This window comes from Nomascus leucogenys, chromosome 16 (genome assembly GCF_006542625.1).
Source record: "Nomascus leucogenys isolate Asia chromosome 16, Asia_NLE_v1, whole genome shotgun sequence".
NCBI classification, from domain to species: domain Eukaryota; kingdom Metazoa; phylum Chordata; class Mammalia; order Primates; family Hylobatidae; genus Nomascus; species Nomascus leucogenys.
Genome location: NC_044396.1, coordinates 95,451,823 through 95,575,848, shown reverse-complemented (window position 1 = coordinate 95,575,848; position 124,026 = coordinate 95,451,823). Strand labels below are relative to the sequence as shown.

General features: G+C 58.2%; 2 protein-coding genes across 2 annotated transcripts; both read left to right on the top strand.

The window, feature by feature from the left end:
- Positions 1-12,456: 12,456 nt before the first annotated feature.
- On the top strand, positions 12,457-114,925 carry ZC3H3 (zinc finger CCCH-type containing 3). The gene is made up of 12 exons (XM_030795191.1): positions 12,457-12,550; positions 14,626-15,943; positions 17,526-17,722; positions 46,274-46,427; positions 76,394-76,581; positions 83,235-83,277; positions 83,354-83,512; positions 83,616-83,685; positions 86,067-86,198; positions 111,388-111,572; positions 112,144-112,454; positions 114,492-114,925. Exons 1-12 carry the CDS (start codon positions 12,463-12,465, stop codon positions 114,521-114,523), a joined length of 2,877 nt encoding a protein of 958 aa, XP_030651051.1. The 5' UTR covers positions 12,457-12,462; the 3' UTR covers positions 114,524-114,925.
- Positions 114,926-122,161: 7,236 nt separating this feature from the next.
- On the top strand, positions 122,162-123,329 carry MAFA (MAF bZIP transcription factor A). Its single transcript, XM_030795120.1, has one exon. The coding sequence runs from the start codon at positions 122,162-122,164 to the stop codon at positions 123,218-123,220; it is 1,059 nt and encodes a 352-aa protein (XP_030650980.1). The 3' UTR covers positions 123,221-123,329.
- The last annotated feature ends 697 nt before the right edge of the window (positions 123,330-124,026 follow it).

Below are 124,026 nucleotides of genomic sequence, written 5' to 3'. Positions count from 1 at the left end.
GTGCAGGGCGGGCCTTGCCTCCAGCAGGGGTGTGAAGAGCCCAGGCTTATTTTCCGGGAAGGCCTCGCAGCCTTGTGGGGGAATGGGGTGGAGGCGGCAGGCACGGCAGCCCCTGTGGGACTTGGTCTGAGGCCAAGCAGGCGCCGTCTGTGGGCAGGAGGGGCAGTTGAGGGCCCGGACGGCTGAGGAGGGTGTGGCCCCCTGTGCCCGCAGGTCAACGGGCAGTGACGAAGTTACCTGAGCTCCCAGCTGGGCGCTGGACAGGTGCTCTGTCCACACTCAGTTCTTTAATAATAACCCCGAACGGGAAGTGCTCAAAGGATGGCAGAGGTCAGCCTGGGAGGAAGGAGGGAGGCCGGCCCCGCCCCAGCGCTCCCGGCCCCCATTCACAGGCGGGGCCAGAAGTCTTGAGGGCAGGAAGTCTGCAAGGGGAGGGCGAGCGCCTCCGTCGCCTGTGTCGGGGTTCATCCCTCCGCCCAGTTTACGGACGTGGGCCAGGTGCGCGCAGGTCCTGGGGGGCCAGAGGACACCACGTCCCTTCTGCTGCGTGTGCAGAGTGAGCGGCGGGCGGCGGGGCTGCAAGGAAGGGCGGGCCCGGGGGCGGCTGTCTCGGAGTGCGGCTGAGGGGCCAGCCCCTCAGAGGGGGCGCCTCAGCCCTGAGCAGCGTCCAGGCCCCTGGTCCTAGGAGCCAAGACAGGCGCTGGGGTGGAGGCGCGCAGAGCACGGAGGAGGGGACCAGCGAGAGAGGTGATCCTGGAGCCGGGAAGGGCACGAGGACCCACGCCTGACCGCGACCTGGACAACACGGCCTCGGGAACCAGCCCTGCGCAGGGCGGGACTTCGGGTGCCTGCCAGACCCTGTCCCGGCCTGGCAGCAGCTCCTGAGGGCGTCTGGGGTGCCGGGGAAGTCCCCACCATGTCCTGGCAGCCTCACCCCTCGCTGGCTTCTCTGCCTTGCCCCGCCCCTCCCCCCACCGTCTCATCCCCTCCCCCCCCGCTCCCGTCCCCCTGCCCCCTCCCCTCCCCGCCTTTCCCACTCTGCCCCACCGTGCCTTTTCACGGCGTCACCTTTGCTGGTCCTCCTGCCCCCTGCTCTACACACAACCCACCCCACCCCCCACCCCCACCTCCCCAACCCCCCACCCCCCACCCCTGCCTCCAGGGCTTTGGGTGTCTGAGCCCACGTGAGGCGGATTGTGGTGATGGGGACCCAGTGGGAGGGGGTGTCGGGTTCAGAGGCGCCCCAAGAGTGAGGAGAGGCAGGTGGCAGAAGAGCCCTGCTAAGGCCAGGGGCCTCAGGGAAACTCCCCCAGCAGCTCCTGGGCACCCCACAGCTTACACCCTCTCCTGGGGCAGAGGGCGATGGGGTTAGGGGCCAGCCGCTGCCTGCAGGGAACCCAGGCCTTGCCTCCCAGCGCTTTTCCCTGGCATGCACCCCCCATCCTGTCTCCTTTTGGGGTCCCTGCCCTGAGGCCTGTCCTTTCCTCCCCAGGTCTGGAAGGAGTGTCGCTCCCACACTCCCTGGTTTGGGGTGGGCTTGAGGGAGGGTGACACAGAAGCGTGCCCCACCTGGCTTCTGGCTTTCTGGGCCTCTGCCTCTCTTCACTTTGCTAGAAGAAGCCGTGACTGCCGGGATCCAGGCGTTACTTTGGGGGTGGGGAGTGTTTTCCATGCAGGCAGGGACCCCTGCGCTTTGGCCGGTGTTTAATGCCTGTTTTTGCCTGGCACAGGGAGATTCACACCCTCCACCCACCATGGTCCCGGAGACCCTGATGGCAATGCCTGACCACAGGAACAGGAGACCAACAAAATACACTTTCTTGGCTCGGTGCTGTGGCTCATGCCTGTAATCCCAGCACTTTGGGAGTCCAAGGTGGGCGGATCACATGAGGTCAGGAGTTGGAGACCAGCCTGAGCAACGTGGTGAAACCCCATCTCTACTAAAAATACAAACATTAGCCAGACATGGTCGTGTGCGCCTGTAATCCTAGCTACTCAGGAGGCTGAGGCAGGAGAATCGCTTGAACCTGGGAAGCAGAGGTTGCAGTGAGCCGAAATCACAACACTGCACTCCAGCCTGGGTGATAGAGCAAGAATCCATCTCAAAATGAAAATTAGAAAAAAATACACTTTCTCCCAAGGGCCCCAGCCCAGAGGATGTGAGGGCCTTGCAGTGGGAGGTAGGTGTCATGCGCATCCGTGACAGTGGGGACAGCGGGATGAGGGGGACCCACCGGACCTCTGGGGCAGTTTTCTCCCACTGTCACTTTCTCCCTCCATAATAGAGGGCACAAGGGGCATCATGGGGCACTGGCTGTGGCTGGCCAGACACCTGTTCCCACCTGAGTGATGCAGGACTTTCCTCAATCACTTTTGCCAGCTGGAGACACCCAGCCGGCCCTTGCCCTGCCTCGGCCCTCAACTTCAGGGCTGGCTCAGGCCCACCGCCATTTCTGTCATGGAGGGCAGAGGGCCACAGTGTTACAGCCTTCTCTGTACCGTGTTTGGTGGGTCCCATGCTCTTGTACTGCATCCAAGAAGAATGAGGATATGTTGACAATCAGATAGTGAGGAGGGGCTGGGCGCAGTGGCTCAGGCGTGGGAGGCTGAGGTGGGAGGATCACCTGAGGTCAAGAGTCTGGGACCAGCCTGGCCAACATGGTGAAACCCTGTCTCTACTAAAAAAAAAAAAAAAAAAAAAAAAAAAAAAAAAAAGCCAGGTGTGGTGGGCACCTGTAATTCCAGCTACTCGGGAGGCTGAGGCAAGAGAATCACTTAAACCTGGGACATGGAGGTTGCAGTGAGCTGAGATCACGCCACTGCACTCCAGCCTGGGTGACAGAGTGAGACTCTGTCTCAAAAAATAAAATAAAAATACAAAAATTAGCCACGTGTGGTGGCAGGCGCCTGTAGTCTCAGCTACTAGGGAGGCTGAGGCAGGAGAATTGGTTGAACCCAGGAGGTGGTTACAGTGAGCCGAAATTGCGCCACTGCACTCCAGCCTGGGTGACAGAGTGAGACTCTGTCTCCAGACAACCCCAAAACATCCCAATAAAAAGTGAGGAGGGTGGATAATAATTTTATTGAGCAATGGAATAGCTGTCAGTGGAGGGGATGATGCTGGGCGGTTTCTCTCCCAATGTGGCTGAGTCCTGGGCTTTTATGGGCCCAGAACGGGAGGGCGTGCTGATTGGTTTGTGGGCATGCAAAGAGAGGCTAAAGCAAAGGCACCGCTGATAGGTGGGCATGACGGTGTAGAAAGCCAATTAGGTAGGGTAGGTATATGTAAAATAGGTGAAGGGTGGGGACGAATCAGAGGAAAGCACGCCAGACAGGAAGACAGGCTCTCAATCCGGTCTGAGGATTTAACCCGTAGCTTGGCTTTTGGGCTGCCTTTGGCTTGGAGGCGGGGCTCTACCAGGGATCCACTCCTATCTGTGTAGGCATTTGTCTGCTTCCTGCCACTATCATGAGGGCCTGGGGCCTGGCTGCATGCAGAACCCCCACCTGACAAGGAAGGTGGCTGGAGGGGTCAGGGCTCCAGGGCCACACCCCCGAGGTGGGTGTGGCTGGGTCACTGGAGGGGAGAGGCGGGGACTTTTGCAGGACAATGAGATGGGGTTAGGGGTGGGGTGGTGGGGTCCAGGGAGTGGTGTTGGGGGGCGTGGGGTGCATAACAAGCCCACAAAAGGCCTGACATTCTGTGCATGTCCCCTGATAAAAGTGCGTTTAGCATGGCTACACTGCGTCTCATTAGTCCTCCCTTCCCCAACAGAGGCTAGTGCTCGGGGCAGCCTTCTGAGGTTGGGCTGGAGAGAAGTGGGGTGCTTTGAGGCCCAGGGCACACCTGGGGGGGTGTTGGGCAGGTGCAGGGCAGCTTGCGGACCCAGAGGGAAGAAGGCTGCTTAGGCTCTGGTGCAGAGAAAGCCCCTGCATAAGAAAAGAGCTGGAAGCTGGGTGTGGGGAGGGGAGGAGAGTAGAGGGAGGTGGGATGGGGACAGAGAAAAATCTCCCGTGGGGAAGGAGAGGGAGAAGTCCATCGCAACGGACAACAGGGATGGCCTGCTCTCGGGGCTCATCTGTTTACTGAAGTCTGTGATGGGAATTCCACCCCACTCAGACCCACACTGGGCAGTGCTATGGGAAGGGGCTCCACGAGAAGGAAAGAGACGCCGAGGGAGAGTGGGCGGCCAGCACCTGCAGACCCCGGTGGGAGAGACGGCCACGAAGCAGCCGGGCCAGGATGTGCAGTGCACTGCCCTTCGGAACACCAGTGTGCACAGCCGGCGGTTTAGGTGACTCTGCTTCCCGCCAGGGTGGGTTGTTTTCACATTTGCCGGTTTCACACGTGCCAGAGCTTTCAGCGTAACTGCAGGGAGCAGTTATAGCAAGTTGACTCTGACAGTGCCCACATCCCATCTACAGTTTCACAACCCCAGAAAACCCACACACCCTGCCCCATCTCAGCAAGTGGCTGGGCCTCTCCCACCATCCTAGTACCCAAGAATACAGCAGTTTTTGCTGTGTCACAAATCACCCTAAAATGCGGTGGCTTAAGACCACATCCACTGATTTGCTGATAATTAGGGGAGTTGGTAATTTAGGCTGTGTTCAGCTAAGATGGCTCAACTCTGGTCCCTGTGGTGCCATCTGGGTTCACTGGCGGGCAAGAGACAGTCAGTCGGCCAACATGTGGGGTGGATAACTGTTGGCAGGAGGGTCAGTGGTAGGAAAGTGGAGTCTCACTCAGCTCGAGCTGCTGTGAAAATCACCACAGAATCAGTGGCTTATGGCCAGGCATGGTGGCTCATGCATGTACTACCAGCACTTTGGGAGGTCGAGGCAGGTGAGTCACCTGAGGTCAGGAGTTCGAGACCAGCCTGGCCAACATGGTGAAACCATCTCTCCTAAAACTACAAAAATTAGCCAGGCATTGGGCCGGGTGCGGTGGCTCACGCCTGTAATCCCAGCACTTTGGGAGGCTGAGGTGGGCGGATCACGAGGTCAGGGGTTGAGACCATCCTGGCTAACACGGTGAAACCCCATCTCTACTAAAAATACAAAAAATTAGCCAGGTGTGGTGGCGGGCCCCTGTAGTCCCAGCTACTTGTGAGGCTGAGGCAGGAGAATGGCTTGAACCTGGGAGGCGGAGCTTGCAGTGAGCCGAGATCGCACCACTGCACTCCAGCCTGGGTGACAGAGCAAGACTCCGTCTCAAAAAAAAAAAAAAAAAAAAATTAGCCAGGCGTGATGGCAGGTGCCTGTAGTCCCAGCTGCTCAAGAGGCTGAGGCACGAGAATCACTTGAACTCGGAGGCAGAGGTTGAGTGAGCTGAGATCACGCCATTGCACTCCAGTCTGGGTGATGAGAGCAAAACTCCCATCTCAAAAAAAAAAAAATCAGTGGCTTAGTGAATATTTCTCATAATTCTGAAGGCTGAAAGTCTGAGAGCAAAGTGCCAGCTTGGCTGGGTTGTTGGTGAAGGTCCACTTCTTGGTTTTGATGAGATGGGAATTCAGCACGGCTTGTTTCACAAGATGTAGGTCACCAAGAGCCCGCTGATAAAGCAGGCTGCGATAAAGAAGCCAGCCAAAACCCAGCAATACCGTAGCAGGACCAGCCGCAGACAAAGCTCCTCAGACACCGGATTAAAGAAGGAAGAAGGTTTATTCGGCCGGGAGTGTCAGCAGACTCGCGTCTTTTTTTTTTTTTTTGAGACCGAGTCTCGCTCTGTCGCCCAGGCTGGAGTGCAGTGGCGTTATATCGGCTCACTGCAAGCTCCGCCTCCTGGGTTCACACCATTCTCCTGCCTCAGCCTCCGGAGTAGCTGGGACTACAGGTGCCTGCCACCACACCCAGCTAATTTTTTGTGTTTTTAGTAGAGACGGGGTTTCACCGTGTTAGCCAGGATGGTCTCCATCTCCTGACCCCGTGATCCGCCGGCCTCGGCCTCCCAAAGTGCTGGGATTACAGGCGTGAGCCACCGCGCCTGGCCTAATGTTATTATTATTATTATTTTAACCACCAGGGCCAGATGGTGGCGCCAAGGTCATCTGGCTATTTATCTTCTATTTCTTTCCAACTTTTTGCTTTCTCCCTTTTCTCCTGTCTTTTTTTTTTTTTTTTTGAGACGGAGTCTTGCTCTGTCCCCCAGGCTGGAGTGCAGTGGCTCGATCTCAGCTCACTGCAAGCTCTGCCTCCCGGGTTCATGCCATTCTCCTGCCTCAGCCTCCCGAGTAGCTGGGACTACAGGTGCCTGCCACCACGCCCGGCTAATTTTTGTATTCTTGGTAGAGACGGGGTTTCACCATGTTGGCCAGGCTGGTCTCAATCTCTTGACCTCGTGATCCGCCCACCTTGACCTCCCAAAGTGCTGGGATTACAGGCGTGAACCGCCGCGCCTGGCCTTCCTTTACTTTCTTAATAAACTTGCTTTCGTTTTCCTCTACCGGCTTGCTCTTCTTTCCTGTGGCCGGGCGTGGTGGCTCACGCCTGTAATCCCAGCACTTTGGGAGGCCAAGGCAGGCAGATCATAAGGTCAGAAGATCAAGAACATCTTGGCCAACATGGTGAAACCCTATCTCTACTAAAAATACACAAACTAGCCAGGCGTGGTAGCGTGCGCCTGTAGTCCCAGCTACTCTGTAGGCTGAGGCAGGAGAATCACTTGAACCCAGGAGGCAGAGGTTTCAGTAAGCCGAGATTGCTCCACTGCACTCCAGCCTGGGCAACAAGGGCAAAATTCTGTCTCAAAAAAAAAAAAATTATTTCCTGTGTGAAGCCAAGAACCCATGTGGCCTCCCGGGCTGAGCCCCAATTTGGGGATTTGCCCTGTGACACACAGACACACAGTCAGCTGTCTTCCTTTCTTTCTCTTTCTCTCTCGCTTTCTTTTTTTTTGAGACGGAGTCTTGCTCAGTGGCCCAGGCTGGAGTGCAGTGGTGCGATCGTAGCTCACTGCAGCCTCGACGTCCTGAGCTCAACCAGTCCTCCCACCTCTGCCTCACTAGCAGCTGGGACGAAGGCACGCACCACTATGCCCAGCTTATTTTCGGTATTTTTTTGTAGAGACAGGGTTTCACTAGGTTACCCAGGCTGGTCTTGAACTCCTGGGTTCAAGTGATCTGCCTGTCTGGATCTCCCAAAGTGCTGGGATTCCAGGCATGAGCCACCATTCCTGGCCCAGCTGTTATCTTGCTGTGTTATCACATGGTGGATGTTATATATAAAGTTTCAGTGCCGCAAAAGAAATAGCACTCGAATATAAAATTTTCTTTTTAATTCTCAGCAAGGCAAGATACTTCTATAGAAGGGTGCGCCCTTACAGATGGAGCAATGGTGAGCACACACCTGGACAAGGGAGGGGAAGCGGTTCTTATCCCTGACGCACGTGGCCCCTGCTGCTGTGTTGTCCCCCTATTAGCTAGGGTTAGACCGCACAGGCTAAATAATTCCGATTGGCTGATTTAAAGAGAGTGACGGGGTGAGTGGTTTGGCGGGAAAAATGGTTATGACAGAGCAGGTAATTGGAATGAGTCAGGGCAGAGCAGGTACTCGAAAAAGGTTGCTTTATGAGGAAGTTAAGTTTAAAAGTACGAGGCAACGAATTGAACATATTGATATATTGATTCTTTGAAAAGAAATTTAGAACTCATATCCAACAGCAGAGAAAAAAGAGAGGTGGTCTCTGGCTGCTGCTGCTGCTTTTTTTTTTGAGATAGAAATCCGCTGTATCACCCAGGCTGGAGTGCAATGGCATGATCTCAGCTCACTACCTCTGCCTCCCTGGTTCAAGCGATTCTCCTGCCTCAGCCTCACGAGTAGCTGGGATTACAGGCACCCACCACCATGCCCGGCAATTTTTTTTTTTTTTTTTTTGAGAAAGTCTTGCTCTGTCGCCCAGGCTGGAGTGCAGTGGCGTGATCTCAGCTCACTGCAAGCTCCACTTCCCGGGTTCAAGTGATTCTCCTGCCTCAGTCTCCCAAATAGCTGGGACTACAGGCATGTGCCAACATGCCTGGCTAATTTTTGTATTTTGAGTAGAGACGGGGTTTCACCATGTTGGCCAGGCTGGTCTTGAACTCCTGACCTCAGGTGATCCACCTGCCTTGGGCCTCCCAAAGTGCTGGGATTACATACAGGCATGAGCCACTGCGCCCGGCCACTCTGTCTGCTTTTTTTTTTTTTAATTTTTTTTTGAGACAGAGTCTTGCTCTGTCACCCAGGCTGGAGTGCAGTGGCGCCATCTCAGCTCACTGCAACCTCCGCCTCCTGGGTTCAAGCGATTCTCCTGCCTCAGCCTCTCGAGTAGCTGGGACTAAAGGTGCGTGCCATCATATCCAGCTAATTTTTGTATTTTTAGTAGAGATAGGGTTTCACTATGTTGGCCAGGCTAGTTTCGAACTCCTGACCTCGTGATCTGCCCACCTTGGCCTCCCAGAGTGCTGGGATTACAGGCGTGAGCCACTGCACCCGGCCTCTATCTGCTTTTTTTTTTTTTTTTTTTTGAGATGGAGTTTCGCTCCTGTTGCCCAGGCTGGAGTGCAATGGCATGATCTCAGCTCACTGCAACCTCTGTCTCCTGGGTTCAAGCGATTCTCCTGCCTCAGCCTCCTGAGTAGCTGGGATTATAGGTGTGTGCCACCAAACCCAGCTAATATTTTTGTATTTTTAGTAGAGATGAGGTTTCACCATGTTGGTCAGGCTGGTCTCGAACTCCTGACCTCATGATCCACCTGCTTCGGCCTCCCAAAGTGCTGGGATTACAGGCGTGAGCCACTGCGCCCGTCCTGTCTGCTTCTTATAGGGCACTAGTCCCATTCACGAGGGCTCCACTCTCATGACCTAACCATCTTCCAGAGGCCCCACTTCCTGATTCTAGCACATTGACAGTTTGGATTTCAACAGATGAATTTAGCATGTGGGGGCGCAAACATTCCGTTCTCAACGCTCTGCATGTGCTGGTCATGGTCCGGCAGGCCAGCCCCGGCAGTCACGAGGTAGTGGTCACAAGAGTCTCAAGGGAAACGAGACAGGGCTAGTCCACTGCACAAGTGCTCATCAAGCCCCCTGGTGGGAAATTTCATCCCATTCATTCTCAGAGTCCTTTCATGGTCACCCATGTCCTGGCACATAGGTCACTCCAGAGTCACCCGCGGGCTTGTCTCCAGACCACTCGCAGGCTGCCTGGAGGGAGAGAGGCAGAAACTCTAGTCAAGTGTTCAGCTGGGAGAGTTGCAGCGGGGGAGGAGGAGGAGGAGGAGGGAGGATAGACACGACTGGGTGGTGCTTAGATGGGGTCTGCAAGGCAGCAGGAAGCAAAGATGGTTTCACATGGATTCCGCCTCTCCTAGATCCATCTGGGCTAGGTGGGACTCCTGGCTGGGGCTCCCATGGCCTGAGTCAGCCTGTTCTACTGCCTGGACTTCCCAGCCTCCATTCATTCACCCTTCTGCTTGGGGAGCCAGCCTTCTCCAGCCAGCAAGCTGCCTTTGCTGCTGCCACTAGAGAAGCCCTCACAATGCCCATCACCGTATGTGAGGTGGAGTGACACTAGCCTCGCTAGTGCTGGCCCTGGGAGCAGGACAGAGGCAGGCTGGGTGGAGGCCATGGACTGTGTCCTTACCTGCGTGCACAGGTGTCTCCTCAGAGGCACCATGCACGGGAGTCCTCTGCGTCACCGTTGCCATGTGTTTCACGTCTGCATATGTTAGAAACCTTGGTATCTTATTTTTGCTGCAGCTACTTGTTTTAGAGAAAAGAGAAAACATTTTCATTTCCTAACACACTTCTCATTTCCTATACTCTTTCTTCTTGTAGATCTGAGTCTCCGTATTGTATCCTCTTCAGCCTGAAGAAATTTATTTTTATTTTTTTGAGATACAGTTTCACTCGTCGCCCAGGGTGGAGTGCAATGGTGCGATCTTGGCTCAGTGCAACCTCCGCTTCCCGGGTTCAAGTGATTCTCCTGCCTCAGCCTCCTGAGTAGCTGGGATTACAGGCGCCCCCCCCCACCACATCCAGCTAATTTTTGTATTTTTAATAGAGACAGGGTTTCACCATGTTGGTCAGGCTGGTCTCTAACTCTTGACCTCAGGTGATCCACCCACCTCGGCCTCCCAAAGTGCCGGTACAGAACCTTAAGAAGGGCTTTGCAGTCTCCCTCCAAAAAAAAAAGGGTCTCGTTCCGCCAGCCTCCTGTCTCAGCCTCCCGAGTAACTGGGACTACAGGCGCCCACCACAACGCCCAGCTAATTTTTGTATTTTTAGTAGAGGCGGGTTTTCACCGTGTTAGCCAGGATGGTCTCCATCTCCTGACCTTGTGATCCGCCCGCCTCGTCCTCCCGAAGTGCTGGGATTACAGGCATAAGCCACTGCGCCCAGCCCAGCCTAGCCATTTTAACGTGTATAATTCAGTGGCATTATTACTGTCATAATTTTGTGTAACCATCACCACTACTTCCGAAACTTTTTCATCACTCCAAACAGAAACCCTACACCCATTAAGCAACATTTCTCCATTCCTCCTTATCCCAGCCACTGAACCACTAATCTACCTTCTGTCTCTAGGAATCTGTATTCTAGATACTTCATGGAAGTGGAATCACACAAGATTTGTCTTTTAGTGACTGGCTTATTTTACAAAGCACAATGTTTTTGAAGTTTATGAAAGGGGCTGGGCAGAGACCAAACTACACCGGTTGCGGTCAAGAGATCTCTATTGGAGGTATTGAGTGGCACCACGTAAGGAGAAGGAAGAGAAGAGAGGGCTGCTGGTGTGCTGAGTTTTATATCCCTTGGGCCTACGTGGATTGGGCTAGGGGCAGGCCCAAAGGAAGGCGGGAGATGCTTCTTTCTGATTGGCCCTCCTTTGGCGGGTTCAGACAGTGCCTGGTCAAGGAGGGGAGAAGAACCCGGAACCGGCGCCATTAAGGTGCCCCTGTTGCCTAACAGTTTATCCATGGTGTATCCTGTGTTAGAATTTCCTTCTTTTTGTCTTTTCTTTCTTTTATTTTTTTTTGAGACAAAGTCTAGCCCTGTCGCCCAGGCTGGAGTGCAGTGGCTTGATCTTGGCTCACTGCAACCTCTGCCTCCCGGGTTCAAGTGATTCTTCTGCCTCAGCCTCCTGAGTAGCTGGGACTACAGGTGCGCGCCACCACACCTGGCTAATTTTTTGTATTTTTAGCAGAGACGGGGTTTCACCATGTTGACCACGCTGGTCTCAAACTCCTGACTTCATGATCTGCCCGCCTCAGCCTCCCAAAATGCTAGGATTACAGGTGTGAGCCACCGCGCCCGGCCGAATTTCCTTCCATTTTAAGGCTGAAAAATATTTCATTGTTTGTATGGACCACATTTTGTTTATCCTTCCATCCACCCGTGGACACTTGGGTTGTTTCCGTCTTTTGGCTATTGGGAAAAATGCTGCAGTGAACACGGGGGCACAAATATGTTTGAGTCTCTGATTTCCATTCTTTTGGGAATATAGCCAGAAGTAGGGTTGCTGGATCATACGGTAGTTCCATTTTTGTTTTCTCCTAGAAAGGCAGATTGCCACATGCAGCGCCTCATTTGGATGTGTCTGGAATCTTGGAAGCTTCACTACCCTACTTTCTCCTACAAATGGACCTTGAGAGCTTGTTTGGAGGTTCTACCAGGGGAGCCCAGCTCCTGTATTGGGTATGGTCGTCCTCTTCAACTGAGTTGCAGCTTCGGGAGGGACGCACATGAAGCAGTGAGGAAGGAAGGGGACACCTGCCTAGCCAGCCAGATCAGCCGAATCAACCCTGGCGATCAATGGGATGACAGGTGTCGCAGACAGATCGCCCTGATAGCCGGTAGTTCTACTTTTAACCTTCTGTGGAATCTCCATCGTTTTCTGCGGTGCTGCGCCATTTATATTCCCACCAACAGCGCACAGAGGTTTACACTTGTACATGTTTCCACTGACGAACCAAAAGCTTTCATGTCTTCAGAGGTTCAACATGTCTATCCAGGGAACCTTGCTCTCCGATGTCTTCTCCTCTGGCCACAGTAAGAGGTTTCACAGACCCTCCTGGGTCAAGAGTAACTGTTAACTGGCCCTTTTCCCATGGGTCCCCCCGTAGACCCCTCCCAACACTCAACCGGGGCGAAATGAAACGCAGGGACTGTGGGAAGAAACTGCGGTATGGGCTGGGAGGGCCCCAGATCTCGCCCCTCGCCAAGTCTCCCAAGGGGACGCGATCCTGGACTGCACAAGCTGGGCCCGCGCGGCCTCCCAGAGCCCGAGCGGCCCCTTCCCAGCCGCGACCAGGCCACTTCCCGGCGCTCACTAGTGACGTCCCCGCCTCGCTCTGCGCGTGCGCGGCTCCGCCTCCCCCTTGCCGTTGCCAGGGCGACGGCAGGTCCTCGGCGGCCGGCAGACATCCAGGCCTGCTCCCGGCGGCTCCGCCCCGCCCGGGGGAAAAAGGTCGCGTAGCGATGACGTCGCGGGGGCCTGGCCGGGCGTCGCGGACTCGGGAGATGGAGGAAAAGGAGATATTACGGCGGCAGATCCGCCTACTGCAGGGTAGGTCCGGCCAGGGCCGGGACGCGAGTCCCCTTCTTTCCCCCTCACCTCGCGGCGGGTCCCCGGCCCCCTCCTCGAAGGGATCGCTCACCGCCCGCGTGTTCTGGGTGACGGCTGGGGTGGGGGACGGTAGGGTCCGCCAGGACTTGTGGGCCAGCTCAGGGCCCGGGTCAGTCCCCGGCTCCAGCTTTGTCGAGGGAGTGGTGCCGGCCCTGCGGGGGCTGCAGAGGGTGGAGACAGGGCCGTCGCTTAGTAACCCGCGGGAGGCGGCGGCTCTCCCCACTACCACGGGCTGTAGCGTCCCCCGGCGCCCACCCTCGCTCCCCGCGCCCCACTGCGGGGCTGGGACTGGTTCATGGCTCATTTCGGCAAAGCAGGCTCCGGGCGCACGCGGGTTCCTTCCTTGACGCCCGTTTTGTTTTGTTTTGTTCTGTTTTTTTGAGACAGAGTCTTGCTCTGTCACCCAGGCTGGGGTGCGGTGACGCGATCTCGGCTCACTGCAACCTCCTCATCCCGGGTTCGGGCGATTCTCCTGCCTCAGCCTCCGGAGTAGGTGGGATTACAGGTAGGCGCCAGAACGCCTGGCTAATGTTTGTATTTTGAGTAGAGACGGGGTTTCACCATGTTGGCCAGGATGGTCTCTAACTCCCGACCTCAGGTGATCCACCCGCCTCGGCCTCCCAAAGTGCTGGGATTACAGGCGTGAGCCACCGTTCCCAGCCTCATCGCCTGGTTTTGATGCCCCTTTTCTCCGAACAGTCACACTCCCCTTGCCATTCCAGGCGCAGACTCAACAGGCTTCAGCTTCCACACTTAAACATTAAAAAACCCAAACTGGTCTTTCTAAACTTAAAAAAAAAAAATCCATGTTCGGACGCAGTGGCCCACACCTGTAATCCCAGCACTTTGGGAGGCCATGGCAGGAGGATGGCTTGAGCCCAGGAGTTTGAGATCATCCTGGGCAACATGACAAGACCCGGTCTCTACAGAAAAATTTTAAAAAGTGACATGGGCATGGTGGCTTGTGCCTGTAGTCCCAGCTACTCAGAGGTGGAAGGTTCGCTTGTGCCCAGGAGGTCCCCGCTGCAGTGAGCCGTGATCGGGCCACTGTACTCCAGCCTGGGCAACAGAGAAAAACCACATCTCAAATAAAAAGCCAAAACCAAGCAAAAAAAAAATCTTTAAAAATTAAAAATCCTTTTTGCTTTTACTCTCACAAAGGGAAGACTTAAGGATTGGGAAATCGTGTGTGGATAAGAGGCCAGGTGGGCTGCCTCCCACTTGGGGACACTTCTTGGGCTCCCATCACACCTGCTCTGGGGTGTCACCACGTCTGGATGTGGCTTTCTGTGCCCCCGGGGGCAGGGCCTGTGGTAGGGGAATGCTGATAACTGGGAGGCTGGCTGCTGCTGCCCTTGCCTGTGTTCCTGGCCCTCCTGCACCGGGATAGCTATCCAAGGACTTATTTGGAAAGTCCTGTGGTTGTGTCAGTTCACTGCAGTAGGACTCTAGCCCATTGCTATCTTCCCTTCTGCAGGGAAGACTATGAATCTGGCAGGGCAATGGCCTCTGCTCCTAGTACTCTTTTTTCCTGTTGTCAGGCGTGGGGTCCTCAAGAGTGTCAGTTCTGTTACGCTCAGTGGAGTGACTCCTTTCCATCTGTAGGCAAGCCAGAGGGCCTGTGTGGCCACTTGTCCCCTCTGATTCAAACAGTGCAGAGGGGATCAGTGCAATTCTCTTCAGACTGAGTGATACGTCTTGTCAAATGATTGTGGATTGAGTAGACCAGCAAATAAGGGTTGTTATACCACATGGTTCATTTCTGTGTTAAGCAGGCAGAAGTAGGATTGAAGTGGAGCTGATGGAGAAAAGGCTCATAGAAGCGACAGGCCCAGGTGATGCAGGCTGAGTTGTCAGTGAGTCCCAGGCTCTGGGGGCTGTCCCTCCTGAAACTGGCAGGGGCTCAGAAGTGAGGTGGGATCCGGGGGTATCTTGCCAGCTGATGCCCTTCCAGGGTAGTCTTCATTACTGCGGTTACCCTCTGGCTAACTGAGCCTGTGGTTCTGTCTTCTCAGGTCTGATTGATGACTACAAAACCCTCCACGGCAATGCCCCGGCCCCTGGTACCCCAGCAGCTTCTGGGTGGCAGCCACCCACTTACCACAGTGGCAGAGCCTTCAGTGCCCGCTACCCTCGTCCAAGCCGGAGGGGCTACTCCTCACACCATGGGCCTTCGTGGCGCAAGAAATACTCCCTCGTGAATCGGCCCCCGGGACCCTCAGACCCACCTGCCGACCATGCTGTGCAGCCGTTGCACGGGGCCCGGGGGGGCCAGGCTCCTGTCCCGCAGCAGCATGTCCTTGAGAGACAGGTCCAGCTCAGTCAAGGTCAGAACGTGGTCATCAAAGTTAAACCGCCATCAAAGTCTGGCTCTGCTAGTGCCTCAGGGGCCCAGCGGGGCTCTTTGGAAGAATATGAGGACACCGCCTGGAGTGACCAAAGGCCCCGGGAAGGTGAAGGTGAGCCCCCTCGGGGACAGCTGCAGCCCTCGAGGCCAGCAAGAGCCAGGGGGACCTGCAGTGTGGAAGATCCTCTTCTGGTCTGCCAGAAGGAGGCTGGTAAGCCCAGGGTGCTGACGTCAGTGGGCAGTGTGGGCGACGGTCCCCGGGAGCTCCGCCGGACGGTCAGTGAGAGTGTGATCACCGTCAAGGCGAGCTTCCCATCCTCCGCTCTGCCCCCACGCACTGACGTGGCCCTGGGCCGGAAGCTGGGTTCTCATTCCGTGGCCAGCTGTGCTCCACAGCTCCTTGGGGACAGGAGAGTAGATGCTGGCCACGCAGATCAGCCAGTTCCGTCTGGCTCAGTGGGGGGCCCCGCCAGACCGGCCTCAGGACCCAGGCAGGCCCGGGAGGCCTCGCTGGTTGTGACCTGTCGAACTAACAAGTTCCGGAAAAACAACTACAAATGGGTGGCTGCCTCCGCGAAGAGTCCCCGCGCTGCTCGGAGGGCCCTCAGTCCCAGAGTGGCTGCAGAGAATGTGTGCAAGGCCTCTGCCGGCACAGCAGACAAGATGGAGAAGCTGCAGCTCATAGCTGACCCAGAGCCCAAGCCCAGGAAGCCAGCCACGTCCTCCAAGCCAGGGTCTGCCCCCAGCAAGTACAAGTGGAAGGCCTCCAGCCCCTCTGCCTCCTCCTCTTCCTCCTTCCATTGGCAGTCGGAGGCCGGCAGCAAGGACCATGCCTCCCAGCTCTCCCCAGTCCTGTCTAGGTCCCCGTCGGGGGACAGACCAGCAGTAGGACTCAGTGGCTTGAAGCCCCTCTCTGGGGAGACCCCGCTCTCGGCTTACAAAGTGAAGAGCCGCACTAAGATCATCCGGAGGCGGGGCAGCACAAGGTGGGCATCCCGGCCGGCTGCGGTAGAGTGTGAGGGGCTGTGAGGGGGGTTTGTTTGGCACCCCTAATGGATCTGCTGAGCTCGGAGCTTTGCCTGCAGTCGGGTTCACATTTCCAGCAAGAAATGAGGCAGGAAGTGCTGCTGTGGTGGTTTGGGCTTGCCTGGGGCCGTGGCCCTGGCCGGCATAGACTTGGGGGGCAGGTTTCCCGTCCCTCACACTGCTGGCAAGCCCATCCTTTCTCCTGCCGGTGAGAGACAAGCAGCTCGCTGGGGGCAGCTTCCATTCCAGTTGCACAGTGTTCACAGACGGAAGGCTTTGTGCCAGGCCAGGCGCAGCGGGAGTAGCTCCCAGGGACCAGCCCAGGGTCCGTGTGTCCCAGGGGGATGGTGAGACAGTGAGAGCAGTGTGTCTGCCCCTGGCCTGGACCTGCCGGCCGTGGGTCTGTGCTGGGAGGTGGACCAGGGCTCTGGGCCCTGCCAGGGGTGCCTGGTCTTTCCTGCATGCCCTGTGTCTAGGGCTTGGGCTCCAGGAGGCCTGGCCTTTGCTGGCCCCCAGGCTGAGGCTGCTCCAGCTGGGCTGAGTGGGCAGGGGCCGGGGTCTGTTGGTAGGCAGGAGCCTCCTTGGGCGTTCCTGGCTTTGGGCTCTGTGGCCTCCCTCACGGAGTGCTAAGGCTGCAGTTGGCCTTTGGTCCCAGGGTGAGCAGACTGGTGTTAGGTCCCAGCCGCCTTGGCCAGGCAGCCAGGCGGAGTCACTCACTTGCTTGGCGCACGTCTCTCCGGCCTCTATCCTTGCGGACTTGTGATGAGACTCAGAGATGGTGTCATGGCACAGTGCTTGGTCTGGGCTCAGGGACTCCATCAGGTTGGCAGCTAAGGTGGTGGCTGCACCTGCTGGGCAGAGGGCGGAGGTCCTGCCTTCGTTATCAGACACAGTGGCGCGCACTGTCTCGGAAGGCACTTCCTTGCTGTGCATCGCTGCCGTCTGGTCTAGGTTGCTGGCTCGTGTAGCTCATTCTCTCTGGCCCTTGTCCCCCAGATAGCTGCCGTCTTGAGGCGCATGGGCACCTGGCTCCCGCTCCTGGCTGTTTCTCGGTGGCAACTCTGCTCTAAACCATGCTGGCAGCTCCCTCTGTCCAGGAAGTGTGGAGAGGGAGCGTGGAGAAGCTGCCCCCTTACTGAGGGGCTCGGAAGGCCACGTGGGGTCGGTGGCTGCTCTCCTCAGGGATGTTGGCCTGTCTCTTTGCCCCATGCTGAGGCTCCTTTGGCCTGGGCAGATGGGGAGGGGTGGACATGCGGGTGGGGACGGAGCACTGAGGCCCCTCTGCTCTCCCTGGGAGCATGGCAGCCTGCCCTAGTTCTGGGGTCATCTGGGATTGTGGATCCAAGCCTGCCGCCTCTGCCTGGCTGTGGAGGGTGGGCAGGGCCGCCATGGGTTGAGGGAGGCAGGGTCCAGAAAGGACTCCCTGTGGCCTGGTCCTGGCCTTCAGGAGCTGCTCGCACGCTCCTCGGGTGCTGGTGAGGAAGGGTGGGTGGGCAGAACCCCCAGGGCTTGTTGAGAGCTGCCTGTATTTTGTCTCCACAGCCTTCCTGGAGACAAGAAAAGCAGCACCTCACCTGCCACCACCGCCAAGAGCCACCTCAGCCTCCGGCGGAGACAGGCCCTCAGGGGGAAGAGCAGCCCTGTCCTGAAGAAGACCCCCAACAAGGGCCTGGTACAGGTCACCACGCACCGACTGTGCCGCCTGCCACCGAGCCGGGCCCACCTCCCCACCAAGGAAGGTATGCTGGGAACAGGGGCGCTGGGCAGTGGGGCTGGGCATGCCTGCATGGGATATGCTGGCCCGTTAGGAGCCATGGGCACCTTCCCCGCCTCATGCTGTTAGAGGCCCTGGCTGGGAGGGCACTGCCTGGCAGACAGTGGGTGGTGGTGGGCTGGCGGGTAGAGGAGAGGGCCCAGGTGCTGCGCCCTGCAGTCTGGGTGTGGGACGTGCTGCTGGGCAGGCGCTGTGGCCTCTTCTGTGTGTCCCTTGGTATGGACCCAGCTGCGTCCCTCCTGAGGGAGGAGAGGGCAGTGGCTGCTGAGCCCTTAGGCAGGGGCGAAGCCCTTGCTTGTGCTGCGCTGAGCACCCCCAGGCCTCTGCCTCCTCCAGGGCCTTTCTGTACTCAGCTGGCTGAGGCTGCAGGTCTACCTGCCCTGCCCTTTCTGAGTGTCACATGTTACTGTGTGAGTTTTTTGAGTGGCCTGAAAGAATTGGTCTGGTCTCCCGCCGTACCACTCTGAGTGTGCCCAGTCACGCCTGGAGAGAACTGGTCTGAGCCCCTCAGAGCCCTTGTGGTGGCCTGGGAAGGCCCCGGCCTGCAGGTTGTGGGGCGTAGCCCCTTTGAAGTTGACCCCCACTGCAGTGATGGTGCCAGGACACGCTGGGGGAGCGGCCTCCAGGCGGGCACGTGGTTGGGGGTATGTGGTGAGGGTCTAGAGCCCTTGGGTGTGGCACCCCCCAGACACTGTGGGGGTCAGCGTGGAGCCACGTTCGTCTGTGTGCACCTGGTCCTGTGCGTCTCTGTGGCTCCCCTGGGCACGTTAGGGCAGTGGCTTCCCGAGCTCGTGTCTGTGACATCTGGAGAAGGTGGGGCATTGGGGATTGAGCAGGCTTGGACCTGGGCACTCCAACTGGGAACTGATGCTCGGAAATCTAGCCAAGGCTGGGCGCGATTGCTCATGGCTGTAATCCCAGCTCTTTGGGAGGCCAAGGTGGGAGGATCACTTGAGGCCAGGAGTTCAAGACCAGCCTGGGCAACACGGCAAAACCCCATCTCTACCAAAAATTCAAAAATTAGCCAGGCTCGAGCCTGGGTGGTTACAGTGAGCCGAGATCGCGCCATTGCATTCCAGTCTGGGCGACAGAACGAGACTCTGTCTCAAAAAAAAAAAAAAAAGAAACACAGCCAAGCATACTGTCATCTAGGGAGGCTTCAGAAGGCTCTGGAAGGAGCTGGGCCTGGGCAGACCCAAGAGCTGTGTGGGGGCTGCCACGGGAGGGCAGGGCGTTGGGTCCCAGGTGGAGGGCTGAATGGGGCAATGCAGCCGGGTGTCGCAGCACAGTGGGGTGGGAGGAAGTGAGGCTGCTGGCGCTGGTCAGTTGTCCCCCATTAGCCGACACCTGCTGCACACCAGGACACATGTGGATTTCATCCTGGTGACAGGGAGCAAGCAGAGATCTATGAGGTCACTGGTGGCCACAGTGAGGTGGCCGGATGGCGGTTAGGTCATGGGCTTGTCTGGGAGTAGATAGTAGGGGTGGCTTGGACAGTTGGCAGTACCCCCTGGTCACTTGGGGAGGAAGGGTTGGGGAGGTGTCCAGCTCTGGGAGGCCAGCAGGGGCTGCTGAGCCCTAGGAGGCCGAGGCTTGCAGATGGCGTGGTGGTTGGGGTGGGAGGCTCCCCACTGGGTGCAGGTTCAGCCCTGCTCACCCGGCCTGCGCCCTCTTCAGGCCTCTAGTAGAGTGGGGCCTAGGCAGGGGATGGGGGAGGTTGCTTCCTGCTGGTGGGACCTTGCTTGGCGCCCCCTGGACTCCTGCCGGGAAGAGTGGGCTTGGGAGGCCACCAGCTTCACCGGCTGACCATTTCGGAGTGCACAGCTGAGGGGCTGCTGCGGTCCTGCCTCACGAGGGGGAAGGGCATAATTGACCTCATCTTTTTTTTTTTTTTTTTTTAATGTTTTTAGAAACAGGGCTCTGCTTCCCTCCCAGGCTGGAGTAGAGTGGTGCAGTCACGGCTCATTGCAGCCTCAACCTCCTGGGCTCAAGTGACCCTGCTGAACAGCTGGGACTACAGGTGCATGTCACTGTGCCTGGCTAATTTTTAATTTTTTTGTAGGGACAGGGTCTTGTTTTGTTGCCTAGGCTGGTCTTGAACTTCTGGGCTCAAGTGATCCTCCTGCCTTAGTCTCTTAAAGTGCTGGGATTACAGGTGTGAGCCACTGTGCCCAGCCAAACTCATAGTTAAAGACCAACATGAGGCTGGGCGTGGTGGCTCACACCTGTAATCCCAGCACATTGGGAGGCCGAGGCGGGTGGATCACCTGAGGTCAGGAGTTCAAGACCAGCCTTGGCAACATGGCAAAACCCCATCTCTACTAAAAATACAAAAATTAGCCGGGTGTGGTGGCGAGCGCCTGTAATCCCATCTATTCGGGAGGCTGAGGCAGGAGAATCACTTGAACCCAGGAGGCAGAGGTTGCAGTGAGCCGAGATCATGCCATTGCACTCCAGCCTGGGTGATAGAGTGACATTTTGTCTCAAAAACAAACAAACAAAAAAAGACCAGTGTGGTGACTGCATGGAGTGAGAGGAGAGGGTCCTGTGTGAGGAAGGGGTGGGGAAGGCGTCCTACTCACTTGCCCACCACTGGCCCAACTGGCAAGTGCGGTTGAGTCACTGTGCCTGGCAGCCTGCCGGCTCCAGGGGATACTGCAGTGAGCCGCCTTCCAGTGGTGGAGACAGGGAGCCACTGGAGTGCTTGTACATCAGCCAGGAAGGTGCTTCTGGGTGGAAAATGCCTTCTGAGGAACAGGCAGGGGGATAGCACAGGGCCAGCTGCAGAGAGGTGGTAGGCGAGTGGGAGGGCTTCTCTGAGGAGGTGACCTGAGCAGAGAGGAGCGAATAGGGCTCAGCTCTGTAGGCTGAGGTGGAAGTGGGAAGGAGCTCAAGGAGGCTGTGGGGCCAGTTCACCATCTGGGAGTGTGGCTTGGAGGGGATGGAGCCATCAGGGCAGAGGGACCAGGTCCCGGGAAAGGGTCTTGTAGGCCACAGGAGGGAACCGGGGGTTGGTTCTGGTTACGTTGGGAAGCCAGGAAGGGACAGGGGAGGACCCTGGGAGGGGAGGGTCCAGGGCCCCGGGGTGTCTGGCAGGCCTGAGTGGGCAGAGTCAGGAGGGCCTGTGCGTGAAGCCATTGACGCCAGGCCAAGGAGCGGAGTCCGCATGCTTTCAAGCAGGCAGGGAGCCCGTGGAGATGTGCGCGGAGGTGAGAGGCCGAGCCTGCATCCTGGCCTGGTCACTCAGGCGGCTGACCCCAGAGACAGCCACTGTGAGACTCTAAGCTGGCCGCAGGGGAGATGGGCATGGCCAGGGCATCTGCTGAGGAGATGGGAGGCTGGGACCCCGGAAGCTGGTGAGTGGCTCCCCCAGGCGTCCTCCTGCAAGGCCCACCATCTCCCTCCCTGCCTGCCTAAGAACTGAGGCCTGCCCATCCTCTGCCCTGGCCAGGTGGGCTTCTGGGCAGGGCCCAGCTTTGTTTCGTTTAATGCTGCGGCGCTCTGGTGAGCCAGTGAGCCCTTCCCAGGCCTTCCCTCAGCCCTCCCGGATGGCAAAGGCCTCCATCGGCCGGGGCGTTCCTTCCTGGTTGCTGGGGTTGTGTGGGCTGTGGATGGGGCCGCCAGGTGGGTCTGCTCCTTCATTTGGCTCTTTGGAGTTTTCTTTCCCCATTTTCTGCCCAGCAAAAGCTTAGTTCCAGCTCCACCTCTCCTCTTCAAGGAGATGGCAGTGTCCCAGTGTCCAGCTGGGGACGACTGCCCCGTGGGCTCCTGCACCAGGGACAGGGGCTTCTGAAAGCTGCCAGGCAGCCGTGCTGCCGCCTCCCTCCCCTGCCGCACTTCAGCCTTGCTGTGCGGCCCAGTGGCCAGCAGAGGGCATGCTTGTCCCTCTTATCCCCTCCGTCCCCCCTTTTTTGGTAATTGATTGCCTAATTTCCTTTTTATGTGAAAGAAAGCAGATATCAAGTAATTTGCAGCAATAACCTGCTAATGCTGGGCCAGTATCGAAACTCCCCTGTTCATTTCAAGTGGCAGATGAAACGCTAATACATAATTATCCTTGCAAATTGGATTATTTTAAATAACCAAAAGCCTACGGCCAGGAGAAAGCGATCCCATCTCCCCTGAGTTACTATTGCAGCGTAATTGCTGCGTTCAATCAATTTCCCTGGCATTAGAAATTCCATCACAATCAACATTAAGCTTTATTCATTGTGATGGCTAAGAGCCGGGCCATTTCTCCTCTTTTTCTTAACTGGCAAAATTAATCAGGGAAAAGATTTTAAACATTTACCCGTGCGAAAGAGGTCAGCCCTGCCACTATATTGCTCAGCAGATAAGGGAGCTAATAAAAAGAAAATTGAATTACTAATGATCACCGAGAACAGAGTATATAAAACCTGGCCATCGCCAGTTCAGGAAAAGGGAGAATCAATTTTCTTGGGACAAGGTGCGTTCATTTTTTATTTTGGCGCATATTATCAGCAATTTAATTTGAGAGGCATAAACAGGAGGAAACAGTTAGGGAATAATGAGCCTGGAGGTGTAAAGTGCTGCAGGATATATGCTGTACACAATTTATTTGGCACAACAGATAATAGCTTTAATTGAATTCAAAAGTGCATTGTTCAGCAGCAGTGTGGCTGCTCCCGCCTGGGGACTGAGACTGTTAGGAAGGCTCCCGCCTGACTCTTCGGTGCCTCCCCGCCCCTCCCCGCCCCTCCCTGCCCCTCTCAGCCCTCAGAAGTCCTCTGGGCCTGGAGTCAGACCTCGGCTGGGGGCGGGGCAGGGGATTCCTGGGGTCTCTCCCTCTGCTGTCGGTGTGCCTCTTGCCTTCCGTTTCTTCCTTCCCTTTTCTCCTGGGGATGGGTCTGTTGGCAGCTGGGGGATGAGGATGTGAGACACTGGCAGGGCGCCGAGGCTCATGCCTGGAATCCCAACACTTTGGGAGGCTGAGGCAGGTGATTGCTTGAACCCTGGAGCTCAAGACCAGCCTGAGCAACGTGGCAAAACCCCATCTCTACAAAAAAAAGCAAGAATTAGCTGGGCGTGGTGGCACACGCCTGTAGTCCCAGCTACTCGGGAGGCTGAGGTGAGAGGATTGCTTACGTCTGGGAGGTGGAGGCTCTGGTGAGCCGAGATTGCACCACTGCACTGCAGCCTGGGTGACAGAATGAGACCCTGTCTCAAAAAAAAAAAAAAAAAGATAGAAGACAGCCCCAGAAGGGTGGCCTGGGCGAGTAGCGTTTGCTGGAGGCTGCAGTAGAGACCTGCCTGGGTTGATCTGTCTCTGGTGGACCGATGCTAGAGGGGGCATTAGGGCAGAAGAGATGAAAACCTTTTCGGAGTCTGAAAAATGGTGTCCTGTTTGCCACTCAAGTAACTGTGGCAATTAGTGCTCTCCAGTACAGTGTTTACAGTACACACAGCTGAGCACTGTGGCCAGGCCCTCCCTCTGGTGCGGGGGATGTGGGGCCAGCTTCATGGTACATCCTCCTGGGGCCCGTCGCTGTGCTTGGCCACCCTGAGATGACAGGCATGACTCCCTAAGCCTGGCCGGCCTGTGCAGAGGGATGCTGTCCAGGCTGTACCCTCCAGGCCGGGCCAGGAGTGAGGCCTGCTCTCCCACCCACCACCCTGTGCCCAGGCTGGGGAGCTTCTTGGTGGCAGGAGGTGATGGGACTCCTACCAGCCACATGGAAACGTCTGCTGTTTCATGCCAAGGAAAAGTCATGTAGGTTGGTAGGCAGTGGTGTCGTCATCTGCTAGCGTGGGAGGGCCCCTCTGCTTCACCCACCCAGGATGGTGGATGCATGCCGGTGGCCTGCCCCCTTCCCCCATGGCCTGGAATGAGCCCAGGGCCCTTCCTGGGAAGCAGCCGTCTTCCCAGACTTGTCGCCAGTGTGCTGGGTGAGGGTGCGGGCCTGGCAGGTCCTGGGCACACCTGTGGTGGACAGAAAGGGCCTGGCTTGCGTGGTGGTCTCGTGTGGACAACCAGGCTGGGTCGAGGCCTGCCAGCTGCCCAGGCTTTAACAAGAGCCAGGCCGGGCATCTGCCTCTGGCTCAGAGCTTGCTGCACACACGGAGAGTGATTCCCACCCGTCCCTCAGTCTGCCGTGCCCGCCCCGGGGTGTGGAGGGACTTCTGTCAGCATTCGCAGACGAGAAGTGGAGTCTCCACTCACCCCAGGTCACTGGCAGAAAGGGCGGACGTGGGTCTTGGACCCTTCTCTGGCTGGTGTCACCAGGTGCCAGGGCTTCCCCGCCTAGGTGACTCTTTTGGGGCCTGGATGCCCATTCCCTGAGAGTCACCCAGGCGGGGAAGCCCTGGCACCTGGTGACACCAGCCAGAGAAGGGATGCCCATTCCCTGCGTCCGAGTTTCTCTGAGGAAGTGCTTAGGGAGACCCCATGTGAGCTGTTGGCCCTCAGCCCCTCCCTGCCACCAGGTGGTTGTCGTGGCCCCAGAGCGGGACCCAAGTGAGACCTGAGGGTCTGGGGTCCCTCAGGCACACAGCGCTCTCTGGATACTGGGTCTCACCCTCTAGCCCTGGTGAAGCCAAAGGCAGTCTCCCCAGAGCCCTGGCCGCCCGCCCAGTCCTGTGTGGGGTCTCCCCCTGACTGTGGTGCGACCACCTTCCTCAAACGCTGCCTCCTGACTGCTGGGTCTCAGAAGGGCCTGCCTTGACGGCTGTTTATGTGACCCCTCTGAGTCCTCAGAGGTCCCTGGGGCCCTCCTGTGTCCTCGGGTCCTCCCTGTGCACATGATCCTGTCTGTGTTGCCTCCCGGTGCCTTGGAGAAGGGGTGGTTTGCCACACAGCCCTGGCATCAGAGGCCTGGGTGGATTCCGCACCCAGCCCGTGCTGTGGCTTTGCACTGTTTGGCCACAGATGCTTATGGGATGTCACTGAGCAGGCACCAGCTTGGGAGTGTGATGGCCCCCTGCCCCTCTGCCCCTCTGTCCCCAGTGGCTTCTCCCGGTGACCAGTGCAGCCTGTGGGTTCCAGTGCATGGGAAAAACCCAACCGCTTTCTCTCGACTGGCCCTGCCCCCCATCGAAGGCCCGGCTTGCTCCAACCAGGCCCAACCTCTGGCCAGGCCCGTCCCCTACCCTTAGGTGTGCACAGTTTGCTGTCCTCATTCGGGAGTCTGTGAGGTGGGCCATGGTCCATTCTGCCAGGCCAGCTCCTCCAAGATCACGTGCCAGCTGCCCCGCCACCGTGGGCATTCCTTCCTCCTGCCTCGTGTTTTGTATTGCAGGAATTGCCTGCTTATTGTCCGTCCTGCCCGTTAGGAAGGTGCTGTGGGGAGCACCCTGGCTGCCCTGCGTGCACGTGAGCCTCAGGCTGCGGCAACTTCTGGTGTGGGTGAGGCACCCTGCTCCCAGAGGACTGGACCTGGGCAGAAGGGAGGGCCTCGCTCCCTCAGGAGGCCCCATGGGCAGGCCATGGGCAGGAAGGTGGGGCAGTCACCATGCTTAGCGAGCAACCGAGGGGTGAGGGCCTGGCAGAGGGCTGCCCACCAGGAGGAAAAGCCACAGGGCTCCCTGCCCCGACACTGCCCTGCCCCTGTGAGACGTGCAGGCCGGTGGGGGTCGGCAGCAGCACTTGGAGGCTCAGTGAGCAAGTGGGCAGAGTGCCACCAGCCTCGAGCCCCCACCTCCAGCAGAGGGGCTGGTTTCTGTGCCGTCCTAGCCGTAACCTCCTGTGCCAGGCTGCTGGGAGGCCTTTCTGGCGGTCTCCCCGGGAGGCTGGCCATGGATGGAATGGGAGGCATCGGTGGAGCCCTGACCTGCTGCACAGAGCCTGAGGACAGAAGCTTGACCGTGGAGGGTGTCTGTCGCTGCCTGGCCGAGGCGTGGCCGCTGGCCCCACAGCCCCTTGGCAGTGCTGCCTGGCTTCTGTTGTGAGTTGGCTGGGTCTGGGTCTCAGCCTTGTGGGGAGCTAGAGTGCTATGATCGGGAGCATGATGGCTCCCCTTCCCTGCGCAGAGACGAGTGGCGGCCCCCGAAGAGGCAGGAGCACCCAGGGCCCGAGGTGCACCGTGGGGTGGGTGCCAGGGTGGGCTTGGTGTGTCTTGGCAGTGGGGGAGGGTGCCAGGGCCAGAGGGGCCAGAGACTCTCCCATGGCCCCAGCGAGAGTGAGAAGCAGGCACCCTGTCCCATGCTGCTGGGTACTGGGGAGCAGCCCCGTGTCCAGTGCTGGAGGCCTGGATCTTTGCTGGACGCAGGAGGCAGGGTTATGAGCCCCCAGGTGTGGTGCGGGCATGACCTGGCGGGAGACTTTGGCCCTGTCTGTCTGTTCCCCTTGCTGTTGCTCGGTGCCCTATCTGCGAATGGGGTCAGGAGTGTTTGCTGTGGGGCTGAGCAGTGCCTTTGGGTGCTTTGGCCCGGCGTGGTGTTCCTGCTGGGCTGTGCTGGCGGCCAGCATTGCCCACCTGGGAGGCTCTGCCTGGCGCCTCTGGGGTATGTGATCCACCATTGCTTGCTGTGTGCAGCTGGGCTGTTCGATTTTACCGTGGTGAACCCCGTGAAAGGGCATGACAGCAGTTAGATCTGGAGTCCTGCTTTCATAAGGGAAAAAGAAAATGCTGAATTAGGCTTCAGGAAAGGCAGCCACAGCGATCCTTGAATCTTGCATAAATTATCAGGCATGCCGGCGGCCTCCAGTTTTGCGTGCGTTGTGGCTGTGCTAATTAATTACTGCATAGAACTGGCATGGGATCGCGTGTGTGCCATGGTAGTGCTGCACTGCGCTGTGGGCACCAAGCTGAAGACCTGGGCTGCCCAGGCAGGGTGGCGCTCTCAGGAGAGCCAGGACTCACCGCCGTAGGACCCTGGATCCCCGGGCTGGGGGCAGCTTGGGCTGCTCCTTCTGTTGAATGGATTGACATAGTCCTCTTGTCCCTCTCCTCCCAACCCAGGGCTGGCACATCCCCCCAGTCACGTGTCTTGGCAGACTTTGAATCAAGTGCAGGACACCTGTCTGAGAGCTCGGGTGGGTCCCTCACCCTAGTGGCCTCTCTCAGGAGTCCACCAGGCAGTGAGTGTTGGGATGCAGGACACAGGCTCTGTCGCCACCTGCCGACCCCCACCAGGCAGCCAGCGGCACGCTGCCAAGTGCTCGGGTGGCTGGTGGGCACGGCACAGGGCTGTCCTGATGGCCACCCCTGCTGGTCTGGTCCTCCCCCAACTCTGCCGGCCTGTGCTTTTCCCGTGGCGGCCTCTCAGGGGTCTGTCTTCAGGCACGGCCAGCAGGGCTTATGCTGCTTGCCTCCTGCTTGCCTCCTGGCGGTGTCTTTTCACCAGCTCTCGGTTCTGCCACCAGAGTAATGGGGGCATGGATCTGCCAGCCTCAGCTGGCCTCCTGTTGAGGGGCTGGGGAGTGGGTGTGGCTCTGGGCACTGAGGTGGCTTTCCAGCTGGGAAATGTGGTCTGTACCTTCTGGGATTTGGCCCCTTCTCTGCATGGGGTCAGGATGTTGCTGGGCCCCTGTGTAGGCCCCTGCTGGGGCTGTAGGCTTCTGCGCCCATCTGCTGCCCGTAAGTGGCCCCTTCCAGCCTCTTCTGTCTCTCCACCTTGACCTTTGCCTGAGGGCACCTGCTGTGGTCCTACAGGTGGGTCGTGGCAAAGCCGGGTGTGGTCAGAGCCCATGTGGACTTGGGCATCATCTGGGAACCCCGTGATCCCCACTGGTTGTTTCCCCCTGCACCAAGTCCGATCGCGTGCTGGGCGGGGTCCTGATGGGAAGGAAGTCCTGGTTCCCTGAGGGGTCTCCTGCTCGGCACCAGCAGCAGGACTGGGAGAGGAAGCAGCCCCAGCCCAGTGTCTCCTGCCCGCAGGCAGCTGGTCTTCCTGCCACTCATCCTCCAGAGCTGGCCCTGCCCTTGCTCACTGGGCATCCCCTGAGCCCTGGGGCTATGTTGGGACCGTGACTGGTGAGCCAGCCTGGCGAGGCCCTGATGGCATGGGTGTGACTCTTGGTGGGAGCTGCTGGGCTCTTGCCTGATGGCAGAGAGAGAATGTCCAGCCAGGGCCTCTCCCACTGCACCCCCACTGAAGTCAGTGCCCTCTGTGGCCCCATTGGGGCAGCAGCCTGCATCCTAGCGTGGGTTTCGGTGTGGCCCTGGGTGGACTTGAACTATGGTGGTTGTGGGGGTTCTCCAGGCCTCCCACATCTTCAGTGCCAGTGCCAGCACCCTGGGCTCTGGGCCAGCTGCAGGCTGATGCCACTGAAGCGGGGCCAGTGCCAGGCCCAGGCAGACGGCAGGCTTGGGGTTGTGTGGCAGGCGTGGCATCTAGATGGGTGGGGAGGCCTCCTGGGAGAGTGGTGCAGAGGCACTGCCTGCCCCCGTGGCGCGGCTCATTCCCTGTCCTCCTGTCCCGTCCTGTCCCTTGGTACAGACCTGCTGCAGCGCATGGCCAGCTCTGGTCACTGGGTGTGTGCTGAGTGTCGGAATCCCAGCTGGTCAAGCTGTGCTTCCTGTAGAGAGGTGCATGGGAAGGCATAGCAGGAAGACCAGGGCTGTCTGTGGCACCCCCCTCTTTCCAGGGCTGAGTCCGGTGACCGCAGCCTCTGGTCCGTGTCCTCATGGGAGCAGGGCGACATGCAAGGAGCCCCCTCAGGATGGGCCCCAGGGACGCTCCTCTCCCGGCTCCCAGCTGAGACCTCTCCTTTCTGTGCTCTGGGGTCCCTTGGGTGGCTCTGCCTGGGAAGGGACACAGAGTCTCTGGGCCCAGCTGTTCTGGAAAGGGCTGGGCCACGTGTCCCTCTTCAGAGCTTCTAGATGGCCACAGGAATCCTGAAGAGGAGACCGTGCCCACGCCCGTGCCTGCACCACCTGCCACCCCTCAGCGCCCTCCTTTCTGGTCCCCTCGCCCGTGGCTCTCCAAGGCTGTGCCGACCCTGCTGTCAGGAGCTTTCACTCAGCAGGAGGCTGGCACTGTCACCAGCTCCTGTGGGAGCCTCAGGCCAAGCCGAGCGCTGCTGGGAGGTGCCACCCAGGCCAGGAGAAGCCAAGCAAGTGCCATGGCTGTGTCTGGGCCCGGCTGGAGATGGCGAAGTGCGACTCTGCATGGCCTGCCCAGCTGGAGATGGTGAGGCACGACTCTGCATGGCCTGGGCCTCGGGGCTCACAGAGAGAGTAGATGGCATTTCAAAGGAAGTCTGTGGCTAGATATGATGACCGTAAATTTAGCAGCTTCTAGACATTAAGTGTCAGGTTATCTGTTGGTTTGCTTGAGTGTCTGTCACGGAGCCCTGGTCTTGGAGATCAGGCCCCAGGGCCCCAAGCTCCCTTCTGGTTCCTTTGATCCAGGGGCTGGCAACGATCTGCACCCAGGCTGGGGGCTGGCGTGGAACATGTGCCGGCTTCTGCCGCTGGTTGGTCTGCACAGCGTGGACACAGAGCATGGGCTCGGGACAGAACGTGGCTGGCAGGTCCCCTGCTGTGGGGTCTCGTGGGCAGAAGCATCAGCTGCCCTCCCTATTCCTCTTGTTCCCCCGGGGAGCTGAAGGCCAGGGCCACGCGGCCACCAGTGCAGCGCAGCGCAGCTCACTCCCCTTTGCCTCGAAGGTGCTGCCCAGTGCAGGTGTCAGGTGTGCTCCTGGAGCTCACAGGGGCCGGTCTCCTCCCCAAGGGCCAAGGACCAGCTGCTGTTGGCCCCTTCCTTGACCCACCTTGGTGCGACTTGCCTGCTGCTAGCGTGATGGGTTGGGGCCCGGCTCTGAGGCTGCGGCCTCATGGCCCAGCTGGGGTTTCTTTGAGGCCGACCAGCTGGTGGTGAGCTCTTGGCCCCTCGGCCGGGTGTGTCTGACCAGCGCAGTCAGGCATGAAGTACTGAGGCTGCCCTGCACTTGCAGTGGCATGGCTCCTAGCAGAGCATGGCACATGTCAGGGGCTCTGGGAACCTTAGCCCAGAACCCCAGGGAGCTCTCCCCTAGGGCCTGGTGTCATAGACTGTTTGGCCTCAGTAACTGCGGACTCCGGGACTGCATCCCCACCTGCTGGAGTTGTGGGAAGGGCTGAGGGAGTGGGGCTCAGAGCCCTCCAGGGTCTGCTCTGCCGGCCATGTTACTCCAGGGCCCATCCTGAAACAGGCTGTGGGCGCTGCGGGGGCACTGTGCCCGGTGTCTCTCCCAGGCACACTTGCCTCTCCTGCCCATTGGGGGATGGGGAGGCTGCCCATGAGAGACAGGGCCACCTGGGAACACGGACTTCTGTTCCAGGGCTGCGCCCTCCCCCACTGGCTAGCTCTGTCTGGGAGACTCTCCTGGCATCCAGGCAGTCCTCCAGGCTGCCCCGGGTGCTTGGCTGGCCTTGGGTGCTCAGACATGGCCCCGTGGGGCCTGTAGTGAGGTCCTTCACCCGCCCCCAGCCCATGCCAGCTCTCTCTCTCCGTCATCCTGCAGCCCCGCTCTGACTCAGTTGGCCTTGGAGTGTTGTGCTGCGTCTCAGTGTGCTCTGGCTCCAGCAGGCTGGTGGCGGGAGGCGGCAGCCCTTCTCCCGCCGATTGCCCTCTGCGTTATCTTGGGATGATTCAGGGGTGGGGCAGCCTGCGGAGAATGCACTCCTGGTGGCGTGAAGCCTGGCGGTGGCCGTTTCCCTAGAACGCAGCAGAGCATCTGCCTGTCCAAGCTGGGTGAGGACAGGGGCCCTCACACGGATGTCCTGGAATTCTGAGCTGTGGTCTCCTACTGCCTCTGGGAGCTCACCAAGCTGGTGCTTGAGGGATGGTGGCAGTTGTCCTGAGGTGGCCTCCATCTGTAGGCCCACATGGAGCTTGCAGCGGGGAGTGTCTTCCAGGATGGCTGCAAACACCACCCTCCCTGAGATCACCTTCCAGACAGGGCACCGGGAAAGCATGAGCTGCAGGGGCGTGGCGGCAGCGTTCTGAAGCCGCCTGCTCTTGTGGGACCTCTGTCTGGCTCTGAGCCACTGGCGCCGCAGGTGAGCTCAGTGTCATCGTGCGTCTGTCTTTGCTACAGTCCCCGGGGACGTGGAGCAAACCTGGAGGGTTGTGTGCAGTGGGAGGTGTGGGGGCCAGGTGGTCCAGCCAGGGTCTGCCCACCAGAGTGCTGGTTGATGAGGGAGCAGTGGCCAGCACTGCTGTAAGCACCTCCTCCAGGGAGAAGAGGCCCAGTCTGGGGCACCTCTGGGCAGGGCATGTGGCAGATTGCCCCGTCACTAGCCTCTGACCCTGAGGGTCCCTGGACTATCAGGATGAGGGGGCTCAGGTTCTGTGTATGTGAAGGGCTAGGCTGGATTGCTCCAAGCCACCCAGGGCAGGGCTCTTGCTGAAATGGAAGGGCGATATATATATACATATGTATATACACACACGTATATACGTGTGTATACACACACATATATGTGTGTGCATATATGTACACACATATATGTGTGTGCATATATGTACACATATATATATATATATTTTTTTTTTTTTTTTGAGACAGGGTCTTGCTCTGTCACCAAGGCTGGAGTGCAGGGGCGCCATCTCACTGCAACCTCTGCCTCCCAGGCTCAAGTGATCCTCCCAGCTTAGCCTCCCAAGTAGCTGGGACTACAGGTGTGCACCACCACACCTGGCTAATTTTTGTATTTCTTTTTTTTGTAGAGACAGGGTCTCACCATATTGCCCAAGCTGGTCTTCGATTCCTGGGCTCAGGCGATCTGCTTAACTCGGCCTTCCAAAGTGCTGGAATTCCAGGCGTGAGCCACCGCACCCAGCCCAATACATTTGTGTTTTTTTCCCTTTTTTTTTTTTGAGACGGAGTCTTGCTCTCTTCCCTAGGCTGAAGTGTGCAGTGGCACGATCTCAGCTCACTGCAGCCTCCACCTCCTGGATTCAAGAGATTCTCCCACTTCAGCCTCCCCGGTAGCTGGGATTACAGGCTCACGCCACCACGTCCAGCTAATTTTTATGTTTTTAGTAGAGATGGGGTTTCACCATGTTGGCCAAGCTCGTCTCGAACTCCTGACCTCAGGTAATCCTCCGGCCTCGGCCTCCCAAAGTGCTGGGATTACAGGTGTGAGCCACCGCGCCTGGCTTCCAACACATTTTTAACGAGGCGAAGGAAATCGGCCTGTAGTCAGGTCAGGGAGTCTTCTGTGCTGTGCGGTGCTGCGGCCCACAGGGTTGTGTGTGGCCCATGTAAAGGCCTGTCAGGAGCAGCATGACATCTGCAGTGAGCCAGGCTCTGCTGAGGCCATGGGTCATCAGTTCTATTTCAGGGGTAAACTTGGATCTCCAGGGAAGGCTGGCAGAGGACCAGGCATCAGGGGGCTCAGCACTGGGCCACACGCTTACAGGGTGACCAGCAGCAGAGGGACCCCAGAGACACACCTGGGTAGGCACACCCCGTCTAGTCTGACCCCTCCATAGAAGCCCCCAGCAGGGAGAACTCCCGTGGCAGCCGTGCCCACTGATGCTGGGTCTCCTTTCAATAGGGAGCTGCCTCTGTGGCCAGAGGCTGGGACTGCATGGGTGGGGTGGAGGGTGGAGAACAGAAAAACCCTCCCTCCTATTCCAGCACCCCCGAAAGATGCATGTGTGCTCGACTTACGTTCCTTCTGGGGACCCCTTCTGCAGTCCCCAGGCTCTGAGAGCCCCAGGCAGGTGCTCTGGTGGGGGCGGGGCTGAGTCCTGGCCTCACGGCTGTGGGGTGGTGAGAATGAAGTAGGGCGGTGCGGGGAGGCTGCTTGGATAGGGCTGGCCTCCCAGGAAGTCCCCCGTGCCTGTCCCACCTCCTGCCTGCCCCGGCGGGTCCCTCTGGAGGGTTGCAGGCGTGGCTTGTTTCTGGGCCATTTGAAAACACAAGTAGCAGATGCCCTGAGTGCAGGAGGCCCGGAGCTGCTCCAGCCTGGGCTTCCTGCCCACACCCAGTTCCCCCGGCCTGTTGGGAGCTCCCCAGAGGTAGACATAGTGCTGGGGGCAGGGCCTGCCCAGTGGGGCACCAGGACTTGAGGAGCCCTCAAGGCCTGGGAGGGGGTCTGAGTGGGTAGAGGGTGGGGTCAGTCCCTTCAGACTTTCGAGACTCCACCCACGTATCACCACTTTCACGGCCTGGGTCTTGGTGTGCTCAGTAGCCCTGTGACCTTGGGCCAGTGCCACCACTCGTGCCTCCGCCCTGTGTCTCCAGCCTCCTTGCCTCGTCTCATTGGCAAGGCCTCTTGGGAGGAGCCAGGCTGCCCCTGGGGTGGCCGTGGTTTTCTTGTTGAGAACCCTCTGGGCTGGGCAGGGGCTGTGGCGGGGCCAGGCTTGCCCCTCCCGGGGTCTGTTTCCCTGTCCCAGGCCAGCTGTTTGCAGCTGAGAGCCCTGTGGGCCGGGTGGGCCATCTGCCTGTGTGGCTGTGAGTGTGTGCGGGAAACCTGCCGCTATGAAGCCTGATCCCCTCTCTGGGTATACAGGCCAGAAACCCAGCCATGGAGGGTGCTGCTGGGCAGAGATCACGGTTCCCAGCCAATGAGGCTGGAGGATGAGGGCAGGGAGGGGGCGGCTCCTGGCCTAGCTCCTGGGCAGGGGTGGGCCCTGGTGGGCACCGTGAGCTGCCCCTCAGTGGGAAATCAGATGTTCTGTCCCGTGCGGCAGAAGGACACTGTGAGATTCAGCCCCACAGCCCTGTTAGCAGGGCAGTGCCGGCCAGCTGGGATCTGGGGTGTCTGGGGGTGGATGCCCACAAAACATGGAAAGGCCTGGAACCTTGGGGGAAATGGAAACGGCTCAGTCTGGGCTCTGCCTGAGGATTGGAGGATGCAAAGCTCGGCTCCAGCTAGAAGCTTACAAGGCTGGGTGATCTAGGGTTGTCTGGGTGGGTCTGGCTGAAACCAGCACCCTGCGGCAGATCCCTGACCTTCACCCCAGTGCTTCCCAGCCGGTTCCCACTGCATGGGCCTGGGAGGATGAAGCAGCACCAGGGCTGTGTAGGGTCCCAGGGTGGGCAGCTGGCCATTGGCTCCACCACCCCCAGGCCTTCCTGGTGGCCTCCAGCTGCCCCTCCCACCACACGCAGGGCTGGAGTGGTCCCGGAAGGGTGCTCTTACCTCCTCCCAAGTCAGGGTCCAACAGGGAAGCCTGCCCCCAAGCTGCCCTCTCCCGGGAGACGCCAGTCCCCTGCTGAAGAGCTCTCAGCCTCTTCTTTGTTCTGTTGAGGGGGAGACCCCACCTGCCTCTTCCTCATGGTGGCCCCAGGCAGCATTTTCATGATGCTGGCCATGCATCCATGGCTGGGGCTGCCCTGCAGAGCTCTGAGCACCCCCACTGCTCCTGCCTTCTGCCAGGGCCCCTCCTTGGGCCCCGAAGAAGCCCACCCAGCTCCATTGTGCCTTCGTATGGGAAGGAGGTGGGTGAGGTGAGCAGTGCTGTTCCAGTCCTGCCAGGCCTGGGGGGTGGCCCTAGGCAGGCTAGGGAGTGGTTTGTGTCTGTTGGGATGGCATGGGGCTGGCGGTCTGGCTGCAGCTCCCCTGTGGCACCATCGGGTGCAGAGATGCTGGGCCGTGGCTTCTCACAGGGCAGGGCACCTCTGGGACTGTGGGGGTGTCCTGCGTCCCCTGCAGTGCAGCCTCTGGGCCCATGATGAGTCCTGTGCATGGGATGGAGTGGTGGCCTTGGCTGCCCTGGGGTCTGGTCAGGCTATTGTCCTCAGGTGGCCTGACCGTGGGGCCTGCGGCTGTGAAAGATGAGGTGGGCCGCTTGCCCCGTGCTGCTGTGTGGGCCGCTGTGGCCTATGTGCACACACAGCACGGCACGCTCACCTGTCCTTCCTACGGGTGCCGGTGTGAGCACACGTGAACACTGGTCAGATCCTGCCTGCCACTTGGGGCTTGGCCTCCGTGCAGCCTGAGCCCCTGTTTCTGCAGCTGTGATGGGGGGTGCTCAGGCCTGGAGTAACGAGGAATGCGAGGCTTAGTCATTCTTAACCTTTGCGCTTTCAAGACACATGAGCTCCTCTTACGGAAAGATGAGCTCCCAAGCCCAGGTCCCTCCCACTGCACTATGGTCTGGGGCCCTGAAGGCCAGGGCTGATGCTGGCCCTGGTGGTTCTCACCCACCCTTCCCCGTGCTGGCCCTGAAGGCTGGAGCCCCAGGGCATTGGTCAGGAGTCTAGTTAGGGGGAATGGAGCTGGTGGGGTGCCTGTCTGCAGCCTGCCTCCCCAGCTCCTACCCTAACCCGAATGCTGGGCCACTGCCTGCCTGGCCCTGTGCCCCACTGCCCCCAGTCAGCCATCAGCACTACTCGCAGCTACCCCTCCCCTCCCCTCCTTTAGAGGGCCGATGAGTCACCTTCCTGGGGAGGCCGGCGTAGTGCTTGCTGCACCCTGGCCTGGCCTTAGCCCCCATAGGGTCCCTCGCTCACTGTGCACTGGGGAGGCATCAGCGGGAGGCAGGCATTGCTGCTGGGGCTGCACCCCGTGCTTGGGTGGGGAGGATCCAGAGGAGAGGGGATGGGCCTCCCTCAAAGGCACTGGGCTGCCTGCCAGGCTGGTGCCACCCCAGTCAAGGCCAGGGGAGCCTCTGTCCCTTGCCCCTGTGGTCCCCGTTGGGTGGGCTGAGGGCAGGGAGCCCCCTGCTGCCTTCTCAGGGTCGCCAGTGGCACGTTTGTATGTGCCAGAGGGAGCACAAGCGGTCGAGCCAGTGTCCCTGAGACTGCAATTGTGGCTCCCACATGCCATCTCCAGCCTTGGTGGGTCTGGCCCCGGTGCTGTGGCTGCCAAGACCAGCCCTGGAGGAGGCCCTCAGGGCACACCTGGTGCCTGGCACCCATGACGTCCCCTCTGCGGCCTGCCCACTGTCCCGCAGACATAGGAAAGGCCAGGAGTGGCCCAGAGGAGGGCGGCATGTGGTCGGGGAGTCCTGGCAGCCGGCAGTTTCTGAGCGGGACACATGGTTTCTCTCAGGGGCTGCTGCTTTCTGTAGAGGGTGTTGCCAGGACTCTCTCCAGAGTCTTTCTTGGGCTGTGCTCAGAGGAAGCAGAAGAGGATTTCTGAGAGAAGGCCGTGCCACATGGCGGAGCTGGGTCTCCGTGCCGCCCGGCAGCCACTTGGGCCCAGATCTGTTCCACTGATGTTGGGATACAGCCAGGCCCAGCCATGTGAAGGTCAGGGGTGGGCTGGGAGGGAAGGGCCTGGGGTTCCCTGGGTTAGGCTGAGGCCGTTTCCAGCCCGGACTGCCCAGTGGAATCACCTGGGTTCCCCCAGCCAGGAGCCTGACTCTGCGCTAGGCCCACAGCACCAGCCCCTCCTGCAGCACCGGGGCCATGGCACTCATGCAGAAGGGCTGGGGGCCCTGTGGACCAGGAGACCTGAGGCTGTGCTGAGTGGCCGCTTCCAGGTCCTGTACCCTGAGATGTGGTGGCCAGGGCCTCGGGGCTTGGCCCTGCCTCACTCAGAGCCTGGAGCTGCTGTCCTGGCCCCGAGCAGGTCTGTCCTCTGGGGGCTGCTCTTCTGCCCTCGAGTATCTGAAAGCCCCCAGTAACTTGTGTGTGCCGGTGGGGCAGGGAGCACAGGTGGGCCTGGAGATTCAGGGAGGGAGCCCAGGTGCAGGGCAGGCGGGAGCGCGGTGTCAAAGCAGAGACAAGGTGAAGAGGCGTTCTCAATCCGGCAGAGCTCCCAGCCCTGGGAAGGGCCTGTCCCAGGTGCCTCTTATGGCCAGACAGGGAGCAGGTGAGCCACAGGCCTGGGGTTCTGGGCACACAGGCTCTCTCCAGGCTGGCTGGGGCTGCAGGCCGGTGGGGAGAGCTTGGGGGACATTGTTCACAGAGCATGTGCCCTGGGCCCCAGTCCCCTTCTTTGTGTAGTGGGGGCCGAGGCTGGGTGCACTCTTGGCCGCACACACCTGGCCGGGCCCAAGCCCAGCTGTCCTTCGCTGCTGCCTGCATGCCCCGAGCCTACCCCCACCTGCTCGGAGCACGACCTGGGGTACAGGCCCAGTTTGGTCCGGTTTCCTCCTGCTCTTCTACACCCCTGTCCAAGGCCTGCGTTCACCCTTTTTGGGAACCCCCTTAGCTGCCTGCTGCACTGTCTCCTCCAGCCATGGAAGGCAGAGAGGCCCCGTCCCTTCCCCTGCACCTGAGGCGGGGTAGAGCCGTGGGGAAGAGGGGAGGAAGCCCCACCCTCCATAATCTATAGCGACTGTCACGGAGCAAACTATTCCCATTTCATACAGACGGGTCAGGTGTCGGCATGCGATCGATGGCTCGCGCACAATAATTACAGGAACTAGCAGCTTGTGTTGCTTGAGTGACTTTAAGAAGAGTAGGGTCTCAATCTTCCCTTTAATAGGGCTCTGACAGTCCGCGGTGGCGGCTTCGGGTGCTGCGTCTCCGGCTGACAGTGTTGTCATTAAACACCAGGTAGTGTGGAACAACAGAGAGCACGGATCCCACACGGGGGGACAGGGCGGCTGACAGCGGTCATTTGTCATCACTGAGCTGCCCAAACTCCTCAGACTGCACTGCGGACGGCTGCTTAGGGTGACTTATGGCCCTGTCGGGCTGCTGTTGTGATTTGATAATCCGTAAATGTTTGTCAAAGATGAATCCCCGGATCCCACGGGGCCGCGGCCCAGGGACTCGAGGCCAGGACGGGAAAGCTGAGGGACCATCCTCTCGTGTGGCCGGCCACGTGCTGCACCCACGTGGGGAGGTGCTGGGGCCCAGCTTCCCAGGCAGTCCTGGCAGGGCTCCTAGGAGGGGCCAGATGCGCCTGCTCCTCCTGTCTCAGGGCTGGGGTCCTTTGCAGTCTCTGTTGTGGGGTGAGCATGTGCATGAGAGTGAGTGTGTGTGTGTGTGTGTGTGTGTGTGTGTGTGACTGCAAAGTTTCCTTTCGCGCTGACGAGGCTTTGAGGCAAGTTTTTCTGCCAACATGGGATTCTGGCAGGGAGGGCCTAATGGCGGCAGCGAGCAGGTCTCTGCGCTCCACCCTGCTGAGCAGCCTCAGGGCGCAGGGCCAGAGGGTTCGAGGGTGCCCAGGAGGGCCTCAGTGGCCCCGTGGCCCTGCTCCTGGCCACCACGACATATAGGGGCTCCTGCCCTCCGTCTGCAGCGTTTGAGGTCCTGGGAGCCATCACGCACAAGAAAAGTGGAGTGATTTATTAGACTCATAAAAATTCATACTTTGTGGTTCCAGTCATCCCGCATCTGAGGCTTGTTAGAGTGCGGTCCTGGCAGCTCCCGCCGCGCCAGCGTGGGGGCGGGGCACTCACCAGCCGCCCCCTGCCTTGGCTGCCATTGCGGCTCATTTAGAGAAATGGACCGGCCTGAAGCACACAACCACGCAAAGGGAGGGCTGGCTGGGGCGGAGGGGCCCAGCCATGTCACCAGCACACTCCCTGCACCTGCAGGGCCTGGGCTGGAACTGGCAGGGCTGGCTAGATGCCAGGGTGCTGAGTGTGTTTAACCCCTGGGGCTGGCTCCAGATGGGCAGTGAGTCTGTGCCAACACAGCCAGGGGTCTGCCCACATAGATGGTGGTCCAGGTGCATAGGTGGAGGCGGCCGGTGTTTCCAGCCATCTTGAGTGACACAGGTGGAGCGCCTGTGCAGGCGGAGGCGGCCCCTGTTTCCAGCCTCCATCCCTTCCAAAGGTACCTGCGAAGGCTCCTTGGCCCAGCACCTGCCTGGCCCAGCTGTGCCATCTGTGGGCATCGTGGGCTGGTGTCTTCCTCTAGGCCTTGGCCACATTCCCACCTGTGGGCCGAGGGGCCGAGGTGCCCTCAGCTGATGTGGCTGGCATTGTGGGTTCTGTGTGGTGGCCAGGAGGGGCACAGGTGCCTCCCTTCTTGTGATGGGGACGTTTTGCCTGAGCTGGCCAGAATCAGGCAGGAGCCCTACCTGGATCTTTCCCTCCAAACAGTGGAGGGGCCTGGGAGGCCTGTTTGTGGGGAGAGCCTGAGCCTCCCGTGGTGCCCACTTTGATTCCACTTTTCCGCACAACTGCAGGGTCCCCACAGCCTACCAGTGCTGTCTGCAGGAAGCTGATGTCACGCATGGCCGGCCCGGTTTGTGTGCTCATCATCACTAATCACTGCAGCCCCTCGCTGCGCCCCAGGGGCCCTGCCAATGACCCGCCTGGCTGGCGTGATGGAGGGCCGAGGCGTTGCAGGCGGGGGAGTGTGTGTGCGCCACAGGCTGGCTCCATCCTGCCCTTCTCGGTGTCTAGATGAGAAAAGCAGCTGGGAACTGCCCATGTGTGGTCGGGGAAGAGAAAAGCAGAGGCTGGGCTTCTGGATTTGGGAGTGGGGCGGGAGCCCCATGGCAGGCCTGGGCCCCAGGGACTGACCCTCCTGTTTCTCAGAACCCAGTGGTAAGGACTGGTGAGTCCAGACAGTGGGTGCAAGGCATGGCAGGCTCCCTGAGCTCCCAGCATTCATGGGAGGGGAGTGTGTCTGCAGGATGGTGGGGGCACTGGCCAGGCACAGGCCTCGTCTTGCGGGAGCAGACACCCAGGACCACAGCAGATGCGGCGGCCAGGCCTAGCTGCACATGGGCCAGACAGGGAGGGGACTGAGGAGGGCAGAGAGAAGAAACACAAAAAACCAAGGAGGATTTCCTGTCCTGCCTTGGAGAGTGGCCTTGGAGCGTGGCCATGCAGCCCCTCACTTCACCAGTGTCAGTAGAAAGGAGGCTCTTGGTCCTGCAGATGGCTGCCTGCAGGTGCACGTCCAGGTGGTGAGCCCAGCTCCTGGGCTGGGCCGCATTTGAGCTGCACGGCCTGGCTCTGCATGAAACTCGAGGGCCTGAGGGGGAGCGAGAGCAGGGTACAGGCTTGTGGGGTGAGCAACCCGGCCCCGTCCTGGCTGCTAGCGGCGAGAGCCACAGGATTGGGAATGACCATGCACGTGTGCTCACGCCTGTGTGCGTGCCCACCGCCCACCGTGTGCGTGTCAGTCTCTGCGTGTGCTCCTGAGTGCACTTGCGTGTCCCGGTAGGATCATGCTTGCTGCGTGGCAACACCGAGTGGACGCTGGGAGGCAGGCCCTGGGTGGGCCAGTGGCTCCAGGCCAGCTCCACTGCAGATGCTGCAGACACTGGGGAGACAAGGGCCCGAGCCAGGATGGAGCCCCCTGTCCCCGGTGGGGACACATGGCCTGAGGCTCCTGGGAGAGAGGGCAGTCTCCTGTGGACCTCACGGTGGCACTTGAGGGCCAGAGACCTGTTTGACCTCACTGCCCCCTGCACATGGTGGACCTCGGGGAAGCCGCTCCTGATGGCCCCTGGGGTCTGCCCACCCCTTCTTGGAGGCCAGAGCCCATGTCACCCCGTGTAGCCTTGGCCTCGCCACCTTCAGGACCTAGCGCGTGGAAGTGCCAGGGGTGAGCACCAGGCTACCAAGGTGGCGACTCTGTGCGGCCCCAGGGGACAACTCAGACTGGGCCGACTTCAGAAAGGGGCTGGTGGAGGGGCCCTTGCTGTGCAGGCCCTGGCGAGCTACGCTGGTCAGCGGCCAAGCTGGATTTCAGCTGCTCCACAGCCCTTCACCTTGGCTGGGCCACCCTGTCCACCCCTGCCAGCCTCAGCAAAGGCTGTGAGGAGCTGCCAGGCCCAGGTGCCTTCCAGGAGGTGCCTCGGACTAGGCCTGGCTGTGCAGGGAAGGGCATCTGTGCTCACAGTGGGCAGAGCCTCCTGCCCCAGGAACAGCGAGAACTGTTGCCTGAGCTGCCTTCAACAAGAGACAGTTCTGTGGACGCTGCCTCTGACTGGCTGCAGTAGCAGGCGCTGTGCCCCCACCAGGCCTGGGGGTCTGCGCACTGCTCAGACATACGTCACGGTCTGAAATGCAAGAGCCCAGGGCTCTTGGGAACGTGAGCCACATGCTGTGTTGGAGTTTTCATGGCCGTTTCTCCAAGAGCACGATCAGCTGCTGTCAGGGACGCTGCCTGACAGGACTCCGTGAGCTTCAGAGTCTCCAGTGTGGGGCCTGGTGTTGGGTGTGCAGCAGCCTTGGTGGGGGCAGGATCACCTGCCAGCTGCAGGAGAGGAGATGGGGCCTCTGGGCTCACCTGCCCTGTCGGCTGGTCTGGAACTTGCTTGCCCCATTCCCTGGGGCTCCCCCTGCTCCCCTGCCTTTGCCCCTCAACAGTCTCCTAGCCAGGTTGGGAGGGGTGGGGGTGTGAGGGGCCTTTGAGCTGGACCTGCGGGGAAGGTGGGGCCTGCGCTTGGCAGGTGCTTCCTGAGGGCAGCGTGGTACCAGAGGCTGTGGAGCCAGCTGAGGCCGTGGGTGTGAGTATGGTGCCAGCCATGCAGCAGCACAGGGTAGGCCTGGCCCTGACTCCCAGTGCCCCCAGCTCTCCTCCCACGCCCCCCGCCCCGACTTCCCCACAGCGCCTGGGCACCCCCTGCCCAGGCTGTCCCAGCCTCTTACAGTCCCCACTCTAGCCCTGGGCCTATGCCCTGCTCTCTCCTCTCTCAGGAACCCCAGGCTCTGCTCCTTCCAGGCAGGCTCGGCTCTCCTGGAGGGGCACTTCCCGGGATCCTGCCCGCTGCGTGTACCTCCCCGCGCCACTGAGCAGTCTGTTGTAATCACAGCTCTAATTAGGCGATTAATCGTGGGAACTCTGCTCTGTGGGAGGAGACGTTGCCTCGTCCCTGGCGCCCTCTTGCGGCTGTGGGGCTGAAGGCGCAACCCCCTGAGCTCTGGGTTGGTCGGTCAGGCAGTGCCGGAGGAAGAGGCCCACCAGTGAGTGGGGCGGGGAGTGTGACTGGCGCTGTGTCTGGGGGCCGGGTGAACTCAGGTTTCTGGGGATGGCACAGGGCCTCCTGCCCTCTCTTTAGGCTGTGTCCTGCTTGCCTGTGGGGCATTCACGGCCCTACTGGAAGGTGCCATACCCAGTCTGTGCTGCTGCCCGGCCCCTCCTGCCTTGTGCTCAGGGCACCGGGGCCAGAGACCCGGGCTGGCACAGAGTTGGGACCGCCTCAGAAACTGCAAGAGGACTGGAAAGACACAGAACCGGGTCACAGACACCAGGAAAAGTAGGTTTGCAGGCTTGCAAGCTGCCGTTAAGTCAGAGAAGGGCATAGGTGGTGTGGAGATGGCGAGGTGCCAGGGCAGCTGTTGATAAAAAGCAGATCAGGCAATGTACAAAGAAGGTGAAATCGTCAGGAATTAGGGATGGGGGGCCTGACTGGCCGGAATGCCCACGGCCCACAGCTATCCATCACCCTGGGCAGCGCTGCAGCGGCCCCGGGAGCTGCACCTGGACTGGCCCCTTCCCTGCTCGCTCTCCTCGCATGCAGGGTCTGGGCTGCCCCAGGCCTGTTCTGTGGGTCTGGCCCATCCTGGCTGCTCGCTGCTGCCACTTCTCCCGGAACGTGGTGTGGTGCAAGGTGTCTGTCGGGCAAGTCAACATCATCCGTTCGTGGGCCCCACGCCGTCCTGTCTGCTGCTGTGGGGGTGGCCGATTCCAGCAAATTCCGTGCCAGTCTTTGGCCTCCTGCTCAGCTGTCCCCACTCCCCAGCTGGGATGAAGCCTGCGGAGGCTTGGGGAAGGGGCTTGTAGAACCAGGGTACTTTCTTGGGCTGGCAGCCCAGCAGTGACAGTTTTGCTGTCTTTGCACTAGGCCCGTCTGCACCAGGGCCCGCTCTTGTGCCTGCTATTTCTGGAGGCCCTGGTGCTCCCATCTCTGTAGCCCACTGTGCATGAGGCCCAGGGGCTGGTGGATGCTGGCTTGGGGCACAGTCAGAGGCCTTCTGGGTCTCCACCTCAGTTGATGGGCGAGGCCCTCCCTGATGGAGCTGGTCCTGCTCTCATCAGCATGCTGGGAGCTGGACAGATAGCTGTACAGCTCCCCGGGACACTCACCCTGGCCCTGGTGGGCTGGACGGTGGAGTGGCGGAGCAGCCTTCTCTCCTGCTTGGCAGCCTCAGACAGTTCTTCGCACAGAGTAGTAATTCTAGTTTCATCTTCTTATTCATTAACCAATTGTGAAATTAGCAACTCATTTTCTTCCTAGTTATTTCCCTTCGAAGTTCCATAAAGATCTGAACTCTCTCTCAACTCCTGCTCCACATAAAACAGAGCAAGGCTGTAACCCCCATCTGATCAGATGAGCCATCTGTGTTGGAATTGTCCGAGGAGAGTGAGCCGGGTGGGCAGGGCCAGGCTTTGCAGGAGCAGCTCATGCTGGGGGTGGGAGCAGACTCCTGGACCCATGATGGCCGGGCCCAGCCTCAGCGGCTGCCCTCCTGACAATGCGTCCTTGGGCATGTGGTGCTTGGTACACTGCAGGGCTCTTGAGGTGCCTGAGGGCTGCCCCACCTGGTCCCCGGCCCGAGGTCATGGTGCCGTGTGCAAGAGCTCAAACCCTGCTGATGGATGGGCTCATATCCCATTCACATATGATGCCAGCAGTTTTTTTGTAGTTTGTCTTCCATTGCGGTAGTAAAGTTTTTAATTAGGAAAGCTAATGAGATCGATTAGTCATTAGAAGTGACCTTTTGATGGCGGGCGGAGAGGGCTGCGTGTGTGGGGCTGATAACGCAGGCCAGGGCATCGCCGGCAATAAAGGCGCAAGGGGCTTGATGTGCGCAGAGTGTGCCACGGGAATGCATCACATGGAGAAAAGAAATTACAGCCCTGGGAGTCTGTAATGAAGGGAATTAAACCAACATCCTATCTAAATAACACGATTATCTATACAAACCCCAGGAGCCAGGATGGTGGGTGCCTGGGCCTGTGTCCTCAGGGAGGAGGGCAGAGGCCTGTTTCTGCCTGGGTCCTTCTTGGCCACAGAGCAGCATCCTGCAGCCTCCCAAGCCTTGCCACCTGCCCACGCCATCGCTGCACACCCTGGGGAACAAGGCCGGGGAGGGACCCTTCCTTCCTGCAGCCTAACTTTCTGGGTCCATGTGCCGTGCATGGTCTTAGGAGCCCTTGCTTCTGCCAGCCACTGGGGGCCCAGCTCAGAATTCATCTGCTACTACCCATCTGTCCGGCTGTGCCCTGCTCATCCTGGGTTGTCATGAGCTTGTCTGAGCTGCCCATCTGGGAGTGACAGGGACTGCCTGCCCGTGGTCTGCAGGGCCTGCTGTGGGGGTGGGTTGCAGGCTGGAGCCCAGCTTGGGCCCACACTGGCTGCCACCTTCTCACTGTGAGCCCCTCGAAGTGCCCCCACTCTGGTAGGGACTGTGGGAGAGGGGTCTATCTAGGTGACATGTGCAGAATATACCTGCCCAGCCTGAGTGGGCTGTGACAAGAGGCTGGGGCTCGTTATTACCGTGTGGTTTTCAGGAGTGACATTTGGGCAGTAAGAAGTAACTTACTTCTAAGTTACTTAAGCCTGACCTGACCACTGCCAGCACCGCGCAGGAGCGTGATCACGGTGCCGCCGCCCGCCAGGCCCTGCCTGCCCCAAGCTGCCCCTCCTGGGCAGAAGTGTTCTAGAATGCAGAGTCCAGTCCTGTGTGCAGTGGGGGCTGGGACTTCCTAGAGGACTTGGCATGTGCTGGACCTGGGAGGGAGGGCGAGCCCTGGCCCCCAAGGTTAGAAGTGATTTTAGCCAAAGGGAGGCTGTGCATTTGGCGACAGGAATGGAGCTGGGCCAGGTCTGGGGGCTCCTGTCCTTAGAATTTTGGGAAAGAGGTTGATGAGGAGGGGAACATGAACCCCCGGGGCCCGAGTGTGGCCCAGTGTCCCTCCTGCCTTACTTGGCCCCACCTGGCCTCTGAGCAGGACTGCAGCCTAGCTTTGTCATGCCGTGGCTCCAAGCGGCCAGCATCGTCCCAGGCTCTACGTTCCAGAGCAGCAGGCATTGGGCGGCCTGGGAGGCTTGTGGGAAGCCATGGTGGGAAGCAGGCTGCAGGCTGGCAAGTGGGTCACCTGGGTACTCTGGGGTTGGGGGTGGGCCGGTGGCAGCCCCGAGCCCCGGCCCCATGGCTGGCAGTGCTGCAGTGGGTGCCCTGACTGCCCAGGTGCCGAGGCTGACCCCCAGCTTGGCCCAGGTGGGGCAGGAGCAGCCGGGCAGCCTATGCTCTCCTCAGGCAGAAGCAGGGAGCCTGCAGCAGGGCTGGAAGGTGGCGAGGTCACCTCGGGGTTATTGATAACTTAAGGACTTCTTATGTTCTCCAGCGCTTAGTTGAAACAAGCTATTGATTTTTTTGCTGGTTTCTCCTTGCTTGTAAGACCTTGAAAATTCAATTGGCAGACTCTCTGATGTGGACTCTGGGGGGCTCTGGGAAAGGCTTTGATGCCATGTTGGGGCCAAGTGTTCCTGACTTGCTCCTGTGCAGGCTGACAGGTGCCTGAGTAGAGGCTGCAGCTTGGATGGTGCTGGGGCAACGCCTGAGGGAGGGGCTCTTTGCCGACATCTGGACAGGGCAGTGCGGGCAGGAGAGTGAGCGAGTCTGTGGAGAGATGGGCCAGAAGCGCAGCCTCCAGGAGGGGCCCTGGCTGCTCAAGGTCCGTTGCGTTTAGGGCTCTGGAAAAGAATTTGGGAAATGGTAACAGTTACTGGTCCTGTCCAAGGAGCAGGGTGCCTCGAGGGCTGTTTGGCTGCGGGGGCCAAGAAGGTGTGTCCTGGGGCTTGGGGGCAGTCAGGGGTCCCGGGCACAGGGGAAGCTGGGCACTGACTGGAAGGAAGTGAGGTCCCCTGGACTGGGCTGGGCGGGGTCCTCCTGTGGGTGACCCTGAAGGGGGTGGAGGGGGGCGGGGGCCTCTTGCAGCAGCCCCTGAGCCTTGGGCTGCGAAGGGAGCTGTTGGGAGGGTGGGCCTGCGCCCACTTCTGGGTTAGCTTTAATGATCTGGGCAGCCAGAGCTGTACACGATGACCTGGGCGGCCAGAGCTGTACACGATGACCTGGGCGGCCAGAGCTGTACATGATGCAAGTTGGGCAATTAGATGCAACCCTCGAAGCTATGGGTAAATTGCTAGCTATCAAGTGGAAGGGAACTCGGGCAAAAGATTCCTGTTAATTGCATGAAACATTCAGCAAGAAAAAAGCCGTTGTGTCTGTCACCCTGCAAAATGTTATGAAAACAGTGATTAAGTACATAAATCTGTCTGGGCACAGCAGTGAGGAGGTGCCCCTTGAGGAGGTGAGTGCTCCAGCGCCCCTCCCGTGTGCAGGGCACACGCCAGGAGCCTCCCAGCCCCGCCCCTCTGGCCTGGGTAGAGGTGGCCCATCTGCCTTCCTCACTGCTCTGCTGGAAGTCAGTCAGCCACCTCGAGTCCCCCTGGTGCGGATACTGTCTAGGGGACTCCAAGGCATCCCTGGCTGCCAGACCCCTGGCTTCTCCTGGTTTTCCTATGGTGTGGGCATTCCCTTGTTTCTCCAGATGGCTAGAGGGTGTGCGGGGCTGGTGCCCGCCTCTCTTAGAAGCTGCACTGGCTAGCTCCTGAAGCGTCGGCTGCCAGGCGCCCTGGGGATGTGTGTGCCAAATGGGTTGAGGGTTTTATCCACGGGGTGATGGAGAGTCTTCAAGCTCCGGTGGAGGGGGTGGGCAGAGCTGGCACTGTGGGCAGCCTCTCTGACCCTGCCCTTGCCGACCTTCCCTGACCCATGTCTGTGCTCTGGGTTTTCTCAACAGCGTCCAGCCTGCATGCCATGCGGACTCCACCCACCAGCAAGGTGATCAAGACCCGTTACCGCATTGTCAAGAAGACGCCGGCCTCGCCTCTCAGCGCCCCACCCTTCCCCCTGTCTCTGCCCTCCTGGCGGGCCCGGCGGCTCTCACTATCCAGGTAGGAAGGCTTCCTCCAGGCTCCTGCAGGCCTGAGAACTGGGCTGTCTGGCCCTGCCCTGAGGGCTGCAGGGTAGAACCCTGCCAGGGGGAGCTGAGCGCATCCCAGAACTGCTTGGTGTTGGGCTCGTTGGCTGGGGGACCAGCCCGATTTTTCTGTGTCTTTAGCAATTTCTGCACCAAATAGGAGGCCAGCTTGTGTTTACCACATACACATGAAGACAGACGGACACACACGCACACACATGCTCTGCTGTTCTCAGCAAGCCTATTAGCTGGTGAGGGCTCTGTCCCATGAAAGCTTCTGCTGCCCAGACGGTCAGGGCCCACACCATGTGCTGTCTGAGCATCTCTCGGGGAGAAGCTTCTGGTGGGAGAGGCTGGGCCTTCAGTGGCCTGTCTGGAAGCTGTCGATATATGATTGTCAAGGCGGTGATGTGAGCTCCTCCTTGCCCTGCTGCTGGCTGCCTGCCCGTGGTCTGGCCACTACTCGCACTCTGACCTCGATGCAGGCTGGGAGTGTGGCTCTGTCGGCAGGTAACGGCTTTTGCCTTCCTGGGGCCCCTACCCTGGGAGGCCTTGCCACCTGCTCAGTCAAGGTTGCTCAGCCTCTGGGCCTCGGGAGGCTTGGCTCTAGGGGGTTGGCCCCTTCCTTTGCTGTGGTGGTGGTGCCCCATCTCCAGGTTGGGAGAGGGTGATAGCCCTGGCAAGCAGATGGGAAGCAGGCAGTGGCAGACCCCTCCCTCTGTCTTCTGACCCTCCCTGAGGGAGCCTGCTCCTGGGGGAGTGGCGTGGGCCAGAGATGGTGGGCAGGGCCTCAGGGTGAGCAGCCACAGTCCAGGGCACGGCCACCCACCGGACCGTAGCTGCCTGGCGGTTCCCTGCTGCTAGCCAGAGGTTTCCAGGCCTGAGGCTAACCCCAGGGGATCCACCCACCAGTGTGGACAGCCCTACCCAGCTCTGGGGCCCTGTGGCAGGTCAGCCAGCTGGCGAGCCCACCAGGTGGTGTCCTGCTGCCTCCCGTATCACCAGGCCACACTCAGCTTGGCCCTGCTGCTGACTTTTCTGGAGGCAATAGCTGGAGTATATTTTAAATTAATTTTACTGCACTTTTTGTAATATTTTTGTTTTAAATAGATGTATAAGCATCTCGGGGGCTATTTCTACAAATTTATGAAGATAATTTTTATTCTCTCGATAAGGTTAAATTTACACCTGCTATTTCCATATTAATTCACATTGCTAAGTGGATCTAATTTTCTTCCGTTCTTCTATCTGGTGAGCATGGCCTTTCCTAATGCAATTTCCCCCACACTAAATCACTGTGATCGGGAGTCATGATCGAGCTAAATTAACTTAAATTAATTTACTTAATAAGAGCCCCGGATCATCGGGAATGAGGTTCAGATTTATGGATTCTCCGCTCCTGCCCATCCTGTGGTCGTCGTCAGCCCGACGTCGAGGGTCCACCTCTCCCGGGGGTGCAGCTGGGGGCCGAGTGACGATTTTCCTCAGGGCGGACCCAGCAGGGCCTCTCCTTCTGGATTCTGAAGGCCAAGAAGGCCTCCGGTTTGGGTGCGGCTGGACTGGGTCCTGTAGCTGGGCCTGCCCAGGAGGGCCCTGATGATGGTGTTGTTGCACAGAAACAGGTGCCCATGCCCGGGGGCTGAGGAGGCCGGGAGGAGGAGGAGGTGGCAGCCGGCCCAGTGACCAGGGCCTCCTGTCGGTGCCGTGTGGCTGAGAGCAGCGGGTCAGCTGAGAGGCTCCCTCCAAGTTCCCTGTCCTTCCAAAGTGAAGCCTGGCCAGCTGCCCTGCAGGAAGCGGCCGTGACTCTCTGAGTGCCCCGGTGTAGGGGCTGCACCACAGGCATGGGTGGGCAGGCGGTGGAGCAGGCATCGCCTTTGATGGATCAAGGCCCCCAGCACCAGAAGCCTGAATTCAGCCCAGCCCTGGAGGCCCTGGCTGTGGTCGGTGGCCATGGGCTCCAGGCCTCAGTGTCTTCTCTGTGTGTGAAGGCCAGGCTGAGCCTGCCCCAGGATGCACATGTGGCTAAGGGGGTGTGTGAGGGCCCTCCTCGCTTTCCTGACCGCCTCACCCCAGTCTGTTCCACTCCTTGCCAGGCGTCTGGGACCCTTTGGGGCATGAGCCCTGGGCTTGTGGATGGGGTGTGGGGGTAGGGTGGGGAGGGTGCTGAGCTGAGGGGCACGACTCTTAGGAAGTCCTGGGAAGAATGGGCACCAGTCGGCTGGGCCTGCCTCGCCCAGGGTCACCTGCCACCTGCGTCCCAGCATGGCTGCCTGGCCTGCTATTGCCTGTTTGCGTGCCTGGGCTCAGGGTTGTTGAGGCAGAAAGGGCCTGTCTGGGCCAGCGGCTGGTCTAGCCTGGCACATGTGCCATCTCCCGTGCTGTATCAGAGCCAGGGCTGCCTGCGTGTGGCTGGACCCTCAGCCCTCTCTGGGCAGGCCCAGGCCACCATGGACTAAGGGCTGCCATGGAGAGGAAGAAGGCAGGCTGTCCTGCCAGTTGGCTGGCTGGAGCCTGAGACCAGGGCTCTCCTTGGGCCCCAGCTCCCTCCCCCATCCCTGGAGGGGCTGGCGGGCAAGCCCCAGCAGTCCTGGAAGCCACGGTGGTCAGAGCTGGCAGGGGCTGGTGGACACGCGGGAGGGGAGGGAGGCAGGGTGACTAGTGGCTGAGGGACAGCGCTGGTGTGGGATGCCCCCTGCCAACCCCTCACTGTGATTGGAGATCTGGTCGCCCTGAGAGAAAGTCATCTGTGTACGTGGGGCCTGCTGTCCCTTGAGGTCCTGGAAGGCCTCTTCCCCTCAGAGCCTTAGCATCTTGCTCTGTTGTTGAAGCAGACCCGTGAGTTCTGAGCATGGAGCCGGGCCTGCTCTCTGTGAAGCCGCCAGCTCCTGGGAGATGGACGAGGCCAACAGCGCTGCTCTGGGAGGAGAGGGAGCCGCTGGCAGAGGCTCTGCGAAGGGATGGCAGTGGGGAGCACAGCGAGGCCCAGGGGGCTCTGAGTGTTGAGGGAAGGCCCTGGGGGTCTGTGTGAAGGCCAGGCTGACCCGGCCCCAGGATGTACACAGAGGTCCCAGGGCTGCTGCTGGGAGTGGCTGAGCATCCTGGGTAGGGTGTAGTTGGGGGCAGTGCAGCGCAGCGTGAACATGACAGCCTGTCCCTGCCTGCTTGTGCCATGGGAAATAGGTAGGGTCTCTAGGCTCGATTGTGGTGGGGTGTTCAGGACAGGGCCTGAGCTGGAACCCCAAAGATGGAGGAGGGGGCAGGACCTCTACCTCCCATCCTGAGAGGAATGGGACTGGGCCCTGCCCAAGGTGGGGACAAGAAACAGTAACACAGGCTGCCGCAGTGAAGCTTGCACAGCTCTGCTGCTGACAACAGCCCTCACCTTGTGCTCTCTCTGTCCCCGTCCCTGGGACCTCCCCTGCCCTCTTTTCCCCTCCCCTCCCCTCAGCTGTGATGCTCATGGCGGGGACTGCACCGCCCTGAGGAGGCACGAGAGGGGGCCCCTCTCCTGGCCATGAGCCCCCAGGACCCCTCTGCAGCTCCTTTCAGCTTTCGGTTGGAGAGCCCCAGGCTCTGAGCTATTGGCCCTAGCTCTGCCCTGGGCAGTGGGGAGGGCTCAGGGTGATTAGGCCTGTTGCCTCCTCTGGGAAGCTCTAGAAACTCCCCCTTCCCTGCAGCCCGAGGGAAGGAGGGTGGGCAAGTGAGTGCCTGGCCTGAGCCTAGGCCTCTGCCCTGTCCCAGGGGGTGATTTGGCACACGCACCCTCTCTCTCCTCCTCCTAATATAAGTAGAAACTTACTGTTGGCCTGGTGGTCACGTTGGGCCCATGTGGAAGGCTGGAGGACAGCATCAGGGCCCCTTGATGGCTGGGTTTGTAATAGGGGCCGGGGCCTCTCCTCCCTGTCAGCAGCTTTCTTGGCCTGGACATGGAGGAGGCGGTGGGGAGATGGCTGGGTACTGGAGGAGATGGTGGTGGAGCCGGCTGGGTGCTGGAGGGGATGGTGGTGGAGCCGGCTGGGTGCTGGAGGGGATGGTGGTGGAGCCGGCTGGGTGCTGGAGGGGATGGTGGTGGAGCCGGCTGGGTGCTGGAGGGGATGGTGGTGGAGCCGGCTGGGTGCTGGAGGGGATGGTGGTGGAGCCGGCTGGGTGCTGGAGGGGATGGTGGTGGAGACAGCTGGGTGCTGGAGGAGGTGGTGGGGGCCGGCTGGGTGCTGGAGGAGGTGGTCGGGAGATGGCTGGGTGCTGGCTGGTGGCCTCAGGTTTGTGGCCGGCTAGTGCTCGTCGTTGTCAGTCAGAAGGCAGAGGCTGCTGGGCAGTAGCTCCTGGGGCTTCTGCGTGCTGCCAGCCAGGGTCTCTGAGGATGGGCACACCATTGAGGCACGCGCCAGACATCATGTGTGGAGACTGGGGTGGGGCAGAGGGTGGGAGGAGAAAAGGAGCAGTGCCTGTGTGCCACGGGCAGGAAGGGACTCCTGCCTCAACGGGTGGCATCCACAGTGCCGCCTGTGCTCCCATCAGAGGCCGCGTTGCCCTGGCCTGCAGATGCCCGGCCATGTGGCTGCTTGGGGCAGGGCAACAGCTGACGGGGGCATGCTGGTGGTGTGCTGGCCATGTGCCACCTCTCCCCAGAAGCTGAGGCATGGGACTGGGTTGTTCTGCTGAGCGTGGTGCCCGTCGCATCTGCCAAATACACAGGATGGGGCTGTTGCTCTGGCTCGGGGACCCTGGGAGCTTACTGTACTGCTGCCTTACACGTGCCTCGGCCATGCCACAGTGGTCCCTGAGAGCCGGCCCTGGCCAGCCCTCCCCCGGGCCCCAGGGCTGCTGCCTTGAAGTGAAGCCTGTCCCGGAGGGCCTGGGATGCAGGGGTGCGAGGCAGAAGGTCAGTGAAGGGTTTTGGAGGAGCCACCCTGAAGGCTGAGGCTCTGCTGAGGGGATTTAATTTTTTTGTTTTTCTGAGATTTGTGGATTTGCTGGTGCCCTCACCAGCTCCAGCAAGTTCATTAATCTGAACTGAAGCTGAAATGTGACTTATATCCCTAACTGCTTGTCACTTTTTTTCTCTTTCCAAATTCATTTGACATGAAAGTGCGAAATAAACAGAAGCCGCTGCGCTTAAGCAGATGAATCGGAGGCTTTTCCATCCTGACTACAAATGGTCCTGTCACAGGGCTGCCTCTCGCTGGGCTGCCTTATTTTATTTTATTTTATTTTGTGTCTGTGCCGTAAATCTTAAGTAATCTGTGCAGTTTTGACGAGGGTTAGGCCAGGATTTTGAAGGGCTCTGAAACGCTTCTCCAAAGTGACATCTCATTAAAGAGGAATCCAGCCTGGGGACGGGAGGGGTCCTCACCGCGATGCTGCGCTCCCCACGCGTGTCTCCTTAATGAGCAGGTGAGCCTGCACAGCCTCCTGGGACGCCAGCCGCCCTGCCCCGCCTCCTGCCTGTCTTCTGGTTTGGGCACTGTCTTCGTCAGCTGGGGCCGTGTCACACAGTAGCACAGACTGGGGCTTCAGCAGCAGACGCTGACTTCTCACAGTCCTGGGCTGGACGTTTGAGACCAGGTTGCTGGGCAGACTTGGTGTCTGGCGAGGGCCTTCTTCCGGGTTTACAGACAGCTGTCTTCCCACACATCCTCACATGGCCCAGAGAGAGGCAGGGAGAGCGTGGTGAGTGCGTGTGCACTCTGGGGTCTCTTATGAGGATGCTTGTCCCATCACGAGGTTCCCACCTCAGGACCATTTCACCTCATCACCTCTGAAAGCCCTTCGTCCTCACACCATCCCGCTGGGGTCAGGGCTTCAGATCAGGTTTCGAGGGACACAAACATTCAGTCCACAGCAGGGTTCTCGCCGTCTTCTGACGTGCCCCAAAGGGTGTGCCAGTCAGAGGAACTTGGGATGAATCCTAACGTAACACCAGCGCCCCGTGGCCGGGCATGATGGCTCACACCTGTAATCAGAGGACCTTGGGATGAATCTTTATGTAAAACCAGTGCCCCGTGGCCAGGCATGGTGGCTAACACCTGTAATCAGAGGAACTTGGGATGAATCTTTATGTAAAACCAGCGCCCCGTGGCCAGGCATAGTGGCTCACACTCATAATCCCAGCACTTTGGGAGGCCGAGGCAGGTGGACCGCTTGAGCCCTGGAGTTCAAGACCAGCTCAGGCAACATGGTGAGACTCCATGTCTACAAAAAATACTAAAATTAGCTGGGCGTGATGGCTTGTGCCTGTGGGTTCAATTACTTGGGAGACTGAAGAGGCAGGAGGATCACTTGAACCCAGGAGGTTGATGCTGCAGTGAGCCATGATCATACCACTGTACTCCAGTCTGGGCAACAGAGCAAGACCGTGTCTCAAAAACAAAAATAAAAAACCCCAGCACTCCATCATGGCCCAACTCTGGGTGCCCTGGTGTTGAATGTCTCCTCCAAAACTTATGTTGACATCTAACAGACATGGCCAGGTGCAGTGGCTCACCTCTGTAATCCCAGCACTTTGGGAGGCCGAGGTAGGCAGATCATTTGCGGTCAGGAGTACAAGACCAGCCTGGCCAATATGGTGAAACCCCGTCTCCACTTAAAAAAAAAAAAAAAAAAAAAGTCGGGCATGGTAGCAGGTGCTTGTAATCCCAGCTACTTGGGAGACTGATGCCGGAGAACCACTTGAACCCAGAGGCAGAAGTTGCAGTGAGCAAAGATGGCGCCACTGCACTCCAGCCTGGGCAACAGAGTGAGATAGTCTCAAAAAAAAAAAAAAAAAATAGACAATGTGACGTGACGGTGTGGGGAGGTGGGGTCTGTGAGAGGTGATTGGCTGTGAGGCTTCCACCCCTGTGGATGGCTCAGTGCTGTGTGGTGGGAGGGGCCCCTGATCAGAAAGGCAGGGCGTGGCATGATTGCCTCTCGATCTCAGGCACCTGCTTGCCTTCTGCCATAAGAAAACCCTCACCAGGTGCCGGCACCATGCTCTTGGATCTCTCAGCCTCCAGAACTGTGGGCCAAATACACTTGTTTTCTGTATAAATTATGCAGTCTGTGGTATTCTGTTATAGCAGCAGAAAATGGACTTAGATGCCAGGGCTTGCTCTGCATCTGGTGAGAGCCAGAGAGGCCCTGCCTGCCCCATCCTGGCAGTGTGCAGATGCTCTGCTCAGCCAGCCTCAGGCCTGGGACTCTGTTACAGGCTGGCATGGGGAGGTCGTAGACACCAAAGGGGTGTCAGTGTGTAGGGTCAGTTGTTGAGTGCCTGGCACTGGATGGGTGGGGCTCCCCCACCCACAGATACCTGGGCAGCAGGCAGCTCCAGAGTCTGAGCAGGCAGGCTCTGCCCACAGTGCTCTCCTTCTGTAGGGGGCAGTCAGGAAGCAAGCAGACAACAAAAGCAGATAGTTCTGTGGGTGGCTGCTGCCGGAAGTGCTGAGGCCCACCCAGGATGGATCTGTGGGGGGCTCAGGGAAGGCCCCTTTGAGGGCAGGGGCCTGTAGGGGGTTGAGAGGCCAGCATAGCCATACCACGAAGGGTTTGGAGTGTCTGCAGAGAGGATAGGGGCTGGGGGGTGGTGTTGAAGGTGGGATTTGCGGCCCAGCCGCTGCACTGGTTGGGGGCCAGAGGTTATCAGGGCAGGGCCAGCCCCGGGTGAGCAGCAGGCCAGCTGAGAGGCAGCACTGCTGCGGGCCTCCTGGGCTGTGAGGGCCGGTGTCACTCCAGGGCACGTTTCCAGGGTGTCTGCTGCCTGCCTGCTACCTCCCCTCTGACATGGAGCCCGGGGAGCTTGGACCTTTGCCAAGAGTGCTGAAGCCTTGTGTCTGCCCGTGTCCAGCTTGGCCCGGTCTCCGGGGCCTCTGTGGAGGGTGGAGGTATCCTGTCTGTATCCTTGCTGCCCAGTGCTGGCTCTACTGTGAGAAGCTCATGCAAACATCCTGGAGAGGCCCAAGGCCAAGGGCGGCCCTGAATGCTGTGAAAATGTTGAAGAATAATGGCATTGTCGCTTCTGGTTTTGGTTAATGGAGTTGCCGAGAATCGATTGATTTTGTTAAAAGCAGGTGTTGGTTTCGTGGGAGGAGAGATGCACCCACTGTGTTCTCACTGAACACTGGCTGGGTGCAGGTCTAGGTGCCCACTCAGGACAGAGGGGCAAGACCCAGGGCCAGAGCACAGAGGGGGCGGGGAGCCCTGGGGCCTGGCTGCTGGCGGGAGGGGCTGGGAGCCCTTGCCGTGCCTTCCTGGCTCCCACCGTGCTCTGGCCCTGGGTGTGACAGAAGGCAACCTCCAGGTCCCTCATCCCTCTGTCCAGAGAACCCAGGACATGCGGTTCTCCTCCTCCTGGGCCTCCCTGACGGCCAGGAGCGAGCCTGTGCTCCCAGGCACTTCCCTCTGCTCCCAGGCGCTTCCCTCTGCTCCCAGGCGCTTCCCTCTGCTCCCAGGCGCTTCCCTCTGCTCCCAGGCCCTTCCCTCTGCTCCCAGGCGCTTCCCTCTGCTCCCAGGCGCTTCCCTCTGCTCCCAGGCCCTTCCCTCTGCTCCCAGGCCCTTCCCTCTGCTCCCAGGCTTCCCTCACAGCCAGGAGCTTCTGCTGGCTCCTGTCCTTCGGTGTTTGCAACCTTGGGCTTGGCAGTGGTCCTGGCCGGCAAAGGGCCCGGAAATGCGGCTTGCGTGGTTTCGGCAGCTCTCCGCCCCTTCTTGGGGGAGGCTCACGTTGGTGGCTTGTGTTTGAGCCATGGCTCTGCCTCTGCCCCGCTGGCCCTGTGCCCCTCTGCCCCGCCCTGTACCCCTCTGCCCTGCCCTGTGCCCCTCTGCCCCGCCCTGTGCCCCTCTGCCCCCGGTTCCCATCCCCCTTGGGCTGCTTGGTCCACACAGTAGTGTGGGGGCCAGTAGGCCCAAGGTGGTGAGTGGGCAGAACACAGGGTGACCCCCTCCAGCGGGGGAGGACAGGGCTGCGTGGGGCAGGAGGCTGGTTGGGAGCACTGCTGCCTACCTTGTATGTCCTAGCACAGCTCTGGGGTTGGCCTGGAGCCGCCACAGCCTCCACGGCCTTTCCTCGCCTCTGTGGCAGGACAGCAGGCTGGCGAGGCAAGATGACCAGTGAGTGGGCCACACTAAGAGGCTGTGGACTCAGGTCAGGGGGTCTGGGTGCAAGTGACCCTAAGTACCGGGATCTCCTGATTCCCCCCGAGCCAGGAGGGCAGGAAGGCTCTGGCCCTGCAGGTTCTGGGAGAACCCGGCTTGACAAGGCTTCACATAGAGGGGTGGTGGTTTGGGGTGTGATTTTTAACTGGGTAGGAGCCTGAGTCTATGGGGTTTTGTGGGTGCTGCCACTCAGGCTGAGGTCTGGCTTCTTGACCTTCTTTCCAGGGTCCCCCAGGCAGGTGGCTGTAGCAGGCTGCATGACACAGCCCCTGCCCCAGGCCCTGGTGCGTGGCCCAGGCAGTTCCTGCCTTTCTCCTTGGCTCCTTCACTTGCATTCGCTCACCCAGTGTGTGTTGAGGGCCTGATCTGTGTCTGGCTGTGCCTGCATGGAAGCTATGGCCCCATGGGGACTTAGGGACAGGCTTTTTGGGGCCTCTTCGTAGCTGTGGTGCCTGCCAGGCAGAGAGGGGACTCTCTTGGAGAAGGAAGCAGCTGGCACAGCACCGGGGAGCCCCAGAAAGCCCTGTGGGAGGCACAGAGTGTTCAAGTGCAGAGACTTCAGGCCTCGAGCTGCTGGCGGCCCAGATAACACACGTGAGACCTGGAGACCACTGAGGGGACCTGGACTTGGCCGTACCAGACAGCCATGTAGCGATGGCCCTGGTTCAGCTCCTGCTGTGGGGCTGCTGGCCGGCAGGTGTGACATCTGTGTCCAGGCTTGCCCTGGCCCCTGGCTGCCCAGGGCCCTCCTGACCACAGCATCGCGTCTCTGCTCTGCCTACTCCAGGACTCCACTGAGACCTTGGCCTACCGGTGGCTTCAGTCAGCATCAAAAGACCACAGCGGCCGGGATGGGGCAGGAGCGGGCGGTGCTGGTCCTGGGCTGTTGCCCGTCGGAGGTGGGACTGCTGTGTGGCTCATGGCCCATGTGGACCCCAGGCTGCCACCCTGGCTTTATGGCTGCACCTTCGGGGGCAGCTTCCTGCTGCTGCCCACCCAGCTGCCGGGATGAGGTGGCTGTGACTGGTGGCGGGGTTGGGGAGGATTGGGAAGGTGGTGCTGCTTGATGGACAGGTGGGTGCAGAAGCCTTGGGGCAGGCCTGGGTGCCGAGTCACCCTGTCCTGGCTGTTCTGGGAACCCCTGGGAGGGAGGAGAGTAGCTGTGTGGCTCCTGGGCTTTCTCCTCTTTCCTCTCCTAACTAGCTTCTTGCATTTCATTTTTTGGGATAACTTTTTGTTTTGATATACTTTTACACTTACAGAAGTTGCAAAAATACCACTTAGGACCCCCTGGAGCCTGGTGCTTTGGGGTGTCTCTGTGACCACGTGCAGTTCTCCAGTGCAGGAAGGGCTGGGAGTCTGGACAAGAGATGCCAGCTATTTTGTGGACTGTCCTTCCACTGGGCTTATCTGATGTCTTTTTGTGATAAGATGCAGATTCGCCATTTTGGCGGGAAAGCCATAGCAGCACTGGTGTGTCCTCAGGCTGTCCGGCACAACGATGTTGGCCTGACCGCTGGGTTTATGCCATCCGGCAGTTTCTCTGCGGAGCAGGTTACTTTGGGCAATTGTTGGGGAGAAGCGTGAGGACTGAGGGAGCATCTTGTTTCTTCCTGGACTTCTGTCCACTCGTTCTAGATGTTGGGATAACTTTCCCACGCCTCCTTCCATGCTGTGAGTGGTGGCTTTCCCTGTGCCCTTTGCCCTGCATCATTGTTGATTTGCTTTAACGGTGTGGACCCAGGAGTCTTACTCCACTTGATAGGCTGTAATCTGCTCTGTTATTTTGGTTCTCAGTTGGTCCCAGCCTTGGCTGGTGGAAGCCGCTTGAGGCTGGCCTGCGTCCCATTGATGTGTCCTCTCATTGGTGCTCCAGGCTCACCCTGGAGTCAGCTGTTTCTCTGCAGAACCCTGGCTCCTTGGGGTGCAGTGGCTCTCGGCCCTCCATGGCCAAGAATCACACAGCCACAGGTGTCAGTGGTGCTAAGGTCCTGGCCTGGGGGCGCACGCTGCTGCCCTCTTGAGTCAGAACAAGGGCGTTGAGTGTCTGCTCCCACTCCTGTGCACACCCTCACCCTACAGCACGAGTTCCACTCCATCTCTGCTGGTTCACTCAGCCTTCCCTCATTCCGTGTTCCTGACTCTTCTCCCGCCACGAGACACCTGCCCCATCACCCTCGGTCTGTCCGCTCATTTGCTCAGGCCTAGCACACAAGTTCCAGTACTATTAGCAGATACCACGGGGCAAAGCAGGGCTACTAACTAGAGGTCCACATTTGTTCATAGTTCTTTTCTAGGTAGAATTTACGTACAGCGGGAGGTATAAATCTAACAGTCTACGAGTTCTAACAAATGAATCACCAGGTGCGGGGCTTGCACCTGTAATCACAGCATGTTGGGAGGCTGAGACAGGAGGATAGCAGAGCCTGCGAGTTCAAGACCAGCTTAGACAACATAGTGAGATGTCTGTCTCTACAGTTAAAAAAAAAAAAAAAAAGAAAGAAAAGAAAAATTAGCCGGGCATGGTGGCATGGACCTGTACCCCAGCTACTGAGGAGCCTGAGTCAGGAGGATCGCTCGAGCCCAGGAGGTTGAGGTTACAGTGAGCCATGATTGACACTGCACTCCAGCCTGGGCGAAAAAGTGAGACTGTCTCAAAAACAACAACAGAAACCCCAAAACGCATGCACCTGTGCCACGCATACCTCGTCGAGATAAAGATCATTACCATTGCCCTTCTCTGTCCTCTTCCCGGTAGAGGCCTCCATCCCCAGAGGCAGCCCCGGCTCTGAGTCTCTCACTGTGGATTAGCTGCCTGCTCTGGAGCTTCTGTAAATGGAGTCAGATGTTCTCACATTGCTTCCAGCTTGGCTCACTCACTTGGCATCTGATTCAGGCTCGTGTCATTGCTGGCTTCACAGTGCACTTCCCATCTTTGCCAGGGAGCCTTCCTTTCTTGTTCCACACTTTATTAATTTTACTTGAGCCACTTGCAGTTTGGGGTGATTGTGAGTAGAGCCTGCTGAGTCCTTGTGCAGCTCTTTCTGTACACCTGTGTTTCCATGACTGTCGCACGTGGGATCGCTGGGACGTAAGACATCTGCTGACTTGATGTGAAATCACCAAACCACTTTCCAGCGTGCCGCGACCCTTTCTGTTCCCCTCAGACGTGGTGTTACCGGCTTTCTAATCTGCATTCTCACGTGTGTGGCCTCTCACTGTGGTTTTAATTTGCGTTTCCCTGATGTCCGGTGATGTTGAGTACTTACTCGGACTAACGTAAAGCCATTGGTTGTCTTCCTGTGTGAAAGATCTGCTCAGGCCGTTTGCCCGTTTGTGACTGGTATTCTGGCTCCTCATTCTTGACTGCAGGAGGCCCCCTTCCCCACCTTGCTGAGCCAGCCTTACCTGGTGGAATGAGGCCTTTGTTCCTGCCCAGGGTCTCAGGGTGAGTGCGGGGGCTCCTGGCCCTGTGGGGGCCGTGTTCCTGTGCTCCCATCCCCTCGTGTGTCTGCCCACAGCACCCCCATCCCCCGACCTGCCGCTTCCCTCCTGTCCCAGCTGGCCCTCACTCTGGGCTTTGCCAGCGCCGCTGTGCTCTGAAGCCCTTCCCAGGCCTTGTGTGGGTCTGTTTGCAGGGGTGGTCACAGGAGCCTGTGGGGTGGGGTCCTGTGCTCACCCCTCGGGGGGTCATCTGCTGGAGCCCCATTCTCCACGCTGGCAGGCATTTGTGCTTTTCCCACCCAGAGCCTGGGGCCTGGTCAGAGGGAGGGCTGGCGGGCTGCCACCGGTCCCGTTGCTTGAGCTTCTCATTCACGCTCTCTGAGATGCTCTGGAATTTGAGAAAACTGGTAAAGAAATCAAAGCAGGAAGTTCGGCCTGAGGGTGGCAGGGAGTCTCTGCTGGAGCTGGGTCCAGGGCGCTCTGGGCCTCTGTGTGGGGTGTGGGTGGGCACCAGGCGTGGCCAGCCTGTGGGGTCTTGGGGCCCATCCTGGCCCTGGGGAGGCCTGTGGGGACGGCCCCCAGAGCTCCCGTTCCCCCCCACTCCCCAGGCTTCCCCACGTGCTGCTGAGGCAGGACTCCGGCAGGTTTTTTAGAATTTTATTTTATGGGAACAGGCGGTTACGGCTCCCCAAGTGCTGTAGAAGTTAATGTGATTGCCTCCCTGTGCCTGTGCTCATTTTTATAATTTTTTATTTTATGAAACAGGACAGGGAGCTTAGTGACTTATTACTATTCATTTCGTTTCAATGCAGTAAATATTGATTCAGTTGGGGGTTTTCAATTTAAACCACTCGGCGATTATATAAAATATTACTGGCCTCTGAAATTATGCTTACCGATCCCTTTGGCTGCTCATTAAGGAAGGAGTGCAATTTTTAGATCCCTTTTGCCTTCATCATTCTAATAAATGGGCTGAGATACGGTTTTGCACGGAAGGTGCCACAGAAGCTGCTAGCAGGGGCTTGACAGCGTGGATGCAACTCTTAATTTGGAAGTTGTTTCAAAGTGTGCTGTGGTTATTTATTTATTTCTCTGTTTGTTTGAGGCAGGCAGGCCTTTCGGCTTTGTGAGTGGAGTCCTTGGCAGTGCCCATGGCAGCAGGGCTGAGCTGGCATCCCCCCGAGCCTGCCTACCTGCCACCTTCTCCAGGTGTGGCCGAGGGCCAGACCCCTCCTGCCGCCTTGGCCTTGGTGGTTTGGGGTAGGGAAGAGGGAGGAGAGCCAGTCTTGCCAGGCCCTGAGCTAGCCTGAATCCACACCGAGGCTGAGATGTCCCTGAGGGACACCTCTGATCCTCTGGGACTTTTTCCTGGAGATCTTAGACCCCAGCCCTCACTGGCAGGCAGGGCAGATCTGGGCCAGGACACAGGACCCTGAGGAGGGAGCCCCTGGGGCCAGGGTGCCTTCTTCCTTTGCTGTTCTGACCAGCAGGACGTGCGTGCGGTCAGGTGCCCACACAGGTGTGGGTGCGAGGTGAGGCCCTCCCCAGGCCCCTCTGTCATCAGTCCCTTGGGAGCTGAGCATCAAGCCGGCAGTGGCTCTGGGTCCAGGTCTGTTTACTGGCTCCGTTCCTGTCCCCACGGGTGGGCAGCTCTTGGCAGGGAGTTCAGGATGGTCCTGTGGTCAGTGCTGCAGAGGGTCAGGGCCAGTGTGTCCTGGACTGAGGGTCCAGATGGTGGCGGATAAGGTGGACCAGGGCCCTGGGAGTGGCCTGATGCTGAGGCCCTGGTGGGAGGAGGGAGGTGGCCGCCACCGGATCCCCCTCACTGGGCCAGTCCGTGGTGTGTATCCCCTGACTGTGGTGTTTTCAGTGGGTGGCTGGTGAGGAGGGGGTGCCTGGAGGCCACCAAGGCCAGCCCACTCCTACCCCCCGCAGGCTCTGCCGCCCGACCTGGGCCTGCTGGTCCCTGCATCACTGTGCCTCTTAGGCCTTCACCCTTTGGTCCCATGCACGTCTGTCTTTTCCTTCTTGTTTCTCCTCTCTATCCCCTCTCTGCACGCATGTGTCCAGCTCTCTGTAGTGTGCCCTCTTTCTGCTTTCACTCCTTCTCTGCCCTCCTCCCCAGGGATATAAGCCACACTCAGGTGCTGCACCTGGTGCACCAGGTGGAGGCAATGCGCCTATGGGGTGGGCTGCCAGAAACACGGTGGCCGAGGGCTTCCTAGCAAAGAGGGAGGCCAAAAGGAGTAGGTGCTGTGAGTGGAGTCCAAGCCAGGCCCAGGGCCAGGGGTGTCCTGTGCCTGCAGGACTGAGGGAGTCATGCCCTGTTGTGCTCCTTCTCTAGGGCCCACCCTGCACCCGGCCTCACAGCCCTGCACGGCCTCTGCCTCCCCTGCCCCAGGGGGCAGCTCTGCTCAGTCCACCCCATCCGTGCGGTGAGAGCATGGTCTGCTGGGCAACGGTGGCAGAGGGACCCATGAGTCCAGGACAGGGGGGTCCTCTCTGTACCACTGTGACCATGCATGGCTCCAGGCTGGGCTGGCCTGAGGAGCTGGTGATGGGGCATGTACCCCGAGCCGGGTGTGTCACACTGCTTCTCCAGCTGTGGGGCTCAAGACGCTGCTTTGCCCTTTCGGGCTGGCTCCTGTGGGGTCATACGGGTGTGAGCCTCGCCCAGGCCCGGCTGTGAATGGCCGTCCCTGTCCCTGTTGTGGGCAAGCCCTTGGGACAGGATGCAGGAGCTCCCTGGTGAGATGCTGCTGCCACCTCGGTGGAACCGCAGTCCACAGCGTGGCTCCCTGTGGGTCGGCAGTGGCATCGCAGGGACAGGCTGCAGGGAGCGTCTGGTGACAAATCCGGAGGGAGCCTTCCTTCAGTTTGCACAAGGACCTTTGGGGAGGGAGCTCAAGGGCCCCCAGGGTTTCCTGTGAGATCCGTGGAATTCCCCTCAGCCTGGGGAGGGCGGAGCCCCCCGTGCCTGGGCCCTCCTGCCCCATCTGCCCAGCCATGGACGTGCGTGTGTCTGCCAGTTGGTGCCTGGGCTCCCTGGAGGGAGGGTCAAGCACGGACATTCCTGGAAACTGAAAAACCACCCCGACAGGAAGAAATAAAATGTCCTTGTCACCCGGCGCTACCTGGGTGCCTTACACAGTTAAACGCCATTTTAAATACCACTTTACCTTGGTTTTAGAGGTGGTCGTAAAGTGTCATTTACGTAGTCAATATTTATTTATTTATTTTGAGACGGAGTCTTGCTTTGTCGCCCAGGCTGGAGTGCAGTAGTGCAGTCTCAGCTCACTGCAGGCTCTGCCTCCTGGGCCCAAGCAATTCTCCCACCTCAGCCTCCGGAGTAGCTGGGATTACAGGCGCCCACCACCACTCACGGCTAATTGTTGTATTTTTAGTAGAGACAGGGTTTCACCATGTTGGCCAGGCTGGTTTCAAACTCCTGACCTCAAGTGATCCGCCTGTCTTGGCCTCCCAAAGCGCTGGGATTACAGGCGTGAGCCACTGCACCCGGCCTCAGTATCTTATTTAACTCCTCGAGTATATCAATCTATATCAATCCTCCAGCCAGATCTCACCCCAAAACATGATGAACCTCTCAGGGCTGGGCTGAGTATCTGGCAGATGGACAAGGGTGGCGCGTTGCACTCAGGACCCGGGAACCCTTCCAGAACAATAGGCGCTGTGGTAGCTGCGGCATCTGCCTACCTCGTCCCAGGGCCCCACTGGGGAGGAGGCTGGCAGCAGGTTCTCTGGGCTGGGCCTGGGTGGTCACTGCAGTTGGCATGTGGACAGTGCCTGACGGAGGACTGAGGCCCCCACAGGGGACAGGAGTGTTCAGGAGAGCTGGGCCTGTTGGGGGTGGGAGTCCCTAGCCTGGCTGGCCCCAACCCTGGCCTCCCTACCTCCTTTCTATTATATTGCTATGTGGGCCCTCAGAGGTGGGACTGTGGGTGAGACTCCTACAGGGTCCAGGCCCCGGGGGGCCTCCCAGCTGCTGAGCACTGTGCAGCCCCACCCACCTGCTGGGGAGGCTCTCACCTTCCTCATGGCCCCCTTCCCCCCCACCGCCCCTGCCCCATCCCCAGCACCTGCTAGGGCCCTGCGTGTCAGGTGCCTGCTGGGCGTGGTTAGGAACCACGGGTGTCTAAGGGTGTTTCCCTGGAACCATGTGGCCTGGAGTGTGGGTGTGGGCTGCAGTTCCAGAGACCCGTGGCTCAGGGACAGGCCCAGGGACCACGGTGGATAGGATGCACCCACCACTTTCCTGACTTTCCTGCAAGTCAGCAAGGGTCCCGCTGCCCCATCCACTCCCCAGAGTCAGGCGCGGTTTAATTTGCAGTTGGATGTCTGCTAAGATTGCGTCCACTTCCCAAGTCAGCACTTAATTGGCAAGGCGCTTGATTTAACAGCGTGGGAGCCTCCACCGGAAAAATGGCTTGAATAAATCACCTCCTGACGCCAGAAAATAGATATAATCTCAGCATTAACTACATTAATAGTAGCAGGAGCCGAATTAAGAAAGCCATAAAGCATAGGCGGACGGGCATAAATTATGGCCCAGCTCAGTACCCTCAGTGCTCTGGCTTGCGCGGGGCGGTCCTGGGGCGGGACAGGGGCGGGGCGCCCCCTTCCCAGCTGAGGCCGCTTCCAGCCGGCTCCTCCCCTGGCCAGGGTGGTGGGCGGGGCCAGGCGGTGGTGGGTGGGGCTCCGTGGCCCAGCCGCGGTGGGAGGGCGCATCCCCCCAAAGGCTGGCTGAGGGGCCCCAGCTCCCTCCTTTCCACTGACTGCGTGTCTTCCAGGACTCCCCCACCCCACCCTACCCAGCTTCTTGGAGCCAGGCCCTGGCCGAGCCCTTCCCACCTGGGGCGTCCGCTGCCCAGTGGGTACTAGCAGTCATGGGGAGTGGCAGAGCAAGGAGAGGATTCAGTTAGGGCACAGGTACAAGACCCAGCTCCAACCTTTCTCTGGTGTCTGCAGCCTAGAAGGCTCCCTGCAGGCAATGACATTTGGCCAGGTGGTCACAAGCTGATCCCCACCCAGGCCCCACCTCGCTCCTCTCATTGCTGGTTACTTAGGCCCTCCCCAGAGAAGTGCCTTCATCTGGATGAACAGTCCTGGGGGTCAGCGCTGCCACCGGCTTGGGGGACAGAGGGGGCATGGACTGCTGGCCCTTCTGGGCCTTGTCAGCATCAGCAGCCACGGGCAGAAACGTGGACAGCGGAGCAGAGGAGGGTGCCATCCAGGCTTAACGTTAATTCTTGGTCAAGTTCAACATGGTTTGTGTTCCCTATTTGCTTGTCTCCAGCTGGCTTGTTTCTTATGGATTCGTGGAACTCCAAGTGTTCAGGGTCGGGGGTCGCCTTTTTGTCATTTTCCTCACTTTGAATTTCGTGAGGATGTTTGCAGAAGTTTTTACTTTTCTGTGCACTTAAATCTGTCAGTCTCTTGAGATTTTATGTATTGATGTGCTTAGAACAGCCTTTCCTACCTAAGATGGCATGAGTTCTGGAAGCTTCCCTCCGGCCCTTCCCACTCATGTCTACCCCATGAGCACCTGCTTTTCTGTTCTCTGCCTACCTCGATTGGCTTTGCCTGTTCCTGAGCTTCGTGGTGATGGGGCCGTGTAGCAGGTGCCATTCTGTGTGTGAGCTCCGTGGTGATGGGGCCGTGTAGCAGGTGCAGTTCTGTGTGTGAGCCCTGTGGTGATGGGGCCGTGTAGCAGGTGCTGTTCTGTGTGTGAGCTTCGTGGTGATGGGGTCGCGTAGCGGGTGCTGTTCTGTGTGTGAGCTTCGTGGTGATGGGGCCGTGTAGCAGGTGCTGTTCTGTGTGTGAGCCCTGTGGTGATGGGGCCGTGTAGCAGGTGCTGTTCTGTGTGTGAGCTTCGTGGTGATGGGGCCGTGTAGCAGGTGCCATTCTGTATCTGAGCTTCGTGGTGATGGGGTCGTGTAGCAGGTGCCGTTCTGTGTGTGAGCTTCGTGGTGATGGGGTCGCGTAGCGGGTGCTGTTCTGTGTGTGAGCCCTGTGGTGATGGGGCCGTGTAGTGGGTGCCATTCTGTATCTGAGCTTCGTGGTGATGGGGCCGTGTAGCAGGTGCCGTTCTGTGTGTGAGCTTCGTGGTGATGGGGCCGTGTAGCAGGTGCTGTTCTGTGTGTGAGCTTCCTGGTGATGGGGTTGTATAGCGGGTGCTGTTTTGTGTGTGAGCTTCGTGGTGGTGGGGTCGTGTAGCAGGTGCTGTTCTGTGTCTGACTTCTTTTGTTCATCACTTTTCATGGACCGAATTGTGTCCCCCACCAAGTTCATAGATTGAAACCCTAACCCCCAATGTGACTACATTTGGGGATGGGGTCTTCAAACAGGTAATTGAGGTTAAATAGGATTATAGTGTTTGGCCCTGATCCACTAGGACTAATGTCCTTACAAGAATAAAAAGTGCCACCAGGGGCACATGCCCAGAGGAAAAGCCACGGGAGGACATTGCAGGCCAGGAAGGGAGATCCCACCAGGAACCAGCCTTGCCAGTGCCTCGATGTAGGCACCCCAGCCGTGTGAGAAAGTGTGTTTCTGTTGTCGTAGCCGCCCAGTGCAGAGCATTCCATGGCAGCAGCCACGCAGCCGTAGGCGCCCACGTTTGTCACTCCGCTGCAGTGCCGTGCCTGGCGGGAACCCGTTCTTTTTCCCTGCTGTGTGGTGTTCTGTGCTATGGATACGCCACGTGTGTCCATCTTGCGGTTGATGGGTGGGTATCTGGGGTCTCTCCCATCCTTGCCAGTTATGAAGCTGCTGTCTTGGGTGTGTCTCTGGGTGCCTGGTAGCTCTCATTTCTGTGGAGTTGCTGCCTCAGAGGGTGATGGACACTGAGCTTTGGAAGCTGAGGCCAGAGCATGTCCCAGGTAGCTGTCCCAGCCTGCCAGTAGCAGCATGTGAGCGTTGCGGCCGGCCCATGGCCTTGGCCAGGATTCGCAGGCCCGTGTCTCCTGTTCTCGCCATGCTGGGGGGTGTGAGGCCTCACGCCCATCCCGCTGGCTGGCATTGCTGGGCATCTTTTTCTTCACTCAGGTCTCGTGGTGGTGCTGTCTTTGCTGTAAAGGGCCTCTTTGGGTGCTGGCCTGTTTTTGTGTGATTTGCCTTTTGGCTGATTTGCGGGAGTTCGTTTTTGTTGCGGATGTCTTCCGCCCCACACGTCTGCTTACAGCCGCGGGCCTGCTCTTCCACGGCGTCTGGTTTTTCAGCCTTTTATGAGTTAGTGCTCTTCGTGTCCTGTTTAAGAAATATTTGTCTACCCCAGGTTCATGTTTTCTTCTAGAAGCTTGGCTATTTTAGCTTTTACGTTTTAAGCCTGAGGCTTCTTGAATTAATTTTTACTTGTGGTCTGAGGTAGGGGCCAAAGTCCTTTTGTCTCCCCATGGAGACACATGTATTGAAATGAGACCCTGACCCACTCAGGTGCAGGGGCGACTGCATCACTCGGGTGAGCAGATGTATGGGCTGTTCCCAGACTCCCCATCCTCACTGATGACCCACTTGTCTGTGCCCTTCGTTATTCTTGAATGCTTACTCTTCCAGATCACCTTAGAAACACTGGGCCGGGTTCTCGGCCTCACCAAGGAACCAGCCTCCAAATCATAGATTTGCATTTTCTTCTTCTTATGATTTCAGCCACACACACAAACACCTCAGATCCCCGGCCCCGCCTGTCTCCCCCGTTCTCAGCACCAGGGGGACCCACGCTCCGTAACTTGCACGTGTTGGCCCGGCGCATCTGCTGTAGGATTTTTCCTGAGTTATTTTAGGGTGTTTCTGGCTTTTCTTCTTTGTACGTTCCAACTGGTGTTTGCCGGCGTCTTGCTAAGCTTTTGGTTTTCACACATCTTTGCTTCATAATCGGTTCTGGTTACCCCTCTGAAGTGAGTGGGTTTTTATTGTGCGTTTCCTGTGGTTTTTGCAGATACTGCTGTCCTTGCGAGGGCCGCATGAAGTTTGCTGAGGTCACCACCCCTTTCCAGGGAGCTGAGCCGGATTTGCTGTGTGGACTTCGGAGGGGCTGTCCCAGGGTCTGGGGGTGGGGGGATGTCTGCTGTGAGTCTCTTTAGACAGCAGTGACCTGAGGGGTCCTTGAGGGCCTAGGCAGGATTCCTGGCCAGCCTCCCCTCAGTAGCCGGCACAGACAGAGTGGGTCCTGGGCCGATGACCCAGCCCAAAGGGTGGCACAGGTGCAGAGGGTTGCAGGCCCGCCAAGGACAGCTGCACCTGGCCGCCTGGCACCTCTGCCGGACGAGCTGAACTCGGCACTCCGGGGCCACGAAGTCCCACTAATACTTGTTTTTTGCAGCTGACATACAAAACACCAATAGCTTCAGCTGAAATGGACTTTTAAAAGTGTCATTTTACGGAGAATTTTACTTTCCATCTTGTTGTTTATTAGGCTCTTAAAGGGAAAGCTTGTAATGCATCCATTGATCGAAATACCAATTGAATAGATGTGAGCACATAAAATACATAAAATAGTCCCAGCCCCTCATAGTGGAGCACGACGTTTGTAACGGAGGCAGTGTAATTAGTATTGCCCCCTGCCACCCAGCCAGGCTGCAGAGGCGCCCCCGAATCCTTCTTATTCATTACTGGGGTGAGACGGGGCAGGGCTGGCCCTCAGAAGGGCCAGTGCCCAGTGAGGAAGTCCTCAGGTGTCACAACAGAGCCTCCGCCCCACGAGTCAGCCCAGGGGCCCGGGGAGCCAGCCCTGCTCAGCCTCAGCTGGACCAGTCGCACTCAAGGCCGTCCCTGTCCTCATGGGGCCCCCAAACAAGGCTGCTGTCCCTAAGGCTACATGGATCTTTCCTCTCATGGCGCCCTGGCCTGTGGTGCAGGAGTCTCAGCTCCCACCCAGGCCTATAACCCTGCCTGCCTGCTGGAGGTGTATCCTGGAAAGCTGAGCGGCTGGCCGGTCTCTGCAGGCCCCCGTACTGGGAGGTAGATGCTGTGGGGGTGACAGCGGGAGACTAGAGAGCCCATCTGGCCATGGCACCGGAGCCCCTGCTGAACAGCAGCTACTGCCCTGGGTACCTGGAGGCCCCTTGGAGCTGGTGAGGGCCCCATGGTCTGGGTATAGGGGTTTGGAGGACAGGGGGCCAGGCTTGTGAGGAGTAAGTTAGAGGAGGGTCCTTTCTGTGAGATCAGGTGGCCGTAGCCATTGTGAGGCCTGCGTGGCCACCACGTAGTCAGATTTCAGCCCTGGCAGCCACAGGCCCTTGAACACTTAGCCCTGCCCCTGAGATCATGGGAGCAGGGTCCAGGAGCCGGGAGCCCGCCTAGCACCCCCACTGCACGCCTCTGGTCTGTCTGGCCTGAGCGCCCCTCCCTGCCGGCCCAGCTTGGGCACCTCCCCCGAGGGACTCTGTCGTCCTCCTCCAGAACTCAGGACATTCTGTGAGTGCCTGTCCAGTAGAACCACCTCCCCTGCATTGCCCCAGCCTGGGGCCCTCTCCAGGCGAGGGCCCCATGTATCCTGGCCAACCCACTCGGGGGCCGCAGCGGCTCAGCACCAGGAGAAGCTGGGAGGGAGGCTTCCAGCCAGTCCCACGCGCGCACACCCATGGACACACACGCATGCTCGCCCTCCTGAGCCAGCACTGTGATGAGGGTGTCAGCGTTTCCAGTGGAAAGCCCCACTTAAGCAGTTTAGTGCCTGTCACGGCGCGGCTCTGCCTGACCTACTTGGGGATTCGCTGCGGCGCCGCCTCCCCCGGCCGCTCCTCTTCTGCTGACTTCGCACTCCCCGCTCGGGCTCCAAGCTTCGAAAAATTGTGCTCCATTTCCTGAAAAATGCTTCCCCGGTTGTTTTCTGTGTCTCAGCTGGCCTGCCTGTCTACTGCACGTTGCCACTGGCCTGGGTGGCCTGGCCAGGGGCTGCTGGGTCCCCGGCTCACACACGGATGCAACCCCAGCCGAGGAGGCCCTGACGGTGTCCCTGTGGCCCGGTGCCTGCTCCTGTGGTCCTGCCTCTTCTGGCTGCTAGGGCCGGGCCAAGACCTCACTCAGCCCTCGGCCTCTCCTGCCGTCACCATACTTGTGCCCCCAAGGGTCTTTCCACGTCTGCATGTTGCACGTCCCCGTGTCACCTCCGTAGCAGCCTGGCCATCATCCTGGGGAGACAGGGATGGGCTCGCCCTTCTCGGAGCTCTCAGGGCACGCATTCTGACCGTGCCTCCCTCCTTGAGCCCCGCTGCTCCCTTTGTTCTCAGAGAGCCCATCTTGCCCCAGCCCGCATTCCCAGTGCCTGGCCCTTGCTGCCTGAGCCCGCTCTTTGCATCTGCTGACCAAGTCCTAGCAGTCACCTCCCTGCCACAGGTCTCCTTCCTGAGTGTCTGTAACTGACCAGGGCCTCCTGACCCTTCCTCATCCCACGCTCCTCCTAAGAGGTCCTGGGAGCCCCAGGGTGGCACACACTTGGGTGTGTTCTCGCAACACACATTTACAGAGCCCCCTGCGTGCCCGGCACATCCGCAAGGCCAGGGGTGCAACAGTGGTATCTGCAGATACGGCCCCTGTGCTCATTTTCCCCAGTGGTAAGCAGGGCCAGCCTCCCCAGTGCTGTGACATCTGCACTTGGCCTCAGGCCTGCCCTGGGATCTGGACAGAGACAGCATGTGCAAAGACCTGGTGCCAGGAGTGAGCACGGCGCTTTCCAGAAACCAGAACTTCCCCGGGGGACTGGAGTTCTAGGCTGGAGGGAGGCTGCATGGGGGCTGTGGCCAGCAGGACCTGAGTACCTGGTCATCTTGAGAACAAAGGGACCCACTGCAGGGTCTTGGCAGGGACTTGATCAGATGTGTGCAGTTTTCAAACCAGCTGGCAGGGTGGGATGGGTGCAGCCCCCCCTTTCAGCTGTGAACCAGGGTGGAGACCCAGCTGGCTCAGTGCCGGCCTGGGGCTCTGCGTGGCGTGTTCAGGGCCTGGGCACTGTCTCAGAGCAGGGCTTCTGTCAGTGGTGAGGCTGAGGGCCCTGGGCAGGGGGTCCGAGTGGAAGCTGATGAGGCCCCTCATGGGGAGAACTGCTGACCGACACTGGCTGCAGGGCCTGGCTGTGGGAGCAGGAGGGCCAGCTGGGGCTGGAGTGTGTTTAACAGACAAGACTGGAGCTGGATTGGCAGCAGCCGGAGGTGCAGGGTGAGAACACGAGGGTCTTGGAGGGTCCCCATCGTACTTGTCTGCCTTCAGTTTCCCTTCCAGGGTCTGATGTCCCCTCGCCGGCTCCACCCTTTGGCGGTGCTTGGCAGGAAGAAAACTTCAAATCCCAGCCCTCCCTGCTGTGGAGCCCCTGGCAGGTCTGGAGGGTCTGGGAGCGGCTCTCCCCTCTGCTGGCCTCGCCTCTCCCGCCCCTGGTCACACAGTGACCTCTCTGTTCCCAGGTCTTTCCTCAAGCACAGACACAACCTCACAGAGTTCTCAGGGGCTCACGTGGGGTGGGATGTCACCGAGGCTGGCATGGGAACTTCGGGGAGGGTAGGGAGGGAAGGATGCTGAGAGGCTGCTATGGGGAAGGAGCCCCTGGTTCCCGTCAGCGGCTCTCCTCCAGATAAGGGTCTCTGGCCCCACTGTGGTCTGTGTCGGCCTTTGTGCAGCCGCTGGTCGCACCACTGGGCCCGGGAGCTGGGTTGGGAGGATGCTCCAGAGAGGCCCGGCCTTCCCAGAGCTGCCTGCAATCTGGCCTAGGCCTCGAACCCCTGGCCACATGACCCGAGGCCTTGGAAGACCCTGTTGAACAAGCCACAGAGCCTCAGGGAGGGTGTCCTGGGCAGCATGTGTCTGAAGGTGCTGTGGGACTGGGCAATTGCAAGACACAGCTTCCGGGCTTAAAAGCTGCCTGGTTGCGGCCTGGACCCTTGAGTCCCTCCAGTGTGTGTCTGGCCAGGGCATCCTGGGGGCTGGGCTGCTTCCTGGATCTCTAGGGTGGAGGAGGCCTCCCCCAGTCCCCTCACCACCTCTGCCTGAGTCGAGAGCGGGCCCCTTCCCCAGCCTTCCTGCCATGCCAGTGTGCCAGTCACGCTGACTGCCAGGCTCAGCACTCTCTGATTGGTCTCGGAGCTGGGTCCCATGGCATGGAGACACTGCAGGCAGTGCCCATGGCAGGGAGCAGGGCCTGAAAGGTCCCGGGTGCTCAGAGGGCTGGACTCGCCCGAGGAGCCGCTTTGGTTTGTCAGATGTGTTTCTGCTGAGCTGGGGCTTCTGCTGCTGGGAGCGCAAGTGCTGAGGCTGTCACCCTGGGGGCAGGCAGTGCACGGGGCCTGCTTGCTGTGCATGCACTGCCCTGACTGTGAGGCCACTGATCTGGCCCACGTGTGTGTGCGCATCTGTGCCCAGGAGCAATGACATGGCCTGCGGTGAGGCCCCTCTCAGCCTGCACGGCCCACATGACATGGCGAGGGGGCTGCTCTGACCTGCCATGGGCAGTGCCCTCAGGGAGTGGGTAGAGCATGGATGTCCAGGGTTGGTTCTCAAAGCCCTTGCGTGGGCCACTCAGCAGCAGTGGCCCAGGCCGGGGCTTGCAGGCCCAGAAGCCTGGCAGCTGGCAGGCTGTGCGTGGGCATGCCTTGTGGATGCCGGCAGGGGATGCGCCAGGTTTGCCCCTGGGCTTTCAGGAAAACCAAGACCTCAGAGCGAGCCTCTCTCCCATCTTGCCCAGGCCCCCAGCACCACTGAAGTCCTGGGGACAGGCGAGAGGAGTCCCTGAGGATTGAGGGCCAGAGGTCCACCCGGCCCCCACTGTTGCTACCTGTGCCTAGCGGGGCTGGCGGCACTCAGCGGGTCTGAGGGGCCCAGGCTGAGGCAGGACAGGGGCTTTCAGAGAAAGGAGGGCCTGGGCTCATCCCTCTGGGCACCCGTGGTGCCCCTTGCCAGCCTGGACAGCCTCTGGCCTGGAAGTTTCTGGCTACTTCTGAGGCGGTACTGCACAGACAGCTTCTTTATACACCTACTTTTGTGGTGTGTGTGTCTTTCTCCCCATTACTGCTGCTTTTCATTTAAAATGTTATCTCCCCCTCCTGGCCTTTGTGCCCCCCCCAGGGGGGAGAGGGGAGGCCCAGCCTCGCCCTGGTGTAGTCAAGGTTATGGTGATAAATCCTGGGGCATTGTCACTTCTATTCGGAGTAAATTGGCTGGCCGCTTTCGGGCTGAAGGAAAGATAATTTGCTGTAGTATTTCAAATGGATTAGAAATGGATTTGAAGGGAAAGTTCATGCCTCCCATTACAAAGGCGAGAAAGAAGACTATCTTAAGGCACTGTTCCCTCCCTGGCCTTCATTATCCATGCTTAATACCTTTCCTATTTTCCAGCGTTAATGAAATTTCCTGGCGGCGTGGGCCTGCCGGACGGATGGGAGAGGCCTTTAGATCTGCAGCTCCCGTTGCAGAAAAGGAATTACAGAGCCTTCCGTGAGGGCAGACGCGCGCTCCGGGTCCTTGGCCCTGCTATTATCTCATTAATTTCATCCCCCTTCTCAATGCAGTTCGTTTCCAAAGGCCGTCCTCTCCATTAGGGTCACAATTTACTGGAGTGCTGTGACACCCACGGCCGTGAAAAGCTACAAGGCCCTTGCCCCACGCCCTCCCAGCACCCTCCTGCTGCAGGTTCCAAAGCCAGCCAGGCAGCCAGGGTGAGGGCAGGGGTGAGGGCACGGGTGAGGGCAACCCCAGACAGCTCTCCGTCAGCCCCGCCAACCTGTGCAGGCCCGAGGTTCTGCCACAGCATCTTCCCAGGATGCAGCTTCTTGGAATGAGGCTCTTGGGCTAGGTGTGCTGAGCACCGGGAAGCGCCCTGCCCCATTCCCGGGAGGCCCTGGGCTCCCAGGCTGTGGTGGGCAGTGGGGGGCTGGGAACATTCCCAGACATGGAGAGCGGGTGCAGATCCCGGGACAGTTCAGCAGGGCCTGCCACGTCTCCATTCTGCCCAGATCCTCTTAACGTCCTCTGGGTGTTCTCACACTCCAGTAAGGTGTTTTTTTAGGAGGGAAGAGAAGGGGACAAGCTAATTGTTCGTGTTCATCCATAAGAATGAGCGGGGGCGGCTGGGCGCAGTGGCTCATGACTGTAATCCCAGCACTTTGGGAGGCCAAGGTGGTCGGATCACCTGAGGTCAGGAGTTCGAGACCAGCTTGGCCAACAGGGTGAAACCCCATCTCTACTAAAAATACAAAAATTAGCTGGGCGTGTTGGCACATGCCTGTAATCCCAGCTACTCTGGAGGCTGAGGCAGGAGAATCTCTTGAACCTGGGAGGTGGAGGTTGTAGTGAGCCGAGATCGTACCGTTGCACTCTAGCCTGGGCCACAAGAGTGAAACTCCGTCTCAAAAAAACAAAAAATAAGAATGAGCGGGGGCATAGCTGCTGTAGCGCCCAGCCAGACCGAGCTCCCGAGACAGAGCTGAGGGGCAGCCCTGGTGGGTGGGGTGGTCCTGGAAACTTCCAGTGCCTCCTGACCCCCAGAGGTGCTGCTGCCTCTGCCCCACGGGCCCTTCCCTGGGCCTGGCCAGCTGTGGCTGCCCCTGGGAGGGGAGCAGGTGCTGCAGCCCAGGCCTCGCCCTCCCTCCAGGTGCCTTTGGAGAGCCACACAGTGATTGGGTGGTGGCCCGTCCCCATGTGAGCCTCAGTCAGGGGGACACTCCTGCAGGTGAGTCCTTGCACACCTGGGTTCTGGGCCTCCCTCCCAACCATCTCCTCAGGGCGTCCTGGCTGGACCCGGGCGGAGGGCTGGGTTGGCTCTGCTGCCTGCTCGTCCTTCCTGCTTTGTGGTGGCCAGAGTTGAACCCAGCCTGTGCTGTGTGCGGGGTCGGGCATGCAGGAGTGGTTGCTTCCCCCGAGAGTGCAGCCTTACCATCTACTCACTGGAGCCTGTGGGGAGGCAGGGAGCTGGGGGCTCCCAGGAGCAAGTCCAGGCTGGCCCTGAGCAGCCTTTCCGGGGCAAGGACCACAGTTAGCTCTGGCCCCGGTTGTATGATGGCCAGAGGCTCTGTGAGTGGCTGGAGCTGCGGTGGGGGGTGCACCCTGGCCACCAGCTCCCTCACCCTCCCAATGGTGAGACCCCTGAGGCCTGTGGGTACTGTGGGGCTGGTGTAGGGCCGGTGTAGGGCCCTGGGTTCAGCCTGACTGGGATTTGGGGTCGAGCTGAGTGTCCCCCAGGCAGTGGCCGTAGCTCCTGTGGAAGGTCAGAACCTGCCTCTGAGCCCCCAGGCTGATCGGGGGTTCTCCAGCTGAGAGGCTGGTGCAGGAGGTCCTGCCTGGCCTGGCCCTCCCTCCAGGCCTGGTGCCAGGATAAGCTGAAGGTACAGGCCATCCACCTCCCAGAGGCCAGGGCTGCACTGGGACCCCAGGGTCTGATGAGAGCCTGGAGGTCTGAGTCTGGCTGGCAGGATGCCTACCCTCCACCCCTCTGGCCCAGACAGTGCCCGGCTGGGGGTTGGGGAGCAGTTGGAGTGTGCAGGGCACAGACAGGATAGGTGGGAGGTGGGGGCCAGCAGACCACTCAGCACTGCCAAGCCCCTTGGTGGGCTCTTTCCCGCCAAGATTGGTGTTTGTGAACTTGAATTTTAATTAAAGGAAACTGGGTTAAGTGCTCTGGCTGCCGTGCTTGTACTTACACTGCAGCTCCAATCCCCGGTGCCAGGCTCTCTCTGCTCCCATTCTGTCTCTAATGGGCCCTTGGAGGCCCCCGGCTGCTGAGAATTACCCCAGCTTGCGGGCAGAGGGACCAAGGCCCAGAGGGGTTGCGGGGCTGAGTGGTGGGGATGGCGGCTGAACCCGACAGCAGGGCTGCTCCATCCCCAGTACCGCCATGTCTGTTGGCTCCTCGTGGGTGGCTTTGATGGATATGCTGCTGTCCCCCTGCACCTGCCCCATCCAGCCAGACAAGTGAGCCCCACCTTCATGCATGCTGCAGGCCTGGGTCTAGGGGGCACCCCACCCTGGCCCAGACCAGCTGGAAAAGGGTGTCCTGCAGCTGTGGATGGGTTGGGGGGCTCAGGTACTCCATAGCAGAGAGGGCTGTGTAGCTGCAGGGCCATGGGGACCGGTGTGGCATGGGGAGCATAGAGCAGGGGCACAGCCCTGTGCCAGGCCTAAGCTGCCCTTCCTCACCTTCCACTTGACTGGTCCCTTTGCTGCCTGCGTACCCATGGCTACCCAAAAATGTCTTGCCCAGATTTGCTGGGGGCGCGGTATCCACCTCAAGGGTCATGGCAGCTTGAGCAGAGCGTGAGCTCATGTGGAATCAAGCTCAATTTGCATGAGCTAATCACTGCTGAAGTGCACCCTGGCAGCCCCTATGCCTGGCAGAGGCCCACCCTGGCAGAGGCCTATGCCAGGCCCTGAGCCCCCCACCTTGGGAGCTGCTTGCCCGCGGGTCCGCAGGGCTGTGGGTGTGACTGGCAGCTGCAGGGAGGTGCCTCTGGAGTGCAGCTCAGGCCCCTCCTGTCTTACTCTGCCCCTTGGCTTCCCGGAGGCTGTGGAGTATCTGGCAGGAGTGGGGGCTGCCAGGGCTCAGGGCCTGTTGGCCTAGGTCTCTTCCTCTAGCCAGGGTCATCGGCTCAGCTAACTCCAGGGGCTGTCGCGGCCTCTTCAGCCCTTGGACTTGAGGCAACATCAGCATTTCCCTCAAACAGCCTGCCTGGCCCAGGGTCTGTGAGGCTGTCCCCGTGCACTCTCAGTGCAGGGCTCTCTGAGCTGTGGATGAAGGGGAGGCAGGACAGGGTGGAGGAGAAGAAGAGGCAGGGTAGCCTGCTGACCCTATGGTGTCTGTGGTCCTGAAGGCCAGGGTGGTGTGTGCCGGGGCCACATTGGTAGAAATAGCCCCAGCCTTGAAGCAGACTCAAGGGAGCCTCAGCCCAGGTGCCAAGGGCCAGGTGTGCTTCTCACCAACACACGGACACCTTGCAGCCCCTCTGCCCTGCAGCCCCAGGGACCCTTACCCCGCAGCACACAGCCAGGTGGTCAGGGCCCAGGGGTGGTTATGTCCACGGGAGAGGTGTGCACTGGAGGAGGATGCTGCCCCCTCACCGTGGCTTCTAGGGGCGCATGAGTTCCCAGCCTCATGGGTGGGGTCGGGGGCGCCACCTCCTGGGACTCCTTGTCAGTGTTCCCTATGACAGCCAAAATGTCCCTGAGGTGGGGATTGGGGGCCAGAAGGGGACAGAGGTCTCTTGGCAGCTGGGCCAATGGCCCGTGGTCACCCCAGCTGGAGTGTGTACCCACCGCAAGCGCTGTTCCCTGTCCCCCTTGGGAGGCCAGGCCTGGACTCGGCCCCTGGCACTGACCATCAGAGCTGTAGTCTGTCCTGGGGCCAGGTTTGACGTGCATTTCCTGTCTCTGCAGGTCCCTGGTGCTGAACCGCCTGCGTCCAGTTGCCAGCGGGGGTGGGAAAGCCCAACCGAGCTCCCCTCGGTGGCGGAGCAAAGGCTACCGCTGCATCGGAGGGGTCCTCTACAAGGTATCTGCCAACAAGCTCTCCAAGACCTCCGGCCAGCCCGGCGATGCGGGCAGCAGGCCCCTCCTCCGCACAGGTGAGAGGTGAGGGCGGGGGCGCTGGGAGGTGACACCGACCGGCCAGCGTGTGGTGGGCACTGCAGGCCAGACCCCCTAACCTCCAACATGCTGTGGCTGCTCTGGGCCTTGGCCCAGGCCCCTGTCTTGGGGAGGAGGTCAGGGGCCTCGTGCTCCCAGGGAGCCCGTCCAAACAAGCACTTCCCAAATGGGCCATGTCCCAGCCTGGGAGTTAATTTCACTCTTCCATACACCCAGCGCCTTCGTAGCCATCCCTAGTGAGACCGACAGGGCAGCCGGAGAATGGAGGGTGCCAGGAGGCCTTCCTCTGCCATCCCCCAGGAAGGGCCCTGCAGTGGCACCCACCTCTCGTGGCTGAGTGGCCCCTGATTTTCTGTGGGGTGGGGGAGAGTTGCTCACAAGCGCCGTGTTTCGCTTTTGGAAAAAGGATGAGGCCAGGTACGGCAAACACGCCCGGGCGAGCGCACACCTGGGGCCGCAGCGCCCATAATCGCATTGGCGACGCCTCGACAACTGTGTCTGGAGGCAGCCGGCGCCGCCACCTCGTGCCCTCCCAGCCCAGGGAAACAGGCTCAGGAGAAGGAAATGCTTTGGATTCGCTTATCCTACAAATTAACTAGAAAAATATTTTGGTTTCAGTCCAATTTTACCCCCTTTCTTGTCCATCAAAAAAAAAAGAGGGAGATTGCAGGTGGTGCTGGTATTGCAGAGGCTGGGCTGTGCTGGCTCTCTGACCTGCCTGGGGCCTGGAGAGAGAACAGGTTCAGCCCCTGGAGGAGGTGGACTCCGAGGGCAGGGTCTGCGGGGGTCAGAGGAGAGGCAGGAAACTACCTCCCTGGAAGCCAGCCTCACTGGCCACCCTGCCTGGCTGTGTTCCTAGCGTCCATCTCTGGGCTCCAGGGGCTTCCGGGCTGTTTCCTGGGCAGAGTCGCTGGGAGCAGCACGGGGGCCCTGGCACCTGCCTCACAGGGCTCTGAGCCACACTGTGGCTGGCCAGTGCCCGTGACCATGCCTGCCGGCTGGTGGCTGGGGCTGGGGGGCCCTGGTGAACAGGGCAGGAATAAGTCCCCACTCGCTGAGGATCTGGTGAGAAGCCCTGGGTCCCTTCCTGGGCACTGTGTCACCCCTGTGTGTGCCTCCGCTTCCCCACTCGTACCTTCAGGGACTGGGCTGTGAGATTTGTGCGTGTGGCCTCATCTCTGCTACACCCCAGGTGCTCAGTGCAGGAGCTGGCTCAGAACATGGGGGCCTTGGTGAGGCTCCGCCCCTGGGGGATGCTGCCGTGGGTTGGGGGACAGGCCCTCCTGTCACCCAGCAGGGCCTTCTCTGGTTACGTCTGATCCTCTGACTCTGGAGCTTGGTGGCCTGTGGGGCTACACACAGCTGTTTGTATCATGGAGGGCAGGGGCCTCGGGCTCCTCTCCAGGAGTCATTTCCCTGAGTGAAGTATAAGCCCCTGGCCAGTCTCTGGCACAGCAGGTCCCAGGCGCCTGTGGCCGTCCACCAGCCACCAGCCATGTGGGCCAACAGGGACCCTGACCAGTGGAACTCCCAGGGCCGGCAGCAGGTGCTCTGAGGACATGGCGCTTGACCCCCAGGGACAAAGCCATGAGATGCCTCTGCTCGTGCCGGGTGGTCCCACCTTCCCCTGGGCCTCCTTGGCAGAGGCCAAGCCCCACATTGGCTGGCACTGCCCTGAGTGCACTGACCCTGCAGGCACGGTCCTGGCGCTGGCTTTCCTCTATGGTCCTAGAGGCAGTGGGCAGAGCAGCCGGGCTGATCCCTCTGCCCAGGGAAGGGCGCCCCGAGCCCTCACCTGCCTGCCTGGGTGGGAGGGTGCCCTGCACCTCCCATGGATGCTGCCTCTGACGTCCCTAGTGCAGGGAGAGGCACGGGCTGAACACCAGTGAAGATTCCTGGGGCCCACAGTTGTAAATACGCAGACTCGTGTCCAGTCAGGCAGTCAGGGAGGCCTTTCTCATGAGCTGAAAACAGAGGGGCTCAGAAGGGACAGGAGCAGCAAGAGCATCCTGAGGCGGCCATGCAGAGGCCTGGGCGGGAGTGTGCGGGAGTGCGAGGCATCGCAGGACCCTGTGCACAGCCAGCAGGGGGATGAGATGGGTTGGGGGCAGGCGGGGTCTGCCTGGCACCACTGCACCCCCATTCAGAAAGCTCCCGGTAGTCGTGATAATAGTACTGACTGAGGTTAATAATTAAGTGGCCAAGACAGCAGCCATGGAGACCATGACGTCCTGACATCCCCACGAGCCCCGGGTGGCCAGGATAGGCAGCTAAGGCTGCTCCTGGCAGTCAGTCTGCAGGCCCTGCCCTGCTCTGCAGAAGCCGGAGCCAGGGAGGGGATGCCTACTGCGCTTTCCAGAGCCAGAGCCCATCCCAGGGACCCACCCACTCAGGGAGTGGCCCCCACCACAGCAGCTGCATCCCACTCCCTGCACAGTGCCAAGGCTGGCCCCGCCTCTTCACCCCAGGTCACGGTGCGTCCTTGGGACTCTCCCTGCACCATGCACCCGTGGGACCCACAGAGGGCCTTGTGGCATGGGTCCGTCTCCCCGCACCGAGGTCCTTGGGTCGTCTCAGCCCTCGCCGGGATCCCGTGGCCCACGTTTGTTGGGCTGGGTGGGCCTGTGGGGGGAGGTGCACCTGCCATCCTGGCTCCTCCCATCCCTCAGTGTCGACAGAGACGCCTGTGGCAGGCAGCAGGTTTGCACTTGGCCCCCTCAGACACGGTGCCCACCACCCGGATGGCCCAGGGTTTGAGCTCTGGGGAGGAGGGAGTGCATAGCCCTGGCCCACTCAGCAGTGGGGAGGAGAAGGAGGGGCTGCCACACTCCTCCCTGGGAGGCTGCGGCGCTGCTGCGTCTCCCCCTTGGTGCCAAGTGCTGAGCTCTGCAGAATCTTGCCTTTCCATTTACACACATGGCAGAGCCCTGGCGGGCGCAGAGCCCCTGACGTCACCACACTCTGAACAGTCTATCCCGGCCATCCTTGCTGACTGGCCTCTGCCTCTGTTGGCCCTTCCCTTGGCCTAGAGCCATCAGAGAGCCAGTCTGGTTCTCCCAGCCCTTCTGGGGCACGTCTCACCCCTGCACCAGCAGCAACACAGAGCTCCCTCATTCAGCCTCAGCAACGCAAGCAAGGAGGGTCTGGTGCACAGAGGCCGGTGCCAGCGAGGGCAGGCAGGGGTCCAGGGGCCTCCTTGCTCCCACCCCTGGCCCTGGGGAGGCCCCGCCTGCCATCGAGTAGGGCTACGGCCTCCAGTGTCCTGCTGGCCAGCCTTGGTGGCGACTGTGGCAGTCCTGGGACTGTGCAGAGCCCAGTGAGGCCTCACCCGCCCTTTGGGTCGACAGGCGAGGCCACAGCTCCAGCTGCCTGGGCCACCACCGGCTCCCCCTTGCCATGAGGAAGGTAGATGGCTCCCAGCTGTGGGATACCGCTGACCGGCCCACTTAAGAGGAATAATAATTAAAGAAATAAATTTCCTCCCCTGGTGTCAGCAGAAATTTGACTTCAACAAGAAAGTGCAGCCTTCTTGGAAGGGGTGGGGTGGCTGTCCTGGCTGACCCCCCAGGCTCTGGGCCCCTAACGGCAGAGGACAGTATGGCTTCTACCCCCAGCTTCCCACTCCTTGAAGCTGAACCCTCCCTCCCGGGCCCACCTGCCACCTGAAGGGCTGAGCCCCAGGGCCCCTCCCCACATACTCCTGTGTGGGCCCCCAATGAGCATGGCCCATATGTGGCCACCAAGAGCCTGATGGTCCCTGTGGTGGGGCAGAGGCCCCAGTCTCTGGCCACAGGGCTTGCCTTGGCTTGTTCTGTGTCCCCAAAGCCCCCAGGCACCTGTGGCCGTGGCCCTCCCTGCTGTGGGCCAGCTGCTGCGTGTTCCTGGCACGTCCGGCCTCTGTGCCTCCCCTGCTCGTCACCTGCCCACCCTCCCTGGGGTGATGAAGGCCCTGTCCGCGTGCCCCCGCCCCACATCGCCTCTCCTGGGGCGCCCTCTGCCGCTGGCTGCCTTCTCCCAAGGGCGCAGCTTCCATGTGCCAGACGGACATGCCCTGGAGGGCCTGGTGGGTGCGCTGTGAGCAGACCAGGGCTTGGCGCAGCCCTGCCTGACTTCTGGGAGAGGGCTGGCCTGGGAATTGGGGCTGCCTCTGTGCTCCGCTCATCATGGATGTTGTCCCTTGGGCCAGGCAGCAGCTGTCTAGTGGGTGCTGGCCGGAGCAGGGGCTGGAGGTGCTGAGGAACCTCTGACTGCAGGGCCCCCACCCTGCTTGCCTTGCAGAGCCTGACATCCAGCGGTGCCCAGAGCTGGCACTGGGGCACCGAGCAGGGGGTGGGGCTGGTGGGAGCCGAGTCTATTCTGGGAAGATCCCGGGGAAGTGAAAGTTCTCTGGAATGCATGGCGCCTTCTGCTGTGGAGTTGCTGGGGGTTATTCGGTTGAACTTTTTAGCACTTCTCAGGCAGCCCTTGCCTCTTTTCCAGCCAGCTATTTTATGTGCATTTTTTAACACTGCAAAGCATTTGAAAAAGTGCCTCCTGTTCTTGTCAGAACTCCTGCCGTGAGCCTCACACTGGCATTTTTTTAAAGAGCACAAAGTAGAAAGGGAAGTAACCCCTCCTGTTGCACCCTGGTCCTGCCAGGCGGGCACGTGATGCCGGCGTGTCCCTGGCCGGGAGCAGATGGCGTCGCAGTGTCACTGGCAGCCTGGGTGAGAGTCTGGGAACCAGCAGTGCCGACAGACGGCCGCACTGCCGCGTCCCTCACCACACAGGCTGGCAGGTGCGAGGGCATGCCTGTGCCGCCTGGACTGGGCCCTGCTGCCCACCCGGGGACAAGGGTCCTGGCCTGAGAACAGGGGCTGCTGTGAGCACCCCCGCGTTGGTCCACCCGCACCAAGACCCTCATCACCCTCCCTTTGCCCTTGGCCTCCCCACACCCCCCAGGTTTCTGCCTTCTTCAACGCCTCCTTTCCTGCCCCCGGGCACCATTACTAGCTCCTGCTCCTGCCCCAGCTGGGCTCGCTGGCCACTCAGCTCTGGAGCTGCCCTTTTGAAACTTGAGACGGGCTGAGTGGGGACAGTAGGCAGGGCCCCTGGGGGCGAAGGGCAGCAGCACCACTGACCCCAGCTAGGGAGCACTGGGCTGGACGCAAAGCACAAAGCAAGGAGTGTGGGGGGCTCCAGCCTGGGGTTGCAAGGGAGTGGAACCCTTGGGTCCTCGGGTGGGAGTCTGCGGCTGCTGGGCCATCTGGGAGAGTGAGGATGAGGCTGCTCTCTGGTGCTCAGAGTGGGGTGGGTCTGGCTATTTAGGGCTGGGCAGCTTTGGGACATCCCTTTTTAAACCAGGATGGCTTTGTCACCACCTCAGGTCCCCAGAATTTCTGAGTGATGTCACCTCTGCCTCTTAACTGCAGTGTCCATTTCAGCATTTGCCCTGTAGGAAACTGGATCTGGTCTGGGAAGGATCACGCGCGTATTTGAGGAACCCGGGAAAGCCGCTCTCAGCAGGCTCGTCCTGCCCTGCCCACCCCGTGATCCTGGGTGACCTCTGTCTGTAAAAGGCAGGCAGGGCTGTGTCACTGGAGCAGACCTTCCTCCTCCAGGTGGCACCCCCTCCCCGCCTCATCCCCTTGGCTCTCAGGCCTGGCAGCACTCGGCCATGTCCAGCCCCAAGGTCCATTTCCTTCCTGCCACCGCCGCCCTCCCAGGCCGTGGTGTGCAGTTTCAGAAAGGCTGGGGTGGTGCTTATGCTTGGGGTTTTGAGGAGCATCTGATGAGGCACCTCTAAAATTTAGAGTAACAGACACTAGCCAGGATCTGCCAGGGCCAGCCCAGGGCCTCAGGGACAGGTGTCCTTCCCCCAGGCCTCCACAACTGCAGTGGGCAGCTGGGCAGATGCCTCCACCAAGCAGGCTTTGCCCGCACACCTTCTCTGCTGCATTTCTTTAGTTCTACAGCCCTCTAAAAGTCAGAAACCGTTCTTGCTCCTAAAAGGCCAGACCATGTGTGCCCCATGGGCCATATTCACGCCCTGGTCTAAGTGACCCCGCAGGTGTCCCCCACAAGCCCCAGCCCAGGCTCTGGCAGAGGGAGGTGCTGCTGTTAGCTGTTCTGTTTATAGAGCAGCTTCCTGGGTAGCCAGGGCTGAGGAGAGAGCCAGGAGCAGTGTCCATGAGCCAGTCACTGCCTTAGTCCAGGGTGGGCACCCAGGGACGTGGGGAAGCCAGCAGGGGGGTCCAGCCAGCAGAGCGTGGCCCTGGGGAGCCTGGCCAGGGAGGCAGCAGGGACAGGCGGGTGGCCCCAGCCCACGTGGCCAAGCCCTCCGTGGGTGCTGCCTGGCTTTACTGGCTCTGAGGGCAGGGACAGGAGCCCTGCCCGGACCCTGCCCTGGAGAGGAGCCAGACACAGGGCCCAGCAGCTCCCCACTCTCAGGTGCTGTGTCCCCAGAGGGGCCTGGCAGGGCCCAGGGTATCTGAACCACTGTGGGGAGGGGACCTGTGGGCAGCGTCCTGGAGGGGAGGCTGTGCCTGAGCTGAGTGCTGGGACCCCTGAGGGCCTTGACTAGGAGTCAGCAGGGAAAGGGCGTGCGGGCCAGGCTGTGGCCTGCTGTGACCTGTTCCTCTCTCCTCCACAGGCCGGCTGGATCCTGCAGGCAGCTGTAGCCGTTCCCTGGCCAGGTACTGCCTTCGGGCTGGGCAGTGGGTGGGCTCCCTGCTCACCCTCGGGCTCACGCACCTCTCTCCCCGTCCGCAGCCGGGCCGTGCAGCGCAGCCTGGCCATCATCCGGCAGGCACGGCAGCGCAGGGAGAAGAGGAAGGAGTACTGCATGTACTATAACCGCTTCGGCAGGTGCAACCGCGGCGAGCGCTGCCCCTACATCCATGACCCCGAGAAGGTGGCCGTGTGCACCAGGTGCCTTCCTGCCCTCGCTGCGGGCCTGGGGGAGGTTCTGTGCAGGGCCCTGCCCTTGGTCCCCACTGGCCCTTCCTCACACCCGTTTCTCCTGGTGCTGCAGGTTTGTCCGGGGCACCTGCAAGAAAACGGATGGGACCTGCCCGTTCTCCCACCACGTGTCCAAGGAGAAGGTAAGTGCGGCGCTGGTGGCCCTGCTCCCCTGCACCTTTCTCCGGGGCCTTAGCCACCTGGCCTCTGGGCAGATGGTGCCCACAGCTTTCCCTGGGCTTGGGACATGCAGATCCCTGTCCTGGCGTCCTCAGAGTCTGCCGTACCGCCTCTACCCCACTGCAGGCTTTGCAGCCGGGCTACCTCTTCCCAGGAAAGCAGCGCTGACAGGGTCCCTGCTCACCACGCACAAGGGTCTCTTTTCCCTTCTCCTGGCAGCACCAGGCCTCACCAGATCCCCAGGCCCCCCTTACACATACCCAGGGGAAGGTGGTCCCACAGGTGCCCCTGTGGACCCAGGGCTGAGGCCTCAGGGCCTCTTCAGACTGGGCTTGGCAGGAGGGGGGAAGCTGTATGTGAGGGGCTGGGTGGAGAGGCTGCCTGGGCAGAGGGTGGGAGGGAGGGGCTGGAGGGGAACAGCTGGACTCCTGGCCCATGTGGTTGTCCCCGCCACCTGAAGCCCCACAGACTTGCTTTGAGCCAAGGTGGGTCCCCTGCTGGGAAGAAGCAAGGGAGCCCTGGGGCTGAGGTCAGGGGTCAGTGCTGGCGGAGACGTACGTGGCTCCTGTGCCCTGGCCTCAGCCACGGTGTGACCACAGCATGCGAATGGAGTGAGGGCTGCCTCGGGTGAGGGAGGCGGTGTTGGGCAGGGGTGCTGCTGCCGCAACAGCTTTTCCCCTTGAGGAACTTGAAAAGAATCAGCATTTTTCTCCCTAATAGAGCTTCGGAACTCTGTTGTGAGCAATTTGGAAATTCACGTCGAGTTTCGGGTTCATTAGCTCCCAGCTCCAAAGCCAGAGCACATTCCAAGCTGTCTAATGTGGGCGCCCCGCACCAGTGCCCTGAATTAATGTTATTGTTATTTGTGTGGACGTGGCGGGGTGCAAACAAGGTTAATTGAAATGAGAATGCAGTTTCCTCTTGATAACAGCCCCGCTCTGACAGCCAAGAGGAGCTCCGTTTGCTGTAGAGTTGGCTTTATCATCCCTTTTTATTAGAGCTAATTTGGGCTCTATATCAAAAACCACATTAAGGGAATTGTCTACAGCCCACCACCGCCAGCCACAAACGGGCCCCCAGCCCCTCTCCCCTCTGCGGCTGCAGTTAAAAGACAATTAGAAATAAACTCCCGCTCGTTAAATCACCCTTTGTTTCTTTGCCTTCTCCCTCCCTCCCTCTCAGCCCTGGCCCTGGCTCTCTGGACCCCTTCTTCCCTCCTTGGCCTTAGACAAGTAACCTTTCCCATCCCCAATCTTGTCCCGGAAAAGTGACTTTTTAAAGCCTCTGGTTCTGCCCAGATCCCCCAGGGTTCCTCAGGCCCCAGCAGCTCTGAGCAGGCTGGGGAGGGGAGGGGGACAAGGGTATTAGTGGGAGCAGGGAGGGTGGTCTGACCCAGGAGGGAGCAAGGCCCTGGGACGAGAGCGGGAATAGCCTGGGGCAAGGCTGGAGACCCCGGGGTGCTGGCAGGGGCTCTGTGGGGGTTCCATGCTGAGGCCGGACGGTGACATCCTTGTTCTGGACACCCAGGCAGCCCAGGAGGAGCCCATGGTGGCCCACGAGGGGCAGGGAGATGTCTCCTGGAGACGGCAAGAGACCCCCTGCTTCCCTCCCTGGGTGGCCGTAGCCCAGCCATTGCTCCTTAGGCCTGAGGTTCCCCCAAATGGGAGAAAGTTACATTTCTTCCCTCTCCCAGCCCAGTGGTGATAACAAGCACTGACTGTGGCCAGCGGCCCTGTGCTGGGGTGGAGGACGCTGCTGGACCCCTCCTGCTGACCGCCTTGGCCTCCACGGTGCTGGCCTGCAGCCAGTGCCACACCAGGCCTGCTTCCAGGTGGCTCCTGCCCACCTAGAGCCCAGGGACACTGCCTGAGGCCCACGGGTCAGGTGCCTGGAGAGGGAGAGCCCTCCGTTAGCTGCTGGCCCGTGGCCTGTCCTCCCACCTAGACACTGGTCCCCATGGCCTGAGAGGCTCCAAGGGCAGCCCTGGCTACAGGCTAGTGGTTGGGAGCCCTGGCTGCCATCTTGCCCTGGACGGTGGGCAGGCTCAGAACAGGTGAGGGACTCAGAGGAGGGCGCCCCTGAGGCTGAGCCACGGGGCCACAGGGCTGCTCCATGCCTCCTCTGGACAGAGCGACGGCAGGGGTGTGGCTCACCTGGGGAGGCTGGGGCCCACTTCTGAGCAGCAGCCTCCCTGCCCCGCAGGTCCTGGTGGCTGCCCTTCCTGCTTGCTGGTGCCGTGTGTCCATTTCTCTCTCGGGCGAGGCCGTAGGGGGGTCCCCAACCACCGTCTGTGGGCCCTGGAGGGTGGCTGCCTGCTGGCCCTCACTGCCGGCCCTCCCCGCAGATGCCGGTGTGCTCCTACTTCCTGAAGGGCATCTGCAGCAACAGCAACTGTCCCTACAGCCACGTGTACGTGTCCCGCAAGGCCGAGGTCTGCAGCGACTTCCTCAAAGGCTACTGCCCGCTGGGTGCAAAGGTGAGGGGTCCGTGGGGGCCCGAGTGGGCAGGGTTTCTGTGGCTTGTTCGTCCTCTGCTCACTCCTGGGTACCTGCCGTGGTGGCTGGATGGCCCTTCTGCAGCCCTGAGGTGGTCAGTGTCATCACGTCCACCTCACAGGTGACTCAGAGAGGTCCAGCAACTTTCCCGGGGTTGCACAGCACCAGCACAGGGCGGGGTTTGAACCATGGGAAGGTGAGGCGCAGAGGACCTAGACTTCCAGGTGCAGCACTGGTAGCCCCGGGAGCTGGCCCCCCATGGTAGGAGTGTGGCGACTGGGCCGGAGCAGCTCCTGGGATGTTGCTGGGGGTGGCCGTGCAGTGAAGGGGATATTGGAGGCCAGGGAGCTGGCAGGGCTACAGGTGGATGTGGGGCCAGCAGCCTCCCCAGGAAGGCAAGGGGTGGACAGGACACTCCTACCCAGCCTGGGGCAGAGGGGTGGGCCAGGCAGAACCGAGGGGGCCGCCTGAGCCGTGGCCGGCAAGGGTGGAGTGAGCTGGCGCTGGAGCTCATTGTGGGGCACCACTGCTGGGTACGACTGCTGGGTGGAGAACTGGGGACCTGGGCTGTAAGGGTCACCTGCAGCTGATGGCTCCGGCTCCCCTCTCCCTGGGGGCATGACTGACTCCTGTGTTGTGGAGGTGCTCACAGGCTCACCTGTCTGGGAAATTCCTGGCAGTGGAGCCAGCTCCTCCCTTCTGCCTCACCTGCCCTCCTGGGCTTCACCAGGACTCGCCACCCCAAGCAGCGTGGCCTCAGCGTCCCCAGTGGGCCTGGTCCCAGGTACAAGCTCTCTCTCCCCCAGCCTCTCACGCCTGTTTCTCTCCCTGCCCTGGGCGCTCCTGCACCTGGCCTAGGGCTGGTGGTTGAGGCTGGGGGCCTCCTGGCTCAGGCTGGGGAGGGGCCAGAGCTGGGGGACCTGGAGCTGCTCCTTGTCCCTGGCATTTTGGGAGGGAGCCCCGGGGCCTGCAGCATGGCTCACTGCCACCCGGTCCTCACACTTGTGTTGGCACTGCCTCAGGGTCTGCAACCCCCATGAAGCCAAGAACACCAGGCACCCCAGGAACCCTTTCTCAGCCCACCTGCAAGGACACCGGGCCTTAGGCTCTGGCGGCTCTCCTGCCCCTCCCTTGCTGGGTTCACCTGTGGGGTCCTGTAAACGCTGGGCCACACACTCCTTCCTGTGCACAGCATTCTGTGGTGGGCCGGGCCCTTCCCAAGCATCCTCTCCCTCATCCTCAGTCCTCACACCCACTTCCAGGGAGGAACCAGCCCGCAGCTCCTGCTGCCAGGCCAAGGGTTGGCCAGGCTGGCCTCCCCAACCTGAAACCTGGTAGGCAATCCCCTCCGGGGAGGTAGGGCCTGGCTGGGGCAGCCCCAGACCCTGTGGGGGCAGTGGCAGGATCCCCATGGAGGCCATGGCTGATTATTGTAAAATGTTTCGATTTAAATGAAAATATCAAAGTGATATTTAGGTCCTGCTTCTATTAGTGGAAGTGCTTACTGCTGCCTTTCCGTGTGTCCGCGCCGCGGCGCCCGCATGATGGATAGCAGCTTGTAATTATATATGGGAAAGCGCTGAGCCGGCCAGATCCAGCGGGGACAGGCGGCAGCCCGGGCCTGCGAGGGTTAATTTTATTCTCTAAATAATGTGAAAAGTGCTGAATCGTCACCTTGCGCCTGAAGTAGAAGTCCTCAAATGGGCCCCAGAGAGTTTATAATATTCCACTGAATCAAGTGAAATTGTTAACCTTGCTTCATAAAGCGATGGCTTGTTAAAGAGCCACATTCCCTTTCCTTGTGAATAATTTAGGCTGGGAGTAAATCTCCGCTCCTTCCCCTTTTGGGGGGCCACGGCTGTGGCTCAGGGGTCAACCTCTGCCAGATGCCGCCTGTCCTCCTAGATACCAGGACGGGGATGACTTCAGACTGCCTGTTTGTGCACACCTGCGGGGTCTGCCGCGTCCTGCCGCGTCCTCCCTGGTAGACGCGGAGTCCTCCCCAGTAGACGTCCCTGTCCGGGTGCAGCGCTGTTTTCCTCCCTTGCCTCGGGCGCTTCCTCCATCCTTGTCAAAGGGATCTCCCTGGCTGATAGTTTTGCTGGCGGGAGACTTTGAGACTAGAAAACTCAACCTTCTTCCCTTCGTCTTCATAGCCAGCCGTGTCTCTCTGCTGTCAAATTCTGATCCGCTGCCGGCATCCTTGAACGGAAGAGTTTTCCCTCCTCCGTGCTCACCGCTCGCCTGTTTGTCCACGGGTGTGTCTGGCTGTGTCCATTGCCATCCCCTTTTAATATGCTGCCCTGCCAGGGCTCCTGCCCTTATGATGTGCCTGACAGTTTCTGCACCCTTCCTTGCTTTCTGGCACCCAGAAGCTCCTAGCACCCGGCGGCTCTGGGACAGCCGCTCCTGGCTCCTTATGGGTGTGTTTCAGATTCAGGGTCTGGGCCAGGCGCGGTGGCTCACACCTGTAATCCCAACACTTTGGGAGGCCGAGGCAGGTGGATCACCTAAGGTCAGGAGTTCAAAACCAGCTTGGCCAGCATGGTGAAACCCTGTCTCTACTAAAAATACAAAAAGTTAGCCGGTTGTGGCGGCAAATGCCTGTAATCTCAGCTACCCGGGAGGCTGAGGCAGGAGAATTGCTGGAACCTGGGAGGTGGAGGTTGCGGTGAGCCAAGATCACGCCATTGCATTACAGCCTGGGTGACAAGAGTGAAACTCTGTCTCAAAAAAAAAAAGACTCAGGGTCTGGGCGCTGCTCCTGGTGGCTCTAGGTGGGACAGCTGCTCCTGCAGGGCACCCTGGTTCCTTCTGGGTGTGTTTAGGACTCAGGGTCTGGGCGATGCGTGTGCTTGTTGCAGCTGGGGTGTTGGCTGCTGCCAGCGCCCCCAGTGCACAGGGCTGGGGAGCATCGTGTGCACGTGTGCAGGGGTGACAATGACTCCATCCCCACCTCTGCGTTGAGAGCTCCTGCGCACCTTAGTCCTCCTGCATCTGCAGCGCCTGCTCCATGAGCCTCCACGCTGCCGTTTTCTCCACGCCCTGTGTGTGGTTGGTGCCTGTCTGCAGGGAGCTGCCGGGAGAGGGAGGGCCCTGGCTGAGCCTTGGGTTTCAGCTCCTCAGTGTGAGCTGAGACCTGAGTCACCTGGGATTCCCCTCATGCACACCCTGCCTTCGTCCTCCAGGCTTGCAGGGGCTCCTGTGTCCTCTGGACAGCGCCTGTCTTGGTTTTGGTCACACGCAGCGCTTCTCTGTTGGTCAGCCTTGCTTTTGCCAGTGCCGCCCTTTGTTAGGCCGAATCCTTCGTCCTTTATGAGGCAAGGTCCTGACATCCTTTGCCCTATGATTTGTGCTCGGGGGTCTTGTTTAGGACCAGTCTCCACCCACGGTCACAGAGTGCTTCCTGCATCGCCTGCTGCTGGTCAAGAGGCAGCTGTGGGTGTAGCTTGTCCCTGCATGGTTACTTCCTCCTCTGGCCTCAATCTCCTTTTATATACAATCGGGATAATGGCACTGCCTATCTCAGAGGGGCATGGCGACTCTTCAGGGGGCCACAGTGGGCCTGGCAGTGTCCTGGGTGGCCCTGGCACAGGGAGGCCTCCCTACAAGTCGGCTGCCGTTCACTGTTCTTTATTTACGTGTTGTGTGAGGTGGTGCGTCAGTTTTTCTTCATGTCATGGGTGCTTTCCCTCAACAGCGGTCCAACCCTTTGATTTGTGGTGTCAGCTTAAAAAAAACAGCTTTATTGAAGTACAGTTTCCCTCCCACACAATTCCTCTGCTCTAGGTGTATGGTTCTGTGGGTTTGAGTAAACTTAGAGTCGTACAGCCGCACCACAATGCAGCTTTCAGTCGTTTTCATTGCCCCCCAGAATTCCCTCACTCTGTTCATCATCAGTCCCAGCCCCGCCTTGCTCCCACCCCGGCCCCTAACACTCATCCCCTTCAGTCTCTGTAAGTTTCTTTTGTGGGCGTTTCGTGCCACTGGAATCATACAGTACACGGTTGTTTGGCATCTTTGATTTTGCATCATGTTTGGAGGTCCGTCCTGCAGCACCTCAGCGCTGCACCCCTTTTCATGACAGAAGCTGCTGCAGAGACTCTCCACGCTTTGTCCGTTCGGGTGGTTTCCAGTTGGGGGCTGTCGTGAATAATGCTGCCTCGAACGTCTGCGCTCAAGCCTCCGTGTGGCCGATGCTTTCGCTTCTCTTGGGTAGACACCTAGGAGTGGAATCGCAGGGTCATAGGGTCACTGCAGGGCTACAGGGTCGCTCTAGGTTAACAGCCTCTTGTTTTCTAAAACGGCTTCACTGTTTGACACTCCTGCCGGCAGCGAGGAAGGCTTTCGTTTCGCTTACTTCCTCGCCAGCTCTTGGTATCTGCCTTTCTGGCACACCCGTTCTGGTGGGCGTGGCGTGCCATATCCCTGGGGTTTTGGTTTGTATTTCCCTGATGGTCTGGACGTGCAGAGCACCTGGGTGCTTATGGGCCATTCCTATCTTTTTTGAAAAACAGCTTTGTTGAGATACGATTCCCATACCACATAATTCACCCATTTTAGTGTACAGTTCAATGGTTTTTGGTATACTGTGTTACTTTTTAATTGTGGTAAAATATATATAACATAAATTTTGACCATTTTTAAGGGTCAAAATGGCACTTAGTTCAATAGCATTAACTACATTCACAACACTGTAGACACATTCCAAAATGTTTTCCTCACTCCTGACAGAAACACTGAGTATTCAGCAGCGACTCTCCACTCCCCACTTCCCAAATCCTAGTTAGACACCTAACTAGTTATCTCAGTGAAGGCGCCTCCTCTAGCTATGTCCTCTAAGTGGAATCGTACGTTCTGTCCTTTGGTGTGCGGCGTCTTAACACGCAGCATAATGTTTCCAGGGTTCACACGTGTGGCACCACCTCATTCCTTTCTTATGGCAGAGTAACATTCCGTTGTGTGTGCACTGCGTTTTGTTAGTTCCTTCATGTGCTGGTGGGTATGTGGCTACTGTGACTAGTGCTGTAGTGATTCCTGATGGGCAGGTATCTGTTTGAGTCCCGCTTTCACTTCCTTTGGGTGTATATTGAGGAATGGAATTGCTGGAGTCTGAGTAATTCTGTGTTTAGCTTTTTGAGGAATCGCCAAAGTGTTTTCTGTTGTGGCTGCACCATTTTACGTTCCCAGCAACGGCGTACAGATTCCAGTTTCTCCACACCCTCCCCACCACTTGTGGTTGAATTTCTTTATTCTAACTTTTTGTGTGTGTGGATTCTTTAGGGTTTTCTTGCATGTAAGATCATGTCATCAGCAAACAGATAATTTTACTTCTTCCTTTTCAAGTGGATGCCTTTTCTTTCTTTCTTTCTTTCTTTCTTTCTTTCTTTCTTTCTTTTTTTTTTTTTTTTGAGACATAGTGAGACTATGTCTCAGAGTGAGCTCTGTCATCCGAGCTGGAGTGCAATGGCATGATCTCAGCTCACTGCAACCTCCGCCTCCCGGGTTCAAGTGATTCTCCTGCCTCAGCCTCCCAAGTAGCTGGGACTACAGGTGCATGTGCCACCAAACCCAGCTAATTTTTGTATTTTTAATAGAGACAGGGTCACACCACGGGGCCAGGCTGGTCTCAAACTCCTAATCTCAGATGATCCGCCTGCCTTGGCCTCCCAAAGTGCTAGGATTATAGGTGTGAGCCACCACGCCCAGCCTCTGGCTAGAACTTTTAATACTATGTTGAATTAAAATGGCAACTGTGGGCATCCTTGTCTTTTTCCTCATCTTAGAAGAAAAGCTTTCATTTTTCACGATTGAATATGACGTTAGCTATGGGCTTTTATGTATAGTGTTTACCACACTGAGGAAGTTGCCTTCTATCCTATTTATTGGGTTTTTGTTTTTTTTATAACATGAAATGGTGTTGAATTTTGTCAGGTCTTTTTCTAGATCAATTGAAAGGATCTTGTGGTCTTTTTCCTTTATTCTATTAAGGTGGTCAGCTCATGACTGACCACATTGAATCACAGTCCGTCACAATCTCATTAATTGATTTTTGTGTGTGAAACCATCCTTGCATCTGGGAATAAATTCCACTTGGTTATGATGTGAAATATGGTTATGGTTTGTTTTGGTTATGGTTTGTTTTGAATTAGAATTTTGCTCTTGTTGCCCAGGCTGGAGTGCACTGGTACGATCTCGGCTCATTGCAAACTCCGTCTCCCAGGTTGGAGCAATTCTTCCGCCTCAGCCTCATGAGTAGCTGGGATTGCAGGCGCGCGCTGCCAGGCCCGGCTAATTTTTGTATTTTTAGTAGAGATGCGGGTTTCGCCACATTGGCGAGGCTAGTCTCGAACTCCTGACCTCAGGTGATCAGCCCGCCTCGGCCTCCCAAAGTGCCGGGATTATAGGCGTGAGCCACTGCACCCAGCCCTTAATGTGTAATCCTTTTAATGTGCTGCTCAATGTTTTGCTGAGGATTTTTGCATCAATATTCATAAAATATATTGGTTGGTAGTTTTCTTTTAGTGTCTTTGTCTGGTTTTGTTGTCAGGGTACTACTGGCCTCACAGAGTGAATTAGGAAATGTTTCCTTCTCTTAAACATTTTGTAAGAGTTTGAGAAGAATTGGTGTTGATTCTTCTTTTAAATGTTTTAGTAGAATTCACCAGTGAAGCCGTCTGGTCCTGTGCTTTTCTGTCTTTTTTCTTTTCTTTCTTTCTTTTTTTTTTTTTTTTTTTTCTTGAAGAACAAGGTCTCGCTATATTGCCCGGGCAGGTCTCAAACTCCTGGGCTCAAGTGATCCTCCCACCTCTGCCTCCCTAAATGCTGGGGTTACAGGTGTGAGCCACTGCGCCTGCTGTGTCCTGGGCTTTTCTTTGTTGGGAGATTTTTGATTACTGACTCAATCTCCTTGCTGTGTAGATCTAGTTAGATTCTCTACTCTTCAGTCAGTTTTGGTGGATTGTGTATCTCTAGGAATTGGTCCATTTCATCTAAGTTGTCAATTTTATGTGTGTATAATTGTTTCAGGTATTTAATAATTGTCCTTTTGATGTCTGCAGAATCTGCAGTGATACTGGAAATTTCATTTCTGTTACTGGAAGTTCGTGACTTCTTTTTTTCATTGTCTTTTACTAGAGGTTTGTCAATTTATTGATCTTTTCAAAGTACCCATTGTTTGTTTTACTGATTTTTCTCTATTGGTTTTCTGTTTTCGATTTCATTGGGCTTTCTGCTCTTATTCTTTCTTTCTTTCTGCTTACTTGTGGTTTATTTTGCTGTTTTTTTCCCTCTACATTCTTGAAATGGGAGCTTAGATTATTGATTTGAATGATTTGAATATTTTCTCTTTTTTCTGAGACAGGGTCTCACTCTCACCCAGGCTGGAGTGCAGTGGTGCAATCATGGCTCACTACAGCTTCAACCTCCTGGGCTCAAGCAATCCTCCTGCCTCAGCCTCCTGAGTAGCTGGGACTACAGGTGCATATCACCATACCTGATTAATTTTTTTAATTTTCTGTAAGACAGGGTCTTGTTCTGTCACTCAGGCTGGTCTCAAACTCCAGGCCTCAAGCAATCTTCCCACCTCAGCCTCCCAAGTAGCTGGGACTACAGGTGCATGCTACCACGCCTGGCTAATTTTTGTATTTTTTATAGGGATGAGGTCTCGCCATGTTGCCCAGGTTGGTCTCAAACTCCTGAGCTTAAGCAGTCCATCTGCTTCAGCCTCCCGAAGTGCTGGGATTATGAGTATGAGCCACCAAGCCCAGCTCCTGTGATTTTTTGTTTGTTTGTTTTATTTCCCTTAAGATTTTCTCTTTGCCCTATGGATTATTTGGTAAAACGCAAAAGAGTCATACGATCTGAAGAGAAACTAGAGTATTGCCTGTGGATTATTTTGAAGTGTGTTATTTAGTTTCCACGTGTTTTGAGATTTTCCTGTTAACCTTTCTTTCATTGATTTCTAGTTTGATCTATATTGATTAAAATCATACAGATTTTAATTCTAAGTTTCTCACGGTTTTTTTATGGCCGAGGATATGGTCTTTCTTGGTATATGTTCCATGTGTACTTGAAAAAAATGTATATTCCACTGTTGTTGGTGCTCTATCAATGTCTAATAGATCTTGCTAGTTAAAGGTGTTTTTGAGTTCTTCTACATCCTTGACGATTTTTGGTCTAGTTTTCAGTTGTTGAGAGAGGTGTTGAAGTCTCTAACTATAATTGTGGATTTGTCTATTTCTCCTTTCATAACTTTCAGTTATTGCTTCACGTCTTTTACAGCTTTTTTGTTTGGTGCATTTACATTAGAATTCTTTTTGTTGTTGTTGTTGTTGTTGTTTGTTTAGAGACTGGGTCTCATTTTGTTGCCCAGGCTGGAGCTCAGTGGCACAATCACAGTTCACTGCAAGCTCAAACTCCTGAGCTCCAGCGATCCTCCCACCTCAGCCTCCTGAGTAGCTAGGACTACAGGCATGCACCACCATGTCTGGCTACTTTTAAAATTTTTTTGTAGAGATAGGGTCTCACTATGTTGCTCAGGCTAGTCTTCAACTCCTGGCCTCAAGTGGTCCTCCTTGACCTCCCAAAGTGCCGGGATTACAGGTGTGGCCCTACTATGCATTCTTGATAGATTTACTCTTTTATTATGTAATATTTCTGTCTCTGATGATTTTCTTTGCTTTGAAGTCATCTTTTTCTGATATTAATATAGCCACGCCTGTTTTCTTTGAATCAAGTTTTCATGTCTTTTTTTTTCTCTTTTTACTTTAAATTTATATGTGTGTCATATTTGAAGTGACTTTCTTGTAGACAGCAGATAGTTCAATCATGTTTTAAAATTCACTCTGCCAATCTCTGTCTTTTAGTTGATATATTTAAGACATTTACATTTAATGTGGTTATTGCTATATTAGGGCTTAAGTGTATCATTTCATTTCTTTTGTTTTCTATTAGTTCTTTTTTTCCCTCTGGGTTTTCTTCCCCCTGCCTTCCTATGGGTTACTTGAACACTTTTTAGAATTTGTATTTGATTTACTTATAGTGCTTTTCAGTATAGATCTTCAGTAGTCTTCCCTTCTCTGTGGGGGATACATTCCAAGATCCCTCATGGATACCTGAACCCATGGGTGTCATGGAACCTGATTCCATCATTTGGAACATGTTTCTATTATCTTCCACCCACAAATCAAATGCCTTTTTAAATCTTTTTTTTTTTTTTTTTTTTTCTTTTTGAGACAGTCTTGCTCTGTTGCCCAGACTGGAGTGCAGTAGCGCAATCTTGGCTCACTGCAACCTCCGTCTCCTGGGTTCAAGCAATTCTCCTGCCTCAGCTTCCTGAGTAGCTAGGATTACAGGTGTGTACCACCACGACTGACTAATTTTTATGTTTTTAATAGAGACAGAGTTTCACTATGTTGGCCAGGCTGGTCTTGAACTCCTGACCTCAAATGATCCACCCACCTAGGTCTCCCAAAGTGCTGGGATTACAGGCATGAGCCACCACGCCTGGCTGCCTTTTTAAATCTTAACTAAACGTTTATCACACACTGTAGCCCTAACTTTTGCAGTTTGCAGTGTGACAGCAAAATTAGCATTAATTTCTTTTTTTCTTTCTTCACAATTTCATGGATAGAAGATCATTCTTACTGTAGATCTCAGCAACCTCAGAATATTATATTATTATTATTTTTTGAGGCAGAGTCTTGCTCTGTCACCCAGGCTGGAGTACAGTGCAGTGGCACGACGTTTGTCCACTGCAACCTCCACCTTCCAGGTTCAAGGGGATTCTCTTGCTTCAGCCTCCCAAATAGCTGGGATTACAGGCTCGTGCCACCACACCTGGCTAATTTTTGTATTTTTATTTTTATTATTTTTTTGAGATGGAGTCTAGCTCTGTCACCCAGGCTGGAGTGCAGTGGTGTGATCTTGGCTCACTGCACCCTCCATCTCCTGGGTTCAAGTGATTCTCCTTTTTCAGTCTCCTGAGTAGCTGGGATTACAGGCATCCGCCACCATACCCAACTAATTTTTGTATTTTTAGTAGAGATGGGGTTTCACTGTGTTGGCCAGGATGGTCTCGAACTCCTGACCTCCTAATCCACCCGCGTTGGCCTCCCAAAGTGCAGGGATTATAGGCGTGAGCCACCATGCCCAGCCTATTTTTTTTCTTAAGTCGAGAACTTTCACCTTTTTACCTAAAGGAAGCATTTTACAGCTTCTCTTATCCAAATTGTTAGCATCACTACTGTTGCACTTTGGGGCCATTTTTTATGAAAATAAGGGTTACCCGGACACAAGTGCTACAGTACCACAAGAGTCAGTGTGATAAGGGATACAGCTACTAAGTGACTAATGTTAGGTCGTGTATACAGTGTGGAAAAAGGAATGATTCGTGTCCTGGGCAGGACAGAGCATGACAGTGTAAGATTTCATCACACTACTCAGAGTAGCATGCACTTAAGCATTTATGAATTGTTGGCCGGGTGCAGTGGCTTCTGCTTGTAATCCCAGCACTTTGGGAGGCTGAGGCAGATGGATCACGAGGTCAAGAGATCGAGACCATCCTGGCTAACACGGTAAAACCCTGTCTCTACTAAAAATACAAAAAAAAAATTAGCTGGGCGTGGTGGCAGGCGCCTGTAGTCCCAGCTGCTTGGGAGGCTGAGGCAGAAGAATGGCATGAACCAGGGAGGTGGAGCTTGCAGTGCAGTGAGCCAAGATTACATCACTGCACTCTCACCTGGGTGACAGTGAGACACTCCATCTCAAAAAAAAAAAAAATTATGAATTGTTGGCCGGGCACGGTGGCTCACACCTATAATCCCAGCACTTTGGAAGGCCAAGGTGGGCAGATCACCTAAGGTCAGAAGTTCAAGACCAGCCTGGTTAACATGGTGAAACCCTGTCTCTACTAAAGTTACAAAAAAAAAAAAATTAGCTGAGTGTGGTGGCGGGCACCTGTAATCCCAGCTACTTGGAAGGCTAAGGCAGGAGAATTGCTTGAACCCGGGAGGTGGAGGTTGCAGTGAGCCGAGATCGCACCACTGCACTCCAGCCTGGGCAACAAGAGTGAAACTCCATCTGGGGGAAAAAAAAAGTTATGAATTGTTTATTTCTGGAATTTTCCATTTAATATTTTTGGACCACAGTTGACTTCAGGTAACTGAAACTGCAGAGAGTGAAACGGTGGAAAGGGGAGGACCACCATATAGCTTTTGTAGTGCTTACCTTGGGTATTATATTATATTTGCATGACTGATCCACGTCTGCTGGTGGTGTCGTTTTGCCAGTTTGAATGAAGTGTGGAAACCCTACCTTCCCTCATCTCCCTGAACCTCCCCTTTTATAACCATCTGGAATACTTCCTCTACAGAAGTTAGAACCACAACAAACACAGTTATAATTTTTATTTCAATCATCAAACATAATTTAGAAAACTGGGGAAGAGATGGAAAGTCTGGTATCTTTATCCATATTTTTGCTTATCTTGTTCTTTATTCCTTCCTGTTGTTCCAAGCCTTTTTCTTTTGTTTCCTTTTTGTTTGGAGAACTTTAACCACTTTTTAGGGTAAGACTGGTGGTGACATTGTTTTTCTTCATCAGAGAATATCTTGATTTCCCCTTTATTCCAGAAGGATAATTCACTGAATATGGGATTCTGTGTTGACAGTTCTTTCTTTTGAGCTTGAAAAATGTTATGCCTCTTCCTCCATGGTGTCTAGTTAGAAATCCACTGTTGTTTGAATTTTTCCCCTGTAGGTAAAATGTGGTTTCTGTGGGGTGCCGTGACTCATGCCTGTAATCTCAACATTTTGGGAGAACCAGGTGGGCAAATTGCTTGAGCCCAAGAGTTTGAGATTAGCCTGGTCAACATGGCAAAACCCCATCTCTTTAAAACAAAAAACAAAAAACAAAAAACAAAAATTAGTCACACATGGTGGCATGCGCCTTTGGTCCCAGCTACTCAGTTGGCTGAGTTGGGAGGATTGCTTGAGCCCTGGAGGTCGAGGCTGCAGTGATCTATGACTGTACCACTAGGCAAGAGAGTGAGACCCTGGCTCAAGAAAACAAACATAATGTAGTTTCTCTCTGGCTGCTTTGAAGATTATTTCATTGTCTTTAACTTTCACTGTCTGACATCTGGGGTAGATGTGTTTGGTCTATCCTGTCTGACATCTGGGGTAGATGTGTTTGGTCTATCCTGTATTACATCTGGGGTAGATGTGTTTGGTCTATCCTGTCTGACATCTGGGGTAGATGTGTTTGGTCTATCCTGTCTGACATCTGGGGTAGATGTGTTTGGTCTATCCTGTCTGACATCTGGGGTAGATGTGTTTGGTCTATCCTGTCTGACATCTGGGGTAGATGTGTTTGGTCTATCCTGTCTGACATCTGGGGTAGATGTCTTTGGTCTATCCTGTTTGAGGTTTGCTCAACTTCCTGAATCTATAGGCTTATGTGTTTTACCAAATTGGTGAAGTTTGTATTATTTCTTTGAGTTCTTTTTTCCTCTGTTTCTGCATCTCCAGTTACATGAATGTTAGGTCTTTTGTTGTGGTCCCAAGGTCCCGAAGGCTCTGTTCATTTTTTAAACCTTATTTTCTTTCTGTTGTTCAGATGGGTTAATTTCTTTTTTTTTTTTTTTTTTGAGATGGAGTCTCGCTCTGTCGCCCAGGCTGGAGTGCAGTGGTGCGATCTCGGCTCACTGCAAGCTCCGCCTCCTGGGTTCACGCCATTCTCCTGCCTCAGCCTCTCCGAGTAGCTGGGACTACAGGCGCCCGCCACCACGCCCGGCTAATATTTTTTGTATTTTTAGTAGAGACGGGGTTTCACCGTGGTCTCGATCTCCTGACCTCGTGATCTGCCCGCCTCGGCCTCCCAAAGTGCTGGGATTACAAGCGTGAGCCACCGCGCCTGGCCAAGATGGGTTAATTTCTGTTATTCTGTCTTCCAGTTCTCTGTCTCATCCATTCAGCTGTTGAGCCATACACTGAGTTTTTTATTTCAGTTATTGTATTTTTTAGTTCCAAAATTTTCATTTGGTTTTACTATATCTTCTTTTTCTCTGTTGATACTTTCTATTTCTTCTGTTTCCAGCATGTTTGTATTGCATGTAGAAGTGTCTTTGTGATGCTGTTCTGTCTTTATGAAATAATTCTGACGCCCTGTCAGCATTGGCGCTGCCCCTCTTCACCGAGCTTGGAGCCTCCCTTGTTCTTAGTGTGAGCAGCCACTTTCTGTGGGAGCCTAGTCATGCTGGCTGTTTGGTGGAGGTGCTGCCTCCTTCTTGCCAGCTAGGAGTGGAAACTCAGCTCCCTGTGCTTGGCCTCATTGACACTATAGAGGGTGGTGTGGAAAACAGACCTTCCCTGAATCTTCCCTCCCTGCCTTGGGGGAAGGAGTTCCACAGTGCCTCTTCCACATGGCCTCCACTGACTCCGCGGGGGGATGGAGAAGGGGTGAATGTCCTGGCTTTTCACCACCCCGGCAAGGAAGGGAAGGGCCTCTTGGCCAGGGTTGAGTCCAGGCTCCCTCCTCAGCCTTTGCTGGTCTGGCTAGGGGTGCAGTGGTTTTGGGTGTTGGCTGGAATAGGATGGCTGTTGCCCGAGAGCTTCTGTCTTGCTGGGCTGCCCTTTGCCTGTGCCTGTGGGCATTTCTGGGCTGTGGCTTCCTTGACTCCAAGTCTTGGATGCAGACAGGAAGCAGCCCAAGGGAACCCAGCACCAGTCGTGCCCCGATCCCTAGCCATCAGCGCCTTCTCCGCAGCCAGAGGTGGCTTGGGTTTGTTACAGTGGCACTTAGCGGGAAGTACAGGGATGGTAGGTTGGTACTTTGGGTCTGTCTTACTAGCAATGCAAGCCCCTTCTTTTTTCTTTTCTTTTTTGGACAGTCTCACTCTGTCACCCAGGCTGGAGTGCAGTGGTGCGATCTCAGCTCACTGCAACCTCTGTCTCCTGGGTTCAAGCAATTCTCCCACCTCAGCCTCCCGAGTAGCTGGGATTACAGGTATGCACCACCATACAAGGCTAATTTTTGTATTTTTATAGTGACGGGGTGTCACCTTGTTGGCCAGGCTGGTCTCGAACTCCTGGCTTCCCAAAGTGCTGGGATTACAGGGGTGAGCCACTGTGCCCAGCCTACTTCTTTTTAATGCCAGTTTTGGCTTATTTTCCCCCAGAAATGGAGGATCCGTTTTACTGAGGTTTTCAACGTATGGGTGCATGTCGGTGTGTCTGCAACATCCTTTGTTGCGTCTAGAGTGTTTTTCATCTGTATTTAATTTGCGTTTTCTCACTTGTTTCTGGGAACAGTCTTGCCAGGGGCATGTCTATCTTATTGCCCTTTTCAGACAACCAGCTTTTGGTTTTGCTAGTGTTCTTTATTGCTTGTTCCTTTTCTTTGTCATTGACTTCTGTCGTTGCTCTTTATTATTTCCCTGCTGCTTTAGGTTTTCCCTGGGCTCCTTCCCTGCTTCCTGCCTTCTGCTCTGGGAGCACCTGTTCCTGTGCCGTAGGTTTTGGGTTCTGGCCGACATGCTTTGAGCTCTTGGCCTCCCTCTCAGGAGCCGCTCCCTGCTGTCCATGTGGGCACCTGCAGTCCCCCACACCAGCCCCACAGGCCCTCTCTGGCGGTTTGTTCACTGGTCAGGGTCTGGTAGAAAGCATCCAGTCACTTACTGTGTTTAATAAACTTGTTATTATTTTAGATTTACCAAAAAGTTGCAAACATATCACAGAGAGTTCCCGTACACCCTCAGCCAGCCTCCCCTGCCAGGAGCATCCTGCAGATCCACAGCCAGCAGTTCGATGTGGTTTGACCTATGTCCCTGCCCAAGTCTTGTGTCGAATTATCATCCCTGATGTTGGAGTTGGGGCCTGGTGGGAGGTGACTGGATCGTGGGGATGGTTTCTAATAGTTTAGCACCATCCTCCAATGCTATTCTTGTGATGGAATATTCACAAGATCTGGCTGTTTGAAAGTGTGTAGCACCTCCTCCCTCTCTTGACCTCCTGCTCCAGCCCCCTCTCTCGACCTGCTCGGCCATGTGAAGTGCCTCGCCTCCCCTTTGCCTTCTGCCACGATTGGAAGCTCCCTGAGGTCTCCCCAGAAGCCGATGTTGCCCAGAAGCAGAAGCAGGGAGCGGCTCCTGAGGCTTCCTGTACAGTCTGTGAACTGTGAGCCAAGTAAACCTCTTATCTTTATAAATTACCCAGTCTCGACCGGGTGCAGTGGCTCACACCTGTAATCCTAGCACTTTGGAAGGCCGAGATGGGTGGATCACTTGAGGCCAGGAGTTCAAGATCAGCCTGGCCAACGTGGCCAAACCCCATCACTACTGAAAATAGAAGAATTAGCTGGGCACAATGGTACATGCCTGTAATCCCAGCTACTTGGGAGGCTGAGGCATGAGAATCGGTCGAACCTGGAGGTGGAGGTTGCAGGGAGCTGAGATTGTGCTACTGCACTCCAGCCTGGGCAGTAGAGTAAGACACTGTCTCAATAAAGAAAGAAATTACCCAGTCTGAGGTATTTATTTACAGCAATGCGAGAATGGACTAATATAGAAAATTGGTACTGAGGAGTGAGGCATTGCTATATAGATACCTGAAAATGTGGAAACAGCTTTGGAACTGGGTAACCCACGGAGGTTGGAAGAGTGTGGAGGGCTCAGAAGAAGACAGGAAGATGAGGAGAGTTTTGAACTTTCTAGAGACTTGTTAAATTGTTGTGACAAATGCTCAGAGTGACATGGACAGTGAAGTCCAGGCTAAGGAGGTCTCAGATGGAGATGGGGAACTTACTGGGAACTGGAACAAAGGTTACTTTTGTTATGTGCTAGCAAAGAGGTTGGCTGCACTGTATTCCTGCCATGGGGATCTGTGGAACTTTGAACTGGAAAATGATGATTTAGGCTATCTGGCGGAAATTTCGTGGGTTTTGTTTTGTTTGTTTTTTTGAGATGGAGTCTTGCTCCAGGCTGGAGTGCAGTGGCGCGATCTCAGCTCCCTGCAGCCTCTGCCTCCCGGGTTCAAGCAATTTTCCTGCCTCAGCCTCCCAAGTAGCTGGGGTTACAGGCATGTACCACCACGCCCAGCTAATTTTTATTTATTTTTATTTATTTATTTATTTTTATTTTTATTTTTTTGCCTTCAAGCATCTGTTTAAGAAAGCACATCTTGTACAGCCCTTAATCCATTTAACCCTGAGTTGACACAGCACATGTTTCAGAGAGCACGGGGTTGGGGGTAAGATTATAGATTAACAGCATCCCAAGGCAGAAGAATTTTTCTTAGTACAGAACAAGGTGGAGTCTCCTATGTCTACTACTTTCTACACAGACACAGTAACAATCTGATCTCTCTCTCTTTTCCCCACATTTCCCCCTTTTCTTTTCGACAAAACCACCATCGTCATCATGGCCCATTCTTGATGGTCACTGTCTCTTCGGAGCTGTTGGGTACACCTGCAGAAAGGCTGTCACTTCACACTTGGAAGGCTGCACAGCGGCCAGGCAGAGACGCTCCTCACTTCCCAGACGGGGTGGCGGCCGGGCAGAGGCGCTCCTCACATCCCAGATGATGGGCGGCCAGGCAGAGACGCTCCTCACTTCCCAGACGGGGTGGCGGCCGGACAGAGGCTGTAATCTTAGCACTTTGGGAGGCCAGGGCAGGTGGCTGGGAGGTGGAGGTTGCAGCAAGCCGAGATCACGCCACTGCATTCCAGCCTGGGCAACATTGAGCATTGAGTGAGCAAGACTCTGTCTGTAATCCCAGCACTTCGGGAGGCCGAGGCGGGCAGATCACTTGAGGTCAGGAGTTGGAGACCAGCCTGGCCAACATGGCGAAACCCCATCTCCACCACAAATACAAAAACCAGCCAGGCGTGGCGGTGTGTGCCTGCAATCCCAGGCACTCGGCTACACTGCAGCCTGGGCAACAGAGGGAGACGGTCTCAAAAAAGAAAGAAAAGGAAGGAAGAAAGGAAGCGAGGGAGGGAGGAAGGAAGGAAGGAAATTTTTGTATTTTAGTCGAGATGGGGTTTCACCATGTTGACCAAGCTGGTCTTGAACCCCTAACCTCAGGTGATCTGCCCGTTTTGGCCTCCCAAAGTGCTGGGATTACAGGCAGGAGCCACCATGCACAACCAATCTAGTGGAAGTTTCTAAGCAGCAAAGCGTTCAAGGTGTAGCCTGGCTGCTTCTGACATTCTGTGCTCATATGTGTGAGGAAAGAAATGACCTCAAGCTGGAACTTATATTTAAAAGGGAAATAGAGTTTGGAAAATTTACAGCCTGGCCATGTAGTAGAAAAGAAAAGCCCATTTTCAGGGGAGGAATTCAAGCAGGCTATAGAAATTTGTGTGACTAAAAGGAAGGCAAGTGCTAATAGCCAAGACAATGGGGAGAAAGCCTCAAAGGCATTTCAGAGAACTTCATGTCAGACCCTCCCATCACTGGCATGAGGCCTAGGAGAACTGAATGGTTTCCTGGACCCGGCCCAGGGCCCCACTGCCCTGCACAGCCCCGGGATCTGGCTCCCTGTGTCCAGCCATTCCAGCTCCAGCTGTGGCCCAAAGGGGCCAAGGTACAGCTCTGGCCCTGCTTCAGGGGGTGCAAACCATAGTAAGCCTTGGAAGCTTCCACGTGGTGGTAAGCCTGCAGGTACTCAGAGTACAAGAGTTGAGGTTCGGGAGCCTCTGCCTGATTTCAGAGGATACATGGAAAAGCTTGTATGTCCAGGCAGAGGACTGCTGTAGGGGTCGAGCCCTCATAGAGAACTTCTGCTAGGGGGAATGTGGCATTGGAGCCCCCACACAGAGTCTCCACTGGGACACTGTTTAGTGGAGCTGTGAGAAGACGGCCATTGTCCTCCAGACCCTGGAATGGTAGATCCACTGACAGCTTGCACCATGCACGTGGAAAAGCTGCAGGCACACAGTGCTGGCCCTTGAAAGCAGCTGTGGGGGCTGAACCCTGCAGAGCCATGGCGGCGGAGCTGGCTGAGGCCTTGGGAGTCCTCCCCTTGCATCCCTGTGCCTGGATGTGAAACGTAGAGTCAAAGGAGATGATTTTGGAGCTTTAAGATTTAATGACCGCCCTGCCGTATTCTGAACTTGCATAAGGCCTGTAGCCCCTTTCTTTTGGCTGATTTCTCCCTTTTGAAATGGGAGGATTTACCCAATACCTATGCCTCCATTGTGTCTTGGAAGTCACTAACTTGTTTTGATTTTATGGGCTCATAGGTAGAAAGGACTTGCCTTGTCTCTTTTTTTTTTTAGACAGAGTTTCGGTCTTGTTGCCCAGGCTGGAGTGCAATGGCACTATCTCGGCTCACCGCAACCTCTGCCTCCCAGGTTCAAGCGATTCTACCTCAGCCTCCCTAGTAGCTGGGATTACAGGCATGCACCACCACACCTGGCTAATTTTGTATTTTTAGTAGAGACAGGGTTTCTCCATGTTGTCCAGACTGGCTTGAACTCCTGACCTCAGACAATCCACCTGCCTCAGCCTCCCAAAGTGCTGGGAGGCATGAGCCACCACACCCGGCCATCCCTGCCGGTTTCTAATGGCTTAGCACCATGCCCCGCGTGCTGTTCTTGTGACAGGGTTCTCGTGACATATGGTCAGTTAAAAGTCTGTAGCATCTGTAGCATCTCCCCTGTTGTCTCTAGTCTTCCTGCTCGGCCGTGTGAAGTGCCTCGCTCCCACTTCGCCTTCTGCCACGATTGGAAGCTTCCTGAGGCCTGCCCAGAAGCAGATGCTGCCATGCTTCCTGTACAGCCTGTGAACTGTGAGCCAGTTAAACCTCTTTTCTGTATACATTGCCTGATCTCAGGTATGTCTTTATAGCAGTGTGAGAATGGACTCATGTACCATCTCGCTGTCAGAACTAAGACTTCCACTTTGGTGCGGCGTAACCGTCAACTCAACTCCAGACCTTATTTGGATTTCCTGTTTTCCCTGATGCTGTCTTCTGTTCCAAGATACTACATTCCATGAAGTCACTGATTTTGGAGTGCAGGGGAGAGTGAGAAAGATGGAGAGGGTGGATAGAAGTGTCTGGAACACATCCTCCAAGGTGGCTGGTGGTAGTAGAGGGGGCAGCTTTGATTTTGGACAGTGGGAAGGAAGCTGGCAGCTCTGCTGGGGACAAAGGGTGCGTTGCAGCCATCAGAGGTGCTGCTGGCTGTGGGGTTAGGGCCTCACCCCCAGGAGAGAATGAAGCAGAGCTGGATGTTGTGGTCGGGCAGGGGCCCCTCAGGCCCTGGGCTGAACCAGCACGGGTGGTGAGGGAGCTGCTGTGGTCAAGCCAGCTGGGCAAATCAGCCTGCTCTTGGCCAAGGAAGAGGGCACCATGGAGCCTGGCCCAGTCCCTGCGCCCCTCATGTCAGCTCCGCAAGTACAGGCTGGAAGAGTCTCCCTATGGACCATGCACCCAGGGCCAGGCTGGCTTGGGGAAGAGGTGACCTGGTGCCTGGGAGATTCACCCGAGGCTCTCCACCGTCTTGGTGCTGGTAGAAAAGGCAGATGACCAATTAGTCATCTGAAGACAGTTCTCCGGTTGCGGACCCCAGTCCAGGCCCCAGAGGGCCCCCTGTGGGAAGCAGTGCCTCAGTTCGTGGCCAGGCAGTGTGGACACTGGCTTAGCTGGAAACATGAGCCCACCCAGGCCGCCTGGCCTGTCACGCTCGGCAGCTCGGATGGGCCTCTGTGCTTTCTGTGAAGGCTGTGTTGAACCTTTTTTTACTTTTTGACCATTTGAAGGATTAAAAGCTGTCTGATATTTTAAATTGGCATTTCTCTGATGTAAACTGAGGTGGAAGACCTTTTCCCATGTTTCTGAGGCCTTTGTGCCTTCTCTTCTGGAAAATACCTGGAATCTTTTTGGTGAGGGTGAGGGTGTTTTTCTTTTGGGTTGTTTGATTCTTACTGACTCAGAGGGAATTTATAAACATAAACATAAAAATATATATAATGTCCTGGACTTTAATCTGTTAGTCACATGTCTTCTCCGTTTGTGGTTTATCTTTGCATTTCTTTGTGACGTGTTGAAAATCAGAAGTTCTTGATTTTAACGGACGTAGTTTTATAGTTTTCTTTACATTTTGCACCCTTAGTGTCTTGAATAAGAAATTCTTCTCTACACCAGCTTGTGCTCAGTTGCCTCTAAATATTGTGTTGTCTTTACCTTTCACATTGAGACTTTCATCCAGCTGGAGGTGATTTTCTTGTGCGGTGTGTGTGGTGGGGTCCGGTTTCATTTTGCCACGGCGCCTGGCCTCGAAAAGACCATTGTCTCCAGCGGGTGTGCGGTGCGGCCCTCCCTCCCGTGGCGGGTCTGCGCGGATGCTCCAGCGGGTGTGCGGTGCGGCCCTCCCTCCTGTGGCCGGTCTGCGCGGATGCGGGCTCTGCTTCTGGCTCTCTGTTCATTGGTCAGTTTGTCCCTGAGCCAAACCATACTCTGAATTATTTGAGCTTCATAATAATAAAGCAAGTTCTTTCACCTTGTTCTTTTTTAGAACCAATTTCAGCTATTCTTGACCATTATTCTCCCAGAAATATGTTTTAGATTCTTCTTGTCAGGTTAAAAAAAAGTTGGAATTTTGATTGGGATTGTCTTGAATCTGTAGCTTGGTTTGGTGGAAATGGGCATCTGTCCCCAGAGCAATGAGCAGCCAGCCTGTGGGGATGGCATCTGTATTTCTTCAGTTAGACCCTCCCTTTTAATGTCTTTTTTTTTTTTTTTTAAGAGACAGGGTGTCACTGTGTCACCCAGGCTGGAGTGCAGTGTTGTGATGATAAGTCAGTACAGCCTCCAACTTCTGGGCTCAAGTAATCCTCCTGCCTCAGCCTCTCAAGTAGCAGGGATTATAGGCACACGCCATGACACCTGGCTAATTTTTGTTTTTTAACCTTTTGTAGAAACAGGGTCTTGCTCTGTTGCCCAGGCTGATTTCAAACTCCTGGCCTCAAGCAATCCTCCTACCCTCCTACCCTGGCCTCGTACCTTTAATGTGCTTATTAATAAAGTTCTTTCTTTATTTTTTTTTTTTAAGACAAAGTTTCACTGTTGTTGCCCAGGCTGGACTACAATGGTGTAATCTCGGCTCACTGCAGCCTCCACCTCCCAGGTTCAAGTAATTCTCCTGCCTCAATCTCCTGAGTAGCTGGGATTACAGGCATGCGCCACTATGCCTGGCTAATTTTGTATTTTTAGTAGAGACAGGGTTTCTCCATTTTGGTCAGGCTGGTCTCGAACTACCAACTTAAGGTGATCCGCCCACCTCGGCCTCCCAAAGTGTTGAGATTACAGGCGTGAGGCACTGTGCCCAGCCCTTGATTAGGTTTTGTTAGATTTATTCCTAGTACTTTTATTACTATAGTGATTTAAAATTTTTATTTTCTCACTGTTCATTGGTGTATAGAAATATAATTTTATATGGATTTTCTCTCCAGCAACTTTGCTGAACTATATTACTAATTAGTTTGTAGATTATCTTGCATTTTTCTGTGTAAACAATTATGTCATTTGCAAGTAATGACTTTTTTCTTCTTCTTCTTTTGAGTCCAAACAAGTTTTCTTTTTCTTGTCTTCCTGCACTGGATAGGACCCCAATACAATATTGACTGGTGATGATAATGAGCTTCCAACCTTCCGCCTTGACATGTGATGCTTTCTGGGAGTTATCTTTTAAGAAACCCTGTATATCAGGCTAAGGAAGTTACCTTCAATCACTAAGTCTTCTCTTTTAACCTATTAATGTGCTAATTTTTGTTCATTGATTTTCTAATATTAAACCAACCTTGCATTCCTGAGATAAATCCAACTTGGTCCTTGATATATTAGTGGTTTTACACATGGCGAGACTCTTGTTTATAATTTCTGTAGGACTTTTGCATTCTTTTCATGAGTGATATTGGCCTAAATGTTTTTTTCTCATGTAGTCCTGGTCAGATTTGGTTTCAAGATTATTCTGGCTCCATAAGCTGAGCAGTGTTCTATGTTTTTCTATACAGTGGACTTGTTCATGGAAGACTGGAATTATACATCTGGAGTATTTGGTAGAACTACAAGTAAAGGCCAGGCGTGGTGGCTCACACCTGTAATCCCAGCGCTTTGGGAGGCCCAGGTGGGTGGATCACGAGGTCAGGAGATCAAGACCATCCTGGCTAACAAGGTGAAACCCTGTCTCTACTAAAAATACGAAAAAGTAGCCAGGTGTGGTGGCAGGCACCTGTAGTCCCAACTACTCGGAAGGCTGAGGCAGGAGAATGGCGTGAACCCAGGAGGCAGAGGTTGCAGTGAGCCGAGATTGCGCCACTGCACTCCAGCCTGGGCAACAGAGCGAGACTCTCTCTCAAAAAAAAAAAAAAAAAAAGGAAAAAAAAAAGAGCTACAAGTAAAAACCCTTTGGGTTGGAGCTTTACTTTTTAACTACTGATTCCAATTTCTTCATGGTTATAGAAATACTTGGATTTATTTTTCTTGTCAGTTTTTCTAGAATTTGTCAATTCACTGGTGTTTTCAAACGTACTAGCATGATGTTTGTTATCACAGCGTGCAGTGTCTTTCATCATCTGCAGCATCTTTAGTTACATGCTTGGCGTTCCCAACATTGTTTACATCTTCCTTCTCTTTATTTCCTGATTAACCCTATTGGATAAATTGATTACTGTTTTAAAGAACCAACTTTTGGTTTTAATTCCTATTTTGTTTTTCTTTCCCTCTGCTTTGAGTTCATTTGCTGTTTTCTCCGTAACTTTTAAGCTAGGTCTTCTGTTGTGATATAAGCATTTAAGGCTATGCATTTTCCTTTAAGCCCTGCTTTCACTGTTCCACAGATGGTGATACATTTCCAGATCTTTGGAGAGTTTTCTGGGGGTTTTGTTTGGCTGGTTTGGGTTTTTCATTAGTGAACATGAGATGAAGGTCTCAGGCCTTTGTAATTTAAGATTCATTTCATCATTTCATGTCCAGTGTGTTTCCTTGTATATTTTCTTCCATCATTTTACTTTCTTCATCGCTCCTAGGTAATTTCAAAAAGTTTTTTTTTTTTTTTTTTTTGAGACCGGGTCTCACTCTGTTGCCCAGGCTGGAGTGCAGTGGTACAGTCTTGGCTCACTGCAACCTCCAGCACCCAGGTTCAAGCGATTCTCCTGCCTCAGCCTCCCAAGTAGCTTCGACTACAGGTGCCTGCCACCACACCCAGCTAATTTTTGTGTTTTTAGTAGAGATGGTTTAGGAGAGACAGTTTCACCATGTTGGCCAGGCTGCTCTCGAATTCCTGACCTCAAGTGATCCACCTGCCTTGGCTCCCAAAGTGCTGGAATTACAGGTGTGAGCCACTGTGCTGGGCCTCGGAAAGTTCTTTTTGATCCTAGGTATTTGGTTGTGTTCTGCAGGAGGGTTCTGATCGGCGCTGTCCAGTGCAAACATGTATGAGTCATATGTGAATTTCAGCTTTTCTAGTAGCCACCTTTAAAAGGTTAAAAAAGAATACACCAAAGCAGATGGAATCATATGTTTTATTTAACCCATCCTATCAAAAATTTCAACATGTCATCAAGGAAAAAGAAATGTGTATTTTACATTATTTTGCTCCTACTAAGTCTGAGCCCTGGCACATGGTTTACACCAACACCCACACCTCAGCTCACACTGGCTGTGTGGCAGGTGCCCTCTAGCCATCTCAGCCGGGCACTCCGCGTCCAGTGTTGCCCACGAGCCGTTGTTGGGGCTGTGGGTGCATCTGATAAAATGCACCCGCAGCCTTGGCGATGCCTGCAGTCCTGCCGCTTTGTGAACCATGGACCCGCACGCCCTCACGCCCGTCCCAGTGCTGCGTGGGATGCCTGTGCTGGTGGCAGGACTTTCCTTGTCAGGCACAGCCACTGCCCCCGCCCCCCACCCCGGGCCCCTGAAGCCTGCTCTGCTGCAGGACCAGGCATCTCTCCAGCCGCAGGCCCCTGAGGAGCCCCTGGGTCTCCGGCCCCCACAGCACTGCCAGGCCCTGTGTAGAGGGACTTAGACTCCATGTCGCAGGAATGAATGAGTGAGTGAGTGAGGGTATGAGCACTGGCCTGAGCCTGGCTTCCACCTGGGGGTATGGCGGGGGCCACACCACAGGATCCGGGGAGGGTATGGGGTACAATGCAGGGCCCGGTTCTGAGCAGGTGCTCACGGCCAGCCCCAGGTACAGGAGCAGTACCTGGGATCCCAGATTCTTAGGTCAGGTGCCTGGCAAGGGACTGTGTGGCTGGGAGGACGTGGGTTCAAGGCTGTGGCACCCCATGAGCTGGAAGCACTCCGGCCACTCCAGTGCTGCAACAGGTTTGAGCTCCACTCTTGGTGGGAGCTTGTCACAGTTCGCATTGGGGAAGCCTGTCGCCTAGTCCCATGAAGAGCAGTTTGGGTGCCCCATGTAGTAGGCTCTGCAGGGTGAGGGAGAGGGCATACCCTCCCCGAAAGGCCTTGGGCATGAGGCAGGCAGGCAGCTGGGCTGCAGAGCAGAGCCCAGTAGGGGTGGGCAGAGGAAGGGCGGGCTGGGCTGCTGGGGCCTTGGGCAGCCTCTTTATGTTTCCCTGTGGGCCTGGTAGGAGAGCTGGGGCCATGTTGCTGCCCAGAGCACCTGCTGGCTGGCACACCCCCTGCCCCACGGGTATAATTAGCACTGTGACAGGTGCTAGGGATCGCGTGCCCAGCCCAGCCCTGACCCAGAGCAGCCTGGCCTTGGCTGACCTGCCCCACCCTCTCCCGGCCCAGCCTAAGACCCCCAGGTCTCTAGCCACACCCACCTTCCCGGGCTCCCTCTGTGCTGCCAGGATGGGCAGGCTGGGGTCTGGCAGAGGCAGCGGGTGGGCAGAGCCCTGAGCCGTGGCCTGGCCGCAGGCTCTGGGAGTCCGCAGGCTGGCCCAGCCCCGCCCTGCTCTCAGTCTGTGCCCAGGGCCTGCAGTTGCTGAGGGCCTCTTATGGGTGGGTGAGGGCCCAGGTGGAACCTCTCTGGACTGGTGGCCTCAGCCTTCCAAGAGGAAGCCTTTGGCCCCAAGACTTGGACAGAGCCTATGGGGCCCCGTGGGTACTCGGGGTCCTGGCCTGGCCCTCCTTGCCCTCCCCATGCAGCGCCACAGCCTCCAGCCGGCCCACCCACCTGCACCCCTTCTCTCTGCAGTGCAAGAAGAAACACACGCTGCTGTGCCCTGACTTTGCCCGCAGGGGGGCGTGTCCCCGCGGCGCCCAGTGTCAGCTGCTCCACCGCACCCAGAAATGCCACAGTCGGCGGGCAGCCACGTCCCCCGCCCCAGGGCCCAGCGACGCAGCTGCCAGGAGCAGGGCCTCGGCCAGCCATGGGCCCAGGTGATGGGGCAGTGGGCACTGTGCATGTGAACCTGGGTGGCCCCTCCCTGTCTGGGGAGATGCCCAGGGCCCTCTGGTTGAGCCCCCGCCAACTCAGCTCTTCGGGCCTCAGACCCAGAAAGAAATCCCAGTTCAAGGCTGGGGATCACATGACCTCCAGAGATGCCCCTACCCCACTTCCAAGTCTGGACAGAGCCAAGGGCATCCCTGGCCGATGGAGGAAGGTGGGGCTTCACAGAGACCTGCTCACTGGGAGAGGGTGGGAAGCCCAGCCCCGGGAGGAGTCTGGGGGCTCCCTCATCCAGCCCACCTGCCATGTGGGTGTGGGAGCCCCGTGGAGACCAGGAAGCCAAGGCCCTGGATGTGAGGGGCAGGCTCGGTGTGGAGCTGGGGCCTTCCCCGCACCCAGCCTGTCCTTGCGGTCAAGGGCCAGGCCTGACCTGTGCCTTCAGCTCTGCCCCAGACCATGGAGGGCCACGGGAGCAGGAAGCAGCTGAGAGCATGGGCAGCCTGTTGCTGGGATCCCCACCTGTCACCCCACCTCACACGTCTGCCCCTTCCTTCCCTGCAGGAAGCCTTCAGCAGCCCAGCGCCCCACCAGGCAGACGCCCAGCTCCCCTGCCCTCACTGCGGCTGCCCTGGCTGCACCTCCCCACTCCCCAGGGGGGTCAGCCTCTCCCTCATCCTCGAAGGCTTCCTCCTCCTCATCCCCTCCCACTTCCTTGGACCACGAGGCACCATCTCTCCAGGAGGCCGCCTTAGCAGCGGCACGCTCCAGCAGGCTCTGCAAGCTGCCTTCCTTCATCTCCCTGCAGTCCTCACCGAGCCCAGGAGCCCAGCCCAGGGTCCGGGCCCCCAGGGCCCCCCTCATCAAGGACTCAGGTAGGCAGCATGGCCTGGCTTGGGCACAGGGGAGTTTTAAATGCCCACCTCAGACCACCACATCAGAATCTCTAGGTGGGGCCTGGGTGAGTCCCACAGGCGCCAGGGGTGCACCTGCCCTGGGGCGGGGCCAGCCAAGGTGCGAGTGTAGCGGTGGCTGCTGCGCAGTCTGCCCCAGCTGAGGGCTGATTTAATTAGAAAGCACCCATTTCTGTTAATTTGTTCTGGAAGATCACCACGCACTCCTAGAGAGAACAGATGTTCCCTCTCCCCCGATGAGCATTTGGGGCTTGGTAAATGGCTCCACTCAGCCTTGTTTAGGAGAGAAAAGAGGATTTTATGGCTGCAAACGACCCTTTCTGTAAACACTTTACAGCTCTCCGCGCGTTTGAGTGACGATAAACCCCACGCAGCTCGGCGGGCTGCAAATTTGCGACCATACGGCTATCATTTTATTGTCATATTTCACGGTCGTAACGTTCATGGAAGATGCTTGCTGCAGCCTTCTCCAACAGCTCCGCTGAGCACGCTCAAACGCCTGCCTCGGAGGGGCCGCCTCCTGTTCGCAGCCTCCACGTCAGGGGCGCAGAGCCGTGGCCAGACCCTCTGCCCCACGAGACCTGGGCACCCGCTCCTTCCATCTGGGTGGGCCTCTCTGGGGTCGGGGAGCAGATGGGGCCCCGAGGCAGCCACTTCTTTTTTTTTTTTTTTTTTTTTTTTTTTTTTTTTTGAGATGGAGTCTCGCTCTGTCGCCCAGGCTGGAGTGCAGTGGTGAGATCTCGGCTCACTGCAAGCTCCGCCTCCCGGGTTCACGCCATTCTCCTGCCTCAGCCTCTCCGAGTAGCTGGGACTACAGGCGCTCGCCACCACGCCTGGCTAATTTTTTGTATTTTTAGTAGAGACGGGGTTTCACCGTGGTCTCGATCTCCTGACCTCGTGATCCGCCCGCCTCGGCCTCCCAAAGTGCTGGGATTACAAGCGTGAGCCACCGCGCCCGGCCTTTTTTTTTTTTTTTTTTAAGATCAGGAACCTAGCAGCCCATTGCAGAGCCAGTGGAGGTGGGCAGGGCGCTGAGGGGTCCTGTGTGCAGCTTGGGCGGGGCCTGGGAAAGGCTGCAGAAACCTCCCCTGCTTGGCCATGGCCAGGAGCTCGGGCAGGTGGAGGTGCCTGGACAGTCTCTGGGCGGGAAGCTGGAGCTGTTGCTGGAGCGGCCACCACGGGGGCAGGCTGACAGGTCAGAGCCTGTGTAGTCTGCAGCCTGGGCCCTGGCTGCTGGGCCCGACTCAGCTGTGCGCGGGTGAGCGGGCTCATTGGCCCTGAAGAGGGGCACCTGGGCAGGACCAGTCCTGTGGGCAGCTACACGGAGCCATCTCTATTCAGCGGGCCACCGCGGTGCCTGTCGGGTGGTCTGGAGGGGAGATCTGGGGAGGGAGGAGAGGCGCTGGCACCCAGTGAGTGAACATTCATGGGGCAGGAGCCCCTGGGCTTCCCCGCTGTGGGGAACTGCTCCCTCCACACTGCCTGCCTCCAGGCTCTGCCCGCCTCACCCTGGGGCCTCTGCTCTGCTCCTGCCCCTCCCCGCCACAGCTTGTGTGCACCCCGGCTTTCCACATGGAAGGTGCATCGTGGCCGCCCCATGTGTCTGGCAGCCTCACTGAACGTGCAGGGTTGTCTGGTGCTGTGTGCGCCAGTACTGATGGCTCACCCTGCACACCTTGTGGCTGGGACTGCCGCCCGCCCAGGAGGACCCTTGGACTGTAGGCAGAAGCCTCAGTGACCTCATAGACAGAGCCTGCACCACAGCTGGACAGCCGCAGAGGCTCACCAGGACCTGCTGGCAGCAGGGGGCAGAAGCTGAAGCCTGTGGCCTGTCTGTGCTCCTCTCCCTCGAACTCAGGAGGGTGTCCCCGCAGACCTTGCTGTGTGTGCTTGGGCTGACAGAGCCCCCCCATCCTGAGCCCCTGATTAGGAGCTTTGCAGGCTGGGGAGGTTCTTCCAGGGGTTTCCGGGCACCTAACTTTTGCCCTCTTTGCATAGGGAAGCCTCTGCACATCAAACCACGTCTGTGAGGACCCCAGGGACCGGCCTGCACCTACCTCAGACCCTCATCCTTGGAGAGGAAAGAGGCTCTGTCCGCCACTCTACCCCAGAGGAGGGCCGCCTGCCACCAAGCCTCACCTGGGGGCCACAGGGACACTGCTCTGCCTGCCTGGCCCTCAACCTTCCATGACCAGCGTGTGCCCAGGACCTGGTCTTCCTCCCCCAAGCTGGGCCCCTGTCCCCACCCCACCACCCTCCAGGGTGCCAGGCAGGGCTGGCCTCCAGGCCTGTCCCCAACTGCCGTTGGCAACAGTGGCCCTGCAGCCCCCCAGCCCTCCCCACCCAGGTTTTCGGCCCAGTGAAGAGGCCACTGGCCAGGCCTTCCAGGCAGGTGTTTTATGTTCAGCAATAAAGGTTCTCTCCGTAACTGGTTGGCTTGTCCTGACTGTTGCCACGCCACCGCCAGGCGGAAAGCACCGTCCCCTCTGGGCAGGAGGATGGGGCCTCTTTCCTACCTCCCACGATGGTTCCAAAGTCAGAGGCGCTTCTTCCCGGACCTGAGCAGCACCATCCGGGGTGGGGAAGGCCTAGGGGGCGCTCTGGGGACCCGGGTGCAACAGGCTGGAGCCATGGCGGGTGGGGCAGCTCGGCCAGCGCTCAGCTCCCCTGCCCTGTTGGGTGCCCGTGCTGGAGGGGCCTGGCCAGGAGGCCTGGCTGAGGTTGCGCCAGGGACCCTGGATTGGGAGAGGCAAGGCCTGGAGGGGCACAGGATCCTCTAGGCATCCGCTCCCACCTTCCCTCACCTCCAGAGAAATGGGGGGTGGCCCCTGGGCGAGGCAGGCCAGCAACGCCTTCAGGGGCCCCACGGCATAGCCTGGAGTCAGATGCGCGAGCCTCGTGCCCTCTGCCTGCCTGGGCTCTGGGTGGGTGGCACTGCCACTGCCCACCCCACACCCCACAGGGCCCCTTGGCCTGGTCCACACTTGGGCGGGGAGAATGCTTCGCCCCTCGAGGTCGTGGCCTCCACCCTGGAGTGGGGTGTCCTGACGTTGGCATCAGAGGGGACGAGGCACAAGGCTCGTGCCACAGTTCCACCAGAGCGAGTGCTGGGTGACACGGTGGCAGTTTCCGGTTCTCTCCACAGTGGTCATCGCTGTGACCTCTACCCTGGGCCCCTGGGACCCAGCCTGTGGCCTTGGCCCTGCTGGGATCCCGGCCGGATTGGGTGGGATGGCGGATTCTGGAAGCCAGAGCTGTGGGTGGGGTGTGCCCAGCTGGCTTCTGTCCCCTCCAGCACTGGCTCAGCTCACCCAGACCCAGGTGTTCACAGGGGATCGTGTCCTTGTTCAGGACCCCAGATTCGAGGGTGGGCACCGGCTGGACATGAGGCAGCCAGATCCTCTAACTTCACTTTGTGCCACCGGCAAGCGTCTGCCGCAGGCCTGGTGGGCAGCTGGACCCACCCATGGGTGCCACTGCCTTCAGCCACCCTGCGTCTGGCACATGGCCCCTGAAACTTGAAACATCCAAGGGGGGTGGAGGGTAGGGGGTGGGGAGTGGGGGGTGGGGAATAGGCTCCCCGTCCACCCAGCGCCTGTCTGGGACCGTGAGCGCTGCCATCTGACACACGGCACAGCCACTCGAAGGCCCGGGGCACTGCTCGTGGGCAAGGGGGTGTGACGGCAGTTCAGGGCCAGGTCCACTGTCCCCAAATGCAGCCCCTCCCAGGAGTGGCCAGCAGGAAGGCTCAGAAAAGGCTGGCCACTGCCTTTGGGGGGCCACCATGGTGTCCCAATCCCCCATCTGGGGGCCTTGTGCAGCCTGGGCTCTACCTGGTCTCAAGTCCTTGCGTTTCCCCTGCATGGAGTGCACCCATTTGGTCACACGAGGTCCCTCATGCCAAGGGGCAGCTGGCAGCAGACCAGTGACTGCCAGGGCACCTGACCAAGGGACCCGGGAGGCTGGGACTAGGAGAGTCCCTGCCCCTGTATTGACCATGGCCCCAGCTGAGGACAGCCTGGTGGAATGTCCCCTGCTGGGGTGGTCGGAACAGGAGGAAAGGGGGGCATAACGCTGCACCCAGGCCCATGCGTGCAGCAGAGTAGTGTGTGCTGGGGCAGCCGGGTGGAAACCCTGAAGCGGAAGCACACAGCATCCTGGGGGTCCTCAGAGCCCTGGCGGGGCACGGCCGGGTCCCAGACAGGTGATGCACCCCCCACAGCACCAAGCGGACGGGTCTTAGGGCTGTTGTCTCTTCTGAGGGAGATGTGATGGCTGCAGAGGTGGGAGCCGTGGGCAGAGTCCAGGGCCACTGCGGGAGGTGGATGGGCGAGCAGGGGTGCAGCAGTGACTTCAGAGTGTGGCTCTGTGCCCTGTGTGCCTGGAGGGGTGCTGGCTGGGCAGTCGGATGCTGGCCTGGATGCCCCTGGGGGCTGGGAGGTGACCGAAGGGAGAGTGTCTGGGGGTCCGCTGGGAGCGCCTGCACCTTCCTGGGCTAGGCCTGTGCCCGTCCTGCCTCTGGGCTGAGGGCATTGACCCCGCCACACTTAGCGCCCAGCAGCACGGGAGGGCAGGGAGGGCAGGGAGCTTGGGCGTGCGGTGGCTGAGCCAGTGCCCTGACTGGCGCCTGGCATACAGCAGGCGCACCATCCGTGCTTGAGTAGGGGCACAAGGAAGGGGCGGAGCAGCGACAGGCTGAGGAGGGACTCTCAGGAGGCCCTCGGCTTGTTTTTTGGTTATTTTGTTTTTAAATGCAAATGAGCCCCTGCGTGGAGGGGGGACGCCTGGGCAGCAGGAGCAGGGTGGGGGTGGAGGCAGCCCCAGCAGCCCCCTAGCCCAGAAGACGCAGAGCCTCTGTCTGTGGGACAGAGAAGGTTCTGTCTCTTGTGATCAACTCCGCACAGCAAACGCGGGCGCTGAGGGTGTGGGGGTTCTCCCACCCAAATACATGCCCCCAAAATGACACTCCAGACCCCATGCGAGGCTCTACGCAGTTCCGAGCACTTACTCTCGGGGCAGCAGGGTGAGGTTCAGGAGGTGCACGCATGGCCTGGCAGGGTCAGCTCAGCCCTCCCGTGCAGCTGTGCTCTGGCAGGGGTGGAGGAGCTGTGCCAGGACGGTCCCCTCAGGCCCCTCCCTGCAGTAAAATGCATGAGCTCAGGGCCCCAGCAGACAGCAGACTGCGTGGGGTCCCATGGTGGACAGCAGAGGGGGCTGTGGGGTTCGGGTGGTGAGCACCCCAACCTCCCTGTCCCTCCTCGAACCAGGTTTCCCTCCACCCAGAGCCCTCTGGGGGCCCACGATGACTTCCTGGGCCCTACACCAGCCCCCATGGGCTCTGATCTTGACCCAACCACCCTGGGCTCTTCCAGGCCCCTCCCCGGCAGTGGCTCTGGGCTCCCTGCTCCCCGGCCTGAAGGGCTTGCCCCTCCATCTGCTCAGGTGTCCATGAGGCCCCCCCAACCCCACCAACCCAGAACTCCCCACCTAGCCAACCTTCCACCTTCTCACAAACGTGTGTGGGGGACAGGCCCTGAGGTGGCCAAGTGATGCCCCCCACCCCCTGCCCAGTGTTCCCACCCTTGGGTGATCCCTTTCCTCCAACAGACTCCTGGAGGGTGGCCGGATGCAGCAGCTGTGATCACGGCACCTTACGCCCCACTGAGAGCCTCTCCCTGCTGGCCCGAGGCGTCAGGGCCTGGGCTGGGGCCGCACCTGGTGAGGAGCTCAGGGTGGCCTCCAGCCTCCAGCCAGCAAGAAGCCAGTCCTCAGTTCTACAGATTTGAGGAAATAATTCTGCCAACAGCCTGACGATGCCTGGTGGCAGAGCCCTCCCCATCCCACGTTGAAACTGTAGCCCAGCCACCTCCTAGACTGTACCCTGGACGGGGGCTCCTGCTAAGCCCTGCCTGGGCGCTTGGCTCACAGAAGCCACGAGAACGTAAATGTGTGTTAAGTTACTAAACGTGTGGTAATTTGTGAGACAGCAATAGAAGGCAAATGCACTATCATTTTACTCATTATTATTATTATTATTTGAGACAGAATCTCGCTGTTGCCCAGGCTGAAGTGCAGTGGCGTGATCTCGGCTCACTGCAACCTCCGCCTCTTGGGTTCAAGTGATTCTCCTGCCACAGCCTCCCAAGTAGCTGGGACCACAGGCATGCACCACCACGTCCGGCTAATTTTTGCATTTTTTAAGCAGAGACGGGCTCTTGCCAGGTTGGCCAGGCTGGTCTCGAAATCCTGACCTTGTGATCTGCCCACCTCGGCCTCCCAAAGTGCTGGGATTACAGGCATGAGCCACTGTGTCCGGCCTCATTTTACTTATTATTTTTATGGCTGATTTTCTGTTCTCTGAGGCCCACTCGGCAGACTGTATTTTCCAAAAACACTGCAACAGTCCATCTCAGCCCACAGGCCCCTTCCTCACATGACCTACACAGGCAGTGTCCGTACCCCTGCCCAAGGGGGTGGCCGACCTCTACACACGAGGACCACCGGCATGGTGCAGCGGCTTCTGAGGCACATGCATCCCTCCACCTTCCTCTCTTGGATGCACACACTGGGAACCAGCAGCCATGCTGTGAGGAAGCCAAACCAGCTGTGGGGAGCAGCCCTGTGGAGGTGTCACAAGCAGCTGTTTTGGCCAACAGCTGTCACCATCTGCCAGGCCTGGGTGTGAAGACCCTGCCCAATGGCACCATCCATCAGCTGTCCTGTCACCCCAACCCCCAAGTCCTCCCAGCTGTCAGGACCAGAGGCAAGCTGTGCCCCTATTCCCAGGACACATCTCCCCGTTACAGAGCCCATGGATGAAATAATACTTGTGCCATCAAGCTCCAGGGGGCTTCTCAGTAAGGGACCCTGGCCACCTCCCTGATGGGATGTGCCCCCTAGGCAGGCTGGCTGACGTACGCTAGGTGCTCAAGAGAAGCCTGTTGGGTGCGTTGAGTTACCCAGCCACACAGACTGCCCCTGCGGAATTCTGTGAGGACCAACTGCTGAAAGTTTGGAGGGTGTGAGAAGCCCTTGGGTTGGGAGGCTGGCGGGAAGGGAGAGCGCTTCTGGGAGCCCAGGGAACAGCCGTGCATGGGCGAATTCTAGGGAGCCATCCTGGCTTGGTGGTGACAGCACGAAGCCTCAAGGAGTGCTTGGCAGGCTTGGGGTGGATGGGTTAGGGTCGATCTTGGAGGCCACTCCAGCCTCCACCACCCTCTCCCACCTCTCAGCAAGATGAGGCACTTAGGCTTCCTGTGGGTGGTGGCGGGATGGGGGTGCCACTGAGTCCAAGCATGACTGTGGGGTCAGCGTCCCTCAGCCTGAGGTCACAGCTGCCGCCCCTGGGAAGGTTCCCACTGCAACAGCCTGGGGTCAGGCGCCTCCTGCATTCCCACGGGTGTGCCAGAGTCCTCCTGGGCTGGTGACCAAACACCCTCCCCTGGTCTACTTGGCCTGGCAGGAGCCACAGTGCGACGTGGAGGGGGGGTGGACAGTGGGGACACGGCCCAATGCAAACACTCTCTCTTTCCTCCTCAATCCCCTTTCCAGCATGCCCCAGGGCCGCCAGGGTGTGGTGCCCAGAAATGCTGCTAAACCCTTGGAGGGGCCATGGAAGGGCCCTCTAGCCCCAAGGCCTCTCGTGGGGCTGCAGGTGCAGACAACCTCGACTACCACCAGCTCCACTGCGCGGTGGCATCCTCCCTTCCCGGGCCTCCCTCTCAACATGGGGTGCCATAAAGGAAACCCCACACCCCTGGCTGGCTGACCACTCATGTGGTCTCAAGTCCAGGTTCCCAGTGTGGGGACTTGGCTCTGCTGCATGCCCACTTCATTTCTTCATCTGTAGAAGGGTGGGGAGCTCAGAGCCCCCCCGGGACAGGATCCGGGGAGAAGGGTCCCTGCAGGTGGGTCCTCATGCTGTCCTTGGCCCTGCCTTGCAGGGAGGAAGGCCTGGTCTTCCCAAATCAGCAGTCCCAGCTCTGCCCAGAGGAGTGGGAGGGTCCAGGCAAGGGCCCGGGACACCCCGAGACACCTTAGGAAGCAGATGTTCAGTCCTCACCGCAGGACCGTCTTCTTGTTATAAAACAATAGATCTTTGTAGAGGGAAGGAGGTGAGGGCCTGGCACTAAATCTGTGGCGCCGTGACCAGGCCTCCCTGTGGCCTCTGCGCAACTCCTTCCAGGCTTTTTTTCTCTACACAGGTGGTTACATTTTAGCCTTTTTAAAAAATTGTTGAAGTCATAGAATAGCAATGGAGAGAATTCAAGAAAAAACAATAGGCCCATTTCGGGTCACGGGCCTTGTAACTCCTGGCACACCCCTCCCATCACCCCGCTCGCTGGTGTCGGGGACCTGGGGTCACAGGCCCACCGCCCATCGGCACACCTCTTTTACCCCGTGAACCGGAGCCATCTCTTCCCAGCAGGTGCATGGCCGCCAGGTGGAAATCCCCGCCTTCCCGTCTCAGTTACCCCCGTCCCACTCCAGGCCCAGCAAGGTGCCTCCAGCCCTGCTGGGGGCGAAACTGGGCGGCGGCGGGCGGCTTGGGCCAGGATTCCTAACGCCCTGAGGGGCCGCCAGCCCGTGGGCCCCGCCCCGCCGCTCGCACCCACCCGCGTCGTCCCGCGACCCCCACAGTCCTGCGCTCTCCGCGGCCCCCCACACGCCGGCCCTCCGTCACCGGCCCTTCGCGTCGCCCCCCACGCGTGTGTCCCCCTCCGCCCGCCCCGTGCGTCCCGGCGCCCGGAGGTGCCGGCAACTTTGTTGACCAAATTCCTGAACGCGCTTGAGCCGCGGGCTAAAAATAACCCGCTCAGCGCGCCGCGCTCTGCCGGGCCGCGCGGTGTCACCCGTGTCCGGAGGCCCGGAGGTCCCGCTGCCGCCGCCGCCGCTAGCGGAGCTGTCCCCGGCCCCCAGGCCCGGCCGCAAACCCAGGGGTCCCAGGGGGCGTCCCGCCGCGTGGCCCGAGGCGGACGAGGCCCCGAGGGGGTCCCCGGGCGCGGTCCCCATCTGCTTCCCCGGACTCTCCGGCCGCCGGGTCTGGGAGCTGAGGCCCCTGGAGACCGCAGTTGCCCCCTGAGGCGGCGCGCCCTCTGCCCGTGCAGTGCCCCGTGATGGCCACCAGAGGGCCCTGCCCTCTCCTCTCGCCGGGGGCCCGTCCCCACCCCTTCCCACAGCTGTTTCCCGCAGGAGATTGACAGCTGGGCCCTAGTTGCCATGGGGATAAGCAAATGAGGGCGGCGGGGCTGGGGCTCCGATTGGCCCGAGGGCGCGCGCCCCTCCCGGGGAGGCGGGCCCAGGCAACCGCCTCTATAAAGGCGCGCGCGCGGCTTCGCGTTTAGCCGTGGGAGGCGGGGCCGGCCGGCGGCGCGGGTGGGGCGCGGGAGCTGGCCTGGAGCGGCCCGAGGCCGCGGCCGCGGGGAGGAGGCGGCGACGCGGGCCCGGGGTCGCCCGAGACACCTGGCCAGCGGTGCCCCTAGCGCGCCGCCCCGGAGTTGACCACGTGAAACTTTTCCCTGCGCCCCTCGGCGCCGCCGCCCCGCGCCGGCGTCCCCCCGCCCCCGCCGGGACCGTCGCCCGCCGGGAGCAGGGGGGGGAGAGGCCCGCAGCTCCCCCCCCACTCCGACGCCGCCCGTCGGGGCGCGGCCGGGCGCGGGCCCCAGGCGATGGCCGCGGAGCTGGCGATGGGCGCCGAGCTGCCCAGCAGCCCGCTGGCCATCGAGTACGTCAACGACTTCGACCTGATGAAGTTCGAGGTGAAGAAGGAGCCGCCCGAGGCCGAGCGCTTCTGCCACCGCCTGCCGCCCGGCTCGCTGTCGTCGACGCCGCTCAGCACGCCCTGCTCCTCCGTACCCTCCTCGCCCAGCTTCTGCGCGCCCAGTCCGGGCACCGGCGGCGGCGGCGCGGGGGGCGGCGGCGGCGCGTCTCAGGCCGGGGGCGCCCCCGGGCCGCCGAGCGGGGGCCCCGGCGCCGTCGGGGGCACCTCGGGGAAGCCGGCGCTGGAGGATCTGTACTGGATGAGCGGCTACCAGCATCACCTCAACCCCGAGGCGCTCAACCTGACGCCCGAGGACGCGGTGGAGGCGCTCATCGGCAGCTGCCACCACGGCGCGCACCACGGCGCGCACCACCCGGCGGCCGCCGCGGCCTACGAGGCTTTCCGCGGCCCGGGCTTCGCGGGCGGCGGCGGCGGCGCGGACGACATGGGCGCCGGCCACCACCACGGCGCGCACCACGCCGCCCACCACCACCATACCGCCCACCACCACCACCACCATCACCACCATGGCGGCGCGGGACACGGCGGTGGCGCGGGCCACCACGTGCGTCTGGAGGAGCGCTTCTCCGACGACCAGCTGGTGTCCATGTCGGTGCGCGAGCTGAACCGGCAGCTCCGCGGCTTCAGTAAGGAGGAGGTCATCCGGCTCAAGCAGAAGCGGCGCACGCTCAAGAACCGCGGCTACGCGCAGTCCTGCCGCTTCAAGCGGGTGCAGCAGCGGCACATTCTGGAGAGCGAGAAGTGCCAACTCCAGAGCCAGGTGGAGCAGCTGAAGCTGGAGGTGGGGCGCCTGGCCAAAGAGCGGGACCTGTACAAGGAGAAATACGAGAAGCTGGCGGGCCGGGGCGGCCCCGGGGGCGCGGGCGGGGCCGGTTTCCCGCGGGAGCCTTCGCCGCCGCAGGCCGGTCCCGGCGGGGCCAAGGGCGCGCCCGACTTCTTCCTGTAGGCGCCGGACCCCGAGCCAGCGCCGCCGTCGCCGGGGACAAGTTCGCGCAGGCCTCCCGGGGCCTCGGCTCGGACTCTGCGGTACAGGACGTGGACGCCAGGCCCGGCCCCCGTTCGCGCGCGTCGGCCCGGGTCGCCGTCCTGAGGTTGCGCGGAGAACGGTGATTTCTAAGGAAATTTGAGCCAGGTCTAACTTCTTCCAAGCGTCCACTTGTACATACGTTGAACGTGGTTCTCCGTTCCCACCTTCGCCCTGCCAACCTAGAGGGACTGCGCTGCCGTCCCTTCCCGGGTGGCCCCTGCCTGCCCCCGCCTTCCTTCGTTCTCTTCTCAGCCTCCCTTTCCTTGCCTTTTTTAACTTCCCCTGCCCGTTTTAAAATCGGTCTTATTTTCGAAGTATTTATATTTATTATGCTTGGTGATTCGAAAAGAAAACCTTGGAGGAAGCCCCTTCCTTCCCCAGCCGGGGTCCGCCCTCAGTCGCGAGTCGCAGCATGAGTCGCTCGCCAGGAGGGGCCCGGCCCCTGCCTGCCCCCTCCCCGCTTGCCCCCGACCCTGCTACCGGCGTTCCCTGGAGGTCGAAGCCATGGACGTCACCCGTGCTGTGTCCAGGCCTGCTGTCCTATGCTCAACGAGGGGGGAGGGGGGTGGATCCTGTGCTCAGCCGGGTGGGGGCTGGCCCGGATCCCGAGCTGCTGTCTCTCTATGCACCAGAACATTATCTGTAACTCCTGGGGAAATACATCTTATTTTAACCTTCAAGAGAAGTGAAAGAAAAAAGTAATTAATGCACAGTATTTCTAGCAG

Excerpts from the sequence above, each read along its gene's own strand:
- ZC3H3 (XM_030795191.1), top strand. The coding sequence starts at position 12,463 with ATGACGTCGCGGGGGCCTGGCCGGGCGTCGCGGACTCGGGAGATGGAG. Across the intron at positions 46,428-76,393 it reads CGGCGGCTCTCACTATCCAG|GTCCCTGGTGCTGAACCGCC; the intron begins GTAGGAAGGCTT and ends CTGTCTCTGCAG. Across the intron at positions 112,455-114,491 it reads CCCCCTCATCAAGGACTCAG|GGAAGCCTCTGCACATCAAA; the intron begins GTAGGCAGCATG and ends CTCTTTGCATAG.
- MAFA (XM_030795120.1), top strand. The coding sequence starts at position 122,162 with ATGGCCGCGGAGCTGGCGATGGGCGCCGAGCTGCCCAGCAGCCCGCTG.